At 43.9% G+C, this 144179-nt stretch overlaps 1 protein-coding gene across 2 annotated transcripts; it reads left to right on the forward strand.

Moving 5' to 3' along the window:
* Nucleotides 1–13480: 13480 nt before the first annotated feature.
* On the forward strand, nt 13481–84099 carry PXDC1 (PX domain containing 1). 2 transcript variants are annotated; one of them, XM_073567588.1, is made up of 6 exons: nt 13481–14138; nt 29590–29681; nt 32760–32877; nt 58202–58313; nt 73091–73120; nt 83127–84099. In XM_073567588.1, the coding sequence occupies exons 1-6, from the start codon at nt 13883–13885 to the stop codon at nt 83242–83244; spliced, it is 726 nt and encodes a 241-aa protein (XP_073423689.1). In that variant the 5' UTR covers nt 13481–13882; the 3' UTR covers nt 83245–84099. The 2 variants fall into 2 exon arrangements, with proteins under 2 accessions (XP_073423689.1, XP_073423696.1); XM_073567595.1 differs by lacking the exon at nt 73091–73120 and having other exon boundaries at nt 13492–14138.
* The last annotated feature ends 60080 nt before the right edge of the window (nt 84100–144179 follow it).

Genomic DNA, 144179 nt, shown 5'->3' on the forward strand with positions numbered 1-144179 from the left:
TTTCTATTAAAGGCTCCTGAAGGGTAACCAGTGGATAGTGCAAAAGTAAAAATAACGGATCAGTACCCATCCTTCCATTTTGCTGCTGACTTCCCTGCTGGCTTCTGACCTACTCTTCCAAACGGGGGGGCTCATGACCACTGGAACACTGTTTCTTCTGCTCTGACGGAAAGTTAAGGCTGCAATCGATCAGCATCTCACTTTTTCTTGTGAAAATCACAATTAATAGAATGAAGATAAAAATATATTGTGAGTAAAGGCAAATCTACTATATAATTGTCTAATTCTGTCTGTCTGTAATGGAAATCCCGCCCTGCTGATTGGTCGCGGCCTAACTGCTGCGACCAATCAGCGATAGTTGCTTAGTCATCACGGCAAAACGGCTGCATTGCTTATTGTACAGGCACATTACAGCTGTTAAAGGCATCACTGCTGCATCGCTCATTACACAGGCACAGTCCTTTGCATATTCTGGAGTACAATACATTAGGTAAGAGCAGAACGGTGACTGCAGCTCTGGGTGTAACTGGAGTACAATACATTAGGTAAAAGCAGAACAGTGACTGCAGCTCTGGGAGTAACTGGAGTACAATGCATTAGATAACGCAGAACAGTGACAGCATCTCTGGCTGTAACTGGAGTACACTACATTAGGTAACAGCAGAACAGTGACTGCAGCTCTGGGTGTAACTTGCGTACAATACATTAGGTAACAGCAGAAAAGTGACTGTAGCTCTGGGTGTAACTGGAGTACACTACATTAGGTAACATCAGAACAGTGACAGCATCTCTGGCTGTAACTGGAGTACACTACATTAGGTAACAGCAGAACAGTGACTGCAGCTCTGGGTGTAACTGGAGTACAATACCTTAGGTAACAGCAGAACAGTGACTGCAGATCTGGGTGTAACTGGAGTACAATACATTAGGTAACAGCAGAACAGTGACTGCAGCTCTGGGTGTATCATGAGTACATTAGGTAACAGCAGAACAGTGACTGCAGCTCTTGGTGTAACTTGTGTACAATACATTAGGTAAGAGCAGAACAGTGACTGCAGCTCTGGGTGTAACTTGAGTACAATACATTTGGTAAGATCTGAACAGTGACTGCAGCTCTGGCTGTAACAGGAGTATAATACATTAGGTAAGAGCAGAACGGTGACTTCAGCTCTGGGTGTAACAGGAGTATAATACATTAGGTAAGAGCAGAACGGTGACTGCAGCTCTGGGTGTAACTGGACTACAATACATTAGGTAAAAGCAGAACAGTGACTGCAGCTCTGGGAGTAACTGGAGTACAATACATTAGGTAACAGCAGAACAGTGACTGCAGCTCTGGGTGTATCATGAGTACATTAGGTAACAGCAGAGCAGTGACTGCAGCTCTGGGTGTAACTTGCGTACAATACATTAGGTAAGAGCAGAACAGTGACTGCAGCTCTGGGTGTAACTTGAGTACAATACATTTGGTAAGATCTGAACAGTAACTGAAGCTCTGGCTGTAACAGGAGTATAATACATTAGGTAAGAGCAGAACGGTGACTGCAGCTCTGGGTGTAACTGGACTACAATACATTAGGAAAAAGCAGAACAGTGACTGCAGCTCTGGGTGTAACTGGAGTACAATACATTAGGTAACAGCAGAACATTGACACCAGCTCTGGCTGTAACAGGAGTATAATACACTAGATGGTGGCCCAATTCTATCGCATCGGGTATTCTAGAGTCTCTGTTAAAATAAAAAATAGTTATATACTCACCTTCCAACGGCTCCCGGACTCTGTCCCACCTCTCACCACGCTCCCGGCATCTTCCGGTCCCAGTAATGCTTAGCGAGAAGGGCCGGAGATGACGTCACTATCATGTGAGTGCGACGTCATCAGCGGTGTTTTGCGCAAAGCATTACTGGGACCGGAAGATGCATGGAGAGGAGAGAGAGTCCAGGGGGAGTCGGAAGGTGAGTATATAACTATTTTTTATTTTAACAGAGACTCTAGAATACCTGATGCGATAGAATTGGGCCACCATCTAGTCTACTATATAATTGTCTAATTCTGTCTGTCTCTGTCTGTCTGTAATGGAAATCCCACCTCGCTGATTGGTCGCTGCCTAACTGCTACGACCAATCAGCGACAGTTGCTTAGTCGTCATGGCAACACGGCCGCATTGCTTATTGTACAGGCACATTACAGCCGTTAAAGGCATCACTGCTGCGTCACTCATTACACAGGCACAGTCCTGTACATATTCTGGAGTACAATACATTAGGTAATTAGGTAACAGTAGACCAGTGACTGCAGCTCTGGGTGAAACTTTAGGTGACAGCAGAAAAGTGAATGCAGCTCTGGGTGTAACTGGAGTACAATACATAGGTAAGATCTGAATAGTGACTGCAGCTCTGGCTGTAACAGGAGTATAATACATTAGGTAAGAGCAGAATGATTGCAGCTCTGGGTGTAACTGGACTACAATACATTAGGTAAAAGCAGAACAGTGACTGCAGCTCTGGAAGTAACTGGAGTACAATACATTAGATAACAGCAGAACAGTGACAGCAGATCTGGGTGTAACTGGAGTACACTACATTAGGTAACAGCAGAACAGTGACTGCAGCTCTGGGTGTAACAGGAGTACAATAGGTAACAGCAAAACAGTGACTGCAGCTCTGGGAGTAACTGGAGAATAATACATTAGGTAAAAGCAGAACAGTGACTGCAGCTCTGGGATTAACTGGAGTACAATACATTAGATAACAGCAGAACAGTGACAGCAGCTCTGGTTGTAACTTGAGTACAATACATTTGGTAAGATCTGAACAGTGACTGCAACTCTGGCTGTAACAGGAGTATAATACATTAGGTAAGAGCAGAACAGTGACTGCAGCTCTGGGTGTAACTGGAGTACAATACATTAGGTAACAGCAGAACAGTGACTGCAGCTCTGGCTGTAACAGGAGTATAATACACTAGATGGTGGCCCAATTCTATCGCATCGGGTATTCTAGAGTCTGTTAAAATAAAAAATAGCTATATACTCACCTTCCGACGACCCCCGGACTCTGTCCCTCCTCTCACCACGCTTCCGGCATCTTCCGGTCCCAATAATGCTTAGCGAGAAGGGCCGGAGATGACGTCACTCTCGCGAGAGCGCAACGTCATCAGTGGTGTTTCGCGCTAAGCATTACTGGGACCGGAAGATGCAGGGAGCGTGGTGAGAGGAGAAAAAGAGTCCGGGGGCCGTCGGAAGGTGAGTATATCACTATTTTTTATTTTAACAGAGACTCTAGAATACCTGATGCGATAGAATCGGGCCACCATCTAGTATTCAATAAACCTACTGTGTGTGAAATGATGCACAAAATAGATATAAGCATATAGAAAATAATCAAATGTCCTTGTGTCGGCACAGCACATGTAATTATTTCTTGTGGGTAAATCATGAACACTCATCATCTAATAAAGTGCAGTCGTATCAGACAAGTGTCAGAGAGGATCTGCAGCAGAAATCCTTCAATGTAAGGTGGACCACATTTATTGTGTAGTCTAATTATATAAGCCATCAATGAATGCCAAAACTTTCAGGAAGGACGCTTTGACTTTCATATGTGCTTCCCTCTTTCTCCATGCTTTGCTGGGGAGATTGGTTTCCGGCACCTATCCGTAATAAAAAGAAAAGGAAAAAGCGATTCCAGATGTTCACCTCCTATGTGCTCCCTGGGGCCATAGAGTGTTTCTGCCCTTTTGAGCTGGGTTCATTCATGGACAGAATGCACAACTGTAGAACACGTGGGGTGCAGATCTGCTCCAACCATATTGCTTCCAGATGCAGAAGTGTGATATATAGAAACATGGCCATCCTGGCACAAGCAGAGGATCCGGCTGTTGTCACAAGTGTCACAAATATTCACTTTTAAGCACTATTATTGAGTTTAGATACAGAGTTGAGAAAGCTGAGGTCGTGTAAAGACATTTCGGGGGTTTCAGCAGGTATTGTTACGGGGCTCAGTAACAATATTATACAGAAGCCTTTGTGCTACTTTATTCCTATTTATACTATTAGCCGGTCTTTCTCACTTTCATCCTCTGTAGAGTTTCTTTATATTATTCTTTGTATAATATGTACTGTATGTGTCGCCCTCCTAGGGCCGTAGGGTACTTGGTACCGGGCCCGATGAGCTTCAATGGAAGATGTCACGGCAGCTGGCACCCGGCCCGTGGTGCTGGGCGCCCATTGTAAAAGGGGAAATGTTCAGTGTGCTTATGATGATTAGAATGAATCGTGACGCCACCTGTGGTGTTCGGCAATGAAGGTGTTAAGCCAACGCTGCAGACAGATCCTCTGGGACAGATGGTGTGGTGCAGCAATGATGTTATAGCCCTCCACAGGCAGGGCTTTAGTCCCAGGGCAGAGTAGGTGAAGTGACACTTAGATGGTGTAGTGTCGGGCGCAGGGGATGTAGCAGTGCCGGGCAGGTTGACGCAGGAATAAGTGGAGGACACCAGGGCATGTAGTTCCAAAGCTTTACTCACAGTCTGTTGTGACACAAGAGCCCGCATCCGTGCCGTGTCCTCCGGGTCAGGAGCTCAGCCAACTTCCAGGCAAGATGAAGTACTCCTTTCCAACACTCCGCCAACATATGTGCCTTTTCTGAACGTCTCCCTCTTAGCGCCTTTAGTGAAGTACTCACAGTACTGAGTTACACTGGAGTTCCTCTTGTCAGATGTTCCTATGAACTCTACTTGTACGACAGACAGCTGTAGCCTGCTTCGGGGACTCCTTACTACCTAGTCCCGGCTCTCTTACGTTGCTGTTGTGCCCCCATGTCTGGTGTGGGAATAAAGTGGTGACAACTTCTATTCCTCCGGTGTCTGCTGCAGGACCATTAGTATCCATACAACCTCGGGGACCGGACCCCGGCCTTGCGCTTAGAACTTGGGAAGGGTTCTCCTCTAACCCTAATCCTTAGTTCTCTTCTTCTCACGTTCCGTATTAATCCTTTCCTTCTTATGGAGAGTCAGGCTTTCTATCAAAGTTCCTTTCCTGTGCCAGCGGACCCAGGTCACTGAGGTCGGCTGCAGCACTTCCTTTATCCATCCCACTCAGGGGATCTTCTCTCCTCCTCTGACTCTGTCAGACTGACTAAATCCTAAACCCTTCCCGCTCTTTTAGTGCAGACTAAACTCCTCCCGCCTCCCAGCACACTTCGTGTTCCAAGCAGGGAAACACCAAAGGGTGCTTTGCTACACTATGTTGTGTGGGATGCAGGTGTTGGAGCGTGGTCAGGTGTCTCCACCTTACCTGAATGGTGGGGTACCACACCTCAGGAGGAGGTGCAGTACCTCTGTGGCGACTGAACCCTCAGGGGCGCCACATACCCCCCATTAAACACAGCACGTCCGCGGGCTGTAAAAGAAGCAAAGATGGACAAATACAGGAACATACAAAATTTTGTAATGCTAAATAAACAGTTCTTATCTAAACTTCCCAATGTGGGAGGCACTGAGTCTTGAACGTTACAAACATTTTAACTAACTATCTATGTCTTACTACAGTTCCTAATTCAAAGTGCTATTTCAAGTATTTCATTAACATATTTCTTCATCTCCTCTTTCACATTTTCTACTTTCTATTATTAACCTTAAGTGACAACCGCTGATGCCTGGTTCGAAACCTGCATTTTTCAAATCTTTATCTTTATTCAAATCCTTCATCTCTTTATTAAAACATTCCTACTAGTCATTGCTATTAACTAGATTCTATATAAAAGCTGTTCTCTAACTATTAAGACTTGCAAAAAGGCACATTATAAAATACTTCACATCAAAACTTCAATAATTCTTGTAAGTGCTGGACACCGCTCCTAGCCGGGATCTCTGGCAGTGTCCTTTTGGTGGGAGCCATGCTCCAAGTGAGGTAGTCCTTATTCCAAAAAGGGCTATGTAAAACCAAGAGAGGGCACCTAAAGAGGTGCAACTATATATATTAAAGTTCTGGATCATTCAGTGTCCATGATCTCCACAGTTCAGTAAGAAAAACGCTGCCAATAAAACTGGGCAACAAAACTGGAATCAAAACTGGAATCAACAGGGAAACAGCATGACAACAAAAATAGAAACCCTCCTGGGTAACAGAGTTAGTTTTTGGTATGCTCTTTAATGTTGGTGGTCCCCTCCTGGGGTACTGGAAGCTGATGACTTGGGCTGCTTCCAGGGAAGAACTTGTGAACATCCTCTTCCAGCTTGTGGGTTCACATAGGACGAGATGGTGGCAGCTGGGTGGATTGCTGCCTGAGGTACTACCGCTCGGGGTTCAGGTGTTTACCCCCAGGGTTCAGCGTCCCGGTCCCAGACAAGGCCCAGCACGACCTGTCCGGACGCTGCAGCAGCTACACACCCCGAGGCCTTCCCAGGTGTAGGGACAGCGGACGTACCTGGGGCCTTCTGGCGTTGCTCCGGTGCAGGGTTAGAACGGCAATCAACGGCAGGAACATCCACCAGAATAGTCCATTTTGTTGTCGGAGGCGGCGGTGGAGCAGATGGCTGCTCCGGGTCCACAGGGGTCTCCGGTGAGACCTGTGCAGACGCATCAGGTCCAGGTTGGGGCTCAGCTTCCTCTGCTCCGGCTCCCAGGTCTTCTGAGAGCTCCTCCCGACAGGCCACGCTCTGCGGTAATGGCAGTGTGCAGGTGGAAACAGGCGCTGCCAATGGTGCAGCAACGGCCGTAGGTTTCACAGGTGCTGCCTGCGAGAAGTCTTGTGCAGCGGCGGCAGGTACCGCGGGTGAAGGTACTGGTGTGACAGCAGCGATAGCGGATACCAATGGTGAGGGTACCGGACATGGAGGTACCGATGGTGTAGGCCCCTCCCGGGCGTGCTGCCAGTTAATTATCCAGAGCGCCTCCTGCCTCCGTAGACGGTGTGTCAGCTTGGCTATCTCAGCCTCCAGCTGCTGGCGGTCCATTGTGGAAGTCGGATCGGAGCCTTCAGCCAATGCGCCGGGGAAGTTCAGCTCAACCTCCTTGCGCTCTTCGGGCCTCCCTTCTTCCATCATGGCGTTTTCTCTTCCTTCTTCCTGTCTAGACTCTTTTCCCGCCACCGGCCCTCGCTCCTCCTTCTGAGGGCAGCATCTTCTTCCTACTCCTCCATACCAGGCCAGTATACGAACCCCTCGGGGGGTGGGCCATGTTGCAGTTGCATAGAAGTTCAGGCAGGGGAGCCCCAGGACAGTTTGCGGTCTTTTCTTAGGACCACCCATATTGTCATGCCCTTCTTCTCCGCGCCAGCGGACATTTTTAGAGTCCATTTTACAGTCTATTAATTTGGTTATCCTGCACATTTTCAGCAATGTTTAAGTCCAATAAATCTTAGGCACACAGAACTCGGTGGCACCAGGCTTTGTCATCCTGTTCGTGGCGCCAAGTTGGGTCGCTCTCCCAGGGCCGTGGGGTACTCGGTACCGGACCCGATGAGCTTCAATGGGAGATGTCACGGCAGCTGGGACCCGGCCCCTGGCGCCCATTGTAAAAGGGGGAATGTTCAGTGTGCTTTTGATGATTAGAATGAATGAGTCGTGACTCCACCGGTGGTGTTCGGCAATGAAGGTGTTAAGCCGACGCTGCAGACAGATCCTCTGGGACAGATGGTGTGGTGCAGCAATGATGTTATAGCCCTCCACAGGCAGGGCTTCAGTCCCAGGGCAGAGTTGGTGAAGTGACACTTAGATGGTGTAGTGTCGGGCGCAGGGGATGTAGCAGTGCCGGGCAGGTTGACGCAGGAATAAGTGGAGGACACCAGGGCATGTAGTTCCAAAGCTTTACTCACAGTCTGTTGTGGCACAAGAGCCCGCATCCATGTCATGTTCTCCGGGTCAGGAGCTCAGCCAACTTCCAGGCAAGATGAAGTACTCCTTTCCAACACTCCGCCAACATATGTGCCTTTTCTGAACGTCTCCCTCTTAGCGCCGTTAGTGAAGTACTCACAGTACTGAGTTACACTGGAGTTCCTCCTGTCAGATGTTCCTATGAACTCTACTGGTACGGCAGACAGCTGTAGCCTGCTTCGGGGACTCCTTACTACCTAGTCCCGGCTCTCTTACGTTGCTGTTGTGCCCCCAAGTCTGGTGTGGGAATAAAGTGGTGACAACTTCTATTCCTCCGGTGTCTGCTGCAGGACCATTAGTATCCATACAACCTCGGGGACCGGATCCCGGCCTTGCGCTTAGAACTTGGGAAGGGTTCTCCTCTAACCCTAATCCTTAGTTCTCTTCTTCTCCTCACGTTCCGTACTAATCCTTTCCTTCCTATGGAGAGTCAGGCTTTCTATCAAAGTTCCTTTCCTGTGCCAGCGGACCCAGGTCACTGAGGTCGGCTGCAGCACTTCCTTCATCCATCCCACTCAGGGGATCTTCTCTCCTCCTCTGACTCTGTCAGACAGACTAAATCCTAAACCCTTCCCGCTCTTTTAGTGCAGACTAAACTCCACCCGCCTCCCAGCACGCTTTGTGTTCCAAGCAGGGAGCCATCAAAGGGTGCTTTGCTACACTACTATGTTGTGTGGGATGCAGGTGTTGGAGCGTGGTCAGGTGTCTCCACCTTACCTGAATGGTGGGGTACCACACCTCAGGAGGAGGTGCAGTACCTCTGTGGCGACTGAACCCTCAGGGGCGCCACATGTATATGTTATATTTTTAATATGTATATACTGAAATGCTTTTTGATATATTGGGACTTTGGTTCTTTCTCTATGCTGCTGAAGTTCATACATGCAGAATTAGAATTACTGCATCACTTTTACGCATACATAAAATTATTTTTCTAAGGGCTCTCTCATACCGCTGTATAAATCAGACAAGTGCTATCCAATTTTTTATCGGACCTATGTTATTTAATGGAGCAGTGCTGCTGATGATTTTTTTTTATCTGTGGAAAAAAATGGCAGCATGTTCCGAAATCGGAAGTGTGTGAAAAAAAAATCGGATGGCAAACATAGCCACAAAACATCCAATTTGTGGGGATACAGTACAATTTTGTAGCCTAGGAAACAGTAAGCTCCAGATCCGCAATCCTTCAGCACTCTAGGCTGGCACTATAGAGGGGTCATATTTAAGCATCATTCATATCAGTGATTTTTTTGGTGCACAAAAAAAGTCTGAATTTTGTCAGTGTTTTGGATCAGATTTTCATCAGTGCTTGGTTTGTGTGTCAGAAAAAATGAATAAATTGCAAATCTACAATGGACAGCACACGGATGACAATGTGCGCCGCCAATGATTTTTCAGACCCATTGACTTGTATGGGTGATTTCGATTCAAGTTCCTGAGCAAAAACGTTCATTTCTGTATATTTTTTAGTGACTGCTCGGACACAGACATGTGAAAAGCCACATAGACTATTATGAGTAGGCGTTCTTTCCGTGAAAAACACTTGAACACGTATGTGATTCACAGAAGTCTGAGCGAGGTCGTGGGCTGGGTTCCCAGACAAGCTGTTTTATGTCATGAGTCAGACAAAACTGATGACAATGTTGGTCACTGGTCCGGTGATCATTGGGATCAGCTTTGCCATCAGTTTATATTTAGCATTTGGGCTCATACTCACTTGGGAGAGACTCGCACGATTCTCGTGTGTCTCTCGCACAGGGGTGGATTAAGGGTAGCCAGGGCCCGGGGCAGTTCAGACTCTGTGGGTCCCCCTCGTCACGTGACGGGGGTCACGAATCGTAGAGCCACACTCTACATAGAGAATAATGGGGCCTCCAGCACCGACCTCCACCCGCAGAGCCACACTCTACATAGAGAATAATGGGGCCTCCAGCACCGACCTCCACCCGCAGAGCCGCACTCTACATAGAGAATAATGGGGCCTCCAGCACCGACCTCCACCCGCAGAGCCGCACTCCACATAGAGAATAATGGAGCCTCCAGCACCGACCTCCACCCGCAGAGCCGCACTCCACATAGAGAATAATGGGGCCTCCAGCACCGACCTCCACCTGCAGAGCCGCACTCCACATAGAGAATAATGGAGCCTCCGGCACCGACCTCCACCCGCACTCCACATAGAGAATAATGGGGCCTCCAGCACTGACCTCCACCCGCAGAGCCGCACTCCACATAGAGAATAATGGGGCCTCCGGCACCGACCTCCACCCGCAGAGCCGCACTCCACATAGAGAATAATGGGGCCTCCAGCACCGACCTCCACCCGCAGAGCCGCACTCCACATAGAGAATAATGGGGCCTCCGGCACCGACCTCCACCCGCAGAGCCGCACTCCACATAGAGAATAATGGAGCCTCCAGCACCGACCTCCACCCACAGAGCGGAACTCCACATAGAGAATAATGGAGCCTCCAGCACCGACCTCCACCCGCAGAGCCGCACTCCATATAGAGAATAATGGAGCCTCCAGCACCGACCTCCACCCGCAGAGCCGTACTCCACATAGAGAATAATGGGGCCTCCAGCACCGACCTCCACCCGCAGAGCCGTACTCCACATAGAGAATAATGGAGCCTCCAGCACCGACCTCCACCCGCAGAGCCACACTCCACATACATGGCTGCTCTCAGTGCTCTGTGCTGTGCGCACAGGACCTGTGATGAGGTCACAGGAGGGGAGGAGACAGGGGTCTCCACGGTGACGCCCCCTTCTTCTGTCGTGGCTCCTGCGCAGGCGCACTGCTCTGCCCTGTTGAGGGAATAGCAGAGTCCTGCAGTGCGCAGGCGCCGGGAGAGGTCTGGCGCCTGCGCACTGCAGTATAAGAAGACGTCACCGTTAGAAGATGGGAGGTGCCGGACTGCAACACCCATCGGACCAACACCGGACCTCCCGCCCCCCCCGGTGAGTATAGTATAACTCCTTTTTTTTATCTTTCAGGTTACATCGGGGGCTTATCTACAGCATTACAGAATGCTGTAGATAAGCCCCTGATGGCAGTGCCGGCAGCTGATAGGTGAAAAATGGGGTGACAGATTCCCTTTAAGAACTAAACAAAGACCTTCATCGATTGAAATGACTTGGGCTACATCTGACTTTTTTCAGACGAAAGTCAGATTAAAGATCTTTTGTTGAAGGAATATCCTAAAGATCATTTTGTCAAATTGCCGTATGTAGCGCTTGGCTGGTCTTCGGCACTATCATTTGAATGAATGGAGTGGTGTTGCGCATTATCGACCACTGCTCCAGAGCCCTGAGTCTCTGGATTAATGAGGGTCCCAGCAGTTGGACCTCAAGCGATGGTGAGGTTAACCCCTATCTCATTGTTCTTGATTCCCTTTCCTCTCCCAGTACCTTCCTATCTTTAGATGCTACTTGACACCCTGTTATGGATGAGTCACCGAAGGAGGAAAAAACAAAACAATAGCTAAGTCCAGAAAACCAGAGAAGTTGGAAGCTATCAGATTGCAGACCCCTGAACCTATCCACAACAACTAGCAGTAGCCGTGGGGGGGTTCCTACGGTGCCCTAGACCCCTCAATCACAGCCGGAGAACTAAATTAGCCTAAAGACAGAAAGGGGAAATCTAAACTGCCCCAGAGCAGACCCCAAAGCAATAGGCAGCCCCAAACATATAATGACTGTGAAGCAAGATGAAAAACACTAACACAGATAGAAAGATAGGTTGAGCAAATGATGGGGCCCAAGCTAACTAAATAGGACAGGATAGAAAAGCTGCTGTCTGGAATCCGCAAAAACCCTATCCAAAAATGAACCAACAGACTGATAGGAAAAACAGGCCCTGCAGTCGGTAGGCTTCAAAAAGACTATATCAGCACTCAGGTATATTCTGAAGACAGAGCCAGAGATCAACAGATCAGAGACAAAAATGAAATTCAGCTCACCCCCGGCCGGGGATGACTGAACTCCAAAAAACAAGGCAAACCAAACCAGAACTAAAGTGTACAAAAGGCAGAGCAAAACTTAGCTTTGAGAAGTAGAAATCAGACTGGTCTCCAAGAATCCAGCAGGACAATCCACCAACAAGGCAGCAGGGCGTCGGCTGCCTTATATCCAGTCATCAGTTCCTGTGACCCATTCATCATCTACCTGCTCAGCTGTTTGGTAATCAGCCTCACTACCTTCCTTCACCAGAAGAGGGAGTTCATCAGACCTCACTGGTGAAGGGAAAAATGAACTCACAACAACACCCCCTCACTCAGCTTTACCGCCATCTTTGCGGGGGCAGGTGCGACCTCCGGAGCCTCTCAGGCTCATTGCGCCTGAAGATTCTCACTGTTGATGGTTCATACTTTCTGGGTTTTTTCATCACAATTGTTTATTTTCCTCGTTTTATAAATGAATAATGTAAAGTTTGTGGATATTTTGTACAAATAAGAGGGTTTTCTTAGGAATGGCCTGAGCACGTAATAATTATCGCTGATATGATCTGATAATATGATGCCAACCTTGCTTTTCTCTCTGACAATTTTTTTTCTGAACTTTTAACATCTGAATCTCAGTGAATATGACTAAGTGCCCTACAATTATGTTTTTTTCCTAATTTTAATGTTTAGTAATAGTTAGGTCCTGAAAACTGGAGACTATTTGTCGATAGTTGTGAAATTTGCGTACTTTTTGTTTTATTACTTTTATGGTTATTGAGTGAGGTTTTGTTTGCATCTGATTTTTTAATACATCCCTGTGACGGTCACTGATTACTTTTAGAGACCAGAAATTGAGATAATTAGATATTGTAGGCGGTTTTCTATCTTGCACCTGTCAGGCGCACTGCACCCGAAGTCAGGAGTGCCAGAGATGCGCCTGAACAGAGGGGTAACCGCTCTGAAGTCATCTGCTGGAGACCTTAAAACTGTGGGGATTAGGGATTAATCGAATTAACCTGGGTAGTGCATTTCAAAAATAGGTGCAGCACGGGAAAAGTCTTGGAGACCGGAGTGGGAGGTTCTGATTATTGAGGATGTTAACCTCAGATCATTAGCAGAACGTAGGGCACGGGTAGGGTGGTATACTGAAACAAGGGAGATGTAGGGTGGTGCTGAGCCATGGAGGGCTTTGTGGGTGAGGGTAATAGGTTTATACTGAATTCTGGAGTGGATGGGTAGCCAGTGTAATGACTGGCACAAGGTAGAGGCATCAGTGTAATGGTTGGTGAGGAATATGATCCTGGCTGCAGCATTCAAGACAGATTGGAGGGGGGAGAGTTTGGCAGCTATGTAGACCGATATGTAGAGAATTACAATAGTCCGGACGAGAATGAATAAGAGAAACAGTAAGAAACTTACTATACTTGTAATATCAATTCTATCTCTTCACGTCCTCAGGTAGTAATTACCACCTCATGTGAGGGAAGCCATGGCTGGCAGTGGGGAGACCATCTCTTAGACGCTCCTGTGGCCAGGCAGGGCGAGCCGTTATGTCTGAGGAGATGACATGAGCTCTGTGTGATGCAGCCATAGTCGCATCTCTGTGGCTGCAGATTTGGGGGGGTGCAGAGGGCGGTGATGGCATGTGACATGAGGAGAGAAGCAGAGCCGGCATTCCTCCTCACACAGCGCTCAGCCCTCTCTCCTCCTCACAAAGTTCCTCGTCCCGCGTCTTCCTGGCAGCGCTGCACTGAGGGCGGAGGGAGGTCCGGTGACAGCAGCTCACAGCCGGGGGTGGGAGACAGCAAGTTACACGTAGCCTGCCATCGCCCCTGCCCCGACAGCAGCGCCGGCATCCCTGTGACGACTGAGGCGGAATGTCGGGACCTAGCGGCTCGGGGAGGACGGCGCCCCCTCACCGCGGATCTGCCGGGATGTGCTGACAAGTTGGTCACGTATGTCCTGTGTGCAAGTGATCCGGGGACCGAGCGCCGCGATCTAGTTCCTGCGGCCACATCAGGGCTGCCACGTCGTGCCCTCGGGCTGGGATGTGGGCAGGGGATGGCATCGGCCGTGTTTGAGGGCACCTCCCTGGTGAACATGTTTGTGAAGGATTGCTGGGTGAACGGCATCAGGAGGCTCATCATCAACCGCAAAGGGGACGAGGAGGAATTCTTCGAGATCCGGACCGAGTGGTCGGACAGGAACATCCTCTACCTCCACCGGAGTTACTCGGACCTGGGGCGGCTGTTCAGGAGGCTGCTGGAGTCCTTCCCGGAGGACCGGGGGGAGCTGGCGCAGTCCTCGCTGCTGGAAGGTGGGTGCCATGTCTCCCTAGGTGGCTGGGCAGAGGGCTGGACCCCAGGGCCGTGTTCACACATTGCCGCATGAATAGGGCGACAGGGAAATCCGCACAAGGATGTGAGATCCGCGCCATCAATGGGATTTTAGGCTGTGTGCACACGCTGCGGATTATGTGGGATTTTGTAAAATCCGCAGGTGAAACCGCAGGTCAAAAGACCTGCGGTTTTACCTGCGGATTGCTCTGCGGTTTTGCCCTGCGGTTTTTCATCTCCTCAATGGAGGAGATGGCAAACCGCAGGAGAATCCGCAGAAAGAATTGACATGTCAATTCTTTCTGCGGATTGAAAACCGCAGATAATCCGCGCGGAAAATTCCGCACCGTCTGCACTGCGTTTTTTGATTCCCATAGGGAATCATGGTACTGTACACCGCAGCAAAAACTGCTGCGAGTCCGCAGCGGCCAAAACCGCTGCGGAACCGCAGCAAAATCCGCAGCGTGTGCACACAGCCTTATAATCCCGATGTATTGTGCGGCAAATTACGTGGAATCTAGTTTTCTGCTCCAAGGGTCACGTTTTATGGAAAAAAAGTGTCTTCGCAATATCTCCGCTTGCTGCCAATGAGTGGGCTCATTCTTGCTTACCTAGACGGTATGGAACTAACTGATTGCAGCTGAGAGTTTGCTACAATGGCATCCAGTAGAGATGGTGCGAATCCATCCAGCTCCCCAGCAGTCTGTGGCCACCGGCCAGGGGGTCCGGGAACCCCCTCTAACCTCCCATCAGCCACGACTCTTCTTTGGATTTGCCTGGCGCAACCTCAACGTTGCGATGTGACGCACATTTAACGTTGCACCAGGACCTGCTAAGCTAAAGAGTCGCGGATGATGAAACGTGGGACCGGTTTTAGGGTTCCTATCTAGCAGCCAGAGATTACCGGGGCCAGTGACGGACCGGACCGTGGGAACCATTCTGCGCTAAGTCTGGTATCCAATCTACCTCCAACCGGGGCCAAAAGTTGTGAGAAGGACACTCGGTCGGCTGCTTCAGTGTTTCTAGATCAGGGGTGAGGAATCTTTTTTCTGCCAAGGGCCATTTGGATATTTATACCATCCTTCGGGGCCGTACACACTCCGCCCACAAAGTACATCCTGACTCTGGCACTGATGTTAGGACGTAATCTTTCATTGCATACCCTTCAGTGTTCAGTAGTGAACACTGCGTGTGTGTGCTCACAGAGCAAGAAGAAATTAAGGAGCTGGTGGTAGCCAAAATACAACTCCCTGCCAAAGCACTGCAGTCCCTGAGAATCTCCCCGGGGGCCGGATAAAAGGTCACTAAGGGCCGTAAATGGCCCTGGGGCCTGAGGTTCCCCACCCCTGTTCTAGATCTTTAAGTCAGATATTTATCTGGTGACTGATATGCAATTATGAGAATTCATACTTTGTATAAAACTTGATACATTTATCAACAAAACAAACAGAGACTCAATATTTGGTGTTGACCTTCTATTTTCAACACTTCCACAGTTCGCCCTGTATTTGGAGATCAGCTTCTGGGCCAAGTCCTCAGTGATGACAAGCCATTCTGGCCTAATCAGTGCCTGGAGTTTATCACAATTTCTGTATTTTTGTTTGTCCACCCCCTTTTTTCAGGATTGAGATCTGAAGAGTTTCCTTGCCATGGACCAATAATGTCAATATTTTGTTCACTGAGCCATTTACTTATCACTTTTGCCTTGTGACGTGTTGTTCGATCATGCTGGAAGAAGCAATGTTCAGCACCAGATTGGTCCTGGATGATTGGGAGAATTGTCTCTTGGAGAAAGATCAGATATGATTCTTTATGCAGTGATCTTAGGCAAAACTGTGAGTGAGCCGCTACCATGGATGAGAAACAAGCTCACATGTGAATTGTGTCCTCATTTCTTCCACTGAGTGTCATTCCTCCAGAGTCCAAACAGTCTGAAGGGGGCTTCATCAGAGGAAATTCCAGGAAGTATAGGGATTGGACTGTAGAGGTATTTTCTCTGATGAAGCCCCTCTAGGCATTTCAGATCATCTGTAAGGATAATTGTCCATAGAAGAGAAGGTCAGCGCTAACGTGAGTCACAGACACTTGTGGGTCACAGTCATTTGTGGGTTCCTGACGCAGATATTTGTCAGCGGTAGTCACAGACACTTGTGGGTGACTGTCACTTGTTCATTGCAGTCACAGTCACTTGTGGGTCACTGTCACTTGCAGGTTGCAGTCACAATCATTTATGGGGCACAGTCACTTGTAAATTGCAGTCACAGTCACTTCTGGGTTGCAGTCACACTTACTTGTGGGTCACTGTGACTTGTAGCTTGCAGTAACAGTCCCATGTGAGTCACAGTCACTTGTGGGTCACAGTTACTTGTGGATTGCAGTCACAGTCACTTGTGTGTCACAATCACTTGGGTCACGTTCACTTGTGGGTTGCAGTCACAGTCACTTATGGGTGGCAATGTAACCCCATTCTGGATCATTACCTGCGCCCTGGCAGTGTTATTGCGCTGTCACTGGTCACAAATCACTATAAAGCCCAAGCCTTATTCCATATTTCAGGCTACTCCTTTTTGGCTACCCCATGTTCTACCTGATGCATTTGTGTGATCCTAAAATTAGTCTTGCTTGTATAGCTGGGAATCATTAGAATGATCATAATTACATTACGCAGAATAGGTAGGTAATGGTATTGCTACTGTGAGGTCTACTCACCGGACAGACCCTAGAAACGGTTATGGAAAGCAGGAATCCATATTGCTGTGCATGTAAAGGGCTGGAGCAAATGGTGATATTTCTTTAACTGTCTGATTTAGGGCCATAATCTTTATGTGTGAGCCCAGGATTTTTATAGGAGTGATTTGAAGTTGCCTATTTCTCCTATTGAGCATAAGTTGATGTTTCCACGTATCTGTACAGTACATACTGCGTGATCTGAACTGCAGGTTACATAGGTACAGGACATACATAGGTTACATAGGTATAGGACACTGGAATTACTCAAGAGCCTAAAAAAGTGAACAGTTATAAAGCTGTAACTACCCTTCCCCCATATAACAATGAGGAGGAAGCAGTCATCAGAGCTGGGGTGGGTGATGGGCTCATGGTGGGAGAAGTTTCTACACTGAAAAGCATCATAGGCCCAAATAGTGAGGAATACGTTCTGTCTTATTAGATATGGCTTTAGATGTTACTAGCTGAAGAGACCGGCATTGCCCAGGCATAGTAACTAACTGTGGTTAGTTGTGAGCCCCCGTCCCCTTGCAGTGTGGCTCCCTTGTGCCGTGTAAAGGCAGCTTGTGCCTCGGCCATGACAGGGCTGTGGCAGGCTGAGGGCAGCAGAGTCATCTGGGGACACGGAGGAATGCGCAACACCTCCTGTCCGCGGCTGCTGCTGGCTCCTCCCTCAGAGCGCCCGCCGCCCCTCCACGACCCCCCATGTGGTGATTACCTGCACCCAGCTCCTGTATTGTGAGCACCCTTCCCTTGCAGTGTGAGACCCCTTCTGTATTGTGAGACCCCCCGTGTATTGTGAAATACTGACCAAATACTGAAGTGTGAATGTGGCCTTATACACAGCCTCCACCTGCAGCTCCTCACTCTTTTCTATACACAGCCTCATACTGCAGCAGAACCTCAATTCTCTCATTTTCCCATCATGCCTCTCATTTTCCCTCTCACATCTCTAATTTTCCCTTCACTCCTCTCATTTTTCCATCACACCTCTAGGTGAAGAGCATTAAAGTGTTGTCACAGTTTGTGAAGATATAATCAGTTATACTTGGAAATAAAGATGTGGTTACACAAATAGTCCACTTGATGTCAGCAGAGAGCTAGAGATGGCTTGATACATACACACACATATACATACACTCAACTATATATATATATATATATATATATATATATATATATATATATATATATATATATATATATATGAAGTTTAGTTTTAGGGGATCCCCGAGTACTAAACTTCACATATAGCGCTATAAGCAGACCTTCCTTTCCTGTAAGTGGCCATATGCCTTACATAGCTGTTGGCTGACGGCTTCCCCATATGACTGCATGATCAATTGTTGTCCAAATGGATCAGAATTTGTAAAGCAATATCCCTGAACTCATTGGTTGGGAGATGTTAAAAGGTTTTTCCATCACAATGATATGGATGGCCTATCTTTGCAATGATCGGCAGGGGTGCCGGGTGTCAGACTCCCAGCAATCCGATATTGATGACCTAATTCTAAAGATAGGTCGTTATTATCAGAGTCCTAGAGAGCTCCTTTATTTTAGCTGTCCCTGATGAACTAACATGGAGAATACAATGGTAATCACAAGTGGCTATATTTCCGTTTCCGAAACAATAAAGGCAATGAAGAATTACAAAGTAAAACATGTTTTTTCTGGGTTGTGCAGAGCAATCATCATGTTAGGTGGCCATAGACAGTAAAGGCCCCATACACGTTAGATTAAAGTTGGCCAAAAACGACTGTATTGACCGAATCGTCCAACAGTCTGTGGAGACCTCTCGGCTCTGTCCCCAACAGATGATGTCAGGGGAGAGAAGGATCCAGCCTGTTAGAGCTCCATGCTAATTCTTTTTATTCTACTAGAGATAAAATATCACCAGATTAGTCTGGCAGTGGCTCTGTAGAAAACACAGTAGCGATTGGCCTTTCAGAGTTGTCCTCAAGGCAATTGTTTGGTCATCCGTTATCAAACGTCTATGGGGACTTTAAAGAGGTTGTCCAATCTTCTGCTAAAAGTCACTTTGTGTGACTGCAGACTCCTGAATCCTTGCAGTGTGTACACTGCACGCTGTCAAGACGATGTTGCCGGTGAGAACGGGCGGTCACGTGACTAAGTATGCGATGTGTATTAATGTGGTCACATGTCGACTAGACATGCTTGGTCTTGCTCATTTCAGGAGAGAAATATCCAGCTCCACACAAGGATCGATTTCCAAATTTATACCAAGAAAGATAATATACAGATCAGCTCCAGGGCTGCATCAGCTCACACAGGAGCGACATAAGCGACGCGTTTTCGATCACTACATGCGATCTTTATCAAAGCTTTGATAAAGATGGCATGTAGTGATCGAAAACGCGTCGCTTATGTCGCTCCTGTGTGAGCTGATGCAGCCCTGGAGCTGATCTGTATATTATCTTTATTGGTATAAATTTGGAAATCGATCCTTGTGTGGAGCTGGATATTTCTCTCCTTTCTTCGTTGAACTGACCATTGCAGGATGGTGATCCGTGCTCCCATGGAAGTCGGTGAGCTGGCTTTACGCTTTTGAAAGTCTTGCTCATTTCACTTGTATTGAGTGAGACCAGACACGTCTAGTCGGAATGTGGCCAAAAGTACTTGCGCGACCGCTCGCTCTTACTGGGAACACTGGAGACTGCTGACAGTGTGCGGTGCACGCACCGCAAGGATTCAGGAGTCTGCAAGCCGTTAGGCTATGTGCACACGGTGCGTATTCTGTGCATGCATTTTCTGTGCAGAATTCACGAAATCCGCAGGTCAAATGACCTGCATTTTTCCTGCGGATTTCTTCCTGTTTTTTTGCGGTTTTCTTGCAGTTTTCCACCTGCGGATTCCTATAGTGGAGTAGGTGGAAAACTGCAGGAAAACCGCACAAAAGAAGTCACATGCTGCTTTTTTTTTTCCGCACGAAAACCGCGCGGAAAAATCCGCAGCATGTGCACAGCGTTTTTTTTTTTTCATAGTGTTTAATGGTACTGTACATCACCTGCAGTTCTGCTGCAGATCCGCTGCAGAATCCGCACCATGTGCACAGGGCCTTAAGGTTTCTCTTATACAGTCCTTCTAATGAATGCTTTCCCACAGTGGGTGTTGCTCCTTGCAAAGATCCATCTGATATAGGATGGGGTCTTATAAGCCATGCCCCCTTGGAATTTAATTTGACGTATCCCCAGTAACACCTGTACTTTCCTCTGGAAATTAGCATACCTGCATAGACATTTGGAATCATGGACATTGCTACACCTGTATTTTCATGGCCAACAGCTTAGATTTGTGCAATTTTTGACCACTTTTTAAAGTGTTCTGAAATCATTTTGATGTTTGGATTTGGGTTTAAAAGGCTGTGTGTTCGCCTGTACGGATAATCCTTTTCAGTATAATAATAAAAGGGGGTCTCCAGCCATTATTCTTAGCTCAGGGCTCTTTAAAGGAATCTGTCACGAGGTATATAGGAGCAGACCCCCTGATTCCAATGATGGGTAACTTACTGGGCTGCTTACTTTCAGATCTAGCAGTTCTCTGAATGCTGTAACTTCGCCCATACCACTGATTGACAGCTTTCTCTGGTGCGTAGGCAGAAAGCTGCCAATCATTGATGGCCCTAGGGTTATTCAGAGCTCATGAATATGGAGGACTACATGGCAGCTGGTTTACTAGAACTTGAGTGAATCTTTTGCTGGGTAAGCAGTTCAGTAAGTGACATATCGCTGGAATCAGGATCTCTGTCTCTAAGTTATGCTGCACTCACATTAGGTGACAAAACCTGGTGACAGATTCCCTTTAATGGATCCACGGACACATTGATTTTACTATCTGGCCAAACGGCAAGAAAAACACCGTGCCATGTCGCTAATAACAGCTAACAAAGGCCATAGCGAACGTCTAGTTACATCTGTGAAATAAATAAACTAACTTTGAACTAACTTTGGGAAATATACAAAAATAAAAAAAATATCCATCACTCTCCAAGCTTCAAAGACAATGCCTTGGTGGTCCCGGTAATTTCCTGCCATGGTCACATGCAAGTAATGTATGCCATGTGCTTGCTGCAGCCATTGACGGATGGATGGATGATTGATGGCCTGCACGTCTTGGTTGCAGCAAAGTAATGTAAGGCCGTCGAGGAGCACCAGAGCGTCGGTGCCAGAGAACAAGGCAACGGGACAGGTGAGTTAAGGGTGTTGATTTTTTTTTTAATTTTAGCACATTTCCTACCGTTGGCAAGGTGTCCTTGTTTCTGGACTACATGTTTGATGGAAGGATCGCTCACACACGTTTTCTTGTCCTTCCTATTTCTAGGTCTGACTTGTAGCTTATGGCTGCCTGTTTTCCAAGCAACAAGTTCCTGATTCCAGCGATTTGTCACTTACTGGGCTGCTTGCTGTAATTTTGACTAGTTTTGACTAGAGCACTAGTAAACCTGCTACCAGGTAGCTCTCCATATCCATGATCTCTGTAAAATCCTGCCCACAGCATTGATTGACGGTTTTCAGCTTATGTACAGTGTACACAGAAAGCTGCCAATCAGTGGTGTGGACGGGTTTATATAGAACTCAGTATTTAGAGAATTTTTAGATCTGCAGTAAATGAAACAGGGATTGTATCAAAACTGCACCAAGCAGCTCAGTAAGTGACACATCACTGGAATCAGGCTCTCTGCCCCTACATCATGCTGCTCTCAGATTACATGGGAAAAACCTGATGAGAGATTCCTTTTAAAAGGAAGCAACATCTAGCCGTGTGACGTTCCACCCCCTTTTGTATGTTATGACACGACTATGAATAGGATTCGCATAGCTACTGAACTTTTTCAGTCCCTGCATAAGGGCACAAAGTCCTCCTAGGTGACAGATCATAGATACCCAACATTGCTCTAAAAGTGGCCTTATAATGGGGTGGCCATCTCCTAGGATGGGAAAATACATGCAAATAATGCACATGAGTAGTAATGACATTCAGCTCATTTATTGTTGTGCCCAAAAAGCCCTTCTCTCACTTTTTTCTCCGTTGTTGTGGACTTGTGGATTGTCTCAGTTTCTTTTTCGCTTCACATTACTAATTTGTGTTGTCCCTTCTCTGTCGCCTTGAAAGGGATATTGTATACTTGGCACAGGAGTGGCACTGAGTTGCCAGCTACTGACAGAGAACCTCTGTTTGCCCCTGCAGCTTGCCCAGGGGACCGCTCTTTACTTCTAACTTCAACTTTGGCTCCTAAGTCTATACAGAGCTGAAAGCTATTCATCCACTGAACCAGATATTTTTGGGGGACATATCTAGGGTTAATGTTTCAGTATGCGCTCCATATTCACATAGTGTGACATGGGGTTATCAAGCAGCTGACAGAGGCCATGCAGCGCCTTCAAAGGCAGAAGTGAGAAGTGATGGATAAATCCTTTAAGGCTACATGCCAATAAATAAAGGTGACTCATCACCAGCTCAAAGTGGCCAGTTTTTGCTCCTATGCTAATTTTTATGTTTTTCACCAAGAGGGCATTGCTCACAGGGTGATTATGCAGAGTAGACTGAAGAAACACTCCTACAAGATCCCGCGACCATACCCACTTGGTAAAGGCCATAAAGGTAGTGTCACGACTCAGCTGTCAGGTGACCAGGGGTTCCTTCCCTGTCCCTAACACTGTGGGGCACCTTAGCTCACCCTGTTTCCCAGGATACTTCTGAAGGTGAAGATGCCGGGCCGCCACCCTTGCCTTATCTCCTGAGTTAGCCCTCCGTCTGTTCTCTTCCCCCCCACCCAGGGAAGAGGGGCGCTACTGTGCACCGCATTACACCAACCCAACAAACACGTCTACACATCAAGGGTAAAATAAAAATAGCAAGCATACAAAATATTCATTCACATGTAACAGAGGAATGTACCGGGGAGTGGAGGATGGGGAAAAACAAAGTAGAGGAGGGAAGGGAATTACCACACTTGCAAACCACGCAACAGTCACAGATAACTCCTCCAAAACTCCTTCTCATATGAACTCCTCTCCTCCTAAGCCATGCAGCATAAGCTTGCGCTGACCTTGGTTTCAATCAGGACCCAGATTATAAAGGAGATGGGAGTGGCTAACTGAGCTCAGCAGTCTTTTGGCTCCCCTCTACTGCGGCAACCCCATGACAGCACATTGGGTACCCTAAATGAAAAGACCCATATCTCTGGAACCGTATGGAGGAATCAGAAAAAAAGAAAAAAATTAGGGGAGTAGCAGAAATAAAGGGCAAAACGTGACCACTTTTGACCTGATGACAGGTGCTCTTAAGAAAACCAGTGTCAAAATATCAGCACAGGCTGTGATGGGGAAGGGCTCTGGAGTAGGGGGCTTAGTTATTGAATTGAGACAGACAGAGACCCCTGTGAAAGCAGATTTCTGCTATTAGGAGGAGTATGACGTTTTTCTCCTTGGTCATAACTAATTCAGTGCAGCGGAGATGACCAGGGGTGCTAAGTTGATGTTTTATGTTCAGTTTATCAGGCAGCCAACATATTGTATGGGCACTTGGGAAACCATAATGAATCATTAAGATTTTAAGTGACGTATGTCTACAGCCCATAATTCTGATATGAGCACATTAATTACATTCACTGTGATCTCTAAAATTATAATTATGGTCATAATAGTACAGGTTTTTCCAACTTCAAAAAAATCTTTGGCATATCACATTTCTTTTATGGACAGAGGAAAAGAGTTCTATTTGTACAAATAAGAATACTAGTGGCTCTTTGGCAGCGCAACGCTTCGGATCTTCCCTCCCCAGCAGTGCTCTGATTGCCTCCACTTGCACTTAAGTGTTTGTCATTTATCATGTTGTGTTGTTTTCTTTTTTTATGTTGCATATACCTTTCACATTTATTTTTGACATAGTGATATTGCTGTACATGCTAGGAGGAATATAGCTCATGATATATGGGTGGGCTGCAGGGATTTCCCCATAATTATTATATAATGAGGGCATGTTCGTATTTATATCGGTATATAGTTCAATAAAATTATTATTGATTGTCATATTCTGGGTGTGCTCAGACTGCATGTAATGTGGCTATTTTTCTGTTGTACTATCTATAATTGTTTTCCTTATTATTTGCAGCACCCTTTCCTATATATTTTGATTATTTGTGGTGTCTGTCGGAGGGTTGTGGAATCAGTGTCCATTTTGGTGGAGTCAGTATAAAATGGACCGACTCCGATTCCCAAAATATACAGTATAATACATTGGGTGCAGTAGTACCCACAAGATAAATTGGCATGCTGAGGTCTGGAAAGAAATGCCGCACATCCGTCTGCAGGTGTCGGTGCACGCATAGTGGGCATGAGTTTTCTTGAAATCCCATCCACTATGCTGTAACATCTTGCCGCTGCGGGTTAGACACTGCGGATGTATGCAGCGTCCAACCCACAGCGTTTACTGACCGTGGGAACATACCCTTACAGCTGGTTACATATTGGCTACAATTGTATGCCAGTTATAAATTATGGCTAATAAAGGTTCCCATACACATTAGATCAGGATAACCCATGCCCTGGGCAATCATCTAATATGAATAGGACTGTTCTTACTCTCATCCAAGAGCAGGTATTGGGAAAACAATGGGTTTGTGCACGTTGGCTGTCAGCAGGCCTGATCCACTGTTCTCACAGTATCTCACTGGAGAAGCTACCTTCAGCGCTATCTGGCAGCATTCTCCCCATTAAAAACACATTCCCTCTTGGTTGAGCTAATGTACATGTGGGCAGGAGGAATACTTTTTGACCGGTGGTGTGCCTGGTTGCCAGACATGAAAGGTCCCCTTCACACATCTATATAAAGGCGGTACTGAAAAAAGCAGTACCAGTGTCATCAGTGTTTTGGATCAGTGTGCATTCGATGTGTCATCAATATACCATCAATGTACCATCAGTGTGGCATCAATGTGTCATTAATGTGCCATCAGGGTGCCATCAATGTGCCATGAAGGAGTCATCAATGTGCAATTAGTGTTCCATCAGTGTGTCATTAGTGTGCCATCAATGTGCCATCAGAGTGCCATCAGGTTGCCATCAGTTTGTGATCAATATGTTATCAGTGTGCCATCAATGTGTGATCAGAGTGTCATCAGAATGCCATCAGTGTGTCTTCAAAGGGCCATCAGTGTGTCATCAGAGTGCTGTCCTGGTGCTATCAGTGTGCCATCAGTGTGTCTTTAGAGGGCCATCTGCGTTACTTCAGTGTGTCATCAGAGTGCCATCAGTGTGTCATCAGAGTGCTGTCCTGGTGCTGTCAGTGTGCCATCAATGTGTCAGTGTGCGATCAATGTGTCAGTGTGCCATCAGTGTGTCATCAGAGTGCTGTCAGTGTGCCGTCAGTGTGCCATTGGAGTGCCGTCATTGTGTTATCAGTGTGCTGTAAGTGTGCCATCTGTTTTTTTATGGTATGGCAAAAGAAAAAGTCATTCCAAAGCTTCTTCTATACTTTGCAATGTTACACACATACACTTTAGCTTATAATGGGTATGTGTGGTATCAGTGAAAAAAAAAGGATGCCTCATGTACTGCAAACACTGACATGTGAAGGAGAACTAAGAAGCTGTGTGGGTACCTAAATCCACATGGACTCCTCGTGGAGCGCTTCTAGAACACATTGCTGACAAGGTTCTGGTGTTTGTGATGTCGGGGTCTCTTGTCTCCCCTCTTGATCCTACATTTATACAAATTTCTTTTTACATCTGTTCAGATCTCTATCCTACTTGGCATCACAGACTGTAGGTATTTTCTTTCCTTGGTCTCCCCATGTAACCATGACACATTATGCAATGTCATTTTTGGAAGCATGATGTCCTTTCTGTCAGGGGAAATGTAGAAATACTATAGTGTCAGTGGTTGTTTTTGTATTCCTTTCAGCATGCCCATGCATGATTTACAGAGCCGCGGGTCTTGGCTAGTGCCAAATGTATGATAATTAAACCTGCTTTATAACTTACTTCCAAGCTACTAAATAATTTACATGGAGTAATCTACTCTTACACAAAGGAGAGTGGGATATTTTCACTAAAAGTCAACTTATCAGCAGTCTTATATTTCTAAGCCAGGGAAAATTAATAAGGAGGAAACTTTAATAAGATGGATTTGTGACAGTCAATGAAAAATGTTTTTTTGGGGCTGTGTAATGTTTATTTCACTAGGGAGTAGGGGCACTAATAAGGACAGGCTGGAGGGAGCCTGAAAATGTGGATTACATTAGAACCACTATCAGTTTGCTGTTAGTTTCTTATTTTGGATCTTTACTTTTCCTTCACAACATTTCTCAAACGGTGCTGAAAGTTGGGCATTTTCTGATTAGAAGATGGAGAATCTTTTTTCATGTGACCAACGTAAGTCTCCAAGATCTCCTCCTATGTCACAGCATGAGTGTCACAGAGGACAAAGCCAGTAATACACTTGACATAGCTGTCAGCCAAGCGCTTATTACTTAGCTGTCAACCCAGCGCTTGACATAGCTGTCAACCAAGTGCTTATTACATAGCTGTCAACCAAGCGCTTGACATAGCTGTCAACCAAGTGCTTATTACTTAGCTGTCAACCCAGCGCTTGACATAGCTGTCAACCAAGTGCTTATTACTTAGCTGTCAACCCAGCGCTTGACATAGCTGTCAACCAAGTGCTTATTACTTAGCTGTCAACCAAGCGCTTGACATAGCTGTCAGCCAAGCGCTTATTACTTAGCTGTCAACCCAGCGCTTGACATAGCTGTCAACCAAGTGCTTATTACTTAGCTGTCAACCCAGCGCTTGGCATAGCTGTCAACCAAGTGCTTATTACATAGCTGTCAACCAAGCGCTTGACATAGCTGTCAACCAAGTGCTTATTACTTAGCTGTCAACCAAACGCTTGACATAGCTGTCAGCCAAGCGCTTATTACTTAGCTCTCAATCAAGTTCTTGACATAGCTGTCAGCCAAGTGCTTATTACTTAGCTGTCAACCCAGCGCTTTACATAGCTGTCAACCAAGTGCTTATTACTTAGCTCTCAATCAAGTTCTTGACATAGCTGTCAGCCGAGTGCTTATTACTTAGCTGTCATAGAATCATAGAATCGTAGAGTTGGAAGGGACCTCCTGGGCCATCTGATCCAACCCCCTGCTCAAAGCAGGATTCGCTAAATCATCCCAGTCAGATGTCTGTCCAGCCTCTGAAGACTTCCATTGAAGGAGAACTCACCACTTCTCGTGGCAGCCTGTTCCACTCATTGATCACTCTAACTGTCAAAAAGTTTTTTCTAATATCTAATCTGTGTCTCCTCCCATTCAGTTTCATCCCATTGCTTCTAGTCTTTCCTTTTGCAAATGAGAATAAAGTTGATCCTTCTACAATGTGACAGCCCTTTAGATATTTGTAGACAGCTATTAAGTCTCCTCTCAGTCTTCTCTTTTGCAAACTAAACATTCCCAAATCCTGCAACCTTTCCTCATAAGACAGGGTTTGCAGACCGGTCACCATTCTGGTCTCTCTTTTCTGAACTTGCTCCAGTTTGTTGATGTCTTTTTTAAAATGTGGTGCCCAAAACTGGACAAAGCTGTCAACCCAGCGCTTTACATAGCTGTCAACCAAGTGCTTATTACTTAGCTGTCAACCCAGCGCTTTACATAGCTGTCAGCCAAGCACTTTTACTTAGCTGTCAATGAAGCGCTTGACATAGCTGTCAGTCAAGCGCTTATTACTTAGCTGTAAAGCAAGCGTTGACGTAGCTGTCAGCCAAGCACTTATTACTTAGCTGTCAATAAAGCGCTTGACATAGTTGTCAGCCAACAGCTATTTCTACCTCATCAACCATGCTCGTGAAGCCTCCATCTAAACACTTCAGGTAGGATGGGCATGTTGAAATTCAAAATGTCCAATCCTTCTTTACTCCAATGTCTGCCACAGTTAACAACCATATCCATGAGATCAGGACAGGTTTGGCTGACTTTTATTTCACGTTCATAAAAGAGGCTGTACCTTTATTCACCTTTGACTTCCTGTTATGGATTTAGTTTATTACTCATGTCACAACCTATTGCGTTCCTGCCGGTTAAAAACTACAAATCCCAACATACGCAGCCAAATATCATTTTTTTGTAGTTTTGCAACAGCTAGGGGACCACAAGTTGAAAAACATTGAATTTAAATATTTATGGGTAGAAAAAATGGCAGAGCAGGTTATTGGAAAGTGGGAAACTTGGTATTATCCCATAATAAGATATATTACAAACTTTCATATTTTCTCCTCTACTCCTGGGTTAAAGGGAATGTCCCAGACTTAACAATTGTCTTATCTGTAGGATTGGTCATCAATATTAAATCGGTTTTGGGTCCTACACACGGCACCCCCACTGATCATCTGTTCTAGTGGACGGATATATTGATATAGAGAGCAGAACCCCACAGCCCCATACATTGTTTAATGGCCACTCTCGAGTATTGCACTTATTTCCCATTTTCTTGAACGTAAAAGCAGATTTCCAGCTGATTGCTGGGGGTGCTGGGTGTTGGACCCCCACTGATCTCGTATGGATTATCTATTGCATGGATAGGTTAACAATTGTCTCAGACAACCCCATAAGATATATTCAAGGACATTATTAAAAATGTTCATTACATGATGGCTATAATCTCGAGTCCTTTTTCACAAAGACCTTTCACATCTTCTTTTCATTCGCCTTTAACTATAAAATGTATAAAATCAGTAGCTCCGCAATTGGGTGGGTGAATGTTCCTAAATTCTTAGGTCTAAGGGGTAACATTTTCTCGTTGTGGAAAGTGACATACCGGCTCTGGCATGCCAAAGTAAGGAGGCTTATTCCCAGTCCAATGCTCCTCTGGAAAATGTAATATGCAAATTGCCTCTTCAGAGAGAGAGGACTTGAATTCTATAGCACCATCTGTTGGAAGCAGCCATCCTACAAGTCACTATCGACCCTTTAACAAGCCTTGAAATGTGACTTCTTAGAAAAACCAAATCAGAATCTCAATTTTCAGGCATGATGTTTCAGGGTATTGCCCCTCGCCAATGCAAAGTATGAGAACTGATTTGGCTAGGTGAGAGGCTCTGGACTGAGGTCTAAGGGGTAAGGTTTCTCCTTGTAGAGAGTGATATACCGGCTCTGGCATGCCAAGATAAGGAAGCTTATTCGCTGAGCAATGCTCCTCTGGGAAAATAATATGCAAATTGCCTCTTCAGAGAGGAAGAGGACTTTAACGCTATAACGCCACCTGTTGGAAGTAGCCAGCAATCCGACAAGTCAATATTCACCCTTAATTCTTATATATTTTTGGAATATGTAATTTTCTTGTGAAACACAGGGCAAAAGGACAAAATTGTTATTACTTACTAAAACCCTGCCTGCTGAACTTAATCTGTACGGTGAACGTTAGAGTTTATCTGTTCTAAAAGGTAAAAAATTGGCCTTAACAAATAATACCTTTCAAGCTAACCTTTATTACGCTAGTCTTATCATATAAGGTATATTTTTTTACCTTGAAAAGGAACTTTACTACTTTGAGAATGTTTCATTCTGGAACAATTTTTTCTAACTTAAAAATGTAAGGCGCTATAGATGATTTCATACTTTTATAACAAATTTAATTTTTGCGTTTAGTTTTGCAAAAGGTGCACCCATCTCAATTCTTGTATGAATTCTATCTTTTAGGGCTTATTACAATTAAGGATTCGCATGAAATAGAAGCAAGACTCAATGAAGTGGAGAAACTATTGAAGACTGTGATCAACATGCCTTGTAAAGTACGTATCTTTGCTCGCACTATAGGAAATAGACTATAGCCACTAGGAATTAAAGTGAAAAGGGAAAAAGTATAAGGTATGACCAAATCATGGAGCTTGTCCACAAGTGATAGATTATTTGCCTCTTCTGCCCAACACACCATGCATTGGCATACATTGGATAGTAGAAGATGAACTGATGGACTTGTATCTTCGGCAAATTTTTGAGAGTTTGGTGTGCGACGAATTGTTTCTTTGTTGGTCTTTAAATAAAAATATGTTTTGAGAAGTGAAACACAACAAATCCTAAGAAACAATTATAGTGTTTTTTTTTTTATACCAGGCTTAGAAATAGAACCTTAACATTACTATAATATAGTTACTTTTTCTCTGAGTAGATCAAGCTATTGATTAATATATATTATTTAATCTGATTATAAGATGTTAATGTTGGTATTAACTTTACTATGTGGCCATTATAAATCATTACTGTTATGTCACGTTTTGTGAACTTCTATCTTGCTTATTTGAGATTTATTGTACCTTAATCACATCATTGCAATGAGATTTGCCCTGCACTTTTTCCTTGTATTTTCTTTATTGACCTCTCATAATTTTAAAGTGGATTTTTAATGATTATCAGAAATACAAATAGCCCACGGCGCTAAGCGTTCCACCTTTTAAAATGCAAAGCAGCAAGTAATAGGACAAAGACCACTCAAATTGTCCAAATAAATGTAAAATAAAATATATAAAGCTATCTTGCGCTAATGATATGTATCCACATAAGGTGTTAATGTAACCAATGTAATTGAATTACCTTGAATGTAGTTAAGGGGGTTTTACACTAAGCAATATCGCTAGCAATATCGCTAAAACGTCACTGGTTTTGTGACGTTATAGCGATATAGCTAGTGATATCGCTATGTGTGATACTTACCAGCGACCGGCTCCCCCGCTGCTCATCGCTGATCGCGCGAGAATGTCCGGCTCCATTTCTCGTCGTCTGCTTCCTGCTGAGACTTCCTGCTGTGACGTCCAGCGACGCGTGGAGGCGGGCGGGAGGACGCAGGATCGCTGTGTGTGAATGGTAAGTATCGTGCGCTGCGTCGCTGCTGCACCGCTGTGAGATCTTTCTGTATGAAAGCTCACTAGCGATCATTTAGCGATGCACCAGCGATCCTGACCGGGTCGGATCGCTGGTTGGATCGCTGGTGCATCGCTAAATGTAAAAGGGCCTTTAGATTCAAGCAGGAGGAGTAGTGTTAAGGCCCCGTCACACTAAGCGACTTACCAGTGATCCCGACACCGATATCAAGGTGTCAGGATCGCTAGTAAGTCGCTATGTGATCGCTGGTGAGCTGTCACACAGACAGCTTCACCAGCGATCAGCACAGCGATGCCAAGCGCCCGGCATCGCTGGCCATCCTGTAAAAAATAGAATCAAAATAAAAAATATAGTTATTCTCACCTTCCGACGTCCTGTTCAGCCATCCTGCCTCTCTCCACGCTCCGGTCCCAGTGATCCTTTGCACGAATGACCGCGAGATGTCACGGTCTCGAGGGATAACAAAGTCTCGCGGTCATTCGTGCAAAGGATCACTGGGACCGGAGCGTGGAGAGAGGCAGGATGGCTGAACAGGACGTCGGAAGGTGAGAATAACTATATTTTTTATATTTTTTACACCTCATCGCTGGTCTCCCGCCTGTCACACACAGCGATGCGTGCTGGCCAGCGGGAGACCAGTGACCAAAGAAATGTCCAGAGGTTTCATCCAGCGATCAGCGATACCGGCAGGGGGGCCGCTCGCTGATCGCTGTCACACACAGCGATCTCGCTGGTGAGATCGCTGTTACGTCACAAAAGTTGTGACTCAGCAGTGATCTCGCTACCGAGATCTCTTAGTGTGACTGGGCCTTTAGAGAGAGATGTCTTCAAAAGAGCAATGAGTGTAAAGGTCCTTTCCAAAGGTATTCAGGAGATTAAGAGATTATTATCTCTGAAGCAGAAAGATACAATCTCCATACATGCTGCTGTCCCAGCCAGTGACTAGCATGCAGATGGAGATAAGAAGTGTCAGGCTGTGATGATTACAAGCACCACATACAGAAGCAAGCCTGCAAGGTCCAGGAGCATTACAGCTCCTGGACCTTGCAGGCTTGCTTCTGTATGTGTCTTCTTATCTCCATCTGCATGCTAGTCACCGGCTGGGACGGCAGCATGTATGGAGATTGTATCTTTCTGCTTCAGAGATAATAATCTCTTAATCTCCTGAATACCTTTGGAAAGGACCTTCACTCATTGCTCTTTTGAAGACATCTCTCTCTAACACTACTTGTCCTGCTTGAATCTAACTACATTCAAGGTAATTCAATTACATTGGTTACATTAACACCTTATGTGGATGTGTATGACCTGGATACATATCATTAGCGCAAGTTAGCTTTATATATTGGATTTTTAATGATATTTGAATACTGTTATATTTAGTTATTTATAGGTAGTTCCTTTATTACTCCATGTTGTTGCTCTCTGTAGGTGTTATAAGAGCTGTGAGCAACATGACTCTTTGCTGTCAGAAAGGTTTGATAAATGAAGGCCATTGACTCCAGCAGCAGGCATACAGTCTGTATGTTCCTGCAGGGGTAGACATATCATTGGTGGTACCTGTGCAGCCGTACACGGGCCCGAGAGGTCAGGGGGCCCATTTCCCCTCCGAAACATATGGAATTGTGCGTTTTGACGAGCTATTGGGCTACAAAGGACCCATACCCTGTTCTTGCACAGAGTCCCTCTCCTGACTGTCTGTTCCAGTGTGTTCCTCTACGGCCATGGTAATCACCATTGCTAAGCTTCTGATATTCCTACACCTAATATTTGGCTGACCGCTAATGGACCTAGAAATGATTGCTTGTAGCTGGTTGTCCTGATCTGCTCCCGTCCTCGTATAATGTATGTATTTACAGCTTGGCAATGTTCGTGCCTTATTGAGAACTTAGCAGTAATACGTAACAGATGCGCACACACGTTCCCCCAATACTGTGCTCACTACATGGCCTTCTCACACATATTAAGCTCTTGTCCTCATCGTCTTCCAGTATTCCAGGTCGGAGGTTGTCCTCACTTTCTTTGAGAGATCACCACTGGACCAAGTGTTGAAAAATGACAACGTTCACAAGATACAGCCCAGCTTCCAAAGCCCTATCAAAATCTCTGGTAAGTAACTCTACAGGACTGGTAGGTTGTATTGCTGTCATATGCACTTTAGTAATTAGCCTTCATCCTGTTTTCTCTATGCCAGACCATAGTTTTTTTTTTTATAAACCATTTTCTGATACCCTACTTAAGACCTCCATCAATTTTCCAGAGTGGAGGGTGTCTACAAGGATTTTTTAGCACATCGTTGTACTACAGTGGCAGCCTATTGATTTTAATGGTCACTGTATAATGCTTTCTGTAATCTATATAGGCCTTGTAGGGGAGAGCTGAGGAGCAATGTGCTGCAGGAGGCTGTGTATAGAGAGGGCTGAGGAGCAATGTGCTGCAGGACGCAGTGTATAGAGAGGGCTGAGGAGCAATGTGCTGCAGGGGGCTGTGTAGGGGAGAGCTGAGGAGCAATGTGCTGCAGGAGGCAGTGTATAGAGAGGGCTGAGGAGCAATGTGCTGCAGGGGGCTGTGTAGGGGAGAGCTGAGGAGCAATGTGCTGCAGGAGACTGTGTATAGAGAGGGCTGAGGAGCAATGTGCTGCAGGAGGCTGTGTATAGAGAGTGCTGAGGAGCAATGTGCTGCAGGAGGCAGTGTATAGAGAGGGCTGAGGAGCAATGTGCTGCAGGGGGCTGTGTAGGGGAGAGCTGAGGAGCAATGTGCTGCAGGAGACTGTGTATAGAGAGGGCTGAGGAGCAATGTGCTGCAGGAGGCTGTGTATAGAGAGGGCTGAGGAGCAATGTGCTGCAGGAGGCTGTGTATAGAGAGGGCTGAGGAGCAATGTGCTGCAGGAGGCTGTGTATAGATAGAGCTGAGGAGCAATGTGCTGCATGAGGCTGTGTGTAGATAGAGCTGAGGAGCAATGTGCTGCATGAGGCTGTGTGTAGATAGAGCTGAGGAGCAATGTGCTGCAGGAGGCTGTGTGTAGATAGAGCTGAGGAGCAATGTGCTGCAGGAGGCTGTGTGTAGATAGAGCTGAGGAGCAATGTGCTGCAGGAGGCTGTGTATAGATAGAGCTGAGGAGCAATGTGCTGCAGGAGGCAGTGTATAGATAGAGCTGAGGAGCAATGTGCTGCAGGGGGCTGTGTATAGATAGAGCTGAGGAGCAATGTGCTGCAGGGGGCTGTGTATAGAGAGGGTTGAGGAGCAATGTGCTGCAGGAGGCTGTGTATAGAGAGAGCTGAGGAGCAATGTGCTGCAGGAGGCTGTGTATAGAGAGGGCTGAGGAGCAATGTGCTGCAGGAGGCTGTGTATAGAGAGGGCTGAGGAGCAATGTGCTGCAGGGGGCTGTGTATAGATAGAGCTGAGGAGCAATGTGCTGCAGGAGGCTGTGTATAGATAGAGCTGAGGAGTAATGTGCTGCAGGAGGCTGTGTATAGAGAGGGCTGAGGAGCAATGTGCTGCAGGGGGCTGTGTATAGAGAGGGCTGAGGAGCAATGTGCTGCAGGGGGCTGTGTATAGATAGAGCTGAGGAGCAATGTGCTGCAGGTGGCTGTGTATAGATAGAGCTGAGGAGTAATGTGCTGCAGGAGGCTGTGTATAGAGAGGGCTGAGGAGCAATGTGCTGCAGGAGGCTGTGTATAGAGAGGGCTGAGGAGCAATGTGCTGCAGGGGGCTGTGTATAGATAGAGCTGAGGAGCAATGTGCTGCAGGGGGCTGTGTATAGATAGAGCTGAGGAGTCATGTGCTGCAGGAGGCTGTGTATAGAGAGGGCTGAGGAGCAATGTGCTGCAGGAGGCTGTGTATAGAGAGGGCTGAGGAGCAATGTGCTGCAGGGGGCTGTGTATAGATAGAGCTGAGGAGCAATGTGCTGCAGGTGGCTGTGTATAGATAGAGCTGAGGAGTAATGTGCTGCAGGAGGCTGTGTATAGAGAGGGCTGAGGAGCAATGTGCTGCAGGGGGCTGTGTATAGAGAGGGCTGAGGAGCAATGTGCTGCAGGGGGCTGTGTATAGATAGAGCTGAGGAGCAATGTGCTGCAGGAGGCTGTGTATAGATAGAGCTGAGGAGCAATGTGCTGCAGGAGGCTGTGTATAGATAGAGCTGAGGAGTAATGTGCTGCAGGAGGCTGTGTATAGAGAGGGCTGAGGAGCAATGTGCTGCAGGGGGCTGTGTATAGAGAGGGCTGAGGTGCAATGTGCTGCAGGGGGCTGTGTATAGATAGAGCTGAGGAGCAATGTGCTGCAGGTGGCTGTGTATAGATAGAGCTGAGGAGCAATGTGCTGCAGGAGGCTGTGTATAGAGAGGGCTGAGGAGCAATGTGCTGCAGGAGGCTGTGTATAGAGAGGGCTGAGGAGCAATGTGCTGCAGGGGGCTGTGTATAGATAGAGCTGAGGAGCAATGTGCTGCAGGTGGCTGTGTATAGATAGAGCTGAGGAGTAATGTGCTGCAGGAGGCTGTGTATAGAGAGGGCTGAGGAGCAATGTGCTGCAGGGGGCTGTGTATAGAGAGGGCTGAGGAACAATGTGCTGCAGGGGGCTGTGTATAGATAGAGCTGAGGAGCAATGTGCTGCAGGAGGCTGTGTATAGATAGAGCTGAGGAGCAATGTGCTGCAGGTGGCTGTGTATAGATAGAGCTGAGGAGTAATGTGCTGCAGGAGGCTGTGTATAGAGAGGGCTGAGGAGCAATGTGCTGCAGGGGGCTGTGTATAGAGAGGGCTGAGGAGCAATGTGCTGCATGAGGCTGTGTATAGATAGAGCTGAGGAGCAATGTGCTGCAGGAGGCTGTGTGTAGATATAGCTGAGGAGCAATGTGCTGCAGGAGGCTGTGTATAGATAGAGCTGAGGAGCAATGTGCTGCAGGGGGCTGTGTATAGAGAGGGTTGAGGAGCAATGTGCTGCAGGAGGCTGTGTATAGATAGAGCTGAGGAGCAATGTGCTGCAGGAGGCTGTGTATAGATAGAGTTGAGGAGCAATGTGCTGCAGGAGGCTGTGTATAGAGAGGGCTGAGGAGCAATGTGCTGCAGGAGGCTGTGTATAGATAGAGCTGAGGAGCAATGTGCTGCAGGTGGCTGTAAATAGAGTTGAGGAGCAATGTTCTGCATGAGGCAGTGTATAGATAGAGCTGAGGAGCAATGTGCTGCAGGGGGCTGTGTATAGATAGAGCTGAGGAGCAATGTGCTGCAGGGGGCTGTGTATAGAGAGGGTTGAGGAGCAATGTGCTGCAGGAGGCTGTGTGTAGAGAGAGCTGAGGAGCAATGTGCTGCATGAGGCTGTGTATAGAGAGAGCTGAGGAGCAATGTGCTGCAGGTGGCTGTGAATAGAAAGGGCTGAGGAGCAATGTGCTGCAGGAGACTGTGTATAGGTAGGGCTGAGGAGCATTGTGTTGCAGGAGGCTGTGAATAGAGAGCACTGAGGAGCAATGTGCTGCAGGAGACTGTATAGATAGGACTGAGGAGCAATGTGCTGCAGGAGGCTGTGTAGATAGAGCTGAGAAGCAATGTGCTGCAGGAGGCTGTGTATAGATAGAGCTGAGGAGCAATGTGCTGCAGGAGAATGTGAATAGAGAGCGCTGAGGAGCAATGTGCTGCAGGATACTATAGATAGGGCTGAGGAGCAATGTTCTGCAGGAGACTGTGTATAGATAGGGCTGAGGAGCAATGTGCTGTAGGAGGCTGTATATAGAGAGGGGCTGAGGAGCAATGTTCTGCAGCAGGCTGTGAATAGATAGGGCTGAGAAACAATGTGCTGGAGGAGACTGTGTATAGAGAGGGCTGAGGAGCAATGTGCTGCAGGAGACTGTGTATAGATAGGGCTGAGGAGCAATGTGCTGCAGCAGGCTGTGAATAGATAGGGCTGAGGAACAATATGCTAGAGGAGACTGTGTATAGAGAGGGCTGAGGAGCAATGTGCTCTAGGAGGCTGTGTATAGAGGGGGATGAGGAGCAATGTGCTGCAGGAGGCTGTGTATAGATAGGACTGAGGAGCAATGTGTTGTAGGAAGTTGTATGTTAATTAATTGACAAGCAATGTGGTACAGGAGGCTGTAAATAGAGATGGCTGAGGAGCGATGTACTGATGGAGTCAGTATATAGAGAGGGCAAAAGAGTGATGTGCTGCAAGAGGCTTTATATAGATGTCCTGCAGGATAGGACTGTATTTAGAGGGGCTGACAAAAGGGATGTCCTGCAGGAAGGAACTGTATATAGAGGGAATGAGTGGAGGGATGTACTGCAGGATGGGACTGTATATAGAGGGGCAGAGAGGATTTATGTGCCATGTCACTGCCAGTAGTGTGAGTCCTCCTGTCCAGTCTATCCCAGTCAACTGCGTAACACTCCGTGAGGTTGCTAAGTTTGGGTCAGGAGACTTGTGGCTTGTCCGTGAATCACAGTGTGACGCTGTGTCACTACTGTGTCACTACTCACGGACAAGCCATAAGACAAGGTAGTCAGGAGGTCCGAGGTTAGTTACCAGGAGGGCTCATAATACAGAGGGGCAAGACAAAGGCGTTGTCAGGTGACAGTCCTGGGTCAAATGTCATGAGGTATGTCATGACAAGGGATTACAACAAATGGATAGTCAGAGGCCAAGTCTGGGGTCAAATGCCGGAAGCCAGAGAACGTTAAGAACAGAAGGAATAATCCACGCAAATATTCACAACAAATCCTAGGTCTGGCAACAAGATAGAGAAATGAGACTCATAGCTAAGCAAACACCTAGCTAAGCTACAACTGACACTGGACTACTCATAGCTAGCCAGCTAAATAGCTTTCAAATCATTAAGGACTTGAGGCACTCGGGGAAATGCCCGCAGGCTAGACCAGATGCAGGGCTGGCTGTCAATAAAAATGCTGACAGCCCAACATGCCCCAGGATCAGATTGGATGACTGGACTATTCACAAAAACGACAGTCCATCACACTCCAGATCCTATAGAACGGCTGAGCTGTCACTCACAGCGTCCCTAGGCCACAGTCAATGATGAAACCGTGAAACATGGTCTGTACACGACCCTGACCAATGGATGTAAAAATGTATAACCTCAATTTAATTAAACTTCAGGTACATCAGTCTTAATATTCAGGGACATCTGCATTATAGTCAACAGTACCTTTACTACTGGGATGAAATCTTCAGACCCATGTAAGACCTTAAACTGATGCAATGAGCCTGGTTTCCTCCTGCTGCAGAAGAATGCCTGGCCTCATATGACCAGAGAGTCTAGGCAGTTTCTGGATGAAATCATTGATACCTGACTGGACCTCATGTTCCCCAGACCTGAATCCAGTTGAGAACTTCTGGGACATTATGACCAGTACATCTGATGTTGCCTAGAAGCTCCATAGACCGTCCAAGAGCTCAACTGATTCCCTGATCTAGTTTTCAGAGGAGATCTCAAAAGACATCATCGACCATCTCATCAATAACTTTCCCAGGCATTTCCAGGATACATATGGTCACATGGGAGCCATCAACACTATTGATTCACATTAGGAGTTTACACAAATCGGATTCTCTTGTGATTTCGATTGTTTACTTTGATTTGTGGGGTGATTTGCTATGTAGCCTGTAATTGGTTGATGAGTTTGGTTTCCATTGATCGTTGATACATTTTGTGTTCAATGAATAACACAATTTATATCAGTAAAGATGTTCAACTGGAATCGAGATCCTATGTGTGATATAGAAGGTACTATCTTCTGTCTAAGGCTGCCCTTTTTATTTAATAAAAGAGTGGGTAACACAAGATTGGTGATTTTTCTAAATATCATCTGTTAGCACCCATAACTTCCGGGTTTTGGTCTCCTGGGATGTCGAGCAGGACACCACAACCCACCGAGGCTGCTCTCACAGTGGAAGAGCGAGATTCACTTTTTGCACTGATTGTTACCATGTACTTTACTTCACTGTTACTGAAAGGTAACCGTTGTAATAATATTACCATTTTGTAACAGCTTAGTAAAGTCACAGCAAAAGTGAATCTCGCTCTTTCATTATGAGAGAGGCCTTGGTGGGGTGTGGGATCCAGCTCTGAATCCCAGGATACCAAAACCCGGAAGTTTGGGCCCAATTTTTGCTAGAAAGTTACAGTAGCTCTTGCAGGGGGACATTAGGGACCGTACTGAGTGTTTTTTTTAACATACAGTGTGTCACAAAAGTGAGTACACCCCTCACCCCATTTTTGTTAATATTTTGATATCTTTTCAATGGACAACACTGAAGATATGACACTGATAGAATGTAAAGTAGACAGTGTACAGCTTGTATAACAGTGTAAATTTGCGTGCCCTCTAAATAACTCACACAGCTATTAATGTCTAAACCGCTGGCAACAAAAGTGAGTACACCTCTAAGTGAAAATGGCCAAATTATGCCCATTTATCCATTTTCCATCTCCAGTGTCATGTGACTCGTTAGTGTTACAAGGTCTCAGCTGTGAAGGGGAGGTGTGTGAATTTGGGGTTCTCTCTCTCACACTCTCTCATACTGGTCACTGGAAGTTCAGCATGGCTCCTCATGGCAAAGAGTTTTCTGAGGATCAGAAAAAAAGAATTGTTGCTCTACATAAAGATGGCCTAGGCTATAAGAAGATTGCCAGCACCCGGAGCTGCAATATGGTGGCCAAGACCATAGAGCGGTTTAACAAGACAGGTTTCACTCAGAAGTAGCCTCAACGTGGTCGACCAAAGAAGTTTAGTGCACATGTTCAGTGTCATATCTACAGGTTTTCCTTTCAAAAGTGTATGACTGCTGCCATTATTGCTGTAGATGTTAAAAAGGTGGGGGGTCAGCCTCTCTGTGCTCAGACCATACGCCACACACTACATCAAATTGGTCTGCATGGCTGTCATCCCAGAAGGAAGCCTCTTCTAATGACAATGCACAAGAATGCCTGCAAACACTTTGCTGAAGACAAGGAGACTAAAGCCTCATTCACACTTCAGTTTTTTACGTCAGTCGAAATCCGCTGTTTTTTGATAAAAACGGATTCGTTTTTTTTTTGCGGAATCCGTTTTTTTTCTTATAGACTTGCATTAGTGGCGGATTGTGACGGATGGATCCATTGCATCTGTTATTTGGCGGATACGTTGGTATTTCAGCGTCCGCCATGTGGAGTAGACGGACATAGTAACGTTTTTTGTCTGCAGCGGACCCGCTTTTTTAAACTGTCTCTCTCTCTCTCTCCTTTAAATTTCATACACTTGCAGCTGCAATGGATGCATCCAAAAAACGGATCCGGTGCATCAGTTTTTTGCAAATCTGCAATGGATCCGTTTTTTCACACTTTGACGGTTTGGGACTGACGTCAAAAGACTAAAGTGTGAATGAGGCCTACGGACACAGATTACTGGAACCATGTCCTGTGGTCTGATGAGACCAATGTAAACTTATTTGGTTCAGATGGTGTCAAGTGTGTGTGGTATAAACCAGGTGAGGAGTACAAAGACAAGTGTGTGTTGCCTAAAGTCCAGCATGGTTTTGGAAATGTCATGGTTTGGGGCTGCATGAGTTCTGCCAGCTGTGGGGAACTACAGTTCATTTAGGGAACCATCAGTGGCAGCATTATTACTGTACATACTGAAGTAGAGCACAATCCACTCAGAAACTGGGCCACAGGTCAGTATTCCAACATAAGGACCCCAAACACACATCCAAGACGACCACTGAGAGTAAAGGTCCTGGACTGGCCAAGTATGTCTCCAGACCTAAACCCTATCGAGCATCTGTGAGGCATCCTCAAACAGAAGATGGAGGAGCGCAAGATCTCCAACATCTACCAGCTCCATGATGTCGTCATGGAGGAGTGGAAGAGGATTCCAGTGGCATCCTGTGAAGCTCTAGTGACCTCCATGTCCAATAGTATTAAGGCAGTGCTTGAAAATAATGGCAGCCACACAAAATATTGACGCTTTGGGCACTCACTTATGTTGCCAGTGGTTTATACATTAATGTCTGTGTGCTGAGTTGTTTAGAGGGCACAGCAAATTTACACTGTTAGGCTATGTGCACACGCTGCGTATTCACCTGTAGGTTTTTCAGCGCGGAACCGCAGGTAAAATCGCAGATAAAGTGACCTGCGGTTTGGCCTGCGGTTTTCCTGCGGTTTCACACCTCTACTATGTTAAAGGTGTGAAACCGCAGCGGAATCCGCAGAAACAATTGACATGCTGCGGTTTATAAACCACAGCAAAACCGCGCGGAAAAACCGCAGCGTGAGCACAGCGGTTTTTAAAACCCATAGGGTAACATGGTACTGTACCATGTCTGCGGAACTGCTGCAGTTCCGCAGGGCCAAAACCGCAGCGGAACCGCAGCAGAATCCGCAGCGTGTGCACATAGCCTTATACAAGCTGTACGCTGACCACTGCACATTGTATCAAAGTGTCATATCTTCAGTGTCGTCTCATAAAAAGATATCATAAAACAGTTACAAAACTGTGATCGGTGTACTCTTGTGATATACTGTATAATATTTAGCAAAATCATCTATCTGAGGTTGCCCTTTCTTTTATTAAATAAAAAGGGCAGCCCCAGATTGGCAGGAACGCTTTCAAAGAGGTTGTCCACTACTTTAGCATTGATGACCTATCCTTGTGATAGGTCATCAGTGTCTGATTGGTCAGGGCCCGACACCTGGCGCCCCCCGCCAATTAGCTGTTCTCCATGGCGGCGGCTGCCTCTCTTGCGGAGCCGCTCCATCTTCTGATTGTGGCCGCCACAGGGGACTACACTGCCGCCTATTGATTTGAATATGAGGCGGATGTATGACCAAACCTCGGCCACTATCAGAAGACGGCCAGCTCTGTTTCTTTACAGTCAGTTGTTTTGTGTTTATTTTTTATTTGAATTCCGCTTTTATATATGCAACATTAGTCATGAATCTGTCTAAAACCTGTGGATAAGCAAAAGATAAAAAAAAGACATAAAAAGAAAGGCAACTTTAAAAGTGGTGCAAATTGTAGACAATAAGGGTGAAATACTAAAGCTACTAAAAAGGAGGAAGTTACTCCCGAAAAGTGGAGAATCGGCTATGATGAGTCGGGGCCATAGTTTAGGTTCTTATGCTTAGCCTCTACTTTCACTGAGACTGCTTATATCTGTGCTCTCCATGTCCCCCTGACTTGTGCTCCTATACAGGCCCATACCTCTGAGGAGGAATTCCATTGTAAAACAGTGGACTACACTTTTCTAGACAATTCAGGCAAAGCTTGTAAAATACTGCCATCTAGAGGCGAAGTAGATTATTGTTGTCTATTCTAGATTATACGCTATATTTAACATTAAATGGGTATTCCCATCTCCAAGATCCTGTCCCACTGACATAGTCACAGTTAGGCCAGAGTCACACTAGCGAGGAATACGGATGAGTGCTATGCGATAAACCATCGCATAGTACTCGGACCGCTGTTAAACTATGGGGCAGCTCCCATCACTCGCCAATGTATGTCTATGAGTGCGAGAGAAACTCACACACCACACGGACCATCCATGTGACTTGCGAGAAATACGCATTGGTGTCCTTTGAAAAGCTGGCAATACATGTGCGGTGTACAGTAAAATCACACTGACAGGTTAGAAAAGAATAGCCATATACACATAGAATACATACAGTGTGTATATGTATATATATATATATATATATATATATACACCTCTGGCAAAAATTAAGAGACCACCACATCAAAACCCTGTCATGGGCAGCCCATTGAAAACCTCTGGAATGTAATCAAGAGGAAGATGGATAGTCACAAGCCATCAAATAAAGAAGAACTGCTGGCGAGCATGCAAGACGCATGAAAGTTGTGATTAAAAATCATGGATATTCCACAAAATATTAATTTCTGAACTCTTCCTGAGTTAAAACATTAGTATTGTTGTCTCTAAATGATTATGAACTTGTTTTCTCTGCATTATTTGAGGTCTGAAAGCCCTTTTTTTTTTTTTTTTTTTTTTTTTTTTTTTTTTTTTTTAATTTTGACCATTTCTCCTTTTCAGAAAAAAAACCCAAAATTTATTGCTTGGAAATTTGGAGACCTGTCAGAAGTTTATAAAAGAGCAATTTACATTTTTTTTCAAAAATAAACCTATAAAGAGAAAAATCAGACAAGCTGAACATTTGAAAGTGGTCTCCTTATTTTTGCCAGAGCTGTATATATATCGATGTCAGTGACACACACACACACACATTATATATATATATATTACTGTATTTATATTGCAGAGAGAGAAGAATAGCCGGTAATTCATTTGCTGCCGGCTTCTGTAAAATTACTGCAGGAGCCGACAGGATAGGAGAGATGGATTACTTACAGTAAATCCATATAGAATAGTTAGATACTTAGATTTCGGTGACAAATACAATTAGTATAGTTTGTGTGCAAAATTCTGGACATGTAATTAATGAATAAAAGATTCTTTTATGGAAAAAAATGACGTGGGGTCCCCCTATCTATATATATAATCGTCTTATGGTGTCTGTCTATAACCGAACTCCCGCTGCCCTGTGCGCAGGCGCAGTCCTCAATTAGAAGGACGCACGCCACCGCTGCCGTCGGGAGATCAGTGATGAGGTCACAGCAGTTCATGCTCAGTGTCTTCATAGCAGATCACCGTGAGAATTTCTCACGGTGATCAGCTGTGAATACTCTGAGTATGAACTGCCATCACCTCATCACTGGCGTTTTTCCACGCTCCAGAGTTCAGCGAGGGTCAGGCTGTGATGTAATGACCAATATGGCTATAATGTCTATGGCTGCACGTAGGTATCAATTGTTTGTTCTATAGTTGTTCAAACCATGGTCCCCTGTATTCATTGGTGCAGAGTAAGGTACTTTAAGATTTGACTGAGACTCAGCGAGCGCTCATAGTTTAGACAATTTCTCCCACCTCTGGATTTCATGGTCAAAATGGGAATAACTATCTGTAGGTCATCAAAAGAGGGGTTACGAAAATAGCCATGCTCAAGTGCTCTACTCTGTTTGTATAACTCCTATAGAAATGAATGGGAGTCACAGAAACAGTTTAACAAAGGTTAAGCTATTTGCTTACCTCCTGAGTTGCAGAAACAGTATATCCCGTGGTGGTGGTGGTATACTGTTTCCTAACACCCATTCATTTCTTTGTGAGTTATATGAGCAGTGTAGCTATATCTCTCAACTGACCCAGACCCAGGGAGATATTCATGAATTTGGGATCCTGTCCTGGGGGGTTGTGGTATGTCCCAACTTCAGTTTTATCTGTGTCCTCAGGAAACTGATATAGTTGAACACAGTGGTGGAGCAGGGAGCCATCAGGTTTCTTCTCCACCATTCTGCCTATGTACAAGGATTTTCAGGTCATGTGACCGGGTAGCAGCCAGGGAGCAGGGATTCAGGCAAGTAATTTTCTGTGTGAGGTCATCATACTGTCTGTGGGTGAATAATATTGTGTGAAGTAGTGACTGTGGGGAGACATCATACTGTGTGGGGAGGCTGTGGGGACATCATTGAGTGAACGACTGTGGAGACAGCATACTGTGTGGGGAGGCTGTGGGGACATCATATTGAGTAAACAGCTGTGGAGACCTTATACTGTGTGGGGAGGCTGTGGGGACATCATATTGAGTGAACAGCTGTGGAGACCTCATACTGTGTGGGGAGGCTGTGGGGACATCATATTGAGTGAACAGCTGTGGAGACCTCATACTGTGTGGGGAGGCTGTGGGGACATCATTAAGTGAACGACTGTGGAGACCTCATACTGTGTGGGGAGGCTGTGGGGACATCATATTGAGTGAACAGCTGGGGAGACATCATACTGTGTGGGGAGGCTGTGGGGACATCATTGAGTGAACGACTGTGGAGACCTCATACTGTGTGGGGAGGCTGTGGGGACATCATTGAGTGAACGACTGTGGAGGCCTCATACTGTGTGGGGAGGCTGTGGGGACATCATTAAGTGAACGACTGTGGAGACCTCATACTGTGTGGGGAGGCTGTGGGGACATCATATTGAGTGAACAGCTGGGGAGACATCATACTGTGTGGGGAGGCTGTGGGGACATCATTGAGTGAACGACTGTGGAGACCTCATACTGTGTGGGGAGGCTGTGGGGACATCATATTGAGTAAACAGCTGTGGAGACCTTATACTGTGTGGGGAGGCTGTGGGGACATCATATTGAGTGAACAGCTGTGGAGACCTCATACTGTGTGGGGAGGCTGTGGGGACATCATATTGAGTGAACAGCTGTGGAGACCTCATACTGTGTGGGGAGGCTGTGGGGACATCATATTGAGTGAACAGCTGTGGAGGCCTCATACTGTGTGGGGAGGCTGTGGGGACATCATACCATGTGGGGAGGCTGTTGGGACATCATATTGAGTGAACAGCTGTGGAGACCTCATACTGTGTGGGGAGGCTGTGGGGACATCATATTGAGTGAACAGCTGTGGAGGCCTCATACTGTGTGGGGAGGCTGTGGGGACATCATACCATGTGGGGAGGCTGTTGGGACATCATATTGAGTGAACAGCTGTGGAGACCTCATACTGTGTGGGGAGGCTGTGGGGACATCATATTGAGTGAACAGCTGTGGAGACCTCATACTGTGTGGGGAGGCTGTGGGGACATCATATTGAGTGAACAGCTGTGGAGACCTCATACTGTGTGGGGAGGCTGTGGGGACATCATATTGAGTGAACAGCTGTGGAGACCTCATACTGTGTGGGGAGGCTGTGGGGACATCATATTGAGTGAACAGCTGTGGAGACCTCATACTGTGTGGGGAGGCTGTGGGGACATCATATTGAGTGAACAGCTGTGGAGACCTCATACTGTGTGGGGAGGCTGTGGGGACATCATTGAGTGAACGACTGTGGAGGCCTCATACTGTGTGGGGAGGCTGTGGGGACATCATTGAGTGAACGACTGTGGAGGCCTCATACTGTGTGGGGAGGCTGTGGGGACATCATTAAGTGAACGACTGTGGAGACCTCATACTGTGTGGGGAGGCTGTGGGGACATCATTGAGTGAACGACTGTGGAGGCCTCATACTGTGTGGGGAGGCTGTGGGGACATCATTAAGTGAACGACTGTGGAGGCCTCATACTGTGTGGGGAGGCTGTGGGGACATCATTAAGTGAACGACTGTGGAGGCCTCATACTGTGTGGGGAGGCTGTGGGGACATCATTGAGTGAACGACTGTGGAGGCCTCATACTGTGTGGGGAGGCTGTGGGGACATCATTAAGTGAACGACTGTGGAGACCTCATACTGTGTGGGGAGGCTGTGGGGACATCATATTGAGTGAACAGCTGGGGAGACATCATACTGTGTGGGGAGGCTGTGGGGACATCATACTGTGTGGGGAGGCTGTGGGGACATCATATTGAGTGGGGAGGCTGTGGAGACATCATACTATGGAACTGGTGAAGTATCATATAGTGTGTGTGGACATCATACCATGTGGAGTGGGATATAGGGGCATTATACTGTGCGGGATGAAGGTGGGAGTATTACAATGTGGGGGGGAGAGGGGCATTATACTGTGTATGGGAGACATAATACTGTATATGAATTTATGAAGACAGAATGTTTTGGGGGACTGTGGGGGCATCATAATGTGCTAAGCTGTGGGGGAATTATACTGTGTGAGGGGCAGTGAGCATTATATTATGCAGCGGGCTGAGGAAAGTTTACACTGTATGTAGCGTAGGGGCATCATGCTGTGTGTTTAACTATGGGGGCATTACGCTGTGTGGTGGCTGTGTGTACATCATACTATGGGGAGGGGTTGTGGAGGCATTATACTGTGTTGTGGGCTGTTGGAGCATCATACTATGTGGGGTGCTATAGTGACATCATGCTGCATGGGGGCATTATACTATACAGTATGACATTTTTGTTGTGAAGCAGAGCGGGACCTTGATGCTTTCTAATCTACTAGCAGACCCCCAATCTACTGGTCGCCTAGCTAGGCTGTAATGACTAGTTGCTTCAGATTTCTATGCGAATTAAATTTTCTTTTTCAATTTCACCACCAGATGGCACTACAGATTCATTAAAGCTTTACTTTCTCAAGGGAATAGATAAATATTAAACAAAGCTCTGTCTTGAAATCCTGCTGTCACTGCTCCATCTCAAGCATTCAGCCAAAATTTTAACAAAATAAATGTTTGGAAATAATTAAAACATAGGAAATGCAACTTGGACATTGTTTACTATTTTATTCTGGGCCCAGGACTAGGTGACAAAAAACATTTTTTTAAAGGGTATTCCCATTTCCAGGATCGCATCTCAATATGTAGTACGTGTAATAATAATATTAGCAAATACCTTTAATTTGAAATGTGGTATAGTTCTTCTGAATAGCTATGTCTCTTACCCCATGTGCAGGGCATTCCAGTAGCTTAGATATCCATAGTTATGACAACTAACAGCTAACTATATGTGTGGTCATAATCATGCTACTGCAATGCCTGGTCATGGGGTAAGTGATATAGTGAATCAGAAGAACTATACTACATTTCTAATTGGAGGTATTTGCTTAAAGGGGAAAGCCGCTCCTAACAATGCAGATGGAAGACAGGTGAGAGAGGTAAACTATTCTGGAGAAACAAAACGCTGGCTGTGCTGACACTCTATCTGGCAGTCACCTCTCTGGGTAGAGGTCCCTCAGCCAGCCGCCATCCAGTGCACTTCCTGCAATGCAATGTTCCTGGTTGTGACGCCGCTTCCCTCTTCTAATGATATTTGGAGGTGAAGGGGAAGCAGCACAGGTAAGTGCACAGTGTAAATACTGTCACGAAAGGCAAGGCCTCTGGGCGGATAGTAAGCCTCATGCCTGTATGCCGAAGCTAAGCCGGGGGCCCCAGGTGCTGATGTGTTCGCTTCAAAATGTTCTTAAACTAAGCATGTTTTCCTCACTTTGTGATTGAATAACACCTAGAGGGTTCTGTTGTCTGCCAGACCAGTATCAGTCTAACTACTCAAGATCTGTAGGAGGCACATGGTGTTAATACAGCACATTATCCCTGTGAAGACTGCCAACCCATCTGCGCCTCATTAACTGACTCCTTCGGGTGGAGCTATGTCTGACAGTTGTGAGGTGAAGATTAATCCTGAATGCAGATGGATTACCCTGTTACATGTCAGCCTGAGTCTGGTCTTGTGTGTCGTACCTTCAATTGTGGCCCTAGCTGGTACCTCAGGGCCTTATAGCGCCTCATGGCACCTTAGTGCCTCATAGAGCCTCATAGCATCTTGGTACCTCAGGGTACCACAGTGCCTCACAGTGCCTCATGGTGCCTCAGGGCACCGCAGTGCCCTATGGCACCTCAGGGTACCACCGTGCCTCATGGTGCCTTAGTGCCTCAAACCACCTTGTGGCATCTCAGTGCCTCATGGTGCCTCTTAGTGCCTAGTGGCTCATAGGGCCACAGGGGAGCTCAGTGTCTCATTGTGCCTCAGGGCACCTCAGTGCCTCGTAGATCCTCATGGAACATTGGTGCCTTGCACAGACTCAGAGCACCTTAGTGCCTTGTAGAATCTCCTAGCACCTCAGGGCACTTAGCTCTTCAGTGCTTTATAGTGCCTCATAGAACAGGAGTCTCAAATTCAGCATACTGTCTTGTCAGGAGTTTCAGACTTAGCCCTAGTGGCTAAAGTTGGGATGCTCTTTCATAGTTTATGGTTGAAGAGAGCTATGTCTATTGAGTTAATCCTATAACACGGAGAGGTTGATGCTAACTTTCTTATGTTGGCGGGGGGAAGGATCCTTCCTGACTCCACATACGGCAATAGGATTAGTTTGCTTTATCAACATACTTAACAGATTGTAGTCCTGTAACCTGTAATATTATATTCATCACAGAAGGCATATAGCCCACTTTGAATTTTTTTAACATGGATCAGCACACTTTCACGAGGTAGAAGGTCCATAATAACATAATGACCTCCTAAAAGAAAACAACTTAAAGCCTCTTTCAGACACTTACACACATAGACCCATTCAAGTGAATGGGTCTATCCACATGTCATTGTGTTTTCACGGACAAAGTGTCTGTGGGCAAAATACTCTGACATGTCCATTTCTCAACAGCAGCACAGGTCGCTCCCGCACACATGCACACGGATGACAAACGGATGACATCCATGTGTCATGAGTATGACATGTACAGGCGCCTGGGAATCAGTGGTACGGTTCACGCTGTTCCCCGGCATCGGGTGCTGAAGACAGCTCTCATCATTCTTCCCTCCTCGTGCTGCGATCAGCGCAAGCAGGGGACAATGTTGATAATTGTATTCAGCTGATAACTGAGTATTCATCAGCCGCTGTCTGTGGTCTAAATAAATTTAAAAAAAATTTGATGTGGGGTTCCCCTGTATTTTTGATAACCAGCTAGGCAAAACTGACAGCATCGGGCTGCAACCTTCAGCTGTTAGCTTTAGCAAGGTTGATTAGGAAGAATAGAGGCATCCCCATGCCGTATCTATAAGGGTGTGTGCAGACGCTGCGGAATCCGCTGCGGATTAATCCGCACGGATTTTGCAAAAACCGCAGATAAACCGCAGGTCAAAAGACCTGCGGATTATCTGCGGTTTTGACTGCGGTTTGGTCCTGCGGATTCACCATCTCCACAATGGTGGAGATAGGAACCCGCTGCGGATTCCGCAGAAAGAATTGACATGTCACTTCTTTCTGCGGTTTCAAAACCGCAGCAAATCCGCACGGATTTTTCCGCAACGTCTACACAGCATTTTTTTTTTTACCATTCATTTGAATGGTACTGTACACTGCAGCTAAAACTGCTGCGGGTCCGCAGCGGCCAAAAACACTGCGGAAACGCAGCGGAATCCGCAGCGTGTGCACATACCCTAAGACACCTCTCCATTACTAATCCTATAGTTGTATGGTAAATAAACACACAGGAAGTATAAAGTCCTTTACTTGAAATACAAACAAAACACACTTATCCTTTTTTATTTAAAAATAGCAAACACAGTTATACTCACGTAACGCCCATTCCGTTGAAGCCCTCGTCTCCTGTAATAAAACAAAAATAAAAACAGCCATATCCCTCACTTCTCTGTCGTTCTGTCATCACACCATAATCCATTTCTGGGAATAAACCGTTTTCAACCTGGACGGTGCCAAGATGCGACTGTCCAGGCTGAGAACCTCTGATGATTGAGTTTAGTGAGCAGCAGTGACCTCATGGAGGGAACACTGTGCCATTTATAAAAATTATTTAAATAATTAAAAAATATGGCATGGGAACCCTTCCATTCTTCATAGCCAACCTTGCTAAGGCTGACAGCTGAGGGTTGCAGCCCTCAGCTGTATTTTTTGTCTGGCTGGTTGTCAAAAATATAGGGGAACCCACGTAATTTTTTAAATTATTTATTTATAACTCAGGCGGCAGCTGATGAAAACTCCCATCAGCCACTGCCTGCTCTCACTGTTATCAGTTGAATACAACTCTCAGCATTCTCTCCTGCTAGCGCTGATCGCAGCACGAGCATGAGAGAATGATGAGAGCGGTCTTCAGCAACCGGCGCCGGGGAACAGCACGAACCATACCGCTCATTCCCAGTCCCAAGTTACCAAAATCTCTCAAATATTTAGAAGAATAGTTTGGGATTGATTTTGATAGTCTCATTGGAGTGTAATACCATTTGGTAAAGTTCTTATAATAAGATTTTTGGAGAGATATGCAGATATTAGATGAATAAGTTAATTTTAGAACTTTGTCCCACTGGTCTGGTGAAAAGATTTTTCTCCAGATCTGATTCCCATTTTAGCATATGGTAATTTTTTTCTAAAAGGGTGTCGTTATTGGAATGGTTAAATAAATTACTAGTTTTCCATAAAAGTTTACTGTTTGGTCTTCCAATCTGTAGGCCAATAATCGCAGAAAGAGGAAATTTACTTTTTAAAAGAATTTGATCTTATTGGGGTCTGTTTCTGCAGCACGTTCATGGATTTTATAGATGTACAGAACATTTGTTAAATCTTTTGGAACAAATCAGCCATGTGTGAACATACTCTTAGTTTAATTCAAGCACTATAATTCTAGTTTGGTGATGCAGTAACAGAAGTATGTGCTTCTGCCCCCTAAAATGACGTGGAGTTAGAACTCCGGCTTATCACTGAACAAAACTTTCTCTATCATCCGCTTGATTTGGAAATGGATGCATATTGGCAACCTTTTAACCTTTTAATACCCCTGCCTGCGCTCTTTCAGCATAGCTATTTTCCTTCGTTCTGACGATCCAGCAATCTTGTACAAATTGCTTTGTGCCTGAGTACAGGAAAATGACTCCTATTTTTCAAAACATGGGTAATATGAAGGAGGTTGGTTATAGATCGTAATCATACTGGAAAAAGAACACTTGAATCTTTTGTGTTTCTGCCCTACTCATAGGCATACTTTTAAAACATTTAATGTACACGGTTTTGTCATTTTTTTCTATATATATTTACTTTAGGGCTGCACAAAATCCAGGTAGCTAATGCACCTAAAATTTTGCTGCTGGTGCCTTATTGTTAACAGACATTGGTAAAGAGGTTGTCCAGCCAGAATATATTGATGACGTCAGATCTACCCTTAGTGCTCTAACCTTAGGATAGGTCATCGATTTCAGATTTGTGGGGATTCGACACTTGACCAGTCAGCTGTTGCAAGCTCTGACTGCGGCCAGATGTAAAGATATTGAACGGGTCTGCACTGTGCAGCTCCATTCATTGTGTGCTGGCGTCTGCCATGTTCTGCAGAACAGCTCTTATTATTGTGACCAGATCATATTGTTTTGAAAAATAACCTGTTCTGCAGTAAACAACAGCAATCATTTCACATTGATTGTAGATTTGCAGTGTATTTAATGTTTTCACATCAAGCCACCACCAGAGCTTGAAATAGTTGATCATTGGGGTACCGGGTGTTTTACCCTCACCTTTTTGAAATTGATGACCTATCCCAAGGAAAGGTAATCAATGTATTCTGACAAAATATACCATTTAATACCTGGTGCCACGATCCCGCCGCTGACACCGGTATGTCACGGACGGAGGGACGCGACGCACTGCCGACACACGGCTATCACATGCACAGGGGGGCTTATCTTAATTATCCCACCACTGCCACAATGTGATAAAAAAAAATAGCAAGCTATTTTATCGCAGGGGGGTTGCTTTGGATGTCCCACCACTGCTAACAATATTTCATGAACTGCGGGTATTTATGTACAGTATAACCCACTTTTCAGTTCCACTTTTGAGCTTGCAGCTCTCCGGCACCTCCCCTTACCCTCAGGTCAGTCAGGGAACTACACCTGGGAAAATTGGTCGCCGACCGGCTGCTTCAATGAGGTCTGGCCACCCGGCACGCTACAGTGAGGGAATTATAAAATGCTCTGGCCGCAGCCACCCAATTAGGTTATAAAATCCCTTCCGTCACTCTCAGCAGTGCCCAGGACCCAGACCACACTACGCCGCCACCAGCTCCAGATTTCTCTGATTAAGTTATAAACTTAATAGAGGGGTTCGAAGCCAACCCAATTCAGTAGCGTAATTATCTTAAAGGCACGTAAATCCGGTTCTAGAGCATGAAGACAGGCTAATAAAGTTATTATTTATTCCCAAAAGGCGGGCAGTGATTACACAGGTAAAAGATTTTACGAAGTTGAGACATTAGATATGTATAATGCAAATATAAAATAAACGGGTTTAAGAAAAGCAGAGATTAACACTTACATTTGCTTAGATGGTCTTTAGGCTAACCATGTGGGGAGGCGGGGCCAGACGTCTCCCTGCATCTGGGATCCTAGTAGCACGGAATCTCCAGCAAGAATGACCTCCCAACTGCGTGAGTGTACTCTATAGTTCTGCGTCGTGACATAAAAGGGGCGGTCGGATGATGGTCCTCCCCCTGTTCTTGGAGTTACAATCTAACTACACAACTTATAATAACTATATCTCGCAGAGGGTACCTTGTATAATCACGCACATAGTCTCATCTCTTCCAGCCTGTCGAAGGCAATAATTCAAAATCAAACATGCAGTAATTATGTCACAACGTTTAGGAGAAATCCATTTCTCGGTTTCTGTTGGGGCTGGAATCGTGAAAAACATGGGCTAGGACGCTGGGTCGGCACCCTTCGCAGAAGTGTAGTTTTCATGTTTTTACCATAAACGCACCGCATTTTATGACCAAATGATTAGATCTCCATTATTGTCTATGAGACTCTAGCACATGTTTCAGAGACAAAGGGAATTCTTTCCACTAGCTGGGGAGTTGGAAGGTGGCACAGGAAGTGTCTGGTGTCCTGTTACAGATGCAGGCATAGAGCTGCAATGTGTGGCAACCATGGATCGTTCTGGTGTGTGTGAGCTGTGGGTGAGGAAGGGGGGTCGCAGGGGCTTACAGGCAAAAGTCTCATCTGTAGTGTAGAGAATGAAAGATTGTGGAATGTTCCGGAGAAGTCATTTCTTATATTATCCTTACACCTGGCTAAAAAAGCACACTGACTCCTGTAGTTCCCTAATAGCCTACAAGTTTACATTAATTTGATGTCTTGTGGATTAGATCAGTATTCAGTAAACCATAGCAAGTCCTACAAATGGTAACACCATATGTCCCAAGCAGCGCACCCATGTTTTGGGGGTTGTATTTGACTCAAATATTTACTTCATTCCCTACATCTAATCACTGACTCATTATCTGCACCTCAAAAAAATCTCCAGAATTTGCCTTTGTTCTACCCGTGAAACTGCAGAAACTCTTATTGTTGCTCTTATTCCTCCTCTTCCGGACTACTGCAATTCTTACTAATCAGTTATCTTCTCACTAAACTCTCCCCCTGTGTCCCAAAGCAGCAGCCACAAACATATTCTGTCCAGCAACTACACTGATGCCTCCACCCTGTGTCAGTCATTGCACTGGTTGCCCATCCACTATAGAATACATAAACTTCTCATTCTGAACCGCAAAGCTTTCATCTTCTGCACTGCCCTACATTTCCTCCCACATCATTGTCTACCACCATGCAGCTCCTATCTATTCTGCTAATGATTAAACTTATCCTCCATAATCCGAACCTCCCATTCCCATGTCCAAGACATTTTTGTTATTGTATTGTCTCTCTGTAATGTAATAATACAGATAAATCAGGTTAATTTCCACTGTCCATAGTTTTAAATCTGCCTTAAGAACACCATTTTGAGCAGGATAATCATCAGTTTCTCACATATTCCATACAGGACAGATGTACAGTGGGGCAAAAAAGTATTTAGTCAGTCAGCAATAGTGCAAGTTCCACCACTTAAAAAGATGAGAGGCGTCTGTAATTTACATCATAGGTAGACCTCAACTATGGGAGACAAACTGAGAAAAAAAAATCCAGAAAATCACATTGTCTGTTTTTTTTCATTTTATTTGCATATTATGGTGGAAAATAAGTTTTTGATCAGAAACAAGCAATCAAGATTTCTGGCTCTCACAGACCTGTAACTTCTTCTTTAAGAGTCTCCTCTTTCCTCCACTCATTACCTGTAGTAATGGCACCTGTTTAAACTTGTTATCAGTATAAAAAGACACCTGTGCACACCCTCAAACAGTCTGACTCCAAACTCCACTATGGTGAAGACCAAAGAGCTGTCAAAGGACACCAGAAACAAAATTGTAGCCCTGCACCAGGCTGGGAAGACTGAATCTGCAATAGCCAACCAGCTTGGAGTGAAGAAATCAACTGTGGGAGCAATAATTAGAAAAGGAAGACATACAAGACCACTGATAATCTCCCTCGATCTGGTGCTCCACGCAAAATCCCACCCCATGGGGTCAGAATGATCACAAGAACGGTGAGCAAAAATCCCCGAACCTCGCGGGGGGACCTAGTGAATGAACTGCAGAGAGCTGGGACCAATGTAACAAGGCCTACCATAAGTAACACACTACGCCACCATGGACTCAGATCCTGCAGTGCCAGACGTGTCCCACTGCTTAAGCCTGTACATGTCCGGGCCCGTCTGAAGTTTGCTAGAGAGCATTTGGATGATCCAGAGGAGTTTTGGGAGAATGTCCTATGGTCTGATGAAACCAAACTGGAACTGTTTGGTAGAAACACAACTTGTCGTGTTTGGAGGAAAAAGAATACTGAGTTGCATCCATCAAACACCATACCTACTGTAAAGCATGGTGGTGGAAACATCATGCTTTGGGGCTGTTTCTCTGCAAAGGGGCCAGGACAACTGATCCGGGTACATGAAAGAATGAATGGGGCCATGTATCGTGAGATTTTGAGTGCAAACCTCCTTCCATCAGCCAGGGCATTGAAGATGAAACATGGCTGGGTCTTTCAACATGACAATGATCCAAAGCACACCGCCAGGGCAACGAAGGAGTGGCTTCGTAAGAAGCATTTCAAGGTCCTGGAGTGGCCTAGCCAGTCTCCAGATCTCAACCCTATAGAAAACCTTTGGAGGGAGTTGAAAGTCCGTGTTGCCAAGCGAAAAGCCAAAAACATCACTGCTCTAGAGGAGATCTGCATGGAGGAATGGGCCAACATACCAACAACAGTGTGTGGCAACCTTGTGAAGACTTACAGAAAACGTTTGACCTCTGTCATTGCCAACAAAGGATATATCACAAAGTATTGAGATGAAATTTTGTTTCTGACCAAATACTTATTTTCCACCATAATATGCAAATAAAATGAAAATAAAACAGACAATGTGATTTTCTGGATTTTTTTTTCTCAGTTTGTCTCCCATAGTTGAGGTCTACCTATGATGTAAATTACAGACGCCTCTCATCTTTTTAAGTGGTGGAACTTGCACTATTGCTGACTGACTAAATACTTTTTTGCCCCACTGTATATCTTTGTACCGTGTTAGCCAACACAGTATACATCTTTCATATACATATACAGTGGGGAAAAAAAGTATTTAGTCAGTCAGCAATAGTGCAAGTTCCACCACTTAAAAAGATGAGAGGCGTCTGTAATTTACATCATAGGTAGACCTCAACTATGGGAGACAAACTGAGAAAAAAAAATCCAGAAAATCACATTGTCTGTTTTTTTTTCATTTTATTTGCATATTATGGTGGAAAATAAGTATTTGGTCAGAAACAAGCAATCAAGATTTCTGGCTCTCACAGACCTGTAACTTCTTCTTTAAGAGTCTCCTCTTTCCTCCACTCATTACCTGTAGTAATGGCACCTGTTTAAACTTGTTATCAGTATAAAAAGACACCTGTGCACACCCTCAAACAGTCTGACTCCAAACTCCACTATGGTGAAGACCAAAGAGCTGTCAAAGGACACCAGAAACAAAATTGTAGCCCTGCACCAGGCTGGGAAGACTGAATCTGCAATAGCCAACCAGCTTGGAGTGAAGAAATCAACTGTGGGAGCAATAATTAGAAAATGGAAGACATACAAGACCACTGATAATCTCCCTCGATCTGGTGCTCCACGCAAAATCCCACCCCGTGGGGTCAGAATGATCACAAGAACGGTGAGCAAAAATCCCAGAACCACGCGGGGGGACCTAGTGAATGAACTGCAGAGAGCTGGGACCAATGTAACAAGGCCTACCATAAGTAACACACTACGCCACCATGGACTCAGATCCTGCAGTGCCAGACGTGTCCCACTGCTTAAGCCTGTACATGTCCGGGCCCGTCTGAAGTTTGCTAGAGAGCATTTGGATGATCCAGAGGAGTTTTGGGAGAATGTCCTATGGTCTGATGAAACCAAACTGGAACTGTTTGGTAGAAACACAACTTGTCGTGTTTGGAGGAAAAAGAATACTGAGTTGCATCCATCAAACACCATACCTACTGTAAAGCATGGTGGTGGAAACATCATGCTTTGGGACTGTTTCTCTGCAAAGGGGCCAGGACGACTGATCCGGGTACATGAAAGAATGAATGGGGCCATGTATCGTGAGATTTTGAGTGCAAACCTCCTTCCATCAGCAAGGGCATTGAAGATGAAAAGTGGCTGGGTCTTTCAACATGACAATGATCCAAAGCACACCGCCAGGGCAACGAAGGAGTGGCTTCGTAAGAAGCATTTCAAGGTCCTGGAGTGGCCTAGCCAGTCTCCAGATCTCAACCCTATAGAAAACCTTTGGAGGGAGTTGAAAGTCCGTGTTGCCAAGCGAAAAGCCAAAAACATCACTGCTCTAGAGGAGATCTGCATGGAGGAATGGGCCAACATACCAACAACAGTGTGTGGCAACCTTGTGAAGACTTACAGAAAACGTTTGACCTCTGTCATTGCCAACAAAGGATATATCACAAAGTATTGAGATGAAATTTTGTTTCTGACCAAATACTTATTTTCCACCATAATATGCAAATAAAATGAAAAAAAAACAGACAATGTGATTTTCTGGATTTTTTTTCTCAGTTTGTCTCCCATAGTTGAGGTCTACCTATGATGTAAATTACAGACGCCTCTCATCTTTTTAAGTGGTGGAACTTGCACTATTGCTGACTGACTAAATACTTTTTTGCCCCACTGTATATATCTATACATACGGATATACATCTTTCCTGTATCGAAATGGAGGATACCAGAATGTACCGCATCTTTATGGAACTAAAACCACTTCTGAAGAAAATTGCACAAACGGACAGCAACATTTTTTTCCTGTGCTGTGTTGTGCATATATATGTGATTCCTCAAATTTTGTATTAGTCTATGCCTGATGAAGAGACCTGAGTAGTCTCGTAAGCTTGCAATGTGTTATCATCTTTTCAGTTAGCCATTAAAAGGTATCAACCACTGAGGACTCTCAATTCTGAATATTCACATATTCCATGCACTCAGTAGCAGTTTGTATGAGGACATATACAGATACTGGCTTGTGACTGCTTCATGCAGCTTTACTCCTCATTTATTACAAATATGGCTGGACCTTACACTGTAAGCACTTTTCACCTTTTGTGTCACACCTCTTCTCTCATAGATTGTAAGCTCTTACGACTAGGGAGCTCACTCTTGCTTGAATTTTTGAATTATGTGTTATTACTCTGTAATATCTGATTCAACTTGCATTTGTACGCTTTGACATGTAAAGTGCTACATAGCTAAATACTAATTTATTGCTGTTGTTCCATTTCTTTTTGTACATTCCTGTGACTTTGACAATGGGACCATTCACACATCTGTTTTAAACTGATCCATGTGCCCGATCAGAGATAAAATCGCTAAATTACATAGTCTGGACTGTTTTGCAGATCTGATTTGAACAGTCAAGTGTGTAGGAATGATAAAAAAAACGTATCCACCCGGAGGTACCTAAGATCTATCAGAATGTGAATGCGACCTAATACAATGTGAAATAACAATGTTGAAATACAAGTATTATCCACATTAAGTTTCTTTTTATTATGTTTCAGAAATCATGCGTTCCAATGGATTTTGCTTAGCAAACACAGAAACAATAGTCATTGACCACAACCTTGCACATGTGAAAGATCCCGACTTGGATGTAGACTCAACAGATCATTTGTGAGTATGCCGCATACTGGTTTTAGCAATAAAACCTATTCCCATCTTTGTCTACTGGCCAGGGTCTTTTTCAAGCTCTAAGCAGTGACCTTACATTGATATGCCCACTCATTTCACAGCATAGGAAAAGTGTCTTTTTACTACCTAGCATTAAAATGCAACATGAAAAGTTTCCTGCTGTCACTGATTTATAGGAAAAGGAAGAGGTTTTCTCTCTTGTCATAGTCACAGGGATCCAAGAAAATGAGATATATGGTGTTTCTTGCAATGTCCTTGCATATAAGGGCTATTTGTTCTCCATGTGTCTGCAGCACTGGCTTAAAAGGAACGTGTTATCAGAAAATGATCTATAGTTTAAATTACATTTTTGTGTCAAATGTATTGTTTATTTCTTTCAATTTTAACAATGTTTTATTGTTCAATTTACACACTAGCCACTGGGGCATTTTTTGACTCGTAGCGCATGGATTAAAACTGACGTTTCGTAAGCAAGTCTTAATAATGGGCATGTACGACTAAGATGCGCCTAATTCATTAAGTGATGCAAGCCAGTTAACGAATATGGGGCATGTTATCACTTGCAAGCACCTTACCAGAAATGTTTCTCTATAATTTATGCCTCTAAAGTGGGAAAACTTTTTAAGAATTTGTCTAGGCTGACTTCATCACACCCCATCCCACCCATGCTCCACCAGCTTTGCCGGATCTGGTCTGGACTAGCATGAAAACACAAAAGTCACAAAGTTTTTGCACAACTGCAAAGTTTTTCAACTCTTCAAAGTGTTTTGTTTTAGAAATCTGGTGTCACAGGTTTACCGCGACAGAGAGGAGTCAGAAGACCATAGCGTCTGATTTCTCCTACTCCTGCACTGATTAGAAGCACTTCACCTTCATATTAAACAGTGCAGGTTTTTTTTTAGCAGTGCAGGAATTAATCTGCTCAGTTGAGAGCTCCTGGAAACTTTCCTGCATTAAGGCTCAGCTGTTCACTGTTGGCCACTCCCATCTCCTACATAAACTGGGCCCTGACTAGCAATCATTGTCAGAGTAGCTTTTTCTGCATGGCTGGAGGTTGTTGTTGATGGTTATTAGAGTAGGCGGTTGGTGGATTTATCTGTGATAGTCGCTAGGTTTTGATTATGTGATAATTCCTTTTTTTATGATACTTTGGTTTAAACCCATCCTCCACTGCCAGATGCATTCCTCTGTTGTATGTGGGAGTATATTTGTATGTTTGGTACTGTTCGTATTACCTTGGTAGTCTGGTTGGTGGATTACGGTATACTACTACTCCCCTCTTCCCTGGGTGGGAGAAGGGTACAGACTGAGGGCAAATTCAGGAGATAAGGCAAGGTAAGTGGCCCCAGCATCTTCACCATCAGAAGTAATCTGAGGAACAGGGCGAGCTAGGGCATCCCAAGTGGTAGGGACAGGGAAGAAAACCCCCGGTCCCAGGACACCCGACAACAGAACAGTGACATCTGGTGAAAACACTTTCATGAATTGAGACCTAACTTCCTGCTGTTTCAGGAAACTATACATGTACATTAAGAGCAATGAACAGACACTGACCCTATCTGTTGTGCAGTGATTTACTCCCCTCCTTCTATCGAGCACACATAGTGGGGTCTGAGATTAAGTGACTAGGTGAATACATTGGTGGGATGTACCGGACGTGTTTGATGACAATCACAGGTAGCTATAGAAGGTCATCCGTATGTTTCATAATTAGATTATTTTTCACCGACATCCATAGGAAACCCCACACACATTGTTGTACCATTGTGTCGATATATGCCCTTGCTCCTGGGATGCATAGCAGTGTTCACAGGGTACATTATGAATAACCTTCTGTCTTCTGCTGCACAGTATAGGCCAGAAGTAAGGCAGGGATCAGATCCCAAGACCTTCTGGTTGAGAACCCAACATTATGTGGCAGACAGGGGAAGATTATCATATAAGTCAGACGCTTTCACTGTATGAGTGATTTGTGTCTAAGCTCTCATCCCTCCGAGCTGTGAAATACACCATAGCTTAATATTATTCCTTACACCTGCTGGCTGTCTGATTACAATGTAACAGATTGATTGGAGTAATTACGTTCTGCGCTGTTCAGGATAGAGCTCCTTCCAAGCAGGGTTATGTGCCTCTCAGCATGAGACGTGGCAGTACGCTGTGCCAGCACCACCAGATCAACAAGTCACCTCTTTGATGCTCTCAGGACATTCTTCGAATGTTATGCGACTCCTTGACATGATACTGAGCATTTCTTCTGCGCTGAGTGAACTTGAGCTGTGTTTCCAGCATCGAGGAAAAAAAAATGGAATTACTTGGCCAATGTGCAAAATGGAAACATGTGATCTTGCAACCAGAGGAGGTGTCAACATGGCGACACGTTTCTAATGCACCTCACTGATGTTGTAGCTCCAATATTGAAAAATGTCACTGGTATCTCGGTATTGCATACAGGTTTTTTTTTAAAAAAAGGTTCTTCCATGTAGCAACTGGAATCTGTCGTCAGGATTTCACAGCAGCATCATGTTCTTAACCTCTTTTTTATTACTTCTCTACAACCTCTATTGTACCTCTGCCGACCCACATACCATAAACCAGAAAGGAGAAAATAAGTGTGGATTAAAGAGAGAATAAAAAAATACAAATAATTGGTCTATGCGAGTCGAGCACTAAGGCTTGTATGACCAAAACTTAGAGCCATAGTGCTTAAAACACACAGACTGAGTGATTCCATTTTTATTCCTCATCTTTATAATTTTAAGAGCAAAGTAATTAATGATGGTTTTATACATTTTATTGGCTAGAAATCTTCTACTCTTATATACAATTTTTCCTGCTTTGGAACCAGCCCATGGTCTCCTCCGTGCACCACACCCTACAAGAATTATCCAGTTAATGTATCTGGTGAGCTGACGTGATCTACTTTTTCGCCATTGGAAAGTAATCCTTTGCATTTGCATCGGTCTTCTGATTAGTGGCTGCATTAGTAGGCAAAAAGGTTGTGCTGTGCATGATGCCAGCTATAGCCATCAGACCAGCCGGTGCTCATCATCATACCATATGGGAAAATTCAAACTGTACTGGTGGCATGAGTTTACATAGAGAAAACTCTGTGACAAGTTCCATTTAAGAGGTATTCCCATGGTTGAATGTTGTGGCTTATTTGCATTATATTCCACAATATTATAATCATTGGGACATGGCGTGCATGAGGCTGTGTACAGACTGCATTCAAGCACCAAAGTCTTCTCCTTGTTTATAAGTTATACATATTTCAGTACAACTCCCTTCATCCGGTGGAGACCAAGAGTGTTCTTTTTATCGTCCCCATAGGGAGAATTATGCTTCAGCATACATTTTTATATTTTATAGGAAGACTTACAGACTTCATTGTCCTATAAAAAGCCAGTGCATAAGAGTATCTTGCAGATTTTAATTTTCTTTACAGTTGGACAGTAGGCAACAGCATGTCACTGGTATATATTAGCATACAGAAAACTTTATGGATTTAGGACACACTTTGTGTCATAGCAAAGTGGAAAAAGGCGTCATCTGTTATTTTAAAGTATTGTCATCCAGCTTTTGACATGTATATGACCAATTACAATATGTGTGTGAATATGTGTGTGTGTATGTATGTGTATATATATACAGTGTATATATATATATATATATATATATATATATATATATTTATTTATTTATTTGTGCGCAAAAGTTTACATACCCCTGCAGAATTTTTGCTTTCTTGGCCCTTTTTAGAGAATATGAATGATGACACCAAAACTTTTTCTCCACTCATGGTTAGTGGTTAGGTGAAGCCATTTATTGTCAGTCTACTGTGTTTTTTCTTTTTAAATCATAATGACAACCCAAAACATCCAAATGAACCTGATCAAAATTTTTTAACACCGTGTATTGCCCCCTCTAACATCAATGACAGCTTGAAGTCTTTTGTGGTAGTTGTGGATGAGGTTCTTTGTTTTCTCAGATGGTAAAGCTGCCCACTCTTCTTGACAAAAAAGTCTCCAGTTCCTGTAAATTCCTGGGCTGTCTAGCATGAACTGCATGCTTGAGATCTTCCCAGAGTGGCTCAATGATATTGAGGTCAGGAGACTGAGATGGCCACTCCAGAACCTTCACTTTGTTCTGCTGTAGCCAATGACAGGTCAACTTGACCTTGTGTTTTGGATAATTGTCATGTTGGAAAGTCCAAGTTTGTATAATATATATATAAGCTGAAGAGCCCGGCGCTGCCCGGGCATAGTAACTAGCTGTGGTTAGTTATGACAAATTATAATTATCCTCCATCCCATAGTCCCATGCCCATATACCCATCATACATATCCACCATCCCATAGGCCTGTGCCCATATACCCATCATACATATCCTCCATCCCATAGTCCCATGCCCATATACCCATCATACATATTCGCCATCCCATCGTCGAGTGCCCATATACCCATCACACATCCTTTATCTCATAGTCCCATGCCCATATACCCATCATACATATCCTCCATCCCATAGTCCCGTGCCCATATACCCATCATACATATCCGCCATCCCATAGTCCCGTGCCCATATACCCGTCATACATATCCTCCATCCCATAGTCCAGTGCCCATATACCCATCACACATCCTCCATCCCATAGTCCCGTGCCCATATACCCGTCATACATATCCTCCATCCCATAGTCCAGTGCCCATATACCCATCACACATCCTCCATCCCATAGTCAACCATTATGACATCATAATGAGCGGCGGGGCTTGCAACCTATGATGACATCAGCGTCGCCATGGCAACCATTATGACATCATAATGAGGGGCGGGGCTTGATACACACACACACTTTTTCCCCATTATGTAGATAGGGGCAAAATTGGTGAATTGGAACGCGCGGGGTTAAAATTTCGCCTCACAACATAGCTTAGGACACTCTCGGGGTCCAGACGTGTGACTATGCCAAATTTTGTGGCTGTAGCTGCGACGGTGCGGATGCCTATCCCAGACACACACACATACATACATACATACATACATACATACATACACACACTTGAGCTTTATATATTAGATATATATACTGTAATAGGGAAGTGTTAATAACCTGCAGAGAAGGCATAAAGATATCTTACAAAAAAAGAGCATTTGTGGCCACTGTCATTTGTATACATTCAGGGGATGTGTGCCTGAAAGTGCCTCGGTCTGAATGATTGCCTAGGAACAGAATACAATTTCTTTATACTGTGTAGGAGATGACAGCCTGCGACAAAATATTATGATAAAATTAATGGGATGCACACTGGTTAAGTAGAGACCAAAGGAACACAATAGTGAAGAGGGGCCTCTGGCACGTTAATGTGTATACTGGACCTTAGCATAAAAACACATATACACTGTAGCTGAATGTTGGTCAATCAGTCTATAGAGGTGTGAAAAGCTGATACACTACACTACACTACACAGTGTGCAGAATTATTAGGCAAGTTGTATTTGAGAGGATTCTTTTTATTATTGAATAACAACTATGTTCTCAATCATTCCAAAAGACTCCTAGATATCAAAGCTTAATATTTTTGGAAGTTGGAGTGGGTTTTTTTTAGATTTCGCTATCTTAGGAGGATATCTGTTTGTGCAGGTAACTATTACTGTGCATAATTATTAGGCAACTTAATAAAAACCAAATATATACCCATCTCACTTGTTTATTTTCACCAGGTAAACCAATATAACAACACAAAATGTAGAAATAAACATTTCTGACATTCAAAAACAAAACAAAAAAATCAGTGACCAATATAGCCACCTTTCTTTACGATGACACTCAAAAGCCTTCTATCCATAGATTCTGTCAGTTGCTTGATCTGTTTATGATCAACATTGCGTGCCACAGCCACCACAACCTCCCAGACACTGTTCCGAGAGGTGTACTGTTTTCCCTCCCTGTAGATCTCACATTTTATGAGAGACCACAGGTTCTCTATGGGGTTCAGATCAGGTGAACAAGGGGGCCATGTCATTATTTTTTCTTCTTTTAGACCTTTACTGGGCAGCCACGCTGTGGAGTATTTGGATGCATGTGATGGAGCATTGTCCTGCATGAAAATCATGTTTTTCTTGAACGATACCAACTTCTTCCTGTACCACTGCTTGAAGAAGGTGTCTTCTAGAAACTGGCAGTAGGTCTGGGAATTGAGCTTCACTCCATCCTCAACCCAAAAAAGGTCCCACAAGTTCATCTTTGATACCAGCCCATACCAGGTCCTCACCTCCACCTTGCTGGCGTCTGAGTCGGAGTGAAGCTCTCTGCCCTTTACTGATCCAGCCTCGGGCCCATCCATCTGGCCAATCAAGAGTCGCTCTCATTTAATCAGTCCATAAAACCTTAGAAAAATCGGCAAAACTGGTGGCAAATGGCATCTTGGCAGCTTCACGCTTGATTTTCCTCAATTCATGGGCAGTTATTTTGCGCCTTTCTTAAGCAACACGCTTCTTGCGACCCTGTTGGATATTTGCCATGAAACGCTTGATTTTTCGGTGATCACGCTTCAAAAGTTTGGCAATTTCAAGACTGCTGCATCCCTCTGCAAGACATCTCAGAATTTTTGACTTTTCAGAGTCTGTCAAATCTCTCTTCTGACCCATTTTGCAAAAGGAAAGGAAGTTGCCTAATAATTAAGCAGAACTTATATAGGGTTTTGATGTCATTAGGCCACACCCCTCCTCATTACAAATATGAAAATCACCTAATTTACATAATTGGCAGTTGGCTTTTCAAGCCTATACAGCTTGGAGTAGGACAACATGTATAAAAAGGATGATGTGATCAAAATACTCATTTGCCTAATAATTCTGCACACAGCGTAAGCATGTTTTCCCATGGGTAAGCAGTCATTTTAGATGTTACTCTGTGCCTCATATGTGTATACTAGATTATGGCCCGATGCTATCGCATCGGGAGAATGCGATAGCATCACACCTCTTGCCATGTTAACCCTCAACACACACACTCCTCTCACCTTTCACCATCTCCACTCACTCTTTCACTACACATACGACCCCTTCTCTCACTCCGTCTCTCATACTCACGCCGTCATCGCCGCTGCTCCACGATCCCCGACATCATCTTCCGCCGACGCCATCCTGGATCCAGACGTTGTCCACGCCGGCGACATGTTCTTGCGGCGACGCCATCTTGAGTATCGTGAAAAATCCCGCGATACTAAAGATGGCGTCGCCGGAAGAACATGTCGCCGGCGTGGACGACGTCGGGATCCAAAATGGCGTCGGCGAGTTTTCGCCGACGCCATTTTGGATCCTGACGTCATCCTCACCGGCGACATGTTCTTGCGGCGACGCCATCTTGAGTATCGCGGGATTTCGCCCATCCAAAATGGCGTCGCCGCAAGAACATGTCGCCGGCCTGGAGGACGTCTGGATCCAGGATGGCGCCGGCGGAAGAAGATGTCGGGGATCGTGGATCAGCGGCGATGACGGCGTGAGTATGAGAGACGGAGTGAGAGAAGGGGTCGTATGTGGAGTGAAAGAGTGAGTGGAGATGGTGAAAGGTGACAGGAGTGTGTGTGTTGAGGGTTAACATGGAAAGAGGTGTGCAGTGACGTCACCGGTTACAACTGGACGGAAGTTGTTACAACCGGAAGCTGCTTAGGGCATTTATTATTATAGATACCTCAGATACAGAATAGCTGACAGAAGACCTATTAAAGGGCAACTAGAATTCAGCATAATGAAATAAACCCATAAAAAGCTTTCTGAAGCGTCAGAGAGGAGATCTTCACAATTTGACATGGTAGAATATTAGAATCTAATCTTATTGGCACCAGGCAACCTAAGCTTTGTTCAGAATCCTTCTTTAATCCCAAGTGCTTCATCTGCGGACGTGCTTAGAAATATCTTAGTAAGCTTCATCTGTAAATGTCAAAGTGGTTTGCAACAGATTGTCGAGAATTGATTACTGCTCTGCTCACAAATTGTAAGGAATGTGGATAGGTCTATTCTATTATCATTGCTAAGAAGAGGGACATTGACAGTTTAGGGACTTACTAATGTATCAAGACTACAGACGGGTCAGATTTAGCCATAAAAACAATAGAGGTTGCACCGTTATAGTATGGCACACTTTGCTTGAGAAGGTCCCTTTTATGATCACTTTTAGGCCCCCTTCATACGTACGTGTAGTGTCCGTTTTCACACGTACTGGAGACTCACACACACCCATAATAATCTATGGGGCTGTGCACATATCTTTGTTTTCACATGGAATGTGTGTCAATGTGGCCCACACATAGACATGTCCGTTCTTTTCCAGGAGCATGGATGACAATACGTACTGAACATGTTCACGTGGATGACATAAGTGTAACATCCATGTGTCGTCCGTGTGAGCCTTACCAGAATAGAAAGGAAAGATTTTTCCTTGCTAAAAATGTGCAAAGATACAGATAGATATATGATATCAGACATCTGTGAGCTGATATTATCAGGCTGGGAAGGTACATGGTTATTGAGCCCTTCCCAGCCTAAAAATACCAGCCCGCAGCCTCCCTAGAAGTGGCGCATAACATTAGATGCACCAATACTGGCTCTTTGCCTTGGCTGTTCCAACTGCCTGGTGCATTGGCAATCGGGGTAATGGTAGTTGGCAGAGATGTCCCTACAGTTTTGGTTCCTCTGAGTGAGCCTCTAACCAGGTAACCCTGATTACAACTATGGTGGCACACCCTGATAGTGGATGTAGGAGAACCTCAGCAGATGACCGCGCTGGTACAAAAAAAATCTCTATACAAAGACCAACACTGATATTGCTGCCGTATGGTGACCATATAGTGGTAGATACCAGTCCTACAGAGCATATAAGAGATTACATTACAGTTATTGACGTTCTTTCTGTTGGAGTCATTCACTTTTCCCGTCTTTTCCATCTGGCCCATACCGACATGTCATCTTCCTGTCAAGACTCGGCCACAAAGATTACAACAAAGACGTATTTGACTTCTCACATTTCCAGAACTGTCTCCATCTATTCCCAACCTGCACAAACTCCTTATCCTGTTGATACCCCAATGCTGAACCACTGCTGCTGGATGTTTCTCTATTACTGCACCTACTGTGTGCCCTCTAGATGGTAAAACAAACCTCTAGAATATATTAATGCACTGTGCATGTGCCCCAGAAAACAGTTTTGCCCCCTAGAAAGATATAATACCCTCTGTGTGCTCCTTTGACAGTCATAGTAACCTGAGTTAAACTATAACAATAAGTGACCACTTAACATTTAACCCCTTCACAACATGCACCGTACTAGAACGGCGCATGTCGTGTCCCTCAGCCCCGGAGCCCACATCTTTCCCTGCACATGTCAGCTGTGTGTACCAGAGGCGATCGGGTTATCATAGCTTCTAGCCTCCCATGGAGACTATTGAAGCATGCAAAAGGTAAGAAAAAAGTTTTTAAAAATACTACAAAAAAAATAAACGTTCAAATCACCCTCCATTCACCCCATTCAAAATGAAACAATTAAAAAAAAAACAAAATATACACATATTTGTCGCTTTCAGAATCGTCCGATCTATCAAGCTATAAAAAGATTTAATCCCATCGGTAAACAGCGTAGCAAAAAAAAAATTCAAAATGCCAGAATTACATTTTTTTGGTTGCCGCAACATTGCATTAAAATGCAATAGCGAGCAATCAAAAGATCGTATCTACACCAAAGTGGAATCATTAAAAACGTCAGCTCGGCATTCAAAAAAATATGCCCTCATCCAACCCCATATCACGAAAAATGGAGATGTAACGGGTTTTGGAAAATTACGCAATTTTTTTTTTTTTTTCTTTTTTACAAATTCTGGAATTTTTTTTCACCATTTTAAATAAAAACTACCTAGACATGTTTGGTATCTACAAACTCGGAATGACCTGGAAAATCATAATGACATTAGCATTTGGTGAACATGGTAAAAAAACAAAGTTGTGAAATTGCACTTTTTTTGCAATTTCACCGCACTTGGAATTTTTTCCCGTTTACGAATACAGGACATGGTAAAACCAATGGTGTCGTTCAAAAGTACAACTCGTCCCGCAAAAAACAAGCCCTCACATGGCCATATTGACTGAAAAATAAAAAAAAAATTATGGCTTTGGGAAAAAGGGGAGCGAAAAACAAGGGTAAAAATAAAAAAGGGCTGCAGCGTGAAGGGGTTAATGTCCCGAGTCTCCCCCATACAGCTCCCCTCTACACAGTATGATGCTGTCTTATACACAGTATAATACCCCCACACTGTATAGTACCCCCTACACAGCATACTGACCCCTTAGTAGCCCCAAAACTGTTTGATGGCCCCAGCACTATATAATAGCCTCCACACTGTACAGAGACCCCAGATTAGCTCCCACACTGTATGCTAGCTCCCTCATTGTAATCTCCACATTGTATGATGGCATCCACACAGTGTAATGCACCCCATAGTCGTCCATACAGTATAATGCACTTTCTCTAGGCCTCCATACAGTATACTTCACTCCCCATAAGCCTCCATACAGTATAATGCACTCCCATACGCCTCCATACAATATACGGTAATTCACTCCCCATAATCTCCATACAGTACAATGCATTCCCCATAGGCGTCCATACATTTTAATGAATTCCCCATAGGCCTCCATGTAGTATAATGCACTCCCCATAGGCCTCCTTACAGTATAATGCACTCGTCATAAGCCTTCATATAGTATAATACACTCGTCATAGGCCTCCATGCAGTATAATTCACCCCCATAGGCTTCCATACAGTGTAATGCATTCCTCATAGGCCTCCATACAGTATAATGCATTCCTCATAGGCCTCTATACAGTATAATGCACTCTCCAAAAAGAAAAAAATATAATACCTCTCCTCCTCGTTCACCCACTGTTCTGGTCTCTGCAGCGAGCACTCTGAACTGTTGTGCAACTCAGCCATGTAGTGACGTCATCGCGTTCACTGTGCTGAGACATAAGACGCAGAGGGGGAATGATGACAGAAGGAGCGTCAGCTGACGCTCCCTCTCCAATCTTACCTTTCAATTTTATCGGCATATAGGAAGCCGATACAGTTGAACTTGTGATGCGGGCACCCCCCCTTCCCGGCTCACAGGCCCCTAAGTTCTCTGCCAGAGAGGTTTACTGTATCGGGACACTGCAGTCGCCGATACAGTTAATAGCGTAGCATCGGGTGGGACACAGAGTGCGGGCCCTGTGGCAGCCACACCCTTTGCCCCCTGATAGCTACGCCACTGGTAGCTGGGGTTGATGTCAGCTGTGAATTGTCCAAAAACACAGCTGACATCAAGCCCCGGTGCTAGTAATGGAGAAGTGTCTATTAGATGCCCCAATTACTAACCCAGTAACAGAAGGAAAAAAAACACACTCGCAAAAATACTTTATTTAAAAAAGCACTCTAAATCTTTTCCTGGTTCACCAATTTATTTTTTTTAAATCCCACACAGGTCTGATGTAGTCCAGGGAATCCGATGTAGTCCACAAATGGAAACCTGAAAAGACATTAAAAGAGAGAAATAAAAACAAGACATTGTCCCTCGTTCACCAATTTATTATAAAAAAGTTCTCCCACAGGTCCGACGTAGTCCAGCACTACACATAACGTTCCCTGAATCTGTGAATCTTACTCTGCGCTCAGCGAGACTTGATGACTGTGTAGAGCAGTAATGTTACTGACGTCACCGCTTATCAGAGTCGCGATTCACGTTGCACTCCGTGAGAACCGGCGACTGTGAATAGCGGCTATGAGACAACGGGTCTACTCGTTTCGAGATGACTATCTTTTAATCTTGACTATCAAGACTAAAATATAGTCTCTGTGAAATGCGTAGACCTGGTGTCTCATCTGTGGTATGTATTTTTATTCTCTCCATTGGATTTTTACTTACTGTAATGAATTTATTGTTTTTCTTTACTGATTTTTGCGTATGCTGGTATTTTTCTCCTTTCTCATGATTCATACAACCGGCCTGAGACTGCCGTGCATCGCACCCTACTTTGAGATGTTTTCCTACCCAGTGAGCTGATGTTTCTGTTTTTCTTTTGTTTTCAGCTTTCATCTCTTGGCAGTCAGGAGGGGGATATAGCTGAATTGACAGCATACAGCTCTGTAGTGAGGAGAGCAAACTGTCTGTCATTACATGTCTCACACTGAGAAATCTGTTCTAAGCTACAGTTGTGTGAAAAAGTATTTGCCCCCTTCCTGATTTCCTGTTCTTTCTCATGTTTGTTACACTTAAATGTTTCAGATAACCAATCAAATTTAAATATTAGACAAAGATTACACAAGTAAACATAATATGCAGTTTTTAAATGAAGGCCTTTTATTATTAAGGGAAAAAGAAATCTACAGGGCCCTGTGTGAAAAAGTGATTCCACTCCCTCCCCAAAACATAAATTAACTGGTTTATCACATCTTTGGGAAGCTGCGTTCAAATTCCCTAGTCACACGCTGACCACATTACTGCCTCAACTGTTCTAAATCAAAAAAATCACTTAAATAAGACCTGCCTGATAAAGTGAAATAGACCAAAATATCCTCAAAAGGACATCATGCCGCGAGCCAAAGAAATTCTTGACAAATGAGAAAAAAAGGAATTGAGATTTATCAGTCTGGAAAAGGTAAGGCCTGTTTCACACATCAGATTTTGTGTTAAGTCAAAATCCGCTAAAATGGCGGATAGCGGATCCGTTTCTGAACTGACCACAACGTTTGTCACTGGACCATTATTTTAACGGATCCGTGAAAGGAAGAATTTTAATGGTACCGCTGCCTGGGGAAGGAGAGAGAAAGCGAGAGAGATATTTTTTCCAGCCGCCAGAACAGACTTTAGGGTTAAATTTCAGGCTGAGTGAAGTCTTTCAGCCATGCGCAGTGAGAAGTGCGGATCCTGCCGCCCGAAAAAACGTTACATGCTCCGTTCGGGCGTGTCGGTGGACGTCAAAATTTTGGCGGATCCGCCAAAAAACGGATCCAACGGATGGCCATCCGTCAAGATCCGCCGGTAATGCAACTCAATGGGAAAAAAACGGATCCACCAAGCAAAATGGCGGATCCGTTTTTTTTTTTGCAAAACGGCGGACCTTGACTGATGGACAAAAACTGATGTGTGAAACAGGCTTTATAAAGCCATTTCTAAAGCTTTGGAACTCCAGCAAACCACAGTGAGAGCCATTATCCACAAATTCTAAAACATGGAAACATTGGTGAACCTTCTCAGGAAGAGCATCCAACCAAAATTACCCCAAGAGCAACGACTCATCCAAGAGGTCACAAAAGACCCCACAACACCATCCACGAACTGCAGGCCGCACTTACCTCAGTTAAGGTCAGTGTTCATGAGTCCACCATAAGAAAGAGACTAGGCAAAAAAGTCCTGCATGGCAGAGTTCCAAGACAGAAACCACTGCTGAGCAATAAGAACGTTTTTTGGGAGAAAACTCTGTGGACTGACGAGACAAAAGTTGAACTTTTTGGTAGGTGTATGTCCCATTACATCTGGTGTATAAGTTAGGCTATGTGCACACGATGCATTTTTGATGCATTTTGGCGGCGTTGTTTTACGCGCGGAAATGCACAAAAAACGCAATGGAATACTAAAGCAAAGTAATGCAATGACAATCCTGAAGTGTTGTGCACATGATGCGTAAATTTCCGTCCATATTTGTAGAGTTTTATTTTCTGCAGCTTGTCAATTCTTTTTGCGTTTCTGCAGCGTCTTTGACTCATTGACTTCAATTGAGTCAATCAAATCTGCAGAAAAAATGCAGGCGTAAAAAGGTTTGCGGATTTGCTGCCAAAAACGGAGCGGAATTGTCAAAGGAAGTGATGTCAGAAGGAGGAAGAGTGTGTGGGCGGAGAATATATGTGTAAGCGGATAATATGTGAGCGAGGAATATGTGTGTGTCTGCCTGCATGTGTCTGTCTGCGGGTTTCTGTCTGCGGGTATCTGTGTGTGTGTGTGTGTGTGTACCCATGCAACGAACAGCCCATAGTGATTGTACTTAGGCATCGTCTGATGGGACTACTACTCCCATCCTGCTATGTCTGCTGTCACATATAACAGAGACAGCATGAGCCGATGATGGGAGAGAATAGTCTCATCATTCGCGGCCTAAGTTCAATTGTAAAAAAATCAAAACAATGACATAATCACAAACAAGACATATTCACATTCAATATACATACTCACCGAACACTTAATCCCTGACCCCCGCGTCTTCTGCAAGCGATCAAAAATATTACACCAACATATACTCCCTGTCCTCTGTAGTCAACTTAATACCGAGTGTCTCCATCGATGTCACCCTGCCGCTGGCGATGCATTGACAGGAGGTAATCACTCCCGCTGTGTATCAGTGAGCCGCCGTGAGAGTTCACCGGAGTACATCAGCTGATCAGCTCCCATGCTCTCACCTGCGGTACCGCTGCGTGAGAAAGTTCTCACACAGCGGTAGTGCCGTGAGAGCACCGGAGCTGATGAACTCCGGTGAACTCTCACCGCAGTCCAGTGATACACTGACAGGCGGTAATCGCTCCCGCAGTGTATCGCCTGAGGTCGGGGAAAGTAGTTACATCTCCCAATGTGGCAGTTCTACACGTGAGATCACGGCAGGACACTCAATATTAAATGGACTATGTCGGACAGGATAGTGTTATGTGTTGATTTATTATTTTTTGATTGTTTGCAGGAGACGAAGACGTCGGGGATTAGGCATTCAGTAAGTATGGTTCATTTAGATTCAATAAAGTAGTCTGTAATTATTTCAGATAAAGAACTTTATTCTGGCTGTGTTTATTTACCATATAACTATAGGATTAGTAATGGATAGGTGTCTTATAGATGTCTCTCCATTACTAACCTGTGGGCTTGATATCACATGACAATACAAAGGTGACATCAACCCCACAAATATGAACCCCACTTGCCACCGCTACAGGGCAAGTGGGAAGAGCGAGACTAAGTGTCAGAATTGTCGCATCTATAAGATGCGCCATTTCTGGTGTGGCTGAGAGCTGATGTTTTTAGCCTCGGGGGTGCCAATATACATGACCCCTTCCCAGGCTATTAATATTAGCCCGCAGTTGTCTGCCTAGCCTTTGCTGGTTCGATTTTATAGGAGGACTGCTTGTCAATTTTTTTCTGGGGTTCCCCTGTAAACTAGCCAGTAAAGGCTAAGCAAACATCTGTGAGCTGATATTAACAGCCTGGGAACCTTTATGGCTATTGGCTCCTTCCCAGAAGTATAACATCAGCCGTCAGCTTTCCCTCTGCTGGTTATGAAAATTATGCGGGAGCCCACACAATTTTTTTTTTTCAAAATATAAACAGATATTGTGTTTCACGCAGATTTCTGAAGTTGCTGTTTTGCTACAGCACATGTAGGTTAATTATGTTAATACTCCTACATAGGCTGGTGTGTGTGCGTCTTTATTTAACTCTTTATGTACGGTTTTATTAATGAGGGTATCTGGCTGACATCTGTTCATTACTAAACCTCGGGCTTGGTAATATAAATATATATATATATATATATATATATATATATATATATATATATAATATTCGCGTATAAGCCAAGATTTTGAGCCCATTTTTTGAGGCTGAAAGTCTCCCTCGACTTATACGCGAGTCATATACGCCAGGAGTTCGGAGGGGGAGCGGGGGTGTCAGATCATACTGACCCCCCTGGCGCGGTCTCTGCAGGCCCCCCGCTGCGGTCTCTGCGCATATTCATGACTTTAATGAGCGGTACCACGTGACCGCTGAAGGAAGAGCTGCCGGAGACCATGGGAGAAGGGGCTGCAGAGACCGCGCCAGGAGGGGGTAAGTATATGCAGTATTCACCTGTCCCCATTTCAACGCTGCTCGCCTGTCTGCCGCGTCCTCTATCAGTGACGTTCAGGCAGCAGAGGGCGCGATGATGTAGTTAGTGTGCGCCGCGCCCTCTGCTGCCTGAACAGTTACTGACAGGGGACCCGGAAGACAGCGGCGAGCAGCGTTGGATCGGGGACAGGTGAATATCTCAGGTGCCAGAGCCAGCGGTGACACTGGCACCAGGCCCCCAGCGACAGAGAGGTGAGTATGTTATTATTTTAAAATTTGCAGCAGCATATGGGGGCATAATATATGGAGCATTTTATCGGGGCATAATCTATGGTGCAGTATATGGGGGCATAAACTTTGGAGCATCTTATGGGGCATATTCTATGGAGCATCTTATGGGGGCATAATCTATGGAGCATCTTATGGGGGCATAATGTATGGAGCATCTTATGGGGCCATAACCTTTAGGGAGCAGCATATGGGGCACATATATATATGAGCATCTTATGGGGGCATAATCTATGGAGCATCTTATGGGGGCATAATGTATGGAGCATCTTATGGGGCCATAACCTTTATGGAGCAGCATATGGGGCATATATATCTATGGGGCCATTATTAACCTTTGTGCAGTATTATATGGGGTGTATTTTGTATGGAGCATCTTATGGGGCTATCATGAACTGTATGGAGCATTATATGGGACTCCTGATTTAAAATAAATATTCAAAAACATTTAACCTACTGATGTCTCAATTAATTTTACTTTTATTGGTATCTATTTTTATTTTTGAAATTTACCAGTAGCTGCTGCATTTTCCACCCTAGGCTTATACGCGAGTCAATAAGTTTTCCCATTTATTTGTGGCAAAATTAGGGGGGTTGGCTTATACTCGGGTCGGCTTATACACGAGTATATACGGTATATATTTATTTATATGTTCACTTATATTTGTTTTTTGTGTGTGTAAACATTTATAAATTTGAACATGGTATGTAATGACATTATGGTCATCAATGGAGAATGAAAAAGAAGAGGTTGAACAAGGAAATTACATCACAATTCTCTTTTTTTTTTTTTTTTTTAATATATCTTTATTCAGCTCTATGGATTTACAAAAACGCATGAAAAAAACCCATGAAAAACCGCATCAAAAAATGCATAAAAAACGCGTGGATTTTCCACTGCGTTTTTCTTCCAAGAGATGCAGAAACCTTGCAGAAATTTCTGAAAGCAAATACGCAACGTGCGCACATAACCTAAAACAGCATTTTAGAAAAGGAACATCATTCCAACAGTAAAATGTGGTGGTGGTAGTGTGGTGGTCTGGGGCTGTTTTGCTGCTTCAGAACCTGGAAGACTTGCTATGATAAATGGAACCATGAATTCTGCTGTCTTCCAAAAAATCCTGAAGGAGAATTTCCGGCTAACTGTTTGTGGCCTCAAGCTGGAGCACACTTGGGATCTGCAGCAGGACAATGATCCGAAACACACTCCGCAAGTCCACCTCTGAATGGCTTAAGAAAAACAAAATTAAGACTTTGGAGTGGCCTAGTCAAAGTCCTGACCTTAATCCGATTGAGTTGCTGTGGCATGACCTTATAGAGGCGGTTCATGCTCAGAAATCCTCCAATGTGGCTGAATTACAACATTTGTGCAAAGATAAGTGGGCCAGAATTCCTCCAGAGCATTGTAAAAGACTAATTGCCAGTTATTACAAATGCTTAAGTGCAGTTGTTGCTGCTAAGGGTGGCCCAACCAGTTATTAGGTTTAGGGGGCAATCACTTTTCACACAGGGCCCTGTAGGTTTGGATTTCTTTTTCCCTTAATTTAAAACTGCATTTTGTGATTACTTGTGTTATCTTTGTCTAATGTTTTAAATTTGTTTGCTGATCTGAAACATTTAAGTGTGACAAACATGCCAAAGAATATGAAATCAGGAAGGGGGCAAACAAGCTAATATCTCTGCAATAGAGAGGAGAAATTAAAAAAATAAAATTATGTTTTTTTAATCTCTACAACCACTACTCCATGTTGGGGGCAGTTTAACCTGCTCATACTGGGCTTATTTAACTCCTTTCCGACATTGGGCGTAAAAGTACGCCGATGTTGGACTCCGTCCCTTTGATGTGGGCAGTGAGCCCGCATCTCTTCTGGGATATGTCAGCTGTTTTAAACAGCTGACATGTGCCCGCAATAGCCGTGGGTGGAATCACGATCCAGTTAAATGCCGCTGTCAAATGCTCACCCAACCCGAGATCACGATAAATGTAGACGCTACGCTACGGGCATCGGAAAAAGGCACTTTTTTTTTTTTTTTTTTTTTTTTAGCAAAGTTTGGAATTTTTTTTACCACTTAGATAAAAAAGAACCTGGATATGTTCGGACTTGTAATGACCTGGAGAATCATAATGGCAGGTCAGTTTTAGCATTTAGTGAACCTAGTAAATAAGCCAAACAAAACACAAGTGTGTGATTGCACTTTTTTTTTTGCAATTTCACCACTCTTGGAATTTTTTTCCCGTTTTCTAGTACACGACATGATGAAACCAATGAAGTCGTTCAAAAGTACAACTCGCCCCGCAAAAAATAAGCCCTCACACGGCCATATTGACGGAAAAATAGAAAAATTATGGCTCTGGGAAGGAAGGGAGCGAAAAACGAAAAAGCAAAAATGATAAAAAGCTTTGGGTTTAAGGGATTAAATTTAATATATCGTCAAAATGAAGACCACTGCCATTCCATTGTGGCCATATCTACAGTTTTCTCTTTTAGCAAATATGGTGTAAAAAAACCTACATTTTGGTATGTGATAATTTGTAAGAATTTCATAGTTTACACTTAAAATTGGTGTAAATACAGTATGTTGATAAATGCGGCCCATGCTGTTCATACTGTAAGTAATACCGATTCATGTAATTTACCTCTTTTGTGAATCACAGTTTAGATATCAAGCACGAGTATCATTCATAGAAGCCTTATACGTAATCCCGTCTAGATTTCAGGCGGACGAGTACGGCAGCTCACACGGATTCTTCTCCAGATTGTTCTCATAACAGCTTCTATGATGAGTGTTAAGTGTAGACATCTAGGTTTTTTTTACACAGCCCACATGGATTCTCTTCTGTTTTATAGACATAGTTCTATATTTATTCCCTGTCTTAGTTAAATAATGAAGTTGGGGTTTTCTCTTAGGCCTCTTTCACACATCCGGTTTTTGTAATCCGGCACGAAGCGGCGAAATTTTTCATAACCGGATCCAGCACCGGATCCAGTTTTGTCCCATAAGCTTTCATGGTCGCCGCATCGTGCCGGATGGTTATGCGTCGTGTCCGGTTGCTGCCGGACACGGCAAAAATTAGCCGTCCGGCATCTGCAAAAAACGTTCTCTGCAACGTTTTTTGTCAGCGCCGGACCGGCTTTTTCCACAGCGCATGCCCGGACTCTGTGAATGTTAACCCCACAAGTGCCTGGCGAGAGAGAGAGAGAACTCTCTCTGTCACCCGGACACTTGTGAGAGATCTCTCTCGCCGGGCACTTGTGGGGTTAACACTCACAGTGTCTGGGTGAGAGAGAGAGATCTCTCTGTGGGGTTAACCCCACAAGTGCCCGGCAAGAGAGAGAGATTCTCTTGCCTGGACACTAATGTTAACCCCCCATGTCTCTCTCTCCACCCCCCTCTCCTCTCCCCTCCCCTCCCCTCTCCTCTGTCTCCTCTCCTCCCCTCCCCTCACCTCCCTTTCAGCAGCTGTCTCTCAGCAGCTGCCTCTGTCCACCTCCTCCTGCGGCTCCTTTAAATCATGTCCGAGCCGTATGTCTCGCCGCATACACATCCGGTGTCACGGCTGCAGGCCGGATCCGGCGGCCCGGCTTTTCGCCGCACGCCGCCGGACCCCACACACCGGATGTGTGAAAGTAGCCTTAACAAACAACTTTGTATTTCCAAGTCAGACAGAAGTTTTCACTGCTATTTGTATCTGCATGATGAATTTATGGTAAATGAGACAGTGTGATGGAAATATTGTAAAATATGCCAATATAGTGCACTGCGGATAAAGGGAATGCAAATGGCATCCTTCATTTATAGTATATAGGTAGAGTTGAGCAAATTTTTCTAAATTCGGTTCTGATTCCAATCTGCGGAGAATATTATTTTTGCAATATTCGCTGAACGTCATTGAAGTCAATGGGAGTGTAAATGAGCGAATATGTTCGCAACCGATCATCAAACATAAATTCGGCGCGAATTGAGTAGCAATATGGCACGAATGTGACAAATTCATATTCGATGACCGAATCCGAACATATTCGCTTAACTCTATGTATACAGTTGTGGCCAAAAGTAATGACACCCCTGCAATTCTGTCAGATAATACTCAGTTTCTTCCTGAAAATTATTGCAAACACAAATTCTTTGGTATTATTATCTTCATTTAATTTGTCTTAAATGAATAAACACAAAAAGAATTGTCCTAAAGCCAAATTGGATATAATTCCACACCAAACATAAAGAGGGTGGACAAAAGTATTGGCACTGTTCGAAAACTCATGTGATGCTTCTCTAATTTGTGTAATTAATAGCACCTGTAACTTACCTGTGGCACCTAACAGGTGTTGGCAATAACTAAATCACACTTCAGCCAGTTGACATGGATTAAAGTTGACTCAACCTCTGTCCTGTGTCCTTGTGTGTACCACTTTGAGCATGGAGAAAAGAAAGAAGACCAAAGAACTGTCTGAGGACTTGAGAAACCAAATTGTGAGGAAGCATGAGCAATCTCAAGGCTACAAGTCCATCTCCAAAGACCTGAATGTTCCTGTGTCTACCGTGCGCAGTGTCATCAAGAAGTTTAAAGCCCATGGCACTATGGCTAACCTCCCTAGATGTGGACGGAAAAGAAAAATTGACAAGAGATTTCAACGCAAGATTGTGCGGATGTTGGATAAAGAACCTCGACTAACATCCAAACAAGTTCAAGCTGCCCTGCAGTCCGAGGGTACAACAGTGTCAACCCGTACTATCCATCGGCGTCTGAATGAAAAGGGACTGTATGGTAGGAGACCCAGGAAGACCCCACTTCTTACCCCGAGACATAAAAAAGCCAGGCTGGAGTTTGCCAAAACTTACCTGAAAAAGCCTAAAACGTTTTGGAAGAATGTTCTCTGGTCAGATGAGATAAAAGTAGAGCTTTTTGGGCAAAGGCAAAAACATAGAGTTTACAGGAGAAAAAAAAGAGGCATTCAAAGAAAAGAACACGGTCCCTACAGTCAAACATGGCGGAGGTTCCCTGATGTTTTGGGGTTGCTTTGCTGCCTCTGGCACTGGACTGCTTGACCGTGTGCATGGCATTATGAAGTCTGAAGTCTACCAACAAATTTTGCAGCATAATGTAGGGCCCAGTGTGAGAAAGCTTGGTCTCCCTCAGAGGTCATGGGTCTTCCAGTAGGACAATGACCCAAAACACACTTCAAAAAGCACTAGAAAATGGTTTGAGAGAAAGCACTGGAGACTTCTAAGGTGGCGAGCAATGAGTCCAGACCTGAATCCCATAGAACACTTGTGGAGAGATCTAAAAATGGCAGTTTGGAGAAGGCACCCTTCTAATATCAGGGACCTGGAGCAGTTTGCCAAAGAAGAATGGTCTAAAATTCCAGCAGAGCATTGTAAGAAACTCATTGATGGTTACCGGAAGCGGTTGGTCGCAGTTATTTTGGCTAAAGGTTGTGCAACCAAGTATTAGGCTGAGGGTGCCAATACTTTTGTCTGGCCCATTTTTGGAGTTTTGTGTGAATTGATCAATGTTTTGCTTTTTGCTTCATTCTCTTTTGTGTTTTTTCATTTAAGACAAATTAAATGAAGATAATAATACCAAAGAATTTGTGATTGCAATCATTTTCAGGAAGAAACTGAGCATTATCTGACAGAATTGCAGGGGTGTCAATACTTTTGGCCACAACTGTAGGTCCAAATTGTCATCATGACATCATGCCCTGATTACCGCCTTCACTTGGCCAATTCACCGCACTTGTATACTAAGCATTTATTCAGATTCCCTATGCTAAACATGTATCGCCTAAACAATTACAGCTATTGGGCAATGGCTTATTTATTTTATGGCTGCATATAGCAGCAGAGAACATTTTAATTAAAAGGCATCTAATGTCAGTAAAGTGTTTGAGTAATGGTGGTTACTGGTCAGATGATGGATGCCACTATCCACACCTAGTATTTGACATGTAAGTCTTGCTTCTTTAGCTATTACAGATGATCGGTCATTATTATCAGATCAGTGTATATAGTAGTACCACAGTATTGCAGCACATAATGTAAATTCTTGTCTAAGTTCTATGAATCACATTAGTACCAAGATGGCAGCCAAGAGGGCATTCAGCAGGCTTCCTACTGCCATGGTAATCCATTGGCACCTTGTGAATGCACTGGTGATTGCTTAATTTAACATGGCATCTGAATGATTAAAGGGAATCTGTCAGCAGATTTTCGCTACCTCATCTGAGAGTAGCATAATGTAGAGAAAGAGACCCTGATTCCAGCAATGTATCACTTAGTTTATTGGATGCAGGAGCTGTGACACAGTCAAACCTTTTAGATATAGCAGAACTCAGAAAGCTTCTGTGTATATTGACAGTAAGCTGCTATTCATTACTAGGGGCGTGGTTGGACCATCTATCTGGCATTCAGGCAAGTAGTCCGGCAGTGTTAATAAAATACTCATTGTATTGAAAAAACAGCACACAGCTTAGGCTGGTTTCACATTTGCGTTTTTTAGCGCTGGAAAAAAACGCATATGTGCGCATGCGTTTTTTCCCCTATATTTAACATGGGTGCGCATACCTGCGCGCTTGTAAGCGCATGTATGCGATTTTCATGCGCTGCGTTTTTTTGGGGTGTGCGTTTGTATTTTCCAGACGCAGCATGTTGCATTTTTTGGCCCTGCAAAAAAGCGCATGCGCACATATGCGCACGTTTTGCGCTAAAAATGGCCATTATAGCCTATGGATGCGCATATGTGCGCACTGGCATGCTCATGTATGCGTTTTTTTGCATATGCGTTTTTTTTTTTTAACCATGGAATTTAGGGGTTTGGGTTAGAGTTAGGGTTAGTTAAGGGGGTTTAGGGTTAGGGTTAGGGTCAGGGTCAGGGTTGGGGTCAGGGTTAGGGTTAAGTATGGTTTGGTTAAGGGTTAGGGTCAGGGTTAGGGTCAGGATTAGGGTTAAGTATGGTTTGGTTAAGGGTTAGGGTCAGGGTTAGGGTCAGGGTTAGGGTTAGGGTCAGGGTTAGGGTTAAGTATGGTTTTGTTAAGGGTTAGGGTCAGGTTTAGGGTCAGGATTAGGGTTAAGTATGGTTTGGTTAAGGGTCAGGGTTAGGGTTAGGGTTAAGTATGGTTTTGTTAAGGGTTAGGGTCAGGGTTAGGGTCAGGATTAGGGTTAAGTATGGTTTGGTTAAGGGTTAGGGTCAGGGTTAGGGTCAGGGTTAGGGTCAGGGTTAGGGTTAAGTATGGTTTTGTTAAGGGTTAGGGTCAGGGTTAGGGTCAGGGTTAGGGTTAGGGTTAGTTAGGGTTTAGGGTTTGGGTTAGGGTTAAGTATGATTTGGTTAAGGGTTAGGGTTAGGGTCAGGGTTAGGGTTAGTAAAGTCATGGTTTGGGTTAGTGTGAGGGGCCACCTAATGTTGGAAAAAAACGCAAACGCGGTAAAAACGCACTAAAAACGCATACAAACGCATAAAAACGCTGCGTTTTTTTCATGCATGCTCATAAAAATGCTTGAAAAAACCGCAGCAGTTGTATGCTTTTGTATGCGTTTTTTCAATGCGTTTTTTTGCGGGAAAAACGCGCTGCAAAAAAAAGCAAGTGTGAAACTAGCCTTAACAAGTGTCACATCAATAAAATCAGTGTCTCAGCCCCTACTTCATTCTGCCCTCAGATTGCATAGCAAAAAACTGCTGACAGATTCCCTTTAAAGAGCAGCATCTGAGGTAACAATGGTAACTGCTACTAAAGATATCGGCTGTATAGCCCAGCCGCATCTAGTCCTGAGCCCCCTTCACAATTACAGACCATAGAGCAGATGTACAGGTACATCCATTTAGGATAAAGAAACAATTATCTTATAGTAGCTATCAGTCTACTTATTGATTATTATAACCTGCTGATTGATCATATTCTTACAGTTCTATTTTTATTCTGGACATTCACTCCATATCTATGCTCACATGGCTGTTTTCAAAATTTCCGTAAAAATAAATGGAAAGAGGTTGGCAAGTCGGTGCCTACTTTTGATGGAAGCAGGACCCACATGTCAAAGAAATATGAGTTATTCTATTGATACCTCATAAATGTCCCCTTGAAATACTGTTAGAACTTATTCTACTTTTAGTAGAAGACAGATGGATCCTGGTTCCTGAGCACCGTGGTCCAGAGTACAGATTGTACTTTATGGACTTGGATTCCACCACCAAGTTCATACCTCAACAATACCTGAAAACAAGGAAGAATATAATGTACAGGTCCAAGGTTTATAATGCCACGCTCTATTGGTTCTTATGGGCAAGACAATATTGTGGGGGGTTCTCAAGCTTACTTTAACCACCACTACAACACATATTTATAGTGACACACAAGAGTCAGTAGCTCCTATTCCCACCATGGCAGGCGTCTCCGACATTGCTCTATTGACACCCCTCTATTAAATTCAGCATTTACAGTTATGGAATTTATTGTTATGAAAATCAATACACAAATACTAAAATCATTGATAAAGGCATTATGGAGATCCATGCACATCAGTGTACCTGGAAAATGATGCCATCCATAATAGATCCATAACTTTCAGTGAAATTTTCCAGTCTGATTCTCTTCTCCATTTGTCCTTTCTTGTAGATTTGGAAACGGAACAGATTTTCCTCCGGAGGCCGAGGATACTGATGACCCTACAGCTTATGTTACGAATTTGTCCTACTACCATCTGGTTCCATTTGAAACAGACATTTTAGACTGAAGCTGTCAAGAACCTGCAAAGATTTATTTGCCATGATGGTGATGTCTCTTGAGTGCTGCTATTCCTGTGGCCTTTTACAAACTCTAAAATGCAATGCTCTTAAGCAACTAGTACACGGATCTCAGCAAATGGAACTTCTGCAGATTTACAAGATGCCTTAATGGGAACCGGAGCCAGAAGGCCGTTGCTTGTTCTTAATATCCACGTAACAATACTCACCTAGCCTATTGCCGCATGAACGTAGAGTCTACACGTATAGTGCATGTTCATCATTTCGGGCCTGTTCACTTTGGTCCAAGAATCTAGACACCAGCAGCAGTTCATGTGTATTGTGTCACTTGTATCACAGCCCGTGAAGTATGTTGAGGTCTCCAAAGCACAAATATTACAAAGAGATGACTGCTTAGAACATCAAGATCAAGAAATGTTCCTCAACAGCTGAAAATGTGCTAGATTGTTTGGGGTATATTTTTATGTGTATTGGGGGGAGTCAAAATGAAGACCACGTTTGTCCATTATGTATGTTGTGAAACTGCAGCCATCGGTATGTTGAGAATATGCGAAATGTACGTGAGATGGGAGCAAGCATCAGCCGATGGGGTCACACTTGCAGCATCTACATTCCACCGTTTTCATTCATTATTTGGTATAGGGCTTTGCTGGTATGAAGTTACCTGTGATGGATGTAGATGCATTTGCTGCATATTATTATCAGCTCTGTGTACCAACAGCTCGCACATTGTAATGTAAATATTAGTAAATTATTGAAAATGCTAATTCTTTTCTACAATACCTTTTAAAATCTATTTTATTGAAATGAAATATTACTCACAATAAATATATTTAATATCTGCAGTGTAATGTGTTCATAGAAATTAAGGGCAGCATAACTCGCTAAGAAACTACCTTAATTAGCGGTTCCACGTGACCGCTCGGCAGGAAGAGTTGCGGGTGCCGGCGGCCGGAACGAGATGCAGTGCCAGCACCCAGGGAGCACAGGTGGGTGAGTAGGATGTTTTTTTGTTTTTTTTTCAATAGGAAACATGCAAACAGGGATAGGGGATAAGGAGCCATGCATACAAGGACGGGATGGGGGAGTCATGCATACAGAGACAAACGATGGTGCCATGCAATTAGGGACAGGATCGGGAAGGCATGCATACAATGTCAGGGACGGGGGAGGCATGCATACAATGTCAGGGACGGGGGAGGCATGCATACAATGTCAAGGACGGGGGAGCCATGCATACAATAAAAAAGCGACGGGAAGGCATGCATACAATGACAGGGACGGAGGACCCATGGATACCAGGACAAGGATGAGGGGACAATGCATACCTGGCTTAAACTTTAGTCAATAAGCTTACCCAGGTTTCCGTGGCAAAAGTAGCTGCTCCGGCTTATACTTGGGTCAGCTTATGCTCGAGTATATACTGTGTGTGTGTGTGTGTATATATATATATATATATATATATATATATATATATATAATAAAAAAGAAGAAGCGGGCGGCACCGCTGTTACCGTGCTAGGATCCGTGGCTTGCAGCAGGCGGTGAGCTCACATGGAGGATTCCCGGGTGCTTGACCTCATAACAAATCACTTGTGGTTTCCAAAGAAAGAAGGTCGCACTCTGCGAGATAATAGTGAAGATTTATTGACACATAATTTCATGTCACGTCGGGGATGTGATAACAACAGTGTCAAGTGGCTGACAACAGCCGTTTCGCGCTACTCGAGCGCTTCCACGGGTCCGCGAAACGGCTGTTGTCAGCCACTTGACACTCTTGTTATCACATCCCCGACGTGACATGTAATTATGTGTCAATAAATCTTCACTATTATCTCGCAGAGTGCGACCTTCTATATATATATATACACTCACTGGCCACTTTATTAGGTACACCATGCTAGTAACGGGTTGGACCCCCTTTTGCCTTCAGAACTGCCTCAATTCTTCGTGGCAGAGATTCAACAAGGTGCTGGAAGCATTCCTCAGAGATTTTGGACCATATTGACATGATGGCATCACACAGTTGGCGCAGATTTGTCGGCTGCACATCCCTGATGCGAATCTCCCGTTCCACCACATCCCAAAGATGCTCTATTGGATTGAGATCTGGTGACTGAGGAGGCCATTTGAGCACAGTGAACTCATTGTCATGTTCAAGAAACCAATCTGAGATGATTCGAGCTTTATGACATGGCGCATTATCCTGCTGAAAGTAGCCATCAGATGCCTGTTCTTAGCTGAGAGGAGTGGTACCCAGTGTGGTCTTCTGCTTCTGTAGCCCATCTGCCTCAAAGTTCGACGCACTGTGCGTTCAGAGATGCTCTTCTGCCTACCTTGGTTGTAACGGGTGGCAATTTGAGTCACTGTTGCCTTTCTATCAGCTCGAACCAGTATGCCCATTCTCCTCTGACCTCTGGCATCAACAAGGCATTTCCGGCCACAGAACTGCCGCTCACTGGATTTTTTTTCTTTTTCGGACCATTCTCTGTAAACCCTAGAGATGGTTGTGCGTGAAAATCCCAGTAGATCAGCAGTTTCTGAAATACTCAGACCAGCCCTTCTGGCACCAACAATCATGCCACGTTCAAAGGCACTCAAATCACCTTTCTTCCCCATACTGATGCTCGGTTTGAACTGCAGGAGATTGTCTTGACCATGTCTACATGCCTAAATGCACTGAGTTGCCGCCATGTGATTGGCTGATTAGAAATTAAGTCTTAACACACAGTTGGACAGGTGTACCTAATAAAGTGGCCAGTGAGTGTATATATATATATATATATATATATTTATTGCATTCTCTCAAGCAGCTTCATGGCTTTCCAGCAGTTTTGAAGGAGTTTAACGTATTTACCTTCCCTTTGCTGACAAACTCATCATCTAAGGCTACTTTCACACTTGCGTTTTTTTGCGCTGCGCGCGCAGTGCAAACGCACATAAAAAACGTATCATGCGTTTTTTATGCGTTTTCTTGTTTTTTGCAAAAAAAAAGAAGCATGCTTTTTTTTGCGCTGACGTGCGCATGACCATCAGCACTCCCATAGACTTTAATGGGTTTTTGGGTGAATTTCGTGCGCATGCGTTTTTTGTAGATAGGTCGGACGCACGAAAAATGCAACAGGATGCATTTTGTGCGCCTGGGCGCACACTACAAAATACCGCATGAGTGTACAAACGCATGACAATGCGCATCCATGTTAAATATAGGAAGAAAAACGCATGCACATTTATGTGCAAAAACGCTGCGCAAAAAAACGCAAGTGTGAAAGTAGCCTAAGGCCATCTCAATTGGGAAGAGGTCGGGTGATTGTGGAGGTCAAACATGAAAAAATATAAAAAGGCAGCACTCGCTGTTTCTTATGGTGAAATGAAGTCTTTTATTTCAAGTCATACGGATATCCGGTATGTGAGGGGAGATATGCGGAGAGATGGAAGGACAACGGTCGTTTCGCACACAGGTGGCGCTTCTACGGGTCCTATTCTAACCATAGAAGCGCCACCTGTGCGCGAAACAGCCATCGTCCTTCCATCTGCCCTCACACGCCGCTATGCCGCTTTGGATGTCCGTATGAATTGAAATAAAGGACTTCTTTTCATTACAGGAAACAGTGAGTGCTGCCTTTCTACATTATATTTTTTCATGTTTGCATACTACTTGTTGGTTACTGCACCACGAGCATCAAAAGTTTCCTTGACTCTGGAGAGGTTGATTTCTCCTAACCCAATACCCCCTACTGGGTAATCAAAGACATTTGGTGAGGTCCTCGAAGTTATGCCGGTCTGGTGGTTTTTTTCAAGTGGCATTCCCCCTTTCCCCCAGCCTTATGCCTAGCCGCGTTCAACTCAGAAGCACCGAGGGAAGGGGTTGTGCTCTTGACCATGTGATCCCGACGTTCCATCGCCGGGAATCACCCAATCCCATACTAATGTGAACCCGACGTTCCATCGCCGGGTATTACCCGCCAACTTATGTTACTTTGATCCTGACGTTCCATCGCCAGGTATCACCCAAATCTCAAGTTAACATGAATCCGACGTTCCATCGCTGGGTATCACCCAAATGTCCAGTTAATGTGAACCAGACGTTCCATCGCCAGGTATCGCCCAAACTTACCAGACAACCACCACCTCAAATGAAGGGGATCCATGCATTTAAAGAATCCCCAATACTAATTTTACCCAACTTCGAGGACCCACCAACGCCACACAGAGAGCACCTTGACCACCTCAAGTGCTCGAGACCCCACCACTTGGCAATGCTGTGGCCTTTTCTATGCCTTCTTGCAATCCCAACGTCCACAAGTCGGTCCCCACAGCGTTCAAATGCATTCCGTCTGCTAACCAAGATGTCTGCATGATGTACCACTACCCCCCGTTCTGCACCACAAATTTGGATACTACTTTGTTGATTTTAATTCGAGCCTTGTTAATCCTTGTGACGGATCGGGCTCCCCTCCAAAATTTCCTGGGTATCATGTCAGACCATACTACTTTTAAATTTGGGAACACCCACCATAGCTGCTTCAAGTCTATTTTGATGTCCCTAACCAGTGCATTCCCGGAGCGGACCCCCGGGTCATTACCCCCTACATGCAGGACTAAGATATCTGGCGTTCCGTGAAGCCTTACCGCTCGTTGAAATTCTTGGATTACCCGACTCCACACCAAACCCCTAAACCCCAACCACCTAATTAAGGCCACGTCCCTCTTAAAACCTAGCTGTCTCCCGTCAGTCCTTATGTCGGCTCGTTTTGCTCCCCAGTGAACATAAGAATGACCTAAAATCCAGATTAGAAGTGGGTCTCGGCCCGTAATGAAACAAACATGAGTTAGTCGTTTTGGTTACTCGAGAAGTTGGCCTCCTCGCACTTGTGTTGCCGTACGTAGGACCGGTACCGTTGTGACTCCCACCGGCCAATTCTTCTTAGCACCTCTGAGCTCAAACCTTCTACCGCTGCCTCTCTGGCAGCACCGATGCGGAAGGAATGACCTCCATAGCTATGTGGATTCCTGCCCACTGCTTACAGGCACTTTCGGAACACCTTGATGAACTGGTATTTTGATAAGAATGACCCGTCCTCGTGACATAACAGGCGGTCCCCCTTGCATGGGCCTACCGGCCATAAATACCACAAAGCATTGCAATGGGCACATAATAGAATCCTTTACCCTTCCCAACTACTTTCTTACCCTTACCCCATTGGTCTGTCTTTGACTTCCTGATCCAAAATTCTATTTCCTTCTGGTTGGCCGTGATGTCTTCAGCTAAAATGCCCCCACTTTTGCTCTTTCCAGGTGCCACCAATTCTCCTATTCTCATTGCCCCGAAAAAGGCTAATGAGAAAGCCAACCTAAACAATCTATCTCAAATCGTGACCTGCAGACACCTTCTAACTGCTTCCCTAATTGAATCTTTCCCTTACGATAACCTCTGAGCACCTGCCCTACTAAAAAATTCTATGTCAGGTCAGTTCTGTTTCGAAGTTTAAAACCAAAAGCTAACCCAGAAATTAACTGATTTATCTTCGCTATAGACCACTTACCATCTGCCACTCTCCTGATCCCCCATCAATAAAACGCCAACCTGCTCCTCGTCGACTAACTGTTCGTTCCCCTCTTCTAACCATTCCTCCCAAAGCTGCCATGCCCGCTGATAAGCTGATTAATGGCTCCGCAGCCCTTATACCACACTCCAGAGCCCGGGAGGGCATGGTAAACCTTCCGCTTCCGGGGTCAACGCCCGGAACCGCTCCCACTGAAAATGAGAAAGTGCATCAGCTATTGAGTTATATTCACCTGGGACAAGTGACGCGGTGAAATGACCATTAATAGAAAAACATGCCAACACCAACTGACACAACACCCTGATTACTGGGGGGGGAAGAAGCGGTAATATTATTTATTGCCATCACCACCCCAATGTTATCACATAGGAAACAAATCTTTCTGTTCTTAGTTTCTTTTTCCACAAAGACACAGCCACCAAGATGGGGAAAATCTCCAATAGCGTTATGTTTTTAACTAAGCCTGACCGGACTCACTCCTCGGGCCACCTTGCTGCACACCATTCCCCTTGAAAATAGGCCCCAAAACCTGAGCTCCCCGCTGCATCCGTACATAGATCAATGTCCGATTTTCTGCACAAATTGTCCATCAGAGATCGCCTGTTATATTTGTTAAAAAATGTCCTCCAAACTTCCAAATCCACTTTGTTTTCGGCTGACAAGCGCACAAAATGATGAGACTATCTCACACCCGCCGTAGCCCCTGCCAACCTTCTTGAAAAGACTACCCATGGGCATAACCCGACATGCAAAGTTTAAGCTGCCCAGCAGAGACTGCACCTCCCGTAATCTTGATTTTTTGAGCTTTAACGCTCTATCTACCTCAGTCCTTAGCGCCACCACCTTCTCTTCCGGTAACCAACATTCCCATTTTTCAGTATCTATCACGATGCCCAGGAAAGAAATACATGACGTAGGGCGGACATTTTTTTCCGGGGCCAGGGGGACCCCGAATTCCTTAGCTACCCACCCCTGGCTCCCCAAAATGGTATCACACACCTGGGAGTTAGGTGGCCCCACACATCAGAAATCGTCCAAGTAATGGATCAATGACTCCAAACTTGAAATGTCTTTTACTACTTTTTTTTTCATTACAGGAAACAGTGAGTGCTGCCTTTCTATATTTTTTCATGTTTGCATACTACTTGTTGGTTACTGCACCACAAGCATCAAAAGTTTCCTGGACAGCTGTTATTGTTTTTTACAACAATTTGTCCACTGGTGCCTACATATTCCTCGCCTGTTCTGAATAATTTGATTGTGGAGGCCGTGTCATCTGGCGCAGGAATTCATCACTCTCTTTGTTGGTTGCATAGCCCTTTCATACAGTGGCATGTAAATTTTTAGAGACCTCTGGTAAAAATTTCTGTTATTGTGAACAGTTAAACCATTTGAAGGTGGAATAATCTCTTATCTTTTAGGCAATATATATTGTAAGGACGCTAATGGCCGTGTAGTCAATGGGAGGTATGTGTCACAGAGATGTCTGCTCCCTGCGATGCAAAACGGAGTATTTTGGCTTTAGTGCTCATGAGCACTATGTTGTTGTTTAGGGCACCTGTCTGGGTTGCGGGTGGCTATAAGAGATGGGTGGGTCTGGTTACCTACATACCTCACTGGTTAGGCTTGTAGCACAATGTTGTGCAGATGCCTTCTAATGGTTTCTATAGATACTGACGCACTAGGCTTGGTATGTGACGTTCAGTTTAGATTGCAGTACAGAATGGATCAATCGAGAAAGCTGTAATAAAGCATTTTCTCCATAGTGTCCCAGGAGCCGCTTTTCTACATGAAAATGCCACTCGTGCTACAGTGAGTAGCCTTGCTCAGCTTAAACATGCTACCATGGCCTGCAACGTCTCTGAATTTATCTCCCTTCAAGCACATTAGAGATGTCATTGGTCAGCAACTGCAAAGGGAACTTGGCAGAACTTTCCACTGACAACCATTAAAAACCTTGTTGATGGAATGCCAAGGCGTGTAAGTATGAGTGTTTCTGCATGTGGCGCTCATATGAATAAATCGAGATGTGTTGAAAATTTTGGCCCTGACTCACAAAAGCAGTTATGGCAGAATTGTGGTGTAAATTGCTTTGAAAAGTCTTATAATTTTTGTGTAACACATAACTCTGACTCCAACACACCCTCTCTTCAAGACTGGAGTGAACATCACTGGTCTTGGTTAAATGGGGATTTTGTTTCAATTTGTTTCAATTATACATTGTTGCAGCACCCCCAAAATATACATTACTGAAGAACCCCCATAATGTACATTGCTTCAGCACCCCATAAGATGCATTCCCCCATAATATACATTGCTACAGACCCCACAATAATAAATATTGCTGTCGACCCCCATAATATATACATTACTGCAGATCCCCCAATAAAATACATTTCTGCAAACCCTCATAATATTAGCCATAGCAGTAAAACGTAAAGGTGCAGTGCCGCCCAGCAGCTGCTGAAGCAGCAGGTTGCTCTAAACAGCTGCCGAGCAACCGGCCCAGGGGGGCATTTGCCCCCTAGTCCAGCCTGCCACTGATCACAAGTTAGGAAACAGTTATTATAGGAATAGTTCATTATTAGACGCATCATTGTGGAGGAATGCCGGAAAGTTGAGCTCTAAGGGAAATCAGTTAACAATGATGTATAAAGTAGCTATACTGATGTGGATGACAGAAGATAAACCAGTCTGGGAGGAAACCGTGCAGGAGCTATAGCTTCCAACCGTCTCAAATTCAGAGGGACTGTTCCGGAACGTCATGGCTTTGTCTTGACTTGCAATGCTCACCTCTCTCCAAATTCGTCATCGCTCCATGGCTCTTCCTCCTCAAGGGTCTGGGCCACATCTCTGATGTAAATTAAGTAAACAATTTTCTTCTCTGGTCTCCCCAAGTCTCAAGGTCCCGATATCATGCTGGCAGGCAGCTGCTTTAGCTATGAGACAGACCACAAGAGAAGAATTTGGTAATCTTAAGCTGTATTGCAGACAGTGAACACAGAAGCAGTTGATACAGGTATAGAGGTGAAGAAAAGTCAGATTTTTTCAGTACCCCAAAAACTACTAAAATTGAGAAAAAACAATTAAAAAGATGTAATTTTCTCTTTTCTTGTGAGTCTCCCCGGAACTTTAACCCACAACCTCTATAATTGCAGGCAACAGTTAAAGCTATTGAGCCACAGGCTGCAGTGATGTCACTGGGAGATCATACATACAGTAGTAACATAGTTAGCAAGGCCGAAAAAATACATTTGTACATCCATTCAGCCTATATTCCATCAGAATAAATCCCCAGATCTACTTCCTTCTAAAGAACGTAATAACTGTAAGATCTAATATTGTTACGCTCCAGGAAGACATCCAGACCTCTCTTGAACCCCTCAACTGAGTTCACCATCACCACCTCCTCAGGCAAGGAATTCCAGATTCTCACTGTTCTAACAGTAAAAAATCCTCTTCTATGTTGGTGGAAAAACCTTCTCTCTTCCAGACGCAGAGAATGCCCCCTTGTGACCGTCACCTTCCTTGGTATAAACAGATCCTCGGAGAGATATTTGTATTGTCCCCTTATATACTTATTCATGGTTATTAGATCGCCCATCAGTCGTCTTTTTTCTGGATTAAATAATCCTAATTTTGCTAATCTCTCTGGGTATTGTAGTTCCCCCATCCCCTTTATTATTTTTTTGCCCTCCTTTGTACTCGCTTAAGTTCCATTATATCCTTCCTGAGCACCGTTGCCCAAAACTGGACACAGTACTCCATGTGCAGTCTAACCAGGGATTTGTACAGAGGCAGTATACTGCTCTCATCATGTGTATCCAGACCTCTTTTAATGCACCCCATGATCCTGTTTGCCTTGGCAGCCACTGCCGGGCACTGGCTGCTCCAGGTAAGTTTATCATTAACTAGGATCCTCAAGTCCTTCTCCATGTCAGATTTAATCAGTGATTTCCCGTTCAGTGTATAATGGTGATATTGATTCCTTCTTCTCATGTGTATAACCTTACATTTATCATTGTTAAACTGCATCTGCCACATTCGGCCCAAATTTCCAACTTATCCAGATCCATCTGTAGCAGAATACTATCTTCTCTTGTATTGACTACTTTACATAGTTTTGTATCATCTGCAAATATCGATATCTTCTACCAGATCGTTAATAAATATGTTGAAGAGAATACTGTAGGTCCCAACACCGACCCCTGCGGTATCCCACTGGTCACAGCGACCCAGAGAATATACCATTTATAACCACCCTCTGCTTTATATCACTAAGCCAGTTAATTACATTTTCCCCTAGAACTATGCATTCTCATTTTGTGTACCAACCTCTTGTGTGGCGCAGTATCAAATGCTTTGGAAAAATCAAGATATACCACATCCAATGACTCACCTTGGTCCAGTCTATAGCTTGCCTCTTCATAAAAACTGATTAGATTGGTTTGACAGGAGCGATTCCTCATAAACCCATGCTGATATGGCGCTAAACAGTTATTCTCATTGAGATAATCCAGAATAACATTCCTCAGAAACCCTTCAAATATTTACCAACAATAGAGGTTAGACTTACTGGCCTATAATTTCCAGGTTCACTTTTAGAGCCCTTTTTGAATATTGGTACCACATTTGCTATGCGCCAGTCCTGTGGAACAGACCCCGTCGCTATAGAGTCCCTAAATATAAGAAATAATGGTTTGTCTATTACATTACTTAGTTCTCTTAGTACTCGTGGGTGTATGCCATCCGGACCGGAGATTTATCTATTTTAATCTTATTTAGCCAGTTTTGCACCTCTTCTTGGGTTAGATTGGTGACCCTTAATATAGGGTTTTCTTTGTATCTCTGCATTTCACCTAGTATTTTATTTTCCACTGTGAATACCGTGGAGAAGAAGGTGTTTAATATACTAGCTTTTTCCTTGTCATCTACAACCATTCTTTCCTCACAATTTTTAAGGGGCCTACACTTTCACTTATGATTCTTTTACTATTGATATAGTTGAAGAACAGTTTGGAATTACTTTTACTCTCCTTAGCAATGTGCTTCTCTGTTAACTTTTTGGCAGCTTTAATTTGTTTTTTTAGATAAAGTATTTTTCTTCCTACAGTTTTTTGGAGCTTCAACAGTGCCATTCTGCTTTAGTAGTTTAAATGCTTTCATACTGATATGTCCTGGCAGTGTCGGACTGGGGCACTGGGACTCCGGTGTGTTTGTGTCATCTCCTCCTTATAGCTGCTCCTAGACCTCCCTGCTGTGAAGCACTAGGACCTGGTAAGTATACATATATATGTGTATCTGTGTGTGTACATGTACAGTATACAGTGTGTCTGTGTATGTGTATATGGTATGTGTATATAGTATGATTGTATATATCTGGGGTGCATGTGTGTATATATATATATATGTACAGTACATACAGTATATAGGATGTGTCTGTGTACATTATATTTGTATACTGCATGTGTGGAATATATTGTGTATATGTATGTGAGCATACTGTATATACTGTATATAAACTGAATGTTTCTGTATTTATATACCTTATATGTCCTTCTACACACTGTATGTGTCTGTATACTGTATATACAGTGTATAGTGTATGGTTCTATATTTATAAAGTATATATAATGTGTGTACATGTATAGTGCATATCTGCTGCATGTATAGTGTATATGTGCTGCATATATAGTTCTGTAATTGTGGTGTCGCCATAATAGGGATCAGCAGTTAATTTATAATGGTTGTGTTTTACATTAGGACCTGTTCACACTCTTTCTTTACAGCGCCCTGGTGCCTGAATCCTCTATAGAGCCATAGAATGCAATGACAGGATTGGAGCTCAAATCAATTCCACATGTGATGTTTTTTTTCTGAACGTATCTGTCTGTCCCAACAGCCACAGAAAAGTGGACACTTTTCATGGACGACACACTGATTGAAACACTGGTGACACCAATATTGGTGTAACACGTACGTGTTTTATATGGTCATGTGAAGGGGGCCTAACAGTGTTGTTGGTGGAATATTTCAGGATTGGGGGCCCCACTTTGAATTTTACCCAGGGCCCCATTTTGTCTAAAACCGGCCCTGGCACCGAGCGATGTGTACCGTATATACTCGAATATAAGCTGAGATTTTCAGCCCGTTTTTTTGGACTGAAAGTCCCCCTCTCGGCTTATATTCGAGTCATATATACCGGGGGGTCGGAGGGGGAGAGGGGGCGGGGGTGTCAGGTCATACTTACCCGTCCTGACGCTGTCTCTTGAGCCCCCAGCTTCTCCACGCTCTCTGTTCCTGCCTTCACCGGTCATGTGGTACCGCTCATTAAAACTCATGAATATGCGCATATTCATGAGTTTTAATGAGCGGTATCACATGACCGCTGAACGCAGGAAGAGAGAGCGCGGAGAAGCTTGGGGCTCAAGCGACAGCGTCAGGACAGGTAAGTATAGCGATACTCACCTGTCCTGCGTCCATGGCTGCTTGCTGCTGTCTGTCATCGGTCAGTGACTTGAGACAGCAGAGGGCGCGGTGACGTGATTAGTGCGCGCCGCGCCCCCTGCAGTCTGAACGTCACTGACTGATGACGTGGCAGATAGCGGTGAGCAGCCATGGACGCAGGACAGGTGAGTATCTGACACCCAGCGACGGAGAGGTGAGTATGTCTTTTTTTTATTTTTACATGCTGCAGCAGCGGCAGCACATGGGGGAATAATCTTAAGGAGCTTCTAATGGGGGCAGTATATGGGGGAACAATCTATGGAGCTTCTTATGGGGGCAGTATATGGGGGAACAATATGGAGCTTCTTATGGGGGCAGCATATGGGGGAATAATCTATGGAGCTTCTAATGGGGGCAGTATATGGGGGAACAATCTATGGAGCTTCTTATGGGGGCAGTATATGGGGGAATAATCTATGGAGCTGCTTATGGGGGCAGTATATGGGGGAACAATATGGAGCTTCTAATGGGGGCAGCATATGGGGGAACAATCTATGGAGCTTCTTATGGGGGCAGTATATGGTGGAACAATCTATGGAGCTTCTTCTGGGGACACCATATGGGGGAATAATCTATGGAGCATTTCCCACCCTAGGCTTATACTCGAGTCAATAAGTTTTCCCAGTTTTTTTGTGGCAAAATTAGGGGGGTCGGCTTATACTCGGGTCGGCTTATTCTCGAGTATATGCGGTACTTTATTCTATAGCCGGCACTGGTGTGCAGGCTGTACAGAACAAATGATGTGAAGAATAACAGCAGCACCTTCACATCACCTGCTGCTGCTGCCCACTTCTATTGATGTGCTAAGAGCGGTGAGCAGAGTGCGTGTGTGTGCAGAGTGCCAACCTCACTTCAGCCAGCACAGTCAGAGGCATCGCTGACTGTGTGAGGCTGAGTCATAGAGACGCTCACGCAACAGCTGGCCCTCAGTCATCTGTTTCCTTTTCTGCGTCTCTGGCTCTTGATCTTCAAAACTGTGGACAGAGGGGGTGTGGCCTGAGCTGACGATGGTGTAACACGCACGGCTCAGGATCTCTGAGGAGGTATCTCCTAAAGTGACAAATAAAGCAAAAGAAAATCGCTCTCTTCGATAACCCATGGAAGGATTGTTTTCTCGTTACTCAGAGGTACATTCTGATACCCCTTGTCTGAGCTTTGGACATTAAAAAAGACATTTTGAAATCTGAGGCCTTTTCCCGCCATTTTACTGCAAGGTGACACCATTTTGAACCGTGAGTGAAAAAATCCTTTCCCTGCTCCCTCCATTACCCACCGGCTGTCCTTGTCCTCAGAAAAAGTATCTCCACGCTTGTCTACCACATTTTAAAGATTTTTATTGTCTTTTGGAGATTTTTTTTACAAAAATCCTGTCCTATACCAGCTGATTGGTGCAAGGATGCAAAATAGTCACCACCCTGTGCCTAATCTGACAGGATTTCTCTCGTTGCATAATTAAAAGACATTGACTTTTTTTTTGGAATCTCCTCTTGTCTTTGGAAGTCCCAGGGTGTCCTAATTTAGCTATATTCCCCTGCTTTGTGTGAGGCTGCGGGAGCTATAACGGCTGCGGAGGGATCTCTTTCATCTCAACGTCCTATCTCAAGTATGCCATTTTCCTGTCATAACAGATCTGTGAGGCGGAAGGACACAAAATAGTCCGTGATTTGTGCCTATTTCTATGTTACCTCCGCTCCCCACCGCTCCTGTGCGGCTCCACTGGGGTGATCTGCCTTTCTTCAGAGGTGCCGATATCAGCTGCCGGCTCCCCTGTTGCATATTTTATGAGCGGGGACTGACGTCACTGAGCTCTGTGTGAAGACTAGCCGCCTGTCATGGCTGCATTTAAAATCACAGGGAGCGCGTCTATATCGGCACGCAGTTAATAAAGGATTTTACTGTATGCATCATACAATATTAAAAGTGCCATCTGATTCTGTGGTGTATCTCATTCCTCATGGTCCCTTTTATAAAAAGGCATAGGAAGGCACAAGAATTTTCTATATTTTTAACGTTTATTCAGTATAAACATCACCAATAATATCAATTCTCTCTAATATAATCCCTGCAAGGCAGGATTCAAAAAAGGGCACAAGATGAGTCACAAGGCTACTCCAGTGTCCAAATCAACGAAAGTGTCTAATACGACTCCTCAAAAAGCACAAAAATTTCAGGATTCTTACAGTCCTCACTTTAAAGATCAAGTGGATATCATTAACCATTTAAGGCCAGATCTCCTCATAAAGAGGTCATGGATACATCTCTCTCATCAAAAAGGAAAAATCCTGGTAAAACTTCTGAAAAATTCACATCGCCAGCCGACGCTTCAAGTCCTGAGTCTGGAGATAATTCACCAAACTTTTGGCCGGAAAGGTCAAAATTTAAGATGGATAACACCAATCCTTCTCCTTCCCAAAATCTGGATGTTATATCCATACACTCTTACATGGATACTCTCGCCCAGAAAATCACGTCCAGTATGTCTAAATCATTTGAAAACCAAAATAAAATTTTACAGTCCACCTTGGATAAATTTAGCAGCAGGTTAGACAACCACGAAAAACGGCTAACTGTAGTGGAAGAACACACTGACGATTTATCAAAAGACACCCATGACCTCAAATCTGAATTTCACAGACTTAAATTTAAAGTTGCGGATATAGAAGACAGGAACAGACGAAACAACTTGAAAATAAGAGAAATACAAGAATCTATGTCACCGGATAAATTAGAAGACTTCATCAAGACAATTTTCAAAAAATTACTACCGACACTTACAGAGCAAGATCTCATCATAGATAGGATCCACAGACTTCCCAAACCACGGAATATCGACAAAGATCTACCTAGAGATACCATCTTAAGGGTACACTTCTTCAAGATTAAGGAAAAAATTCAACAATCTGTTAAAGATCTAGGAGGTTTTCCAGAACCCTCTGCTCACCTTTAGCTATTTACGGATCTTTCAAAGGAAACGATTGAAGGAAGAAAGTCTTTTAAGCCAGTCACTTCCACCTTGAGGGAAAATAATATCCCCTATAAATGGGGCTTCCCACTTAAACTTTTGATAATCTACAAAGGAAAGACGACCGTCCTATTCTCACCTAAAGAAGGAAGATCTAGATTTCCTGTCCTACTACAGGATACCTGACCACCATAGAATCTCCAACTCTCAAGACCCTGGGCCCTCGTCAGAGAAGGGATGATCCAACGGAGAGACCTGGCCAATATATTTACTCACCTTGTTATAAGGCCTCTCTACACTTCTTGATTATTTGGTCAATGTATTGTACTGTACTGCTTATTATTCTTCTTTCCACAGGTTTTCTCACTTCTCTACTACTTTATGGACTCATATATCACCTGAGATTATTTTCCTTCTGGGAATAGTGTTGTTATGCCAAGGGATGCCTCCAATGGGACCCATACACAAACTTTCCCCACTAAGGAATTAGAGCTTTCCGGATCGGCTCTTCCTGAAGGACAATTTTGTTCTTATTGTTTTTGTGTCACTTTTGTTTTTGGTTGCAAATAGGTATATAGTTTGAGGTTTTTGGACAACTAAGTTCTACAAAGGTAGGTGCACTCTGGTTTCTGCATTTCCTCTACCCCACTTCATACGAACCCAGCCATTCTTGTAACATGAAAATAAAATTCGTATCATACAATGTCAGGGGGTGAAATAGCCCTTGGAAGAGATTTTCCATTGGTAGGGAGATTAACGGGATGCATCCTGAGGTTGTATGCCTTCAAGAAGCCAAGTTCAAAAAAGACTACCACCCTTCTATAAATCCAAAAAATTCCCCATTTGTATTTGAATCTTGCGGCCCACGAAAGAAAGCTGGGGTTTTAACCCTGATTAGTAACTCAATTTCCTTTGAATTGCTTTCTGAAGTAAAAGACGAAAAAGGACATTATCATATTCTCCTGTGCAAATTAAACGGCCAAACCTTCACAATAGTTAATACTTATGTTCCCACCATCAGACAAATTAGCTTCCTGAATAAGCTAATGAAAAAATTAGACACCTTACGATCAGGAACCCTACTTTTTGTTACTCCACCTCTCACAGCAGACAAAAAACACAATCCTTGAACAGCTGGATTTATAATCACAAGCTATTCTACTCATTCCGCTGTTTGAACACCACATCTAGAGAATTTACTCATTTTTCTGATGGCCATCAGTCGGCATCTAGAATAGATCTGATACTCACAGATGTCTTCTCCTTGCCAAGGTTCTCCTCCAGCTCCATACTTAATAAATCTATTTCAGATCATTCCCCGGTAACTGCAGAACTGATAATAGGGTGCCCAATTCATGTGGAAATTCAACTCCTCTCTGCTTCATAACCCCACCATCAAATCTGAAATCAGCTCAGCCTTACAAAATTATTTTAGTGAAAACGAATCAAACCTCCTCAATCCGTTTACCTATTGGAATGCTCACAAGGCGGTGTTGAGGGGAGTCTTGATTCAAATTTCCTCCAGACAAAAAAAAATTAATAGGGATAAAATCCTTACCCTACAACAGTCTATTAAATCTAAAGAAGAGGAACTATGTCGATCCCCTGTTTCCTCTAACAAACAAGCTGTATTATCAGAACTTACTGATCTCAGGTTGCAGTTAAGGAAAATCATATTCAATTTTTACGACTCAGCTATTAGATCAGCAAAATGCAAACATTACTTATCTATAAATCGCCCTTGAAAATACATGTCAAACGGAACTAAGAATATATGGAAACGGAATAGAATTGACAGTATAACTTCCTCTAATGGTACATCCCTGGTCCACCCTAAAGATATTGTAGGAGCTTTTGCCAATTATTACAAAAATCTGTACAATATCAACCAAGACAACCACAATATGTAGCCATCCACCTCAGAGATTGGATCATTTCTTTCCAGAATGAACCTTCCAAAGCTTAACCCTGAAGACTTATAATTTTTGTCTTCTTCCTTGAATGAACAAGAAGTCCTAGATACCATAAACAAACTTAAAACATTCAAATCACCTGCCCAGACGGGTTTAGTAATGATTATTTCAAGTATTTTAGTAATATATTAAAGCCCCACCTTGTCAAAGTATTTAACTCAGCTTTCCAAACAGGTCAATTTCCTAAAGAGATGCTGGAAGCGACAAATAATCGTAATCCCAAAACCAAATTCTGACATTGACCAAATTTTTAATTATAGACCTATATCCCTCATCAATACAGACGTAAAAATTTATGCAAAGATCCTGGCCAATAGACTAAATCAACTCCTCCCGAGTTTAATTTCCAATGATCAGATAGGCTTCATCAAAGGAAGACAATCCATACATGGTATGAGAAGACTCATTAACATAATTAAGCTTATTTCCTCGAACAAACTCAGGGCCATTGTTATCTCTCTTGATGCTGAGAAAGCATTCGACCGCCTTAATTTGTCATATCTCGAAGCAACTCTCAAAAAATTTGGAATGGCTTCTCAGATCACGAGAGGTATTATGGCTTTGTACGCCGGCCCTGGTGCGAGGGTTTATTCCAACAATCATCTTTCCTCTACGTTTAATATAGCTAATGGGACCAGACAGGGTTGCCCATTGTCACCATTGCTTTTTGCATTAGCTATTGAACCTCTAGCCCAACTAATCAGGAACAGCACAAAGATCTCGGGAATCAAAACTTTGCACAGAGATTTTAAAATAGCGTTGTATGCAGACGATATTATTCTTACCCTCACAGATCCAAGCAACTCTATCTCTGCCTTACAAACCTTAATCCAAACTTTTGCTAAAATCTCTTATTTTAAAATAAACGACTCAAAATCCAAAATACTTGGCTTTAACCTAGGATCAGACCAAGAGGAAATTGAGGGCCTCTCACCTTGGGGGTGGGCCACTGATGGGCTGACATATCTAGGCCTAAAATTTGTCAAAAACGTAAACTCTCTAATAAAAATAAACTTAGAGCTGCTTACTAAAAAGCTTTTGTCATGGTTTATTCAGAATGCTGGGCAGGCGGTGTAGGGGTTAATTGGTAGAGCCTCCTTCTGGGTCTGGGGAGGGTTTTTATAGCTTCAGGGGAGGACCCTCCCCTGTCGTTTATACTCCTAGTTTGAGTGTGCCCGACCCTGCTCCGTTTGTGCTCTCGCCTGTCCTGATACGATTGTTTGGTGTATGATCTGGTTTGTCCTCGGTTTACGTTTCTTGAATTCTGATTTTATACTTGTGTGTCTGTCCCGTGTATGACCCCTGGCTTTGTCCTGACCTCCCTGTGATCGCCCCTCTGGTACTTCTGCCTCCATCCCGTGTGTGACCCTCTGCTACGCCTGACTATTCTCTGACTCACGATTCTGTACCTTGTTTGCCCGGACTGTGTATGACCTCCATTTTGCCCGAGTTTTCTACCATCTCTGAAAGCAGGACACTAAGCCCCGCCCCCTTGCTGTCACATGACCGTAGGTCCTGTGCCTGCTAGCTAAAGCTTCAGCGTTCAGGTCCTGTGCATCTGTACTTTCCGGCTATTCCTGTCCCCGGGGCCCCTACAGTACGGGTGAGTCCCTGCTCAGCAGAGGCTGCATGCCGGCGCTGTCAGGAGCCTGATAGCTTTTTAATGAATTCCGTACATCTAGAGGTGATGGGTTTTCTTGGTGGGGAAGAAGCATGATGGTCAAGTCTTATATTTTCCCAAAAATCCTATACCTACTTCGCTCACTGCCTTTAAAAATACCCACTTCCTCTCTCACAAACCTTCAAGCCTCATTAAACTCCTTTATATGAAATAACAAAAGACCCAGAATAGCAAAAAATATTCTATACAACCATAAACCTTATGGTGGAACTGGTTCCCCAAATATTACGGCCAATTACATTGCAAATTTAGTCAAACAAAGCTCATACTGGTGGCCTCATGATTCGACACCAGCTTGGCATGAACTAGAACTGTTCTTTAATAATTATAAACCTCTTCACCTACTAATTCTGAATCAACTCCTTCATAAAAAATTAATTACAAATTCTTATCCGATTTTTCAAGCTATTTCTGAAGCTTGGAAAAAATTTTCTGCTCCAAAAAGAGGCTCTAACAAAGAGGTCACAATAAAAAATCTGGCTCTATCAGTTATCTTTCAAGCGTCTAATCAGACCATTGACCCCATTTGGTCTGAACTTGGACTTAAAAAAAATTAAAGATTTATACGATGGCGTTACTTGTACACCTTACAATAAACTCAAGGAAAGATTTCAATCTACTACCCCTGCTTTCTTACAATATGTTATCCTCAAAGACATAATCCATGAGTTCCTTACTATCTACCCGAGAATCTCTGAACCAGCAGTTAACCTTATTTGTAATATAGATCATAATATTTTTTGGAGTTTTGAATACACGTACAAATGGTGTAACAATAGCTTTGAAGCGGTAAAGACTCAAAATATTGTCAAATGGGAAACCGAATTGCACACGACAATCGACCCTTCTGACCTTGAACAGGCATGTACCCTCTCGTATGCCTCTTCCATTTCCTTATCACTACAAGAGACCCACTTCAAGCTTTTAACGAGATGGTATTATACCCCCGTTAGACTTCATAGAATCAACCCTGACAATTCTCCGCTCTGTTGGAGGGGTTGTGGAAGGCCAGGAAACATCTTGCATATATTTTGGCAATGTCCCAAAATTGTTCCCTTTTGGAGAAAGATTTCTAACCTTATCGATTTTATCCTAGGAACACGACTTATTTTGTCTCCTCGTCTGGCCCTTCTTTCTCTGGATGCAGACAAAATTGATACTTCTAACAGCCTATTGATTATGCACATTTTACTAGTCTCCAAACATAGTATTGCCTTTCTTTGGAAAAACCCAAAACCCCCACAAATTAATGAAATTATAGACAAACTTATCCTTCATCATTCTTTTGAATTGAAATTTGCGAATGTGCATGATCAATTTGCTAAATATTCTAGGAAATGGTCTAGATGGCTGGAGTTGATCTCTCAAGTCTTCACCCAGAGTGCACCTGCCTAAGGCCCCTTGTGTTTGGGTCTTTGGAACATATATATTAATATATTATATGCTTAAATACCTACCTTTGTAATAATTCACTGCATAATATGCTTCTGCATTAACTTGTTTCATTTTATGTCTTCTTTATATTTGGACTTTATTGTCCTTTCTTTTTCATTCCTTCCCTTTACATTTTTCGCTCCCCCCTTTTTTCCCCATCTTTCCTCCCCCATCCTCCCCATTTATTGAAACTCAAATAAAACATTTGGAAAACAAAACGGTGGACAGAAGTGGTCTAATGCTGAGTGGCTGACAAGCAGCCAGTCAGCATTAGTTTTCTTTGTGTGACCTCACAGCACAGCTCAGACAATAAGCAGTGCTGTAATGGTCAGCTCTCCTGCCCAACCAGCACAGCAGTATCACATAGAGGAGCTGAGGGACATTTATGACTGCAGCCAAAGTGTTAGTGCAAGTAAAATATATGATGCCTGCAGGCAGCCTGCAGCATGACTAGTTCTCCAGCCACTGAGGCATTTAGGTGAGGGGGCCCCCCATGCAATCTAAAGGTGACACGGGGTGGGGGTCACCTTTCTACTTTCTTGTGGGCCATTTGCCCCACTGTCTCCTAATTTCCTCAGGAAATTAGGTGACAGTGGGGAAGGGGGGCCTCAGGAAATTAGGTGACACAGTGGGGAAGGGGGCCCTCAGGAAATTAGGTTGCAAAGTGGGGAAGGGGGCCCTCAGGAAATTAGGTGACACCGTTGGGAAAGGGGCCCTCAGGAAATTAGGTTACACAGTGGGAAAGGGGCCCTCAAGAAATTAGATGACATGGTGGGAAAGGGGGGCCCACAGGAAATTGGGTGACACAGTGCGGAAGGGGGCCCTCAGGTATTCGACCCCTTCATGACATCCACCGTACATGTATGGCGTATGTTAAATGCCACTGTCAATCTCTGACAGTGGCATTTAACATGCGGGGCACCGACATGCGTGCGCATAATTCTTTTGCCAATCAGCATACCTGTTACGTGATCTCAGGCTGTTGATGGGTTGCCATGAAAGCAAGGGGTCAGCTGATGACCCCTGTGCCTAGCATCACTGTATATAGCATGGGCGATCAGACAATGGCATTTTTAAGTCCCCTAAGGGCAATAACAGTTACAATGAAAAGTAAAAAAAAGTTTTAAAAAATACCTTAAAGTTCAAATCATCCCCCTTATATCCCATTGAAAATAAAGATGTTTAAAATATTTAAAAAGTCAGCTCTATCAAAATCTAAAAACAATTAACTCGACCAGTAAACACCGTAAGGCTATGTTCACACATTTTTACTGTGTTTTTGCAGCGTTTTTGTTTGCACTATATACTGCTTTCAATAGGTGAAAAATTCTGAAAAATGCTGCAAGAAGTGATTTCAGTGGCTTCTTAATTTTTGCCAGAGCTGTATAAATATGAAGGACAGTGATCTTGATGATTTTGCTGAATAACACGATTGGACAGATAGCACAATTTAATTATTTTCTTTCCTGTTACTCAATCAGTCAAGAACCTTTCGGTAGGAACGTTAATTTATTTTCTCACCTTTATCCCACTATAGTTTGCAGTTCCATTCCTTGAAATGAATGTTGTTTAATTAGTGAAACAAAGGTTAGGTTCCCTCCATCAAAGCTGAGTTGTGCTGAGCACTGACCTCTAAAATTGTGTGAGTAGGAGTTTGCTGATGACGAGGCACCTAAAATAGAAAATGCTACATAAAAATGTATTCGTTGCTTTGAATTGCATTGCTAGCACGTAGCCTTGACAACCCAGAGAATATGTCAGGATTTTCTCCGCTGAAATTGAAAATCAGTTCAGTGTTATTGGGAACTATAAAAAAGCAACAAAACACATCCTTCAGAGGTTACGTGGTCAGCACAATGTGAAGAAGAATATCAACAGTATTCTTCCCGACATCGGTACATAGAACATTACACAGTTCAGTGTTTTCCAATTTGCACCATTGTTCTTCATTCCCTTGAAATTTCTCTCCCTGCTCTAGTCACGATTGAGATGTAGTGAAGTCCCTGTATGACACATGAAAAGGCATCAATTGTAGCCCCTGGAGGAAATGCAGACCTGTGTCAGACATGGTGAGAACAGGAGAATAATGCAGTTTTAACGCTTTAATGGGACAAGCAAGCTGTATTTTAAGTCAGCAACTTCTACGAAGAATTAGAGAAAATAATCCTGATGAAGAGGGACAGGTTTTTCATAAACTAAAGGACAGAGACAGGATAAAAAAAGCCATATTTAAATTAATTTTTATTTTACTGTAAATATAGCCATGTCAGGGCTTGTTTTTTGCAGGATGAGTCATACTTTTCAATGACACCATAGATTTTACCATATAGTTTACTGGAAAATGGGGCGGAAATCCAAGTGCAGTGAGATTGCAAAAAAAATGCAATTTCACATTTTTTTGTTTTTTTATTTACCACGTTCACTAAAGGCTAAAACTGACATGGTAATATGATTCTCCAGGTCATTACGAGTACGCAGATACCAAACATGTATAGTCCCTTTTATTGTCTTTTACGGGGGACATGGGCTTCCATGGATTATCGTTGGACAGATAAGGAATATGGTGTTTTATTACTTTTACAGGGGATATGGACATCGATGGATTATAGACGTAAAGATGAGTATAACATGGTTTTGTTTTTTTATAAATGTGCGAAAGAGGGTGTTGAGTTTTATTTAAAATAAAGGAGTTTACTCTATCTGTTTGTTTATTTCAAAACTTACTATGGGGTTAGTCATGGGGGCATGTAAGGGTATGTGCACGCGTAAGCATTTTTTTGTGCTTTTTAAGCGTTTTTACCAAATAAAACACTTAAAAAATGCTTAAAAGAAGCATCTCATTCATTTTAATTAATTCTGCACTTTTTGTGCATATTGATGCATTTTTTCAGCGAAAAAAATGCACTGCGGTAAAAAATGCAGCATGCTCATTAATTTCGCGCATTTCTAGCTATTTTCTATGAGACTGGGGATGCTCCGGAAAAAAACGCATAAAAAACATGCATTTTTTGCGCAAAAAGCGCACAGAAAACACACGGAAAAAAACATGCATCTTCTGGGAAGGAGTCCGGTTTTCAGTCAGGATTTTTCTGCATACGTGTGCACACACCCTTATAGACACTTCTCCATTACTAACCCCTGGGCTTGATGTCAGCTGAAAATACAAAGCTGACATCAACCCCAACCATATTACCCCACTTGCTACCACCACAGGGCAAGTAGAAAGAGCGAGGCTAAGTGCCAGATTTGGCGCATCTCATGGATGAATCTTTTCTGTGGAGGTTGATGTTGGCAGCTTGGGAAGGGGGCAATATCTCTGGCCCCTCCCCAGGCTATTTATATCAACCCACAGCTCTCTGTTTAGGCTTTGCGGGTTTGAATTTAAAGATGGACCCTACATAATTTTTTTTTCTGGGGTCCCCCGTAAATTAACAAATAAAGGTTAAGCAAATAACTGTCAGCTGTTATTAATAGCCTGGGAACCTTTTAAAATATTGTCCCTTTTTCCAGATTATTAGCATCAGCCCCCATCAGAGGGCTTTCCCTCTGCTGGTTATTAAAATTATGCGGAAGCTCACGCCATTTTTTTAATTTAATTCTTAATTATACACAGAATGTACACAGCAGGTGCTGAACACAACTCCCATCATCGCCTGATCGTGCTAAACTCAGGGAGACCAGGCGACAATGATGAGAGCTGCCTTCAACAGCCGACACCTGGGAACAGCTAACTATACTGCTTTTCCCAGACGTCGGTACGTGTCACACAGAAATCACGCGGATGAAAACATGGACAGCAGATACACAGATGTCACATATGGACAAGACTGTCTGCTGTAGTTTGGACAGTTTGGACTAGAGATGAGCGGATCGATTCACAAGACTCCGATCCAGCGTGCAGGTCAGTGCTATCTGGTGACTGGATGGAGCCCCTGAATGTCTTACCTTCCGGCCTCCATAGCATGGGTTTTGATTACTCATGGCAGCGCAACGTCATCTGTGTGTCCTGCTCGTCTTTAGTTGGGACTTGTGGATTTATGTTTTGTTCATTCATTCAAAGTCAGAACTGCCAGAACTTTCTCATCTTTATGTAGCTTCACCCTATGACATCTGTCTATTTTGCATTTGTAAGGCAATGTTCACATGCTGCATAAAAGCTGTGATTTTTGTTTTCTGCTGGTATCCGCATCAAACTAAACACTAAGGGTTTCACATAGCGATGCACCAGCGATCCCAACAACGATACGACCTGGTAAGGATCGCTGGTGCGTCACTAAATGGTCGCTAGTAAGCTGCCAAACAGGCAGATGTCTTGAACGACGCAGCAACCATCCAGGTAATCCTCAGCGGTCGTTGGTACCTTGTCACACAGCAGCTTTTCTGAACTATTCCAGCCTGCGTCCCTGAGTTCTGCGTCGCCAACGAGGTCACTCTTCGGGTCAAACACAGCGATGCGCGCTGGCCAGCAGGACACCGACGATGAAAAAATGGCCCAGGACATTCGAGCATGATCAGCGATATCCAGCGGGAGGGCCAGTCGCCGCTGCGTGTCACATGTAGCAAGATCGCTGGCGAGGTCGTTGTTGCGTCACAAAATCGGTGACGCTTCAGCGATCTCGCCAAGTGAGACGGGGCTTAACAATCTTCTCTGATTATTGCATTTGTGCTGCATTTTTATGCCTTTTCCCCTTATTTGATGCATTTTGGTGCAAATGTGAAGCTGCGTTTCTAATGTGTTTTTTATAGTACAGAAAAGTTTTAATTCTGAACTTAAAAAAGCATCTGCAGTTTTTTACATGCGTTTTTTTTTTAGGCTCCACAGAGAAACCTCTAGAGAAAAAAAGCACCAAAACCGCACAGTTCAGCAGCCTCCGATCATCAGCCCAGGCTCGGGTCTCTCTCTGGATGTCCTCAGGACCTTTCGGCACTTGACCGCCGATGAATGTCTCCATAGACAGTATCAATAGTGGCTGGTTCTTGGCTGTTGACTGTCATGATACCAGTGCTGGTGGACCTGCACTTCTGAGGTTAATGTTTTGATCTCAGTGCAGACTCTTACCTGCACACCTGGGACTTATTATGGTGGCCTCTCATTGGTTCTGGGAAGGCTTCTTATAGCCTCAGGAAGCTCCCATCCCCATCAGTTATACTTTCGCCCTTGGCATAGTGTGGTGACCCCTGAGTGTGTTTGTGCCGTGTTCTGGTTGCTTGATACTCTGTGTATGACTCTGTCTGTTCTCTGGATATTGCTTGCTGGATTCTGCTTGGTACCTTCTATGTCTGTTTGGTTTTGACCCCTGCTTGGCCCCGACTATCCGTTCTGTCTCATCCCTGGTACTTTACTGCTATCTCTGTGTATGACCTCCGTTTTGCCTGACTCTGAGTATTTCTGTTTAGTGTCCTGCCATCTCTGGAAGCAGGATGCTAAGCTCTGCCCCTTGCAGTCACATGACCGTAGGTCCTTCACTGCTTGCTAAACTTCAGCGTCCCCAGGTCCTGTTTGTACTTTCCAGGTTGTACCTGACCCCGGGCCCCCCTACAGTGCGGGTGAGTCGCTGCTCAGCGGAGGCTGCACACCGGCGCTGACAGGACCCTGACATTATAACTGACCATTAAGTTTTTGGGTTTTTTTGTGCAGAGAATTATGGATCCCATACAGTCTCTGGCTGACCAGATGAAAAATCTGAGTCAGATGTTTCAGGGTTTATCCCTGGAGCAGCAAGCTCTGGCTCGTTCTCAGCAGCAGGTTTCTGAGACAGTGCGAGGGGCTTTATCTGCTGGGTCTCCGGGGGCTGGGACGAGGGATGTTGTTCTGTGTCTGTCAAAGAAATGGTTAATCCTAGTTCTCTAAAACTCTATAAAAATAACTGAAAAACAACTTGTAACCCATGACACCATTTAATTGTTATCATCTGTCTACGTGGTTAGATAATTCTGCCAGTGGTCAGTTCCAAATTCCCCTCTCATTCTCAGAATGTAAAGGCCAAATATTTATCTGGCCAAAAAGTACTAACGGATATGGTTCCACGAATTGTTAAATTGACATAAGGGAAATGCCATAAATCCCACGTACTCCCTTCACCCTCAATTAAATATATCTTATAACACATGATATACTTTGACATTTCTGTTATATAACTATCGTTCTTGCCAATTATTGTGTAAGCTATCCACTATTTTGTTAATTGTTGCACAATGTTACGGAATTGTCCATATTTGTTCATTTCCTCTTCTGATGAGCTATAAAAGATCTACCCTGACCCTCCCAATAAAGGAGATTTACTTGATAGACAAGCAACCTGTGTCTCTCGTTTTATTTCTCCCAATCCTAGGTACCTAGGCAAAAGCTCCTCCTGAGCTACAGTATACCCGAGGAGACATAGAAATCCCTTCTACGACAACTTGGAGGCCCCAGCGAGATATAATATTCCCCTTCTACTTTCATCTCAGACTGAACAATTGACTGCCTCTATCCTGAACAGAAAACCAGATCCCGGGTGAGTGAGCAGATTTGTTACTCACACAGTTTTCTCTCCGGGAAGAGAGGCATTCTGGAGTCAGTCTGTGGGGACTTCTAACGGGAAAAACCCTTGGGTAAAAAAGGTATACATATTATTTGTTATATCTTGCTTGATTGTCTGTTTGTTTAAGCGCTGTTAACAATTGTTTGGTTTCAGGATGAAGTGCGATGATTTTCCATTTGTTTTGTCTGTATTTATAGCAAAGGTTCCTGTCTTTCTGTTTGTAATGATATCAGTGTTTGTTAATATTGAAAATATTGCAATCAATTTGTCTTGATCCTGCTTTGCTATACTTGGTTTATGTTTGTTCTAACTTTTATTCTTCTTTTGTTTGTTGATGCCTTGTCAAATGTTAATTGATAAGTAGTACTGATAATGTTGTGCTGAACTGTTCTGATTATAATGCAGTCCTGATATGTTGCTATATCTGTGTTGTGGGGCACTAAGCTGTGCTGTTGAGATTGAGAGATGGAAGCGATTTAGCAGAGAACATGATAAATGGATTTGAGAAACATGGTTATGAGGAGCAAGTGGCCGCATGGATGAGAACAGCTGAGCAGCATGATCCATATTTTAATACTGATAATGATGATGACGAGAGGGAGTTCACCCAGAATAGGAGAGGGAGAAATCAAATAGCGCAGGGATGAGCAGCAGCCCCTCCTTTACAGTGACAGCCTGTGTCCACAGCTCCCTCCGCCCCTTTGAGTGAGAGTAGGGAAATCTCTCTTAGTGACTCAAATGTTACCAGTAGTTGCAGTCCTACAAGGGACAGAATCCAGTTGCTAAGTAGTAAAAGGATAAGTAAGTAGTTAAAGGATAAGAATTGGTTGATTGGTTGGTGTGAATCTGCAAAAATAAAATTAAAGGATTATCAAGGGAAATTTGATAAATGTCCTGTGCTCAGTGTGTTCAAAGCATAGTTATAAAGAATTTGCAGACAGATGCAACCCCATGTTATTGGAAGTCTGAGGAAAAGATCACTGGAGGAGTTGGCTAGTGGGCAGCCATAACGTGGCTTGGACCTGTGAGAGTGTATACTTTGACTATAAATATTCATTTTAGAGTACCTCGAGATATCCCGGTCAATTGTGAGATAGCAAAGATTTGGAAGTGCAGGAGCCAGTTATTGCCCAGTGGCTTTGGGACACTTTGAGATGAATACTAGTCTGTGAAGTGTATGTGTTACATGCCGTGTGAAAATTGTTTGTGTTTGGTTACTATAGTTGAAAAAAGAGTGAGAAGATTAAGGTCTGATTGGTTTTTGGAAAGAATACATTTGACGCCAGTTGTTTCCCATCAGTACAGGAGAGCAAATAAGCTGTATAGAGTATTCTCTTGTCATGTAGTGCCACACCCACATGCATTATTGAAAAGTTGGTCATACATCTTAGAGACTAGATGGTACATGCCAAGGTGGCAAGATATAGTTTCACATGAATATTATTTTGATTTCTCTGAAACAGATTCAGGAATAGATTTGGCATGCTCAGAGTCTAGCGAGAATTCAGGTTCTGATTCTGATGTATGAGGAATATGTAGGGCTTGCTTTTGGAATAATAATGTTTGTAGCGACATATAGTTATCTGTTCTACAAGGTGTGTAGTAGAATCAGGACAGAATAGAAAGTACAAGTTCAGCTTGTTACTTTGGAAGCAGAGATTGCTGGGCATCATAACCGTCCAGTGGGATCCTGCTAGTATAGATATCGGAGCTGAAGATAGGAGTAGCTAACCTTGACAGCTACCAATACAGATAGTCAGAGCTGAAGATAGGAGTAGCTAACCTTGACAGCTTCTGATACAGATAGCCAGAACTGAAGATAGGAGTAGCTAACCTTGACAGCTCCTGATTCAGATAGCTTTTTGCTATGGGTATTAAATTTACTAGGCCAGGACGAAACATGGATCCAAGATATAAAATGAGGGATCTGGTACGCTTGAAACATGGGCAAAAAGTGGTGATGAGAAATGCTACAAAAATTTTAGAGCGAGCAGGAATGCCGAAGAATGGGTGCTTGGATGCTGAGAGATACAACGAGTGTTTAAGTAAGGAGCATGCTGTATGCATTGGAAAATGTGATTACGGTGTGCAAGTTGCAGCGTGGATCAGAACCTCTGAATGATATGGTCTGTTTTAATACTAAGAATGATGAAGTTATTACTAAGAAGTTATGATGAATGATGAAGTTAATACTAAGTGCGATGAAGTTAGAATGAGAGATGTACTGTATGTCAGGCAATCTGCAGTGTCTCCACACACAGGCTGCTCCCCCTTCACAAGATCAGTCTATGTTTCCACAGCTCCCTCTGCCCCTGTAGTAGCGGAGGGGATGAGACCAGCCCACCCCTTAAGCAGCCCAAAGAGCGAAGTTATGTGCTGACAGGACATTTCTGTCTGCAGCCTTAACATCTGTATAATTCTATACACCCCATCTCTGGTAGACCCTGGTGATATACCATCAGCCAGGGGTCCCATGGGTGCTAAACACGGGGGGGGGACTGATTCCCATGTCTCCGCAGATGCAAACTAGCTGACTTTTATATGATGCTTCTCCTGTATGCTTATTACCCTTGGGTTGCCACAGGGGTTCACAGACAGTTTCTACACTCCGGTAAGGAACAGCCCCAAGCAATTCCTACGGAGGGGAGAAATGAGGAAACATTTTACATTTCACTTGCAGACAACCCTTACACCTCATAACTATGATTTGAAAAACCCCAGAGATGCTAGATTTGTAAAAATATGTTACTGATAGGATTGAAGGAAGATCTGAGAACAGAAGTAATGAGAATATGGCCAGAATGTATATACAATCCCTTCCCATGTTTAGGGGATAGAGGACCAGATTAACAATAGGAAAGTAAAGAAGCAGCAGAAGGCAACTCCTGTTATGGTGAATATACCTCCGGATACATTTAATAATGCTGTGAAAACTGTGGTCCAGGTGGCAGGTATACTTCACAGGGTAACAGTAGAGAGAGAAGAAAAGGAAAGATGGGATAACAGACCCAGAGAAGTGTAAACAAGAATAGCGGTTCCCCCACAGGATGGTCCAATCACTATGACTTAATTAAATCTTCCTCCTGGGAAACAATTAAAATGCCTGATTGATAGGGGGTGAGCCGCACTATAATATATAAGAAAAAGGATATGCCACAACAATTCATGACAGGAAAAATGGTACAGGCATTAGAAGCAGGAGGAATAGTTCATCCTTTGCATGAAACAGAACCTATGAATGTGCGAATAGCTCAGATTACTGACCTATGTGCCCAATTGTTAGTTTCAGAAAAGTGTCCACTGAATATGATAGGTGCCAATATTTTGAATGCTGTCAATGCAATCATTAAGTTTGGGAAAAAGGGAATTACTGTTTCAGGCCCTTTATCGGAAGAAGCACTATCCACGGTGATGTCCATGATGCAGTTAGAAGAACAGGAAAAACAACAGGTTGAGCAAGATGAAGAATACTGCAAATGCTCGAGCAGATACCAGCTGCAGTATGGGTAAAGGATAAGACAGATGTTAGTTTAGGATAGTACCAGTATTCATTAGATTGAAGCCAGGAACTGTACCGGTGCGTATTAGATGATATCCCCTGAGCAGAGAGATCAAACAGGTACTGTATGTCTAATGGAAACAGCTTCCTTGTTAATATTTTTGTACCATGAAGGATGTAAGGTGTCAAGAGGTAACTGTCAACAGCAGAGGAAAAAGTTGTTTTCTTCGGTCATTGCATTTCACCTCAGCTGAAACACATAACACCAGCAGAAAAAAAGAAAAAAGCCATAAGCTAAGCAATGGAGTTCACTTCCATCTGCCACTGAGTATATTCCTGGGGCTGGCCAGCTACTGTAGAAAAGTCATGCCAACTGACTCCGGAAGCAAAAGAGGGGTTCAAGAACCTGAAGGAAGCCATTCTTTCAGCCTTGGCTCTAGGAATTCCAAATTATGACCTCCCCTTCCATTTGCACTGTCATGAATGGGGGACATGCTAAGAGTATACTGTATATTTAACATGGCTACTTGCCAATGTGCAAGAGACACCAATTCCTAATGTAGATCAAGAGTTTTATGTAGATGTGTCACAGGTTTACCAAAATGAAGTACCTTATACAGGTTATTAATTCAATAGTTGATCAACATAAGGTGGTACAAAGTAAAGCGTAAAACTTTGCCTTCTAGGATGTCTACTTGAGAAGCTGAATTGAAAGCACTCGCTGAGGTGTGTGTAATCGCTGAACATTTGACAGAAAAATACTTTTACAGATAGCCGCTATGCATTTGGCATCTGTCATGATTATGGTCCCATATGGAAGAGCAGAAAGTTTGTTGGTTCCTCTGGTAAGCCCATTAAAAATGCAGAATTGGTGGCCCAGCTTCTCAGAGCACTGCCTAAAAAGTTGCTATAGTGAAAGTGCAAGCTCACACTAAAGAGCGCACTAAGGAAGCCGAAGGCAACAACCGAGCTGATATTGCAGCCAAGGCTGCTGCTTTGTTCCCTCTTCCCGCAGGAACATACACTGTACAGGTGTCGGGGGAGGTGGATCTTCAATTACTCCAGAGCCTGCAAGAACAGGCCTCTGCAAAAGAAAAGGAAGAATGGCAAAGGCACGCAGGTGCGAAGGAAGAAGATGGATTGTGGAGAGCGGACGGTAGGTATTGCTTGCCCAGGGCATTGTTCCCTATGGTATGCTCCCTCTCCCATGGATTAACACACCAATCCAAGGATGGAATGGTAAGCAAGGTAAAAGCAAGTTGGGTCACACCAGGGTTCCATTATGCTGCTGCAAAATTTGTACAGGGATGTGTAATCTGTGCATGCCATACTGTAGGAAAAACGGTGAAGGTGCCACCAAAGTGCACCCCCAGGCCATTGTACCCTTTTCAGCGACTGCAGATTGATTTAATTCAGCTTCCAAGGGTAGGCAACTATGAATACGTGCTGGTATGTGTAGATCTTTACTCCAATTGGTCAGAGGCATGGCCCTGTGCTTATGCAAATGCACGAACTGTGGTTAAAAAGCTAATGTCAGAAGTTGTTTGTAGATTTGGCGTGCCAGAGGTAATTGAAAGTGACCGAGGTATAGTCATTTCACGTCACAAGTGTGCCAAGGAATCACCCGAGCCTTAGGGATGGAACAATCCTTTCACACTCCTTATCATCCTCAGAGCAGTGGCAGGGTGGAAGGGTTAAATGGTACAGTGAAATTGAAAATTCAAAAAGCAATGGCAGAAACAGGTAAACCATGGACTGAGTGTCTTCCCATTGCATTGTACACTGTTAGGGTAACTCCCAACCGAAAAACAAGTTTAAGTCCATATGAGGTATTGTTTGGGAGCCCTCCCAAGAGAGGATTGTACTTTCCCCAGCAGATGCAGGCCTCTCATTCAAATATGACGGCCTATGTGGGCGCATTGCAACAGGTATTGCAGGAAATTCATACGAGTGTTTTCAGTTCCCTTTCAGATCCATCAGGCTCCCAAGACCTTAAGCCTGGAGACTGGGTGGCGATGCGAAAGCACCTGAGGAAAAGTCTAGATCCTCACTTTGAAGGACCCTACCAAGTCCAGCTGATCATGCCCACATCAGTTAAGTTGGAAGGAAAGGCCACCTGGATTCACACGTCTCATTGCAAGAAATTCTACAAGAATTAAAAGAATGGAATTTGGGAAGTGCTATCCATTCTTGCTTCTCACTGTGATTATCTATTCAATGTAAAAAAAGATAATGATGTCTTCGAACCATGGGATAGTGATGTGTCAAAATGGTGGGCTAATAAATTTGTCCAGTACCATAACTATATTGCCCAGGCCAGAAATCTATCCAATTGCTGGATTTGTTCACATGCCCCAATTGCTGCAAAAACTATGCAACATTTTGTAACTCCATTGAGAGAGAGAGGCAGTTTACGTAGATGAAGAAACCAGAGAAGGTCAGTATAGAGATGGAGCTGCTGAGATGTCCATAAGTATAAATACTGACCCAGTATGCCAGTCATTACGATATTATAGGGCAGTTACTACAGATCTGGAGGACTCTTGGTGTCTTTACACTGCCACCACCCGATTGGTTCCAATAGCAATAGCTTCCCTTAATGAATTTCAGTTTGAATTACCAAAGGGAGTTTATATAGTCTGTGGAAGTAATGCATATAGGTGGATTCGTAAAGGAGCTGAAGGTGCATGTACACTGGCTAGGTTAGAGCCAGCCACCTGGGTATGGAATGAGAATGATTTCCCTTATAAAAATGTCCCTGGTCACATGATAGCAAAGCGTTGTGCACCCTCTCCCCAGCCACCCAAGTATTTAATGCACACTCCATGGTATCTTAAAACTGGGATGGTTCTCACTGGTCCTTTGGGAGTTATGTTTGGAACTCTAAGGAATGCAAATGATAGAAGAATTGGGTGATATTTTTGATAATGTAACTGAGTATTTATTTGACGCCATCAATGTAGATTCTGCATATATGAGACAGCTCATTGTTATAACTAACCAACACACTATGGTGCTTGACTATTTTACAGCATCTCAAGGGGGATTCTGTCAGGTAGTGGGAGCTGCCTGCTGCCACTACTTTATATAGATCCATCCGGACTGATGAGAGTCACTCATGATATAGAACAAGCTAGGCTGATAAAGGAAGGAATACGGAAGGTTAATTCCCTGGAGGACCTGCTCCTCCCCACATGGTGAAATCCTTTGAATTTGTTTAAAGGAATAGGCGGATGGATATCAGGAACAATTCATTTTCTAATTCAAGCAGTTTTTGTGATATTGGTTATTGCAGTAATGATAAGACTATTTGTTTTACTCATGAAAAAATTCTTGGCTCTAATTGTAAATGTTTTCCAGGTAAACGTAGTAATAAAATTGATATCGATTCAGAGATCAAGCAAACTCAAGTGATGACTACCTTCATAACCACTGTTCAGCGTGAATGTATATTCTGCAACAAGCAAACTTCAGTGGACCTGGCTGATTGTATGCATTGTGGAAAACCACTGATTTGAGCAAAGACAAAAGCTCTACAAAGAACTACAACGATGAAGATTACATGCATTATGGACTTTAAATGATTAACACTTACTAATGAATAAAGATATAAAAATATATATATACTAATATATCAAAATATATGTTATAATGTATTACAGTAATTATGAATTTACTATATCTATTAACACGTTACACACAAAACAGACATAAACTCCCCTCAATAAAATCTGTATTCCTCTGAGATAGGGCAATAAGTAAAAGAGAAGTAGGGAAAGGAGGTCTGATTCACAGGTATAATCTGAATGGATACACAGAAGGACTGGTATCCCATGATATACATAGGACAAGCCGTGTATTTTGTGAAGTAGGGTTATCTTGCAGGCCTCGGATAAAGGCAAGGAAAGACAAAGGTGAAGGTAGACAGATAATAAAAAGAGGGGAGTGGTCAAAGAAATGGCTAACCCCTTCCTGACATCCGACGTACTATCCCGTCCATGGGACCCGGGCCCCTATGCCCATGGACGGGATAGTACGTCTACCGCGATCAGCGGCGCCCAAGTGGTGAGCGCCGCTGATCGTGGCCGAGTGTCAGCTGATTATCACAGCTGACACCCGGCACAATGTGTCAGGGGCGGTCACGGACCGCCCCCGACACGTTAACCCCTTGCACACCGCGATCAAACACGATCGCGGTGTACCGGGAGTTAAAGGGAAGCATCGGCAGGGAGGGGGCTCCCTCCGTACTTCCCTGAGCCCCCCACGGAAGCGCAATGATGGCAACGGGGGCCTTCGGGGGCCTGCAGGAAGCTGGCTTCCTCAGTGCCTGCAAAGCGCAGGCAAGAGGAAGTCTTCTTCAATGCCTGTGACAGATTGCTGATCTGTCACAGTGATCTGTGATGTGACAGATCAGCGATCTGTCACAGGACAGTGATGTCCCACCTGGGACTATGTAATAAAGTAAAAAAAAAATTAAAAAAAAGTGTAAAAATAATTTTAAAAAAAATCGCCAAATAAATTAGTAAAAAAAAAAAATATTCCCCAATAAATTCATTTTTTGAAAATAAAAAAACCCCAAAACAATAAAAGTACACATATTAGGTATCGCCGCGTCCGTAACGACCCGCCCTATAAAACTGTCCCATTAGTTAACCCCTTTAGCGAACCCCTTAAAAAATAAAAATAAAAAACGAAGCAAAAAATAATGATTTATTATCATACCGCCAAACAAAAAGTGTAATAACGCGCGATCAAAAAGACGCATATAAATATCCATGGTACCACTGAAAACGTCATCTTGTCCCGCAAAAAATGAGCTGCCACACAGCATCATCAGCGAAAAAATAAAAAAGTTATAGCTCGCAGAATAAAGCGATGCAAAAATAATTATTTTTTATATAAAATAGTTTTCATTGCATAAAACCGACAAAACATAAAAAAACGACCTAAATGAGGTATCGCTGTAACCGTACTGACCCGAAGAATAAAACTGCTTTATCAATTTTACCGCACGCGGAATGGTGTAAACGCACTCCCCCAAAAGAAATTCATGAAACGCTGGTTTTTGTTCATTCTGCCTCCCAAAAATCGGAATAAAAAGCGATCAAAAAATGTCACGTGCCCGAAAATGGTACCAATAAAAACATCAACTCGTCCCGCAAAAAATAAGACCTCACATGACTCGGTGGGTCAAAATATGGAAAAATTATAGCTCTCAATATGTGGTGATGCAAAAACTATTTTTACAATAAAAAGCGTCTTTTAGCGTGCGACAGCTGCCAAAAATAAAAACCGCCATAAATAGTAAATCAAACCCCCCGTAATCACCCCCTTAGTTAGGGAAAAATAATAAAATTAAAAAAATTTATTTATTTCCATTTTTCCATTAGGGTTAGGGCTAGGGTTAGGGCTTGGGTTGGGGCTAGGGTTAGGGCTGAGATTAGGGTTAGGGGTGTGTTAGGGTTCGGGTTGGAGTTAGAATTGGGGGTTTCCACTGTTTGGGCACATCAGGGGCTCTCCAAATGCAACATTGCGTCTGATCTCAATTCCAGCCAATTCTGAGTTGAAAAAGTCATATGGTGCTCCTTCCCTTCCAAGCTCTGCCATGCGCCCAAACAGTGTTTTACCCCCACATGTAGGGTATCAGCCTACTCAGGACAAATTGCAAAACAATTTTTGGGGTCCAATTTCTCCTGTTACCCTTAGGAAAATAAAAAATTGGGGGCAAAAATATCATTTTTGTGGAAAAAATGATTTTTTTATTTTCACGTCCGAGCGTTATAAACTTCTGTGAAGCACTTGGGGGTTCATAGTGCTCACCACACATCTAGATAAGTTCCGTGGGGGGGTCTAGTGTCCAAAATGGGGTCACTTGTGGGGAGTTTCAATAGTTTAGGTACATCAGGGGCTCTCCAAATGCACATGACACCCGCAGACCATTCCATCAAAGTCTGCATTCCAAAATGGCACTGCTTCCCTTCCGAGCCCCGACGTGTGTCCATACAGTAGTTTTCTCCCACATATGGGGTGTCAGCGTACTCATGACAAATTGGACAACAACTTTTGTGGTCCAATTTCTCCTGTTACCCTTGGGAAAATGAAAAAATTGGGGACTAATTGATCATGTTTGTGGAAAAAATACGATTTTTTTATTTTCATACCCGGGCATTATAAACTTCTGTGAAGCCCTTGGGGGTTCAAAGTTCTCACCACACATCTAGATAAGTTCCTTAGAGGGTCTAGTTTCCAAAATGGGGTCATTTGTGGGTGTTTCCACTGTTTAGGTACATTAGGGGCTCTCCAAAGGCAACATGACACCCGCAGACCATTCCATCAAAGTCTGCATTCCAAAACGTCACTACTTCCCTTCCGAGCCCTGACGTGTGTCCATACAGTAGTTTTCTCCCACATATGGGGTATCAGCATACTCAGGACAAATTGGAGAACAACTTTTGGGGTTCAATTTCTCCTGTTACCCTTGGGAAAATAAAAAAATTGGGGACTAATTGATCATGTTTGTGGAAAAAATACGAATTTTTTATTTTCACGCCCGGGCGTTATAAACTTCTGTGAAGCACTGGGGGGTTCAAAGTGCTCACCACACATCTAGATAAGTTCCTTGGGGGGTCTAGTTTACAAAATGGTGTCATTTGTGGGGGGTTTCCACTGTTTAGGTACATCAGGGGTTTTCCAATCGCGACATGGTGTCCGATCTCAATTCCAGCCAAAAACGTCAAATGGCGCTGCTTCCCTTCCGAGCTCTGCCATGCGCCCAAATAGTGGTTTACCCCCACATGTGGGGTATCAGCGTACTCAGGACAAATTGCACAATAACTTTTAGGGTGCTGTTACCCTTGGAAAAAATAAGAATTGAGGGTGAAAAGATAATTTTTGTGGAAAAAATATGATTTTTTAATTGTACGGCTTTATGTTATAAACTTCTGTGAAGCCCTTGGGGGTTCAAAGTTCTCACCACACATCTAGATAAGTTCCTTAGGGGGTCTAGTTTCCAAAATGGTGTCATTTGTGGGGGGTTTCCACTGTTTTGGTACATCAGGGGTTTTCCAATCGCGACATGATGTCCAATCTCAATTCCAGCCAAAAACGTCAAATGGCGCTGCTTCCCTTCCGAGCTCTGCCATGCGCCCAAATAGTGGTTTACCCCCACATGTGGGGTATCAGCATACTCAGGACAAATTGCACAATAACTTTTAGGGTCCTGTTACCCTTGGGAAAATAAAAATTGGGGTGAAAAGATCATTTTTGTGGAAAAAATATGATTTTTTAATTGTACCGCTGTACGTTATAAACTTCTGTAAAGCCCTTATGAATTCAAAGTTCTCACCACATATCTAGATAAGTTCCTTGGGGGGTCTAGTTTCCAAAATGGGGTCACTTGTAGGGGGTTTCCACTGTTTAGGTACATCAGGGACTCTCCAAACGTGACATGGCGTCCGATCTGAATTCCAGCCAATTTTGCATTGAAAAAGTCAAACGGCGCTCCTTCCATTCTGAGCTCTGCCATGCGCCGAAACAGTCGTTCCCCCCCACAAATCAGGTATCAGCGTACTCAGGACAAATTGCACAATAACTTTTGCAGTCCAATTTCTCCTGTTACCCTTGGCAAAATAAAAAAAATTGAACCTGAAGTATTTTTTTTGTGAAAAAAAGTTAGATGTTCATTTTTTTAAATATTCAAAAAAATTCCTGTGACGCACCTAAAGGGTTAATAAACTTCTTGAATGTGGTTTTGAGCACCTTAAGGGGTGCAGTTTTTAGAATGGTGTCACTTTTGGGTATTTTCTATCATATAGACTCCTCAAAGTGGCTTCAAATGTGATGTGGTCCTAAAAATAAAATGGTGTTGTAAAAATGAGAAATCGCTGGTCAACTTTTAACCCTTATAACTTCCTAACAAAAAAAAATTTTGGTTCCAAAATTGTGCTGATGTAAAGTAAACATGTGGGAAATGTTAGTTATCAAGTTTTTTGTGTGCCGTATCTCTGTGATTTAAGGGCATAAAAATTCAAAGTTGGAAAATTGCGAAATTTTCAAAATTTCCGTTTTTTTCACGAATAAACGCAAGTTATTTGAAAGAAATTTTACCACTAACATGAAGTACAACATGTCACGAGAAAACAATGTCAGAATCACTGGGATCCATGGAAGTGTTCCAGAGTTATGACCTCATAAAGGTACAGTGGTCAGAATTGTAAAAATTGGCCCGGTCATGAACATGCAAACCACCCTTGGGGGTGAAGGGGTTAATCCTAGTTCTATAAAACTCTAGAAAAATAACTGAAAAACAACTTGTCACCCATGACACTATTTAATTGATATCATCTGTCTACGTGGTTAGATAATTCTGCCAGTGGTCAGTTCCAAATTCCCCTCTCATTCTCAGAATGTCAAGGCCAAATATTTATCTGGCCAAAAAGTACTAACGGATATGGTTCCACGAATTGTTAAATTGACATAAGGGAAATGCCATAAATCCCACGTATTCCCTTCACCCTCAATTAAATGTATCTTATAACACATGATATACTTTGACATTTCTGTTATATAACTATCGTTCTTGCCAATTATTGGGTAAGCTATCCACCATTTTGTTAATTGTTGCACAATGTTACATAATTGTCCATATTTGTTCATTTCCTCTTCTGATAAGCTATAAAAGATCTACCCTGACCCTCCCAATAAAGGAGATTTACTTGATAGACAAGCAACCTGTGTCTCTCGTTTTATTTCTCCCAATCCTAGATACCTAGGCAAAAGCTCCTCCTGAGCTATACCCGAGGAGACATAGAAATCCCTTCTCCGACATGTCCCCGGAACCACCTGTTAAACTGCCTGACTTCTTTTCTGGGAACAAAAAGGAGTTCAGGATCTTCATGGAGGGTTGCAAACTTTTTTTTAGTTTGGGACCACGTTCCTCTGGGGACAAAAACCAGAAGGTAGGGGTCATTGTGTCCTTATTAAGGGGGTCCCCACAAGCTTGGGCTCTCTCCCTTCCTCCCACTGCCCCTGAGAGAGTGTCTGTGAATGCATTCTTTGAGGCCCTCGGGCACATTTATGATGAGCCTGACCGAGTGCGATTGGCAGAGGACATGGTGATGAGCGTCTGTCAGGGGAAACACTCGGCTGAGTGCTTTTGTACTGAATTCCGCCGCTGGGCTGCAGAGATCTCTTGGGGCGACGCTGCGCTTCGAGGTCTCTTTCGCAGAGGCTTGTCCGAGCAGCTGCAAGATACCTTGGCGTTACATCCCCTGCCTAACTCTCTCGAGGATGCCATGACCCAGGCCGTCCGGATGGACTGCAGGCTGCGGGCCAGAGGGGTGATGCAGGTGGAGACTCCATTGCTCCCCAATGGAAAAGAGACTGCCCCTGAGCTCATGGATGTAGGCGTCCTCTCCCTGAAGGATACGGAGAGGAAACGCCGGAAGGACAAGCAGTTATGCTTTTACTGCGGAAAAATGGGACATTGGAAAAGGGAGTGCCCTGATTTCCCGTCTTCGACCCAGTCGGCGGGAAACGACTAGGTCTGGGTAGTCAGCAGGGAGACTACTCAGACCCTCGGGTACCCTTTTCCTTGTTTTCTAAGGTTTTACTTCATGTGGAACTGTTTGTGGACAGTAGTTCTTTTCCCTCTACAGCGTTCGTGGACTGCGGATCATCGATTAATATCATTGACTCCCAATTGGTCACACGCTGCAAGATAGGGACAGTTAGGCTCAAGGTTCTGATCTAGGTGGTGGCCATTGACTCCTCTCCCCTCACTAAGGAGGGAATTCACTTTGCGTCTGACTTGTTTTCGCTCAGAGTGGGCGCTACTCATGTGGAAAACGCAGAAAAGGATTTCCAGTTTGTCAAGGAGCGCTTCCGGCTGATTCATTAATTACTCCGAATATTTAAAGGAATATCCAGTTCATAAACTGGATATTCCTTTAAATATTCTGAGTAAATAATGAATCAGCCGGAAGCGCTCCTTGACATACTGGAAATCCTTTTCTGCATTTTCTGACGAATCTCCTACAAGGTAGTTCGTTCCACCTGTTTTGAGCTGCAGGCCAGCAGATCCAGACAATTACTCCAGTACCCAAACACAGGGTTATACGCTGAGCAACAAGACACCAAAAAGGTGAGAAGAATTTTTTATTTCTATCTGACATAATTAAAACTCTGCACTTAGATCTGCACCCCCTTCTTTTTCTGGATATTCCTTGAAATACTCAGAGTAATTAATGAATCAGCCGGAAGCGCTCCTTGACAAACTGGAAATCTTTCTCTGCACTCATGTGGAAAACCTAAGTTGTTTGGTTCTGGACAATCTACCTGCAGGGTTGGTGTTGGGCATGCCCTGGTTACAACGCCATAACCCAGTTATTAACTGGAAAACGGGGGAGATTGTTCAATGGAGCTTTAATGATTTTAAGTTGTGTGATAAATCTGCACTGCTGGTTGAACCTGTTAAATCTGTGTCTGTATCATCTGTCGAGCTGGAAGGTATTTCGGAATGCCTGAAGGACTTCAAAGATGTATTCTCTGAAAGCGAGGCCGAGACGTTACCGCCACATAGATCTTTTGACTGCGCTATCGAGCTGGTCCCGGGGGCTAAATTACCTACTTTAAAGCCCGTCTGTTTAATTTATCCGGCCCTGAGCGCTTGGCTATGAAGGACTACATTGCTGAAAGTTTGCGCAAGGGACACAAACATCCTTCAGTCTCACATTTGGCGGCAGGTTTCTTTTTTTGTAAAGAAAAAAGATGGCGGGTTACGTCCCTGTCTCGATTTTCGGTAGCTTAATCAGATTACTGTGCGGAATACGTACCCCCTTCCGTTGATTCCCAATTTGTGCAACCAACTATCAGGGGCAAAATGGTTCTAGAAACTGGGTCTTCGGGGGGCATATAATTTGATAAGAGTCCGAGAGGGGGATGAATGGAAAACTGCGCTCCTCACGTCCTAGGGACTGTTTGAAAATTTAGTCATGCCATATTTCAGAATTTCATCAACGTGGTATTCTTGGATCTCATTGGTCATTTTGTTGTTATTTACTTAGATGATATTTTGATATATCCTTCCGACAGGCATTCTCATCTGGAACATATATACGAACTGTTCTCCAAAGACTGAGAGAAAATCATCTGTTTGCCACATTGGAGAAATGTGTATTTTGTGTTCAAGAATTGTCTTTTTTGGGATTAATTGTATCCTCTGAGGGTTTTCGCATGGACCCCAAGAACGTGTAGGCCATTGCGGATTGGGTGCAACCCCAAGATCTTAAGGGTCTTCAGCGTTTCTTGGGGTTCGCCAATTATTAGCGCAAATTTATCCGGGGGTTTTCGCAGGTGGTCAAACCACTCACGGATCTAACATGCAAAGGTGCGGATGTGAGAAATTAGTCCTCGCTTGCAAAAGAGGCCTTTGCGACTCTGAAAAAATGTTTTATTTCTACTCCTGTGTTGGTACAGCCAGATCCGTCCAAACCATTTGTGGTGGAGGTGGATGCCTCCGAGGTGGGGGTGGGGGCAATGTTGTCCCAAGGGCCTGCCACTCTTATCAACCTCAGGCCATGTGCTTTCTTTTCCAGGAAGTTCTCTGCTGCTGAAAGAAATTATGATGTAGGCAATAGAGAGCTTCTTGCGGTCAAGTTGGCGTTTGAGGAGTGGAGGCTCTTTTTGGAGGGGGCCAGTCACCCGGTTACTGTGATCACTGATCACAAAAATTTGTCATACATTGAGTCTGCTAAAAGACTGACGCCCAGACAGGCCAGTTGGTCGCTTTTTTTTTCTCGTTTCCAGTTTACTATTACATTCCGTCCAGGGTCAAAGAATGTCAAGGCTGACACCTTATCTCGCAGTTTTCATCCTGTGTCTGCCCCTGAGCCACCGTCCTCCATTCTGCACCCTGGTGTGGTGTTAGCAGGGATCTCGTCTGAATTGGAACGGGAAATTGAGGGGGCCCAGTCGCTGGCTCTTGCGGCCAAGCCAGGGGGCAAGTTGTTTGTCCCAGAGCAACTTCGCCTTAAACTCTTGCAAGAGTTCCATGAATCCAAGCTGTGTGCTTACCCTGGTATATCAGCCACGCGACTGGCGGTGGCTAGGATTTTCTGGTGGCCTACCCTTGGTTCTGATATAAAGAAATTCATTTCTAGTTGTGGGGTCTGCGCTCGTTCTAAAAGCTCTCATAGCCGGCCGGCGGGGAAGCTGATGCCCTTGGCAGTTCCCGAAAGACCATGGACCAACGTGTCCATGGATTTTATTACCAATCTTCCCTCTTCCAGGGGTAATACGGTGGTATGGGTAGTGGTGGACAGATTTTCAAAGCAAGCTCATTTTGTACCCCTGTCCGCATTACCTTCTGCTGAGACTTAATTCAGGTTGTTTGTGCAGCATGTGGTCCGCTTGCACGGGGTACCCCTGAAGGTGGTGTCTGATCATGGTGTGCAGTTTGTGGCTAAGTTTTGGCGTGCTTTCTGCAAAAAGTTAGGGATATCTCTGTCCTTTTCGTCTGCAAACCATCCCGAGAGTAATGGTCAGATGGAACACACTAATCAGTCTCTGGAACAGATCCTCAGATGTCTGACTTCTGCTAGACAGATTGACTGGTGTGATATACTGCTGTTGGCTGAATTTGCCTTCAATAGTCGGGTGAGTCAATCCACTGGTATGTCCCCTCTCTTGATCAACTATGGGTTCAGTCCTCATTTTGGTGAGTTTTCTCGTCTAGATTCGGGGTGTGCCGGGGCTGAGGACTCTGTTCATTGGATAAAAGATACATGGGCAGAAGTCAAGCGGCGTATATCTAGGTCTCAAGGCAGGTATAAGTTTTCGCGGACAGGGAACGAACACCTGGTCCCATGTTTCAGGTTGGAGAGAAAGTTTGGCTCTCCACGCAAAACATTAAGTTAAAGATTCCTTCAGCTAAGTTGGGCCCCAAATTCATTGGCCCATACAAGATTGTGGAAAAAATCAACCCAGTGGCGTACAGGCTGTGCCTTCCTCCCTCTTTCAAGATCCCTAACGTCTTCCATAGATCTCTGCTGAAACCGTTTGAAGCAGTTCGGGGAGAATCCGAGTCTGCTGCTCCTCCGGTTTCAGTTGAGGGACATGTGGAATATGAGATTGGTCACATCGTAGATTCCAGGTTGGTACGGTGGTCAGTACAGTACCTAGCTCATTGGAAGGGGTATGGGCCGGAGGACAGGTCCTGGGTGCCGGCCCGGTTGATGCATGTGGATCGCCTGGTTTGGGCTTTCCATGCTAGGTACCCGGGCAAGCCTGGGGGTCCAGAGGCCCCCTGTTGAGAGGGGGCTACTGTCATGATACCAGTGCTGGTGGACCTGCACTTCTGGGGTTAATGTTTTGATCTCAGTGCAGACTCTTACCTGCAAAACTGGGACTTATTATGGTGGCCTCTCATTGGTTCTGGGAAAGCTTCTTATAGCCTCAGGAAGCTCCCATCCCCATCAGTTATACTTTCGCCCTTGGCATAGTGTGGTGACCCCTGAGTGTGTTTGTGCTGTGTTCTGGTTGCTTGATACTCTGTGTATGACTCTGTCTGTTCTCTGGATATTGCTTGTTGGATTCTGCTTGGTACCTTCTATGTCTGTTTGGTTTTGACCCCTGCTTGGCCCCGACTATCCATTCTGTCTCATCCCTGGTACTTTACTGCTATCTCTGTGTATGACCTCCATTTTTCCTGACTGAGTATTTCTGTTTAGTGTCCTGCCATCTCTGGAAGCAGGATGCTAAGCCCCGCCCCTTGCAGTCACATGACCGTAGGTCCTTCGCTGCTTGCTAAACTTCAGCGTCCCCAGGTCCTGTTTGTACTTTCCAGGTTGTACCTGACCCCGGGCCCCCCTACCGTTCGGGTGAGTCCCTGCTCAGCGAAGGCTGCACGCTGGCGCTGACAGGACCCTGACATTGACTAGCATCATGAAGGTCGGGAGCCTTGACTGGTGTCATTCGGGTCGTCAGTGCTTGACTGTCGATGGGTGGAGCCTGGACCGTGAATGGCGTATCACTGGTCTTTGGTGCTTGACTATCGTCATCTGAGTCACAGCTGCGTCCAACTGTCTCAGCTGCTGGAGCGGTAGCAGGAGCAACTGGAACTTCCCTGGGCGCCAAATCTTTCCGTTTGGCATACTGGCCTTTTGTATCCTAGGCTGACTTAGTCACTGACACTCACTCAGAGCACTGGCTAATTCAGTTACCTCCTGCAATTTTTCTCCTTCAGATCAGTTCTGTAGGGTTTTGTTCAGGCCTGGAAGCCGCACGCATTGCAGTTTTTTAGCCCCTGTGCTCTGTTCTTCTACATTTCCTCATTTACATACAAATTACAGCTTATTCTGATAAGCCACCTGAAAAGAGACATAGGCTTTAAGACCAGAAGCAGATATTCATGAGTAGTGATATAAAAAATCAGTGGTGGATCACGACCAAACATTTTAACATGATTATCCAACATGAATCTATATCATACTGCAAGGTAATTTCTCCATTAACTATAGTTATATACATTAATGATATTTCATATTCCTAAAGGAAATTTGTAGAGTTAGACGTCCCTGGAAGAATACAGATCTGCTCTATTGACCAACACTGAACCCATAGATATATTTGGGAAAGCCAGGATTGGGGCACACTGGTCACCTGGCTCCACGGAGATGTTCGGAGAAGCCAGATTGTGACCCCTCTGGTCACCTGATCTCATACCTGAATGGACTGTCAGCTTCCTAAGCTGGTTCTTACCTCCTCTCTGTGCATGCCAAAGTTGGGGATCGTCGGACCTTGAAGTCGCAGCTGCTTTAAACCCGCCGAAACAGCGGAAGGGTGAGACTCTGTAATTTTGCACCATCTTGGGTATTTTGCTGGGACTGTTCTATGTGTTATTGTCTTTTCGTGGTTCAATAAAGTTTTGTCACACTGTTTTTACCCTCACCCTGTGTTATCTGAGTAGGATGTTACCCACGGAAAAAGAGAGCAGGCTTTCAGTGAGATGATCTCTGGTCCACGCGGTTTTGAGCCAGCAGACTAGAGCACCCGCTGACCTCCAGCGTCTCCACATTTTGGTGCAGCAGTTGGATACTACTCAGACTGGCGGATCTGGGGGAACTGCAGGGGACTGATGTTCGTATACACCGTCCAGGGCTCCACAACCAGGGAGGCATATAGACATATTGAGCAGACCATTGATGAGGTATGCACAGCACTTTTGAATGCCTCAGTGTCCAACCCCACCTGCCCTGCCTTGGAAAGATGACCAGAGTGGATGTATAACCGCAACAAGGATTTAATCCAGGAACCACGAAAAGCGAAGGACGCCATGTATGGACGCAATGGACCTCTTACATTTGTGTCTGTGCTTAAAGACATGCTGATGGACTGTCCTCGATAAGTGGAGAAGGACGACTGAAAGACTATCACATCTGGCTAATTAAGATGGGGGAGCAATGTGTTAACACAGTATATACAGTTGTGGCCAAAAGTATTGACACCCCTGCAATTCTGTCAGATAATACTCAGTTTCTTCCTGAAAATGATTGCAAACACAAATTCTTTGGTATTATTATCTTCATTTAATTTGTCTTAAATGAAAAAACACAAAAGAGAATGAAGCAAAAAGCAAAACATTGATCAAATCACACAAAACTCCAAAAATGGGCCAGACAAAAGAATTGGCACCCTCAGCCTAATACTTGGTTGCACAACCTTTAGCCAAAATAACTGCGACCAACCGCTTCCGGTAACCATCAATGAGTTTCTTACAATGCTCTGTTGGAATTTTAGACCATTCTTCTTTGGCAAACTGCTCCAGGTCCCTGATATTTGAAGGGTGCCTTCTCCAAACTGCCATTTTTAGATCTCTCCACAGGTGTTCTATGGGATTCAGGTCTGGACTCATTTCTTGCCACCGGAGAAGTCTCCAGTGCTTTCTCTCAAACCATTTTCTAGTGCTTTTTGAAGTGTGTTTTGGATCATTGTCCTGCTGGAAGACCCATGACCTCTGAGGGAGACCCAGCTTTCTCACACTGGGCCCTACATTATGCTGCAAAATTTGTTGGTAATCTTCAGACTTCATAATGCCATGCACACGGTCAAGCAGTCCAGTGCCAGAGGCAGCAAAGCAACCCCAAAACATCAGGGAAACTCCACCATGTTTGACTGTAGGGACTGTGTTCTTTTCTTTGAATGCCTCTTTTTTTCTCCTGTAAACTCTATGTTGATGCCTTTGCCCAAAAAGCTCTACTTTTGTCTCATCTGACCAGAGCACATTCTTCCAAAACGTTTTAGGCTTTTTCAGGTAAGTTTTGGCAAACTCCAGCCTGGCTTTTTTATGTCTCGGGGTAAGAAGTGGGGTCTTCCTGGGTCTCCTACCATACAGTCCCTTTTCATTCAGATGCTGACGGATAGTACGGGTTGACACTGTTGTACCCTCAGACTGCAGGGCAGCTTGAACTTGTTTGGATGTTAGTCGAGGTTCTTTATCCAGCATCCGCACAATCTTGTGTTGAAATCTCTTGTCAATTTTTCTTTTCCGTCCACATCTAGGGAGGTTAGCCACAGTGCCATGGGCTTTAAACTTCTTGATGACACTGCGCATGGTAGACACAGGAACATTCAGGTCTTTGGAGATGGACTTGTAGCCTTGAGATTGCTCATGCTTCCTCACAATTTGGTTTCTCAAGTCCTCAGACAGTTCTTTGGTCTTCTTTCTTTTCTCCATGCTCAATGTGGTACACACAATGACACAGGACAGAGGTTGAGTCGACTTTAATCCATGTCAACTGGCTGCAAGTGTGATTTAGTTATTGCCAACACCTGTTAGGTGCCACAGGTAAGTTACAGGTGCTGTTAATTACACAAATTAGAGAAGCATCACATGATTTTTCGAACAGTGCCAATACTTTTGTCCACCCTCTTTTTTATGTTTGGTGTGGAATTATATCCAATTTGGCTTTAGGACAATTCTTTTTGTGTTTTTCCATTTAAGACAAATTAAATGAAGATAATAATACCAAAGAATTTGTGTTTGCAATCATTTTCAGGAAGAAACTGAGTATTATCTGACAGAATTGCAGGGGTGTCAATACTTTTGGCCACAACTGTAATCTTAATTATCCAGGCATAAATTCAGTAGGCCAGGAGTCATACATTGTATTATCTTTACAGTATATTGACTTTTGAATTTAACTGTCTTTCTTTGGTTGGTCAAGAACCACAGAACTACAGACTGAATGTGACTCTGGAGTTGCTGTTTGTTGTAACATATTGTGTTTTTATCCTGGATGACAGAGACGCAGGGTAATTGAACAATAGATGTTTGATAATATGTTGATTGACCATTGTGTGGGGCCCTGTGGCTTTTTACCTGCAATGCAAAGGATAAAAAACTATGCAGATTGATTAAATACTCAAGCAATGCAAATTAATCTCATCACACCTTCCTCTTTACTTCTGGGTGATGGCTTGAAGGACAACAGTTATGAACTGTATAAATTGGATTTGACTCTAGCAAGAGATACAGAGAACCAGAGACTCTTTACCAAACCACAGCCAGGAACACTCTACTGGACAGCAGCCAGGACATCATGGCTCCATCACGAGGTAGACAGATTTGACATTCTGCAGGATGTCAGCCTAGGGGACCACGGCCCCAACTGAGAAAATACAGATTTGCTTCATTGACCATCGCTGAACCCATGGATACATTTGGGGAAGCCAGAATTGGGACCCACCGGGAACATGGGTCAATGGAGATGTTTGGAGAAGCTAGGCTGTGACTCTCTGATCCCCTAGTCTCGTACCTCAATGGACAGTCATCTTCCTAAGCTTTAGACTGTAAAGGGAGTTAGTGGACAAATTCCATGCTGCCAACAGGCAGGTTTAATGTGGTTTCATAAACAGCTTTTTTTTTTTGTGAAAATAAAAGTACTTTGAAAAACCCTTTAACTTTTTCCCAACTTGTGATTTACATGTCTATCATGGGCTGGCAGCAGCTGTATAGAGTTGGCATAGGAGCTGAGCCAGCTCCATAAGTCACAGGTGCCAACTGTCTTATACAGCCGGCATCTACCTTTAACAGCAGCGATCAAAGCTAACTCCGATTACTGCTGTTTAACCTTTGTTTTTTGCTCTTGTGGGTGGTCCTATCAGTGAATGACAGCACACTTATACAAAGAAAGCTGATATGACAGCTCCCTGGACCAAAAATCCCAGAAAAAGCAGGTTTAAATGATTAAAGCATGGGATATACTGAATCTTTTCTCAGAAGACTATATATCAATCTGCTCAACTCCCCCCATTCTATAACATAAAACCTGCAGATTGGACTGCATTTTCATGGTGACAGGTTCCATTTAAAGGGAACAGGTCACCTCCAGAAATGCTATTTATCTGCAGATTTCCACTACAACATTTATATCAAGTCTGCCATGCTTACTGGAACAGCAGGTAAAGGAAGAAACTTGTGTTATTCTCCCTGCAGCTGCTTGCATTCAGTTATTGGAGTGAATATAACTATATTTTTCCCCTTTAGCTGCTGCTCATGTTAGACATGATTTAAATGCTATTTAGCTGCAGATTACTACTATATCTGCAGGTAAATAGCGTTTCTGGATGTGACATGTTCCCTTTAAATGGAGATGGGGCAACCATGAAGTTGTCCCTCAGGCCTTGGACACTTGACCTTTTAAAACCCTACTGACACCCCTGTTTAGAACAAATATAAACGTAATCTGTTTTTCATGTAATGGCATTGTCAATGTTTCCACGTTAGCGCTGTGCACACTTGTCACAGGAGATGCTTTGCAGTTTCCCTTCAGGGCACATCTTATAAGTATAATTAGGCAAGAAGGATCATATTATGATGGAGTGAGAAAATGGGAGTCCACAGATAAAAGGTTTGGGGAAATTGACATACAGATTGGCACATGTGCGTATTCCCTGATGCATTGCATCTCGTAGTTTGAGGCTGCTGGCAACCTACAGCCAATTAAACTTGTTTTCCTCACCTATGGATAGTTCAGTGTGAAGGGCATACTGTAAGTATGAACAGCCGCCTACGCAATTCTGACTCAGACACTTCCACTTTTATTTCACACTTGATGTTTTGCTGCATAGTCCAATAGGCATTGATAGCTGAAGGCCTCTGATAATAGGCAGAACATCACTGAAAAGCACAGTCCTTGGTAGTCACAACGTCAACTAGGTTAAATGAAGGAAGAACACTGCTTTATTTGCTTGTTTTAGAGCATTGACTGCAGCTAAGTGGAGAAAAGTAGTTTTAAAAGCAAACTGAAAAAGAGACTGAAGGAGCTCACTAGCATGTCTTAATACGATTGTCTTCTCTGAAAGGTTGTCTGAGCTGTCATATGTTTCTTTTTCTCTGCTGATGTGAGTGTTCAAGTGACCTGACCTTTGCCGACAATCGAAGAGCTTCAGCTCAGCAGTTCTGTGACAAGTGAATGGTGACGTCGTCACTTTTGATCCCGCCACAGACCAAAACACATCAGGCGACTATGGAAGAATTTGTTCTTTTCAGGAAAACCAAGCCCCAAGCAAGTTTGTATTTATCCCCAGCATCTCATTTAAAGAGTAACTAAACTTTTTCCTTTAGTTAATTATTGTTCAGCATTTGTAAAGTTATGACCATACCTCCCAACTTTTGAAGAACAGAAAGAGAGAAATTATGCAGCACGCATAGCGTGGCGCAGCTAATTTTGGCCATGCCCCTGGCCACACCCCAATCCATGCCCATTTACCTTTAATTTCTACCCTGGCAGGAGAAGATGTCAGAGGGGCAGGGGCAGTGAGGAAAATTCAGCAGTTTCCCAAGACTGCAGTGTGTAGACCTAAATTCGGGTCTGTTGCAGATTGATTGACAGGATTCCCGTTCATCATCTAGGTCAAGAATCGTAAAAATCGAAGATGAGGAGGGGTTTGTCTTTATGTAAAGACTTGTCTAAAGTCCACTTTAAGGGAGGAAATTAGCGAAAGGAATGAGGATGTCAAGTCCATATGGGTCGAAATACATGGAGGGAAAAAAATTCTCATTGGGGTCTGTTACGAACCCCCAAATATTACAGAAATCATGGAAAATCTACTACTAAGGCAGAAAGATGAAGCTGCAACCCATAATGAGGTCCTTGTTATGGGCGACTTTAACTACCCGGATATTAACTGGGAAACAGAGACCTGTGAAACCCATAAAGGCAACAGGTTTCTGCTAATAGCCAAGAATAATTATCTTTCACAATTGGTGCAGAATCCAACCAGAGGAGCAGCACTTTTAGACCTAATACTATGTAATAGACCTGACAGAATAACAAATCTGCAGATCTTCAGGCACCTAGGAAACAGCGACCACAATATTGTACAGTTTCGCTAGGGGGACTTGTCAGGGAGTCACAAAAACACTGTACTTTAGGAAGGCAAAGTTTGACCAGCTTAGAGATGCCCTTAATCTGGTTGACTGGGACAATGTCCTCAGAAATAAGACTACAGATAACAAATGGGAAATGTTTAAGAACATCCTAAATAGGCACTGTAAGCGGTTTATACCTTGGGGGAATAAAAGGACAAGAAATAGGAAAAACCCAATGTGGCTAAACAAAGAAGTAAGGCTGGTTTCACATTTGCGTTTTTTTGCGCTTGAAAAAAACGCATACGTGCGCATGCGTTTTTTCCCCTATATTTAACATGGGTGCGCATACCTGCGCGCTGGCATGCGCACGTATGCGATTTTCATGCTCTGCGTTTTTTTGGGGTGTGCGTTTGTATTTCACAGACGCTACATGTTGCATTTTTTGGTCCTGGAAAAAAACGCATGCGCACGTATGCGCACGTTTTGCGCTAAAAATGGCCATTATAGCCTATGGATGCACATACGTGCGCACTGGCATGCGCATGTATGCGTTTTTTTAGCGCTGCGTTTTTTTGGTGGTGTCCACTTGTTGTACTAGTTATAAACTTCTAAAGTCAAAAAAAAAGTCTATATAAAGGAGGTGCCTGCCAAAACTCTGCCACTACTACACTGACAGATTGGAGAGCAGACAGTCACCAAGGAACATATTATCAGCGCAAGAATGTGAGTATATTACATTATATGCCTGTCCTTTTAAATTATGTATGTACTAATGATTTTTATTATTTTTACATGCAGTATGTCTTCAGAATCCGAATATTCCCCATCGCGGCAGGAATTGGCGCAAGCAGACCGTGAGGTGATTATTTTCGTGCATCTGGTAAGTATATCTGCTGCTACTCCAAATCTCTTACGTTTTTTTCAACTTTTTTAAGACATCATCATCATCATCTTCTGCGGACGGGACTTCTGAGGGCGAAGAGCAGGAGCAGCGAAGCCAAGTCCCGGTGGTGATACGGAATGTATGTATCAAATGATTTGTAATGTTCTTTATTTTCTATCTTCTATTTTTACTCTTTTTTTATGTTTCTTTTTTTTGTAACTTTTTATTCAATTTAAATTTGATTATTCTAATGAATGTGTTTTGTCTAGGTTCCACAACGGGATGAAGACGTCTACCTGGATAATGAGCAGCTCATCAGCCTGGTCCAGGAGCGTGCGCCGTTGTGGGACAGCCGTGACCGGCTGTACAAGGACAATGTGGTGACCCAGCGGCTATGGAATGACGTGGCCGCAGCGTTGATGGATGGCTGGGACAGCGCCACAGCATCCTCCAAAAAGGCGTTTAGTGAGTATTTCCCTGCTCTGTATTGTGCCGCAGTGACTGTTGTCCTTGACGGCACTGTTGGGTTTCGTGCTAGGTATATTCTAGCAGGAAACCCAACAGTGTCATCGGGCTCTACAGTGACTGCTTTGAGTATTGTATTGCTATATTGTGCCGCAGTGACTGTTGTCCTTGACAGCACTGTTGGGTTTCGTGCTAGGTGTATTCTAGCAGGAAACCCAACAGTGTCATCGGGCTCTACAGTGACTGCTTTGAGTATTGTATTGCTATATTGTGCCGCAGTGACTGTTGTCCTTGACGGCACTGTTGGGTTTCGTGCTAGGTATATTCTAGCAGGAAACCCAACAGTGTCATCGGGCTCTACAGTGACTGCTTTGAGTATTGTATTGCTATATTGTGCCGCAGTGACTGTTGTCCTTGACAGCACTGTTGGGTTTCGTGCTAGGTGTATTCTAGCAGTAAACCCAACAGTGTCATCGGGCTCTACAGTGACTGCTTTGAGTATTGTATTGCTATATTGTGCCGCAGTGACTGTTGTCCTTGACGGCACTGTTGGGTTTCGTGCTAGGTATATTCTAGCAGGAAACCCAACAGTGTCATCGGGCTCTACAGTGACTGCTTTGAGTATTGTATTGCTATATTGTGCCGCAGTGACTGTTGTCCTTGACGGCACTGTTTTTTTTTCCCAACAGTGGACAAAGTCCGAACACGTTGGCGTTCGATCAAGGACCGCTTCAACAGTGATGTTCGTGCTGAGGGCCAGGTTCGCAGTGGATCTGCGTCAAGGACCAGAACTAGATACCGTCACTATCACGCGTTGCAGTTCCTAAGACCGGTCCTTGCCACGAGATCATAAGTATTATAAATTTTGGGTTTTTATTTTTATTAATCTAATCCACAGCTGATGCTTCTTGTAAAGGCATGGTAGTAATGATTTTCCTTTCTTCCACAGCACCTGGAGCAGCACCCTGCAACCTGGCCCTGGAGCGGTCCTTCCTCGGACGTCCTCTGACTCGTCCCAGCCATCCGACAGCCAGGAAGCACCTTGCAGGTCAGCCACACACACAGCTGGTGACCAGGAAGCTGGGCCATCAGGTGTTCCCCTGTCCCAGGTCTCTGCCACTGGTTATGCGGGCACTACCCGCCAGCGGCAGAGGGCCTTGGACAGGAATGTCTTGCCCGAGTTTATGCATTTGAGCGAGGCCTTTAATTCCAGCCTCAAGTCGCTGTCCGACAGAGTTGAAAGCGGTTTTGCACTCATGGAACGTGGTTTTAACCACTTTGAACACCGCTTCAATTCTGTAGAACAGCGCCTTGACCGTCTGGAGGCCGACCTCAACAGACCAGCACACCATTTTTTTAGTAAGATTGAAAAGGGCATGGCGGAACACCTTAGTCCTGAGCAACAGCTGAATGTGCTGCAGGCCTGCAACAATGCTTTCTTGCAGGCTATGCAGCATAATCGGTACGGTCAGCAGTCAGTGGTGTCATTTCCACCTGTGCCACCATTGACTCGCTTCACCTCACTACCAACTTGTGCTGCATACCACTGCACGGACACCTCTATTCAAAGCCAGGACACCCACCGTTACACCACCACAAGTCTGAGTGCAGCTGGTCACTTCACCGACACCACCATGGCAAGCGCTGCTCCTGTCTGGAGCACCACCGCCACTCCCATGCATGCGTGGAGCTCAGCCACCACTAGGCAAACATGGAACAGCCCTGCCGCTACAACAACATGTAGTAGCCCTGCCACCACCACTCCGCAAACCTGGACCATCAATGCCGCCACCAGTCCTCCTGCAAGGACGAGCACTGCCAACCAAGAGCAGCAGCAGCAGCCACCACAGCAGCAGCAGCAGCCACCTCAGCAGCAGCCACCACCTCAGCAGCAGCAGCCACCTCAGCAGCAGCAGCAGCCACCTCAGCAGCAGCAGCCACCTCAGCAGCAGCAGCAGCCACCCCAGCAGACGGGGGACCTACACTCAATATTTGCCCCAAGTTCAAGGCGAAATCAGCCACCTCAGCAGCAGCAGCCACCTCAGCAGCAGCAGCAGCCACCCCAGCAGACGGGGGACCTACACTCAATATTTGCCACAAGTTCAAGGCGAAATCCATCAAGGCGGGCATTGGGCCAAAGTCGGTCCAGGCACACAAGCCTACGGCGACATGCCATTACAACAAATGTACCTGAACAGATTTCCTCTCCTCCAAGTGTTCCTAGTTTAATTCCCTTAACTGGACTACCTTCCCCCACAAGTTTTGTTGCCCCTTCCCCTCAAACACCGTCTTCAACTGCAAGTGTTGCATATTCCCTGCACACCCCCAAATTGAAACCATCTGCCCCCAAATGCCGGAAAAAATAATTTTTTGGTTTATTTTTGTGATTAAAAATAAATTTACATTTGTGGTTCACCATTACAAAGTTTCATTAATGTTGTTTGCGCCGCTCACACACACTGATGGGTAAATACATGTTAAAAACCAACCCAAGGCCTAGTATAGTCATATGTGAAATAACACGGACTAGTATAGTCATACCAAGGCCTAGTGTAATAACTCGAGTTTTACCAACTTGGATCTGGTTTCATGAAAAACAAACTGTTGAAACTTGTCTAAAAAATAAGTTTCTTTCTTAAAAAGTTTCACCAGTTTGTTTTTTGTGAAACAAGATGCTAGTTGGTAAAAATCGAGTTATTACAGTAGGCCTTGGTATGACTATACTAGGCCGTGGTATTTCACATATGACTATACTAGTAGGCCCAAGGCCTACTACACTCATATTTGAAATACCACGGCCTAGTATAGTCATTCCAAGGCCTAGTGTAATAACTCTAGTTTTACCAACTAGAATCTGGTTTCATGAAAAACAAACTGTTGAAACTTGTCAAGTTTCACCAGTTTGTTTTTCGTGAAACAAGCTCCTAGTTGGTAAAAATCGAGTTATTACAGTAGGCCTTGGTATGACTATACTAGGCCGTGGTATTTCACATATGACTATACTAGTAGGCCCAAGGCCTACTATACTCATATTTGAAATACCACGGCCTAGTATAGTCATTCCAAGGCCTAGTGTAATAACTCTAGAAACTTGTCTATTTCTACACTACAAGTTGGAATTGAGCTGATTACATTCATCCACTCAATGCTGACTTGTATTCCCCATTGACTTTCATTGGGGTTGGGTTTTGAGGGTTGGGTTTTGAAAAAATCACATACTTTTTTTTCAACTAGTTGGACAATTTTCTCTTGAAAAAAATTGGTTTACTGATTCATGGACTGCAGCTTTGCTCGTTCCAATATATTTCACGCAGACTAGCAATGCTGCATTTTAACTCATATGTGTATTTACCTGCCCAGGTGTGTGAACATCAAAAAATTCAGTTATACATGGGAAGTTTTTTATTTAATTGGAGTTTAAAAAATATAGTGCACTCAGTAATGGTATCAAATAAGGTTTTTTATTACCATAAACAAACAAAAACATTACACCATTTCATCTTGCCAGTGCACCCGTCCTACATCAGAAATAAAGTAGGCCGCAAATTGGTCCCTCATTTGGCCAACTTCAACGGATGACCTGAGAATGTGCTGAGTGAATTCAGGCAATGGGTTAGGAGCATCATCGTCCAGTTCAAAGATCGGGTGCTCTTTAGCCATCACAAAGTTATGTAGAACCACACAGGCCTTCACCACCTCATCGACTGTTTCAAGTTTAAGATTAATGGCCGTGCACAGAATTCGCCATCTGGAGACAAGAATCCCAAAAGCACACTCGACAGTTCTTCTGGCCCTGGTCAGCCTGTAATTAAATATTTTTTTGGTGTGGTCCAAGTCCCGGCTGGAGTAGGGTTTCAGTAAGTTTCCGCACATTTGAAAAGCCTCATCGCCAACCATTACAAAGGGCAGTGGCGGAGCTTCGGTGTGAGGAAGAGGTCGTGGCATAGGGAAATTAAATTGGTTGCCATACAACCTCCGGCCCATGTCTGAGTTTTTAAAAGCCTGTGAGTCATTACCACGGCCAAATGCTCCAATGTCCACTGCTACAAACATACATCCGGCATCCGCAATGGCCATGAGTACTATTGAAAAGTACTTTTTGTAATTATAGTACTCAGATCCCGTTCTTTTGGGTTTGATGATCCGTATGTGTTTACCATCAACAGCTCCCAAACAGTTGGGAAAATTGCATACTGTCCAGAATTTGTCAGCAATTTCCATCCACTTTTCAGCGGTGGGCAGGGGCATAAATTCTGGACAAAGAACATTCCAGAGAGCCCGGCAGGTGTCAGCAACAATTCCAGACAAGGTAGAGATTCCAATACGGTACTGGAAGTGTAGTGAAGATAGGGTTTCTCCAGTCGCCAGGAATCTGTGAACAGACAAAGAAGTAAAATTAATATTTATTTATATTATTTTAAAAAACTATAAAATAAAATATTAGTACATTCACGAAAACTAATTACCCAAGGTTTTGAATACTAAATTTAAAAAAAAAACCATCAGACCGCACCCCTTGATTTTTAAATATTACATACCGTAATGTCACCAGTAGCCGTTCCTCAGGAGGAATCGCACGACGGAGCTGTGTGTCCTGTCTCCGGATGGATTGTTGGACACGAGCAAGCAAATCCCTGAAACTTTCTTGGGACATCCGGATATAATCTGTAAATTTCTCCGGGTTTGCCTGGAGCTCGCTGTAGAGGGTGTGGTATGCCCCACGGCTCTCCCGGAGTTCAACAATCGGATGTATCCACATACGCCGCCGCTGCCGTCTTCGCTGCCTCTCTCTCTTCCTTTGTTCATGGCAAGCAACTGCATATGCCTGAGCCATCGCGATGTCCAAATCCAAGTTGAAGTGAAAACTATTCCAGCGCAGATCCATGGTCACGAGAAGAATCAAGCAAATGTGAAGAATACTGTAGACAGGGTCTATATATTAACATACCACACCCACAATGAAGTCCCATTGGTCTAGTGTGTTGTTGAATGTTTTTTTTTTCTTTTTTGGGGTTTTTTTCAAAAATCTGTAAAAAAACGCAAACGCACAAAAAACGCATACAAACGCACAAAAATACTGCGTTTTTTTCCTGCATGCGCATAAAAATGCTTGAAAAAAACGCAGCAGTTGTATGCTTTTGTATGCGTTTTTTCAATGCGTTTTTTTGCGGGAAAAACGAGCAGCAAAAAAAAGCAAGTGTGAAACTAGCCTAAGAGGGTCAATTAACAGTAAAAAGAAAGCATTTAAACTACTAAAGCAGGATGGCACCGTTTAACCTCTAAAAAACTATAGGGAGAAAAATACGTTATCTAAAAAACGAATTAAAGCTGCCAAAAAGCAAACAGAGAAGCACATTGCTAAGGAGAGTAAAACTAATCCCAAACTGTTCTTCACTATATCAATTATATCAATAGTAAAAGAATTATAAGTGAAAGTGTAGACCCCTTAAAAAATTGTGAGGTAAGAATGGTTGTAGATGACGAGTCAAAAAGCTAATTTATTAAACACCTTCTTTTCCACGGTATTCACAGTGGAAAATAAAATGCTAGGTGAAATGCCGAGAGACAAAGAAAACCCTATATTAAGGGTCAACAATCTAACCCAAGAAGAGGTGTGAAACCTGCTAAATAAGATTAAAATAGATAAATCTCCGGGTCCGGATGGCATACACCCACGAGTACTAAGAAAATTATGCAATGTAATGGACAAACCATTATTTCTTATATTTAGGGACTCTTTAGCGACGGGGTCTGTTCCACAGGACTGGCGCATAGCAAATGTGGTACCAATATTCACAAAGGGCTCTAAAAGTGAACCTGGAAATTATAGGCCAGTAAGTCTAACCTCTATTGTTGGTAAAATATTTGAAGGGCTTCTGAGGGATGTTATTCTGGATTATCTCAATGAGAATAATTGTTTAGCTCCATATCAGCATGGGTTTATGAGGAATCGCTCCTGTCAAACCAATCTAATCAGTTTTTATGGAGAGGCAAGCTATACACAAGACCAAGGTGAGTCATTGGACGTGGTATATCTTGATTTTTCTAAAGCGTTTGATACCGTGTCACACAAGAGGTTGGTACACAAAATGAGAATACAGGGTCTGGGGGAAAATGTGTGTAAATGGGTAAGTAACTGGCTTAGTGATAGAAAGCAGATGGTGGTTATAAATGGTATATTCTGTAACTGGGTCGCTGTGACCAGTGGGGTACCGCAGGGGTCGGTGTTGGGACCTATTCTCTTCAACATATTTATTAAAGATCTGGTAGAAGGTTTACACAGTAAAATAGCGATATTTGCAGATGATACAAAACTATGTAAAGCAGTCAATACAAGAGCAGATAGTATTCTGCTACAGATTGATCTGGATAAGTTGGAAATTTGGGCCGAAAGGTGGCAGATGCGGTTTAACAATGTAAGGTTATACACATGGGAAGAAGGAATTAATATCACCATTACACACTGAATGGGAAGCCACTGGAAAAATCTGACATGGACAAGGACTTGAAGATCCTAGTTAATGATAAACTTACCTGGAGTAGCCACTGCCAGGCAGCGGCTGCCAAGGCTAACAGGATCATGGGGTGCATTAAAAGAGGTCTGGATACACATGATGATAGCATTATACTGCCTCTGTACAAATCCCTGGTCAGACCGCACATGGAGTACTAGGTACAATTTTGCGCACCGCTGAACAGGAAGGATATAATGGAACTAGAGCGAGAACAAAGGAGGGCAAAAAAATTAATAAAGGGGATGGGGGAACTACAATACCCAGAGAGATTAGCAAAATTAGGATTATTTAGTCTAGAAAAAAGATAACTGAGGGGCGATATAATAACCATGTATAAGTATATATGGGGACAATACAAATATCTCTCCGAGGATCTGTTTATAAAAACAAGAAGGTGACAGTCACAAGGGGTCATTCTCTGCATCTGGAGGTGAGAAGGTTTATCCACCAACATAGAAGAGGATTCTTTACTGTTAGGATAGTGAGAATCTAGAATTCCTTGCCTGAGGAGGTGGTGATGGCGAACTCAGTCGAGGGGTTCAAGAGAGGCCTGGATGTCTTCCTGGTACGTAAAAATATTGTATCTTACAGTTATTAGGTTCTTTAGAAGGACGTAGATCAGGGGATTTATTCTGACGGACTATAGGCTGAACTGGATGGACAAATACCTTTTTTCGGCTTTGCTAACTATGTTACTATGTTACTATTAGTGGTACTTGTTGCCTGGATCGGAGACCATAAATGTCATACCTTCCAGCGTCCCCGGCGTGGCTTTTGCATAGCTATGGCAGCGCGACATCATCTCTGCATCCTGCTTATCTCTAAATGGGACCTGTGGATTTTTTTTTCTTTCATTCACAATCGGAACCGCCAGAACTTTCTCATCTTCATGAGGCTTCACTATACAACATCTGGCTTTTTTGTGTCTGTAAAGCTGTGTTTACATGTTGCATACACATACATACAGTTAGGTCCATATATATTTGGACAGAGACAACATTTTTCCAATTTTGGCTCTAGACATTACCACAATGAATTTTAAACAAAACAATTCAGATGCAGTTGAAGTTCAGACTTTCAGCTTTCATTTGAGGGTATTCACATTAAAATTGGATGAAGGGTTTAGGAGTTTCAGCTACTTAACATGTGCCACCCTGTTTTTAAAGGGACCAAAAGTAATTGGACAATTGACTCCAAGGCTATTTCATGGACAGGTGTGGGCAATCCCTTCGTTATGTCATTCTCAATTAAGCAGATAAAAGGCCTGGAGTTGATTTGAGGTATGGTGCTTGCATTTGGAAGGTTTTGCTGTGAAGGAAACATGCTGTCGAAGGAGCTCTCCATGCAGGTGAAACAAGCCATCCTTAAGCTGCAAAAACATAAAAAACTCATCTGAGAAATTGCTACAACATTAGGAGTGGCAAAATCTACAGTTTGGTACATCCTGAGAAAGAAAGAAAGAAAGAAAGAAAGAAAGAAAGAAAGAAAGAAAGAAAGAAAGAAAGAAAGCAAGCACTGGTGAACTCATCAATGCAAAAAGACCTGGGCGCCCACGTAAGACAACAGTGGTGGATGATCGCAGAATAATCTCCATGGTGAAGAGAAACCCCTTCACACCAGCCAACCAAGTGAACAACACTCTCCAGGAGGTAGGCGTATCAATATCCAAATCTACCATAAAGAGAAGACTGCATGAAAGTAAATACAGAGGGTTCACTGCACGGTGCAAGCCACTCATAAGCATCAAGAATCTAGACTGGACTTTGCTAAAAAAACATCTAAAAAAGCCAGCACAGTTCTGGAAGAACATTCTTTGGACAGATGAAACCAAGATCAACCTCTACCAGAATGATGGAAAGAGAAAAGTATGGCGAACGCGTGGTACAACTCATGATCCAAAGCATACCACATCATCTGTAAAACACGGCGGAGGCAGTGTGGTGGCTTGGGCATGCATGGCTGCTAGTGGCGCTGGGTCACTAGTGTTTATTGATGATGTGACACAGGGCAGAAGCAGCCGAATGAATTCTGAGGTATTCAGAGCCATACTGTGTGCTCAGATCCAGCCAAATGCAGCCAAACTGATTGGTCGTCGTTTCATACTACAGAGGGACAATGACCCAAAACATAAAGCCAAAGCAACCCAGGAGTTTATTAAAGCAAAGAAGTGGAATATTCTTGAATGGCCAAGTCAGTCACCTGATCTCAACCAAGATGAGCATGGATTTCACTTGTTAAAGACTAAACTTCAGACAGAAAGGCCCACAAACAAACAGCAACTGAAAACCACCGCAGTGAAGGCCTGGCAGAGCATCAAAAGGGAGGAAACACAGCGTCTGGTGACGTCCATGAGTTCAAGACTTCAGGCAGTCATTGCCAACAAAGGGTTTTCAACCAAGTACTAGAAATGAACATTTTATTTACAATTATTTAATCTGTCCAATTACTTTTGGTCCCTTTAAAAACAGGGTGGCACATGTTAAGGAGCTGAAACTCCTAAACCCTTCATCCAATTTTAATGTGCATACCCTCAAATGAAAGCTG

Source organism: Dendrobates tinctorius, unplaced genomic scaffold, assembly GCF_039654945.1.
Source record: "Dendrobates tinctorius isolate UK_male_01 unplaced genomic scaffold, ASM3965494v1 ptg000004l, whole genome shotgun sequence".
Classification (NCBI taxonomy): Eukaryota; Metazoa; Chordata; class Amphibia; order Anura; family Dendrobatidae; genus Dendrobates; species Dendrobates tinctorius.

Excerpts from the sequence above, each read along its gene's own strand:
- PXDC1 (XM_073567588.1), top strand. The coding sequence starts at position 13,883 with ATGGCATCGGCCGTGTTTGAGGGCACCTCCCTGGTGAACATGTTTGTG. Across the intron at positions 29,682-32,759 it reads TGATCAACATGCCTTGTAAA|TATTCCAGGTCGGAGGTTGT; the intron begins GTACGTATCTTT and ends ATCGTCTTCCAG. Across the intron at positions 73,121-83,126 it reads CGTCGGGGATTAGGCATTCA|ATTTGGAAACGGAACAGATT; the intron begins GTAAGTATGGTT and ends CCTTTCTTGTAG.